Source organism: Rhipicephalus sanguineus, chromosome 1 (genome assembly GCF_013339695.2).
Source record: "Rhipicephalus sanguineus isolate Rsan-2018 chromosome 1, BIME_Rsan_1.4, whole genome shotgun sequence".
Classification (NCBI taxonomy): domain Eukaryota; kingdom Metazoa; phylum Arthropoda; class Arachnida; order Ixodida; family Ixodidae; genus Rhipicephalus; species Rhipicephalus sanguineus.
In genome coordinates, this window is record NC_051176.1 from 151,924,627 (window position 1) to 152,068,805 (window position 144,179).

The 144,179-nt window shown below is 45.1% G+C and overlaps 4 protein-coding genes and 1 long non-coding RNA gene across 6 annotated transcripts in view; 3 read left to right on the top strand and 2 right to left on the bottom strand.

Moving 5' to 3' along the window:
* Positions 1-32,477, top strand: part of LOC119400320 (uncharacterized) — a 49,820-nt gene extending 17,343 nt beyond the window's left edge. The window contains exons 7-15 of one of the 2 annotated variants that reach the window (XM_049417187.1): positions 1,993-2,072; positions 4,326-4,493; positions 6,050-6,231; positions 7,591-7,717; positions 9,383-9,525; positions 13,168-13,207; positions 16,649-16,726; positions 19,360-19,473; positions 27,625-32,474. In XM_049417187.1, coding sequence (XP_049273144.1) covers positions 1,993-2,072; positions 4,326-4,493; positions 6,050-6,231; positions 7,591-7,717; positions 9,383-9,525; positions 13,168-13,207; positions 16,649-16,726; positions 19,360-19,473; positions 27,625-27,883 — 1,191 coding nt within the window. In that variant the 3' untranslated portion in view covers positions 27,884-32,474. Of the gene's footprint in view, positions 1-1,992; positions 2,073-4,325; positions 4,494-6,049; positions 6,232-7,590; positions 7,718-9,382; positions 9,526-13,167; positions 13,208-16,648; positions 16,727-19,359; positions 19,474-27,624 lie in introns of both variants that reach the window. The other variant, XM_037667353.2, reaches the window with a different exon arrangement.
* A 2,621-nt stretch (positions 32,478-35,098) lies between these two features.
* LOC125759043 (uncharacterized) lies at positions 35,099-45,621 on the top strand. The gene is made up of 2 exons (XR_007416644.1): positions 35,099-38,299; positions 38,478-45,621. It is a non-coding gene; the product is annotated as an uncharacterized LOC125759043 (long non-coding RNA).
* Positions 45,622-62,367: 16,746 nt separating this feature from the next.
* Positions 62,368-65,275, bottom strand: LOC119400341 (multifunctional methyltransferase subunit TRM112-like protein). Its single transcript, XM_037667365.2, has 4 exons — positions 65,013-65,275; positions 64,841-64,942; positions 63,448-63,540; positions 62,368-62,585 (listed from the first exon to the last, which is right to left on the bottom strand). Exons 1-4 carry the CDS (start codon positions 65,088-65,090, stop codon positions 62,484-62,486), a joined length of 375 nt encoding a protein of 124 aa, XP_037523293.1. The 5' UTR covers positions 65,091-65,275; the 3' UTR covers positions 62,368-62,483.
* A 397-nt stretch (positions 65,276-65,672) lies between these two features.
* LOC119400330 (charged multivesicular body protein 1a) lies at positions 65,673-73,545 on the top strand. The gene is made up of 2 exons (XM_037667361.2): positions 65,673-66,139; positions 68,890-73,545. The coding sequence occupies exons 1-2, from the start codon at positions 65,888-65,890 to the stop codon at positions 69,235-69,237; spliced, it is 600 nt and encodes a 199-aa protein (XP_037523289.1). The 5' UTR covers positions 65,673-65,887; the 3' UTR covers positions 69,238-73,545.
* A 4,083-nt stretch (positions 73,546-77,628) lies between these two features.
* On the bottom strand, positions 77,629-109,204 carry LOC119400350 (uncharacterized). Its single transcript, XM_037667369.2, has 3 exons — positions 109,017-109,204; positions 105,488-105,616; positions 77,629-78,519 (listed from the first exon to the last, which is right to left on the bottom strand). Exons 1-3 carry the CDS (start codon positions 109,052-109,054, stop codon positions 78,210-78,212), a joined length of 477 nt encoding a protein of 158 aa, XP_037523297.1. The 5' UTR covers positions 109,055-109,204; the 3' UTR covers positions 77,629-78,209.
* Positions 109,205-144,179: the final 34,975 nt, after the last annotated feature.

The window sequence follows — 144,179 nt, forward strand, 5'->3', positions numbered from 1 at the left end:
GACAGAAATTTGTGCTCGAACAAAGAAATTTTCGTATTCTATTATCAGCTAATTCGGAAGCACATATTCTTTTGTCTTCATACAGTTTGTTGCATGTAGTTGCTAACTTTCATTGCTGCACCAAATAAAGAAATGGTTGGGAGTCAATGGTTGAACATCTCTATTTCAAAATAAATGTGAGTTGTTGTTTAGTGATTGTAAAAGTGGTCTTCTGACCTGCAGGATGAGTTTAGCCTTATACAGTTGACAGAAATGGCAACATCCATATTTAAGGGGAAAGATGCATCCTGTGGTGGTGGGAAAAAAAAATGATGTGTGTGTGTGTGTGTGTGTGTGTGTGTGTGTGTGTGTGTGTGTGTGTGTGTGTGTGTGTGTGTGTGTGTGTGTGTGTGTGTGTGTGTGTGTGTGTGTGTGTGATGTGTGTGTGTGTGTGTGTGTGTGTGTGTGTGTGTGTGTGTGTGTGTGTGTGTGTGTGTGTGTGTGTGGTGTGTGTGTGTGTGTGTGTGTGTGTGTGTGTGTGTGTGTGTGTGTGTGTGTGTGTGTGTGTGTGTGTGTGTGTGTGTGTGTGTGTGTGTGTGTGTGTGTGTGTGTGTGTGTGTGTGTGTGTGTGTGTGTGTGGTGTGTGTGTGTGTGTGTGTGTGTGTGTGTGTGTGTGTGTGTGTGTGTGTGTGTGTGTGTGTGTGTGTGTGTGTGTGTGTGTGTGTGTGTGTGTGGTGTGTGTGTGTGTGTGTGTGTGTGTGTGTGTGTGTGTGTGTGTGTGTGTGTGTGTGTGTGTGTGTGTGTGTGTGTGTGTGTGTGTGTGTGTGTGTGTGTGTGTGTGTGTGTGTGTGTGTGTGTGTGTGTGTGTGTGTGTGTGTGTGTGTGTGTGTGTGTGTGTACACGTTTTTGTAGGCTTGAGCCATACAGTCATTATAACTATGACTCATGTAGACTAAGTAAGTTTGGTAAAACACGATTCAACTCCCTAAAGAGACTATATTCATTGTCACTTACATTCGCATTAGAAACCACTGCATCAGCCTTGTGTTGTATATGACTTAGCTGCCTTGAAGCCACCCTCCTCTACAGATCAAGAACAGGATTGGCCTGCCCAGCTGCATGGATGTTTAAAGTCAGGGGAGCACTGAGTTTGATGAAGTGGGCGATATGGTCCTGCAAAGCATTTCCATCCTGAAAGGAGGAGATGTCATGACAGAATGAGGAAAAGTGGGCGTCCCCACAAGTGGGTGTTGAACAGATAGCATACCCAGAGGGACTGTGGGTAGTGCGCAAGGAAATGTCTTGTATTCTTACTCTCCTGTGAGAGACTGGACTCGGTGATACATGGTGAAACGTGCGATGTGGAAAGAGACACTCAATCAGAGAATTTCCGGCCAGGTCTGTTAGGCTAACCCCACCTGTAGCAACGTCATCACCACCACCGCCATCATCTAGCTTGCCCAGCCATTGTAATAAAGTGCCCCATCATGCATGAAGCTCATAAAAACGAAAATTCTGTTGTGGCACCACTGCAATGGCACTTTTTGCTGGCACAAGCAGTTTACAGTCAAAATGGGATGTCTTTGCAGGCAGCATAGGATAAGCACTGGCAATCCTTTTTCTTTTTCTTGTTATTGTTGTTGCTTTTCATTTGCTTCCTTGTTGCTATCAGATGTGTGTATCTTTTGGCTCTGTGCCCAATTAATACTGACTAGCAATGAGCAAACAAGCTTTTACTGTGCTCACACAACCAGCGTCCTTTGGGAGGCTAGTGAAATTTCAAACCTCAGCTACATGCATTGTGTGAAAAGGTGCAGTCAGTGCCACATCACCGAATACGGATATCATTGTAAGGATGCTGTGCAAAGGAGGCTACAGGTGACATGACCAACACTGTGCGTGAGTTATACAAACTAGTAGGCTGCTGCTTTATTGTATTGCTTAGCTTGTGCTTGCATAAGATTCAGCAAGCCAGTGGCTGAGAATACCACTGACCCTGTTTTTTATTTGCAGGTTGATGAGACTCTTGTAACAAAGCTTCATGGCTTCTTCCCAACCATTGATCAGGAAACAATAAGGGGTCTTCTTTACAAGTAAGAAATTTTTAAATGCGAAGCATTTCTTAGGGAACCCTAGACACTGAGCGTTTATATCTACGTATCTATCTATCCATCTGGCCGCTTACACTTGGTGCTCTCGTAATAGCCTCCTTAACTAAGTGTAGACTAAAATTGGCATGGGAGGTTAAGAGGGTTTGACGAATATTACTGTCTGGTCATGGCATGAATAACGTGAAAATCCTGCCTCTTACATCGTCAAACCCTTTCCTCCAGACACGTGTGGCACATACCCTTATACTGCGGGCCACAGTATGCGGATATGTGCCACAGGTGATTGACAGTTCATATCTACCAAGAAACGGCGAGAACAGACATTGGTAATTTACATGCGAGAGCGTTAAGAAAAACCGACATCGGCAGTGTTGACTAGCCGAATCCAAAGAATAAAAAACAAGATCCCAGCAGGAATCGAACCCAAGCATTCTGCATGGCAGTCAGGTATTCTACCACAGAGCCACGCCAGGTCTTGAAACTGGTTTCGAAAAAGGCCCTATGCAGGCGTAATGTCGGTGCAACGTCAATTATGGTTACAATGCTGGCTATCTAATTTGATAACAATGCAGTAAACATTGCATGTGTACACCTAAGATGAAGGTGTCAGGTCGGGTTAACATCAATTGTGGGGTTCCAAAGTTGGCTTTTATAGCAATCTAATAAACAATACATTGGTATTCTTATAATTCGGCAAGCTATATTCAAGTGGTGCTTCACCCCAGAAGAATATGCTAGTGAAAGTTACGTATGATATTCCCATCATTGAACCATAAAGTGCACTTCGTTTGGATAATACTGACGTCTGTGCTCTGATGTGAGTGCTGACGTTATGTCAGACCATAGGTTACCATTTAAACACCAGTGTAGTCGACGTGCCAGGTAGGGCCGCGATGTGCACACAACTAATACACTTACAAAAACACGTCACTCCACTTCACAACGCTTGGCTCAAAACCAAAGACTGCAGTATAGACAACTACTTGCTGACTGCTTCGCATGAAACCGATTCCCACAAGGCGTGGGATCTGCTGAATTTTTTTGTTATGACAGTGAATGTAGTGAGCTGGACTAGTTGATTCAGGTTGAAAGAATGCATCTGCTAGCAAGACTGTTATTGTCAACGTACGCGGAAATAACCTAGAAAAGCAACATCGATACTTTACACAACAAACCAATCAAAACACGCTAAAGATATTTTGTTTCTATTCCAGCTATTCCATTGAGCAACGTGCCTGCTTTGCTTTTATTTGTTACTCTCATGTGCATACACTTTGTCTTTTCTGGAATTGGACCACTAGTAGATAGTCTAGTGCTAGTTTTGTCGTTATCCCTTTCTGTGTTTCCAATCATTCCACTGAAATTTTTTATTGGCTAGCCATGTCCCTGTTTGGGATGCATGCTCATATTCGGTGTAATAGAATGATCTTAGCTGCATCACTGGCAAATATAACTAGCACCGATAACTTTAAAATCACAAATACTTCTCTTGCTGCCCACATGGGGAGGTCTGTAGTGCACATGCCATGTACCCATGTACTCGCATTTTCCCTGAGTGGATACTTGTACATCGTGTGCATTGGTGCAGCTGTTGTTTCACCTGGTAAACTGCCAATGCAAACATTAAAATTTTTACTATCCAACATATACGTGACATTTTCTTCTTAGTTGAGGCACAAAGAAAAATAGGGCAATGGCATATCAGTTGTTTGAACATTCACAGGGTGGAGGAAGTTTCATGAAGGGAAAAAATTGTCATCCACTGGTAAAAAGCTATAAAGGGAACTTATAACGGGTGTCTCAGAATACGCACATCTGCTAGGGCAACGGAGTGGATATCAAGGGATGGGAAAGGCAGCTGAGGATGGCAGAGGGTCAGGTGAGGTAATGAAATTAAGAAATTTGCAGGCATAAAATGGAACCAGCTCATACAAGACAGGGTAAATCATTTGAGATCATTGGGAAAGGCCTTCATCCTGCAGTGGACATTGAAAAGAAGGCTGATGATGATGATGCTGTAATGAAGTGAAATTTGCCACCCAGACAAGGGTGATATTTTCTTCACCTGGAAAGCTCTCTTTCCGATAAGATCTTATGGGTTTCTCGTGTGGCTTTGTGTTACTGCCGGATGTATGGCAGTAATCTTTAAAGAGGCTCTTTTACAAATTCATGTAAGTCATTGTTTGTGTGTACTGTCGCGCACAATCACTGCATCTCGTGATATCACTTGTGCAGGCACAACAACCAGGAGCATGAGGTGATCCGGGTGCTGGTGTCGGGCCCCAACAATTACATCATCCGGCACCAGAGTCCAGCACCAAGCTCACCAAAAATGAAGCTGCGGTATCTCAAGCTGCTATTTCCTGAAGCTGACGAAGCAATGCTCTTCAACATGCTCTATAAGTGAGCTCCCTAGTACCCTTTTCTCTAACTATAATACGGGTTGTTGCTTCAGGGACTCTTACAATGATATTATGCCTCTCTTCCTGCTTCCAAAACTTTCCTTCCAGGTTTCTTTTAGTAATGCTTTGAGAGCATGCCCTATAAGTGAGCTCCATAGTACCCTTTTCTCTAACTGTAATACGGGTTGTTGCTGCAGAGACTCTTACAATGATATTATGCCTCTCTTCCTGCTTCCAAAACTTTCCTTCCAGGTTTCTTTTAGTAATGCTTTGAGAGCATTCCGCTCATTTAAGTACGAATTTCTTGGAACATGCCTCATTCAAGCAATAACCATTTTTGCCACTGTACAAATGTCTGCCAAGGAAGAATTGCTTAAACTGCATTTTCTATGCCATCTGCAAAATGATTTCAGTATTTTCCATTGTTTATTCTATGGCTGTGCTGGTCCAGTCTGTCTTCTGTTCTGTCATTTACCCTTGCATGATTTTGCATGTATTCTTTCTCATTTTCATCACCGTTCTACATACTTACATCCTCTCATAATATGAAGCCTCATAACATGGTCATTTGTACTGTAAATAGACTTTGTGCATACAGGTACTAGACTTCACACATAGTTCACTTGTCAGGCCCCCCTTATAATATTCACCCATAGATTGGCAGCCTCGTCATGCAAACGTGTCTGACCTATTCAGGTCACTTCAAAATAAAGCTGCAGAGTTCATTGTACCCTCCTTACCAAAGTGCATCCACCTTGAAGATATTGTTGCATCTTACTCGTCTTCACAAGCACAGGAAATTTGCAGTGTCATTGTCGTTCTTTCATAGCCTTTATCATCGCAACATTCCATTTGTTCAAGCACATATTATGCCTACCTCACATGGCTCGACCAGGCAAGAAGAGCACATTCATAAACCAAAACCTGTATTTTCCCGGACCATTCTTTATCAATATTGCCTTCTAGTTTTACATATTGCCAAGTGGAACTCTTTATCTTCAACTATTGTGGCACTTACAGAATTTCAAGCTGCCCTACTAACTTGGAGGATAATGTGTCATAAGCTACACGTATTTGTACATTTCCTTTGACGCGTTGTTTAGTCCTAATAATATTGTATAATATAACATTTTAGCACTGCAATTTTGTTTCGTCTGGTATGTATCGTCTTAGATTTTCTATTTTTTCACGATTGTATTGTAGCTTTTCAAATTGTTATATAGTATAGTATTGTGTAAACTGCTTATCACCGTAGTGAGAGTGACGTTAACAGCACTTGAGTCATTGTTACGCTACTACATATTGTATAGCATTCTATATATTTTTCTTATCATCTTTTATGTTATTTCTCTATTGATTGCTGCCTATACCTATCGAGTGCATTGTTCTTTTCACATCTTCCCTTATACATGTCCTAACGGGCTCATAGGGTACTCATATAAATAAATAAATAAATAAATAAATAAATAAATAAAGTTTACCTGCTTCAGCTTACCTTTGTACCTTTCAGACACCAAACTGACAGTATTCCTTTCATCCATCCCCTGTTTGCTGCAGCTGTGATAACAACGCCCAAGAGGCCATGACAAGGCTGAATGACTTGGGCTACAAGAAGCGTGATGCACCATTGCCCAGGGGCACACCCATCAAACAGGTGGCAACACCTGCTAAACCACCTATTGTGGAATTTCGCAGGCCCTCCCAAGTGGTACCACCAACCAAAGCAGATCGGCAGAAGCGTATGTCTTCTTAACGCTTGGCATTTGGAAAGAATATGTGTGACTGTGTGTGCTACTTCAACTGTTGATTCTGGCTAATGCTGTTTAAAGGGACTGACAACTAATATTTACGGTATCTGTTTTCTTTAGTCTAACAGAAAAGCAGAAAGCTAACCAGTTAAAGCTCTTGTCACCGTTACACCGTTAAACACCGTTAAACATTTTTTATCTGAGTTTTTCGATCTGCAACATCGATGAAATCGTAAACGCAGCACATCCTGAAAAAAGTGGTAGGTAAGCACGATAGCGCTTCTTATTTGTGAATTGTGGTTCACTGCACATGCGTGCAGGCCACAAGCATGTGCCGTAGCTTGACATAGTTCCACTAGTTACCGCGAAGGCATCACTTCTTCTCAGTGTCAACTCCTTTTACTTCATGATAAGCATAGAATAAGGCGGGGTTGCCTAATAATATACAGACTGTAATTTCAGGCACAAATTTTGGTGCACCTCAACAACAGCAGAACACGTGCAGCAATCCAAATTACTCGTTCGTGCAGTACCAAGGCTTGTATGCCCGCCATCGCAACATGACAGTTTGGGGACTTTCATATGCAATTTAAAAATACAAATCCTATTCAAATCACTAAAAGAATGCTTGTTTCTGTCACTATAATTCGCAGTCTTTCCACTTCCACCAGTGTCTTGTGACATGTTCTGACTGATTGTCAGTCCCTTTAAAGAGACAGCAACCATTTAGAACATCACTCAGGATAGCTTCACCAATGGAAAGATTGTGTCTTGTATAGAATGAAATGAGGACTGCTTTTTTCTTATGGAAGAGGATTTGTATTAATTTATCACAACCAGCTGAAAAAACTGTGGTTTGGCAACCCACATGGCCGAAACTTGTAGCAAGTAGCACACCCTGTAGGTTTATGTGACACAGCATTTAGAGAACATTACCAAAATATATTAGGGAATTCAAAATTCAAGTATTCAACATGTGTGTTGCAACATGATGCCTGTAGTACAGGTGGCTTTAAGACTGGATGGCAGCACTGAAATAGGAAAAAAAATGCTTAACTAAATAGCACTAATTGGAGCATTTAATTCACCAGTTTTTTGTATGGCGATACTGTCCTGAAGTTTTGAAACCCTTTGGGCAACGGGCACTGGTGCTTCAGCTTGTATTGAGTGCTGTTCTGTTGGGTGTCAATGTCATTACCACTACACAAACTGAATATAGAACATGCTAGTCTAGTCTGTAGTATTGTCATTGCAAGAAGCAGTTAAGAGCAGAGAATATGATTCACCTTCTGGATACAGTGAGTGTGAAATAATGGACATGCTTCTAAAACTGTTCTATGTTCCATGCAGTGGTGTCACACCTGCATGAGCAGTTTCCTGCGGTGTCCCAGACGTTGCTCAACATGGCCCTGGAGAGCAGCCAGTACAATGAAGACAGGGCCAAGCAGTTCCTCCAGGCCATGACTCCACAGGACAGGTGCAATCGCTTGAAGCATTATAGGCTGATGTTTCCAGCTTCAACCTTTTTTGGTGGTTTAAGTTGGAATGCATTGGTGGTCACACTGTTGAACGGTGATTTATGTAATGTAATTGTTTGGGCTTGTGTTAGTGACATACTGAACAAGGGTGTTCAGTTAGTGACATACTAACAAATTAGTGACATACTGGTGAATTGCAGTGCAGAAAGGTATAGGGACAGCAGAACGTGTGCAAGACCTTATGTATACAGGGTGTCCCAACTATCCCGCAGCATGATATAAAAAAAGTAGGAATAGGCAAATAGTGAATTTGAGGTTCGAAGCAAATAGTGATTTGGTCGAATAATTTTAAATCAAATAGTTTGAATAGCATGTACCACATAATATTATGAAAAATTAGCATTTTTGTCATGACCCTTGCACAGTATTTTTAAGGATTGGAACTAGGTATGAGTGAATGTCACTTTTTTGGTTTGAAATGAATCGGAAGCAGCCTTGAATAGTATCAAGATTTGAATAGCAGCAGAGTGCAAGTTATAAGGAGTACAATACGTTACAATTTAAAAATGACTATTCTTAGCGCATATAAGCCCATATAATACGCTTTTAAACTCTAATAAAATGTACACTTAACCTTGAAGTGTGACTTTGCGCCAGTGCGGATTTTCCCTGGATGGGTGGTTTCACGGCCGAGCAACCAAATGCTGCAGTGCAACCACCTTTACAGGGGTTATGTGCGGTCAAATATATACATATATTTGTTCATTTTGAATACTTCGAAATTTCGAATAATCTAAATTCATATCAAAGCGAATTTCGAATACTTTAATATTTGTTCGAATATTCAAAACGCCCGAATATTCGCCCATCCCCAAAAAAAGTTGAAAGGCGTTACGTGAAGCAAACCTAGTGCATATTGTTCCCAGTACATTGTAGTAGCCACCACTAATTTTTTCGTTCATGAGGTTTAATTAATTAGTCTAATTATATTTGTAACTCGACAAGTACTCACTTAATTATCAAAATGTCAATAAGACATATGTAGACATGCTCAAGTGGCATCTAGTAACTACGCTATTTTCAACAACATACTAATTTTGTGTGCAGTTTTTCCAGTTCATAAAGAAGGCCTGTGAAATGTTAAAAATAACACGTGAATAAACTGCAGCACGCATCAGGAAGCAGCGCCCTCACACAGGCTGTATGTAATGTTCTGCAATTGTTTTACATGATCATGGCTGTTGTTTTTATGGAGGCCACCTGGAATGGTGCATCTGTTCACATAGCGCTGCTGAATTTATAATATCAAGAATTAGAAGTAGTAATTTGAGAGCAACATGCTATGTCTACATGCATCAATAGCAGGAGTGAACAAGTTGAAATGCTATAACAACAGATAAAAGTAGATTTGCTCGTATCAATGAGTGTCATTCACAGTGCTGACATTGGTCATGGACAAAGTCAGTAGTTTTCACTTTTTTGGTTCTTACTTGAAAAACATTTGTACAATAATCATTTACGCTTACGAGGAGTGATATGTGTTCTACCTCTGCACTTCTTGTATAGATTTTATAGCATTGCAATTGCAGACTGAGCAGGAAATATTAAATCAATAGCTACCAGTATATGTTCACACAACAAGCATATTTTCTACTGTGGTGCAGCCGTCCACTCCTTGGTTCTGAGGGCATACAGCCGGGAGTGTTGGTCAAGAGCACTCCCCCCGTCCCGCCCCGAAGCCGCCATGCCTCCCCAGCCCAGACTGATGGCTTGACCCTTGTCACCAAATCTGCACCGTCCACTAAGGGTCAGCTGATTCACACATCATACAAGAGCTCTCAACATACTTTTGCTGTTTGCCTTCCATGCAGGGGCTACAGAAGTGTACTTTTAATAGGGTGGTGCAGGAACCATGCACATTTTGCCCACATGAACATTTTATCATTGTGAGACAGAGGCCTAATATTTTGTATATTGGAAGAGGCTGGAGCCGCCGCCCTGCATTGGAACTTGTGGGGGGGCATTTGCGCCTACTATAACACCCACCCGCCACCACAACCACCAATTTTGCAGCCCCTGCTTGCACACTTAGTCACTATCCTTGGAGCACAACAAGCACATCACATGGGCACAGACAGAAATGCATCTAGTTAAAAAAAGAAAAAAATAGAGATGTCAGTACGTGTGTACCTAATTACCATAAAAGGAATTGTTAGGTGATCTGCTGTCTCCAGCCAGTTCTCCAACTATCTGTCCAGGACAAAACTATGGTCACTTGCGAGAGTTGTAACAAAGAAAAACACTAAACAATGCTAAATTGGTAGTTTGCTAGTCACTAGGTAGCCATTTCATTGCTCTAACTGACCACAGGTTTCTGTGTCTGTCCTACGAGGGACGCAGCCAGAAATATTTTCACGAAATGGGGTCCTTCCCCCTCTTATGTGTGTTCATGCGTGTTTGTATACACATATAAAATGTAAAAAAAATTTTGGAAGAGGGGTTCAACCCCCCCTCCCCTCTCCAACTGGCTATGCCATTGTGTCCTACCCATTATGTGGCCAGCCCAGGTTCATTTCCTTCGCTTATTGTCAACTAGCTCACTGACCCATTCTGCTGTCCTCCGATCTGTTAATGTTACACCTACCGTTTTCCATTTCACTGCACAATGCCTTGTCCTTAAAGGGGCCCTGCTATACTTTTCCAAGTAATCATCGAATGGCTTCATTAAAGGAGCTTATGGCCTCACGAATCGACTGCCGCAAAAAATTTTAGAATTCGTCAAGTACGAGCGGAGTTCCAGGGATTTGCTGCACGCTTCGGGCATTTTCTCTCTCCTTTCGTACCAACAAGCGTGCTGACAGCTATGCAGTGGGGGGGGATGACAAGAGGGCAAGAAGATGCATCCTTTTGTCAGCGCACATCACGACCTCGAGCACTTTCTTTTCTTTTTTTTCTTTGAACACACGGCTTACTTTCAGTGTGATCACGAGCACGCATGCGGGCACATGCCGGCATCCCGCGGCCGCCACACTAACTATGTATAGCTCACGATGCTCAAATTAGCTAATGGCCATGGACTTTGGGGGTTTATGGCGCAGTCATTTGGGTTTATGGCATGATTTGTTGGGAGAAGAGGGAACGATTTCTAGCTGACCTTGAGAATTAATTGTAAATTCCGGGCCACATGCTGCGCTAAAATATTTGGCTCGCGTATTCTCAGGAGCCTCGACTACCGATGGGTAGCGTTTTCTGACCATGCTGAAAAAGTGTTGCAGGCCCCTTTAAGTTTTTTTGTTTTTTTTTTCAAGTTCCTTTCTTATCCTCCAAGTTTCAGCCCCATCTTGCCCTGGCTGGTGCTATCACACCACGTGTGTGTTCCGAGTGCCAGGCATGACTGGCAGATGATAAGCACATGCGGTGCGATAGCACCAGCCAGAGCAAGATTCTAGCACTACAGTGACACCGGCTGAAAGCACAGCTTCGCCTAGCAACAGTGAAGGCATGTCAGAGTTTGACTGGGCTGAAAACCACACTTTCCACTGTTCATGTTTTTTTTCCATTGTGATGGTACATGGCAGAAAGCCTGCCATTATGAACCTGGGCACCACACAGAGTGCATGTTGATAAGTGCACGTTTTTAGTATCGTGCTGTCCTGTCACTAAAGAAATGGAGAACATTGTAAATTTGATTAATGAAATTTCATGAGACACTGCAGTGTAAATACAGTAAAATAAATCAGGATCTACTTGGAAGTCAGTGCTTTCGTGCTTTGTTTCTCATCACTTGTTCTTTTGTATACTTTTGCAATAAAGTGCTGAAAACAGTGCGTTAATCTGTCATTAGTCAAGCAGCTCATTCTGTTGCAATCTGTTATAAGTCAAGCAGCTAATTCTGTTGCATTTTGTTTGTGCTGGCCATATTTGCTGGTGACATGTTGGGATTTTCTAGCATTGAAAGAGAAGTGCAACAGCTGGGTGTTATGCACGCTGCTTTCTGTATATAATTGCCCAGTCTGCCTACTTACTGTTGTACTAAGGCCTAAGCTTATAGCTCATCCTAAACCGTTTTCTGCTGTTATCACAAGTGAACTTCATGTTTCTGTTTCACCTATGTCATTTATGACATAGGGGAAAGGTTAGGTAATGTTGCCTTTGTGTAGCCAAGTTTGCCTGCATGCAGAACTGTTGTTAAGACACTACTAAGTAGGGGTGTGCGAATATTCGAAATTTCGAATATTTTTCGAATAGTGTTTGCTATTCGATTCGATTCGCACTGAAATTTTACTATTCGAACTATTCGAACTTCCCAAAGACAAATGCAGTCAACGTCCAGTTGAAAGTGACCCCTTCAGAGTTTCAATATGCTTCACCTCATTACACTCTCGTATTGCGGCAAAGCTGCCTTTCAAGCTCCGTTACGGTCGAACTTAGCCAAGAGACAGTCCGATTTAAATTGGTCCCTAGATTTTCAATATGCTTCACCTCATCACACCCCCGGATTGCGGCAAAGCTGCCTTTCAAGCTCCGTTACGGTCGAACTTAGGCAAGAGACAGTCAACGTCTGATTGGAAGTGGTCCCTAGATTTTCAATATGCTTCACCTCCTCACACCCCCGTATTGCGGCAAAGCTGCCTTTCAAGGTCCGTTACGGTCGAACTTAGCCAAGAGACAGTCAACGTCCGTTTGGAAGTGGTCCCTAGATTTTTCAATATGCTTCACCTCATCACACCTCCGTATTGCGGCAAAGCTGCCTCTCAAGCTCCGCTACGGTCGCAAATGTGTTAACTCAAGAAAACGCTGGTTCCAATATGGAGATGAAAGATGTGGCAGAGTTGGGGGCTCAATTAATGCTGTTTTGGACGTGAAATTTGGGCAGGAAGTCCGAAAAATCGGACGCCGAAGCTTTTTAGCATCCAAAATATCATATGTTCTTATATATCAACGTCTACGAGGCAGATTTGGAACTCCGGACTTGAAGGGAGCACACCCTTGTCTGCCACATCAGTTGGGCTTCCACAGAAGTTGAAAGAGGAGAGGCTGAGGAAATGGGCATCTTTGCCTATCACGTGTAAAGTGTTGTCGGCAACACTTTGGTTGCATCAAATCATGTACATAAATACAATTCGGCCTCTACATTGCCTCATTCTTGATAAGAAGACAACTATGAAATATGACTCCACCAGCGCTTCATCAACCTAGCGAAAAGAAACACTTTCATGTTGCTTTTCTCACAAGAACATACTTAGGGATTCTCTGCAACTTTTTCTGTAATTTCACTTCGAATTATTCGAAAAATGTTTGAGAAATATTCGAAAATTATTCGAAATTATTCGATTCGATTCGCACTCAATCTTTATTATTCGAATTCGCTTCGCACCCAAAATTTTGCTATTCGCACAGCTCTATGTAAAAGTGAAAAGTACTCATTTAACTCTGCTTTCTATTCCAGAAGGGTCCTCTAAAGAAGAAACCCAACTTATAACTGTCAGGTAATTTGAGTTTTTTTTTTAAGCTGTGACATGATGTTGGGAGTTTTGATTTTTTGCCATAACTATTTTCATGTTTTTACTAATCTTAGTTTCTAACACAACTTTTAATTACCTATTAAAGGAATTAGTGTCGAGATTATATGGAGATTATGTTAAGTAACCTTGATTCCTTTGTTTACTACTTTTCGATACACTGAAAGGTATGAGCCAGCGTCACTAGTGCAGTCTGAGCACAAACAACCACTGTTTTAGAACTGCACTTGTGAAGCTTAATGTTGTGTGTCTCTACTACTGTTGTAAATGTTGTTTCGTAATGTGATGTGCCAGAAAACAACCATTTTGAGTATTTCGACAAGCTTGCGGAGGCTGACCAAAGACCAAGCCTCATAGATATGATGAGGGATTAAGGCACTGGTGCATCCAAGTTCCCCATATGCAAAACTTCTACCAGCATGCAGCTACGTGGTTGGTGTCAAAGTCCTCATGAAGGCATATGAAAATTTATCTCACTCTTATCACATGTAAGTCATAGGCCAAATAGTTAGCTGGAACGTATTATAATTGTCATAATGTGCAATCTCGGTGCCACTGCATACCGCACCACGGCTGTGGTGGCTATAGTCTCCGCAGCATGGCCTACAGAATTTTGATACACCACTGAGCTGCTTGGCTTGTATTGTCGGGCTATAGGCATCATGATTGCAAAATAACCTAGTGCTTTATTCTGCAATTAATAACATTCAGATATACCTTCAGCTTTACATCACATAATGTCCAACACAGAGCCTCACAGAAATGACTGTCATGTGTGCTAGTTAAGCCAGTCAGCATGCAGTAAAAGCAGTATTCATAAAAATGATCAATTGAGAACACAGTTTTGGCTCTCACCGAATGGGACAATATATGTGGCCAAGGTTGACTTTGGTTGTGCTCTTTCTCCATCACCACGTTTTACTTTTGCTATGGACCCCATGCTTTTCCATGCTTTTTGTTGTTCGATGCTGTAGTAGCATCTTTACCATCAGCGGTGGCTAACAGACAAGAATGAAGGCAGGAATAGATAGCTCCACATTTATTGTATAGCTCTGTATGGTATCACTTCATTACAAACCTGTGCTTTTCTCCCACTGTCTGCAGTGTCTCTAGGACCTAATAGGTAGGCTTTCTCGTAAGGGCTCAGTCACCTTGTGGCTTAACGTGCCATATTTTGAAGTGCAATGTTAAAGGGGTGGTGCCATCACATTTCGAGGCTATAACAAGCCTGTTGTGGGTTTCCTCTGTATGCAAGGACACTCCACACAAAGGGTCAGACACAGCAAACGTATAGAATATATTTTAATTCACTTCCAAAGTGTACCTAAATGCCCATCCTCCCGATCGAGACCCATCGCTAGCGCGCCAACACTGACATAGCACTCTAGGAGGGTCAACGAAAGTTGTAGTGACGTCACACCAGATCTGCTGTAGTGACGTGAGTAACCTCCGGACCTCCGCCACCTCCGCAACATACATACCGGCAAAGCATCGGTTGCTACATCACTCGCCGAGTTAGTTTCGATCGCTTCCTGGCTAAGTGCGTCACAGCCTTGTGTGGTCACGTGACCAAGCCCCCTACACTGCTACTTCACTGCCCAACCTCGGCGCCCGGAAACCGAAACCGAAAGTTGTCCACATGAGAAGGTGATATTAAATTATTTAGAGAGATACATGAATCTTGGTGTGTGTATCATGCTTCCTGGAGCTATATAAAACGCTTACAGCAAAGAACGCCCAAGCCACAAATTTGATGGCGCCACCCCTTTAATCTTCCATTATATATTAAGAGTGTCGGCCTGACTATGAGTGATGTGGTGCACCACCCCTTTAATCTTCCATTATATATTAAGAGTGTCAACCTGACTATGATTGATGTGGTTGCTCAGGCTGGCAGTTGCAATAAACACAAGTTACTTGTTATGACAGTTCCAGACTCATGGAATTGGTAAAAAGATAACTCATCATTTATGGTATTAGGAAAAAAATTAATAAAAATAAAGTTCATCTTCAGAAGACATGTAAAAGTGAGCCAACTTTGTTAAAAGTGAAAACCGATAACACGGAATCTTGAAAAAGAATAGTTAAGCACTGAACAATACAGGTTCACTGAATGAAATTTTGTTATGTTTCTTTTGATGTCATGACTTACCTCACTTCATTCATGTTGATGAAAACAAGCATTTGTATTGTCTGGTCCTCTTCTGTTGTGTCCATGTTTGCAAGCCTCTTTCTTTCATGAATTCCTATCAGAAAGCTCAACTTTCTGTCATTGCATGGAGACAAGGTTCTTGAAAGGAACACCTCTGCAGAATGCATAGCAATGCCTAAGTGACTTGCATATCCAGTACTTAATTTTGCTAAATTGGATGCCCTATTTTGCTTACCAATTAGTACTGTAATTGGGAATAAGATACGAACACAACAGTAACACCCTCTGATGAGAAAAGGTCATGCTTCCCTGTCACAGTTTTTTATTGTTATGGTTATTATTTACTCAAAATTTTTGCTGAAAGGTTTTGCTCAAATGAGGTTCAGTAGGTGGTAAACTCACTATGATTTGCATTATGCATGATTGTGCATCCTTAAGAGTAAAGTTCCATTTGGTGAAAAAATTTGCAGTTGCATTTCACCACATACATACCTATTCGGGATCTTTTCAAACCACATTTGAGCCACACCTTTCATTGGTTGCAACAAGGGTTCTCCCCTGAAATTTTTTAGGGGTGTACTACATTGTGAGAGCTGGTTGGGGAGTGAAATATTATGTGTAGAAATTTCAAGTTTTCAAGGGTCCTGTTTTTGACGCACATCCACATTTCATTTTTGGTCATACATTTCTGGCATCTATGATGTACATAAAAAACGGAAGCAACGGCGCTTGCATTCTTGCTGTGGCACTGGATTTAGCGATCTTTGAAACCACAAGGCCAGACTCCTTTTTATATAACCAAGTGGTGGGAGGCATGGTTTGCTGGCGTTACACACACATACACAGTTGCTATTTATATGTTCCTCAGGCAGGCATTTTAAAAGGGTCAATCGGAGCAGTGGGCGCTCTATCGAAAGTGGTGGGTGGTGAACCAGGGTGGTGAAGTGGAGTGGTGGGCAGCATTTCCACTGCTGTCCACCATGGGGAGAACCTTGGTTCTGACATAAAGTATCAGGACTCCTCATTTTTTTTTAAATATCGAAGCCCTTAGTGTTTGCATTCATCTTCTCATACCATAGTCCAAGAAGACATTGCCTTATGAAACAAAGATTCTCAATGTTCATGAACAACCTTCCTTATTGTGCTTAAAAGACTGTTCATCAGCACATGTTTACCTTGTTTGCCATTTGTGTGGGAGATTATATGAATGAACTGTAAAAGTTTTCTATGTCTTTATATTTGCAATTTTATTGCAGTGACAAGGCTACCTCCCCACCTCCTAAATCTATAACTGAACGTGCATTTAGGCCCAAGTTTCTTCGAAAGTTGTTCAAGTGAGTTCTTTCTTATAGTATTACTACTTACAATCTGTATCACTTAAATATTTTTGTGAGCCTGTTTTTGTAAGGTACGAGGGTCATCCAAAAAATAAAGACCGTAAGGTCATGGCAACCATCTTTTGGTATCTTAAAGGTGTTCTTTTGGTAGATTTCATGCCAAAAGGCACTACAATCAATGCACATTGTTATTGCGAGACTCTATGAAAATTACAGTGAGCCATCCAATACAGTAGATGAGGAATGCTTTCTGGGGAATTGGGCTTCACAACAATGCCTGGCCTCACAGTGCTGCTGCAACTCAAGAATTGCAGGATAAATTTGGATAAGGAATTTTTATCATCCACCCTATAGTCTGGGCCTTGCTTCTAGTGATTTCCACTTTTTCCACGAGGCAAAAAAGTTTCTGAGCAGTAAACATTTTGGAAGCGATGAAGGATTGGAGAATGCAGTGTCCACCTGGCTTATCGAACTGGCGGCAGAAGGGTATAACATACAAATTCTGAAGCTTGTCACGAGATATGGCAAATGTTTAAATGTAGCAGGTGATTATGGTAGTCTAGAGGAGTAAAGGGAGGTTCATGTATGTAACAGAATTGTTTTTTCCAATAAATATTGTTTTTAATGTTGTATAACTAAACAGTCATTATTTCTGGATGACTCTTGTATATAAACTTGTGCATCGCATGCACTCACAAATAAATGCTGCACCCCTAACACTGATCTAAGAAATTATCGTTTCTTCGCTCTTTGTATTAATTGAATCCTCAACTTTAGTCCTGTGCAGTTCTGTAAACGAATGACCGTAGCGTAGTTTCTCAGTTTTTGCTTTGGCTAGTGACAATAGCATATGCCATTGAGAGCTGTCTATCAGGGAGAAAAAAATCAATGCTTTCTACCGTGATCCCTATGTGACAGCGAATCAACATAATGAACGTAAAGCATAGACAGTTGCCTTCTTTTTTTTTAAGCAAAGCTTTCTTTGCCTCGCTCTATTCTACCATAGAACCTCCTGCACTCTTTTGCATTTGTAACATTTCTTAAGGAAACACGGAAAAGGAGAGCACGATCCTCAAAAACATATAATGGAACAGTATTTTCACACAGGGAAATTTTTTTTGGGCGCCATACTGCAGGAAAAAGAAGATTACATGACTGAGTGCACACTATAATGACCATTTCGCTTATTGGTCATATGGCAGGAAAATAAGTACTCGGCAAAGGTGAAGGGCACACAGTGAGTGGGCGTCTGCTCCTTTAAGGAAGCGTATAGGCATGTGTGTGTAGGTTCTCAGCTGGCATTTAACCTCATGGCCAAATGCTGGCAAGGCATGACAGGCAGTTTTGTTGTTTCTTGTAAACATGGTGCCACACAGAAGGTTCTGCGACCATTTGCAGGAGAAACAGGTAGCAGTAAACATGGGTGCTGTCACAGTTTTTTAGTGTAACAACCAGGAAGGGAAACATAGGAAATGGGAAGCTAATACACATGACCCTATGAGAACCAAGTGGGACTGGGATTTCAAAGCATAAAAGCCAGGAAAACATGAGAAACAGCAATGCATCAACAAGTTTTTACCATACTATTTGATTTGTCATTGTGGTTGTGGTGGCCATTGCCAGCCATCTCGCTGAGTAGCAGCTGTTGTCAAGAAGGGCACATCACTTTTATGAGATTTCACATGATGTGGTACCAAACACATTTACCAATATACAGTCAGTAGTGTTTCTGGTGCTGCGCCGAGCTGATTATCTTCACGCAGGATCAGGAATGCTTTTGGCCATCTACTTCTGCACATTTGGTGAAGTCATGCGAAATCTCGGGCATATGATCTTGCCGAGAGTGATTGCTTGAGGTTAAGAAACAATTTTGCCTTATAAAGTATGCCACTGTGGCTGACGACCATTACAGGATGCATTTGTGCCATAAATTGTAGTCTGTTTTTTATCATGATGCGCCATCATGTCTTACTAGTTTATCAAAGCTTAGCATGCACCAAACCCCCCAATAAGTGGAGTCTGCATGATCCTTTTTTTTCATTTGAAGGTGACCATTCCATAACAGCATTATTTGTGGCTTGCTTTTCTGCCTGTCTTGTGTTTTGCTGTGGGCAATGGGCCATAATTTCAGATATATATGGCCAGCTTTAAGTCAAAAGCCATGGAGTATGCAGTGAAGCATCAGAATAATGCTGCTGGAAGGTAGTATTTTGATGTTGCGTGTGCTACCTGCAGAAGCAGCACAGCAAGTTGCTCGCTACAAATTAAATGTGTCACACCTTCTGGTGGCTGTAAAGAACTTACTTGGCCCTCAGCAAGATGAAAATTGGATTAAGAGGCAGAATTTTATAAACTGCAGATGTTGCGTACAGTTCTCCCCTGTGCAAAGTGTAGCATTTCAAGGGGGAAAAGAATGTCCTCAGGAAGCCTGAAGGGCCTATCAATCTTACTTGAACACTTCTAAGCACACTGTACCTAACTTGCATACCCAGACTTAGGGGGAGCTCATTTTAATAGCTCCCACTGTGTTGGAGTGCCTTGTAGAAACTGAATGCTACTGTGTAAAAACAGTTGTGGCTCTGTAAAACTCCTAACAACAATCATAATGACCTTATCTGTAATTTGCACAGGTTCTCTAAAGGTACCAGCACCCATGAAGACCAGATGACGCAACCTTCCACTCGAATCTGTCCAAAGGGGCCCAATGCAAGCCTTCTTAAAGGGCCAAATGACAGCAACCTCTTGTAAGTAACCCAAGCAAGACAACCTTTGCTGTCTTGTTTGAAGTGTGTGTTGTGAATGGATGGATAGAGTGCAGAAGGAAGTAGATTTGTTTTACTTCAATGACAGGTGGCGCGGTGGTGCAACAAAGTTCAGGCTACCTACTGAGAATTGCCAGCAACATCTGTGCACGTAAACATGTATATTTAAATGACAGTTCGTACTAGAACCTTTATTTGTTCATTTGCTTGTTGCATGGAGCACAGTACTATATGTTTGCAATGCACAACGATTTTTTTAATTAAAAATTGTAATGCAGCATGACTTTAACATAGGGGTGTGCGAATATTCAAAAATTCGAATATTTTTCTAATAGTGTTTGCTATTCGATTCGATTCGCACTGGAATTTTACTATTTGAACTTTCCAAAAACACAGTCAACATCCGATTGAAAGTGACCCCATCAGATTTTTAATATGCTTCACCTCATTACACTCTCGTATTGCGGCAAAGCTGCCTTTCAAGCTTCGTTACGGTCGAACTTTGCCAAGACAGAGTCAATGTCCGATTGGAAATGGTCCCTACATTTTTAATATGCTTCACCTCATCACACCCTGATATTGCGGCAAAGCTGCCTTTCACGCTCTGCTGCGGTCGCAAATGTATTAACTCAAGAAAACGTTAGTTCCAACATGGAGATGAAAGATGTGGCAGAGGTGGGGGTCAATTAATGCTGTTTTGGACCTGAAATTTGGGCAGGAAGTCCGAAAAATCGGAAGCTGAAGCTTTTTAGCATCCAAAATTTCAGATGTTCTTATATATTGATGTCTGTGAGGCAGATTTGGAACTCCGGACTTGAATGGAGCACACCCTTGTCCACTACATCAGTTGGGCTTCCACAGAAGTTGAAAGAGGAGGACAGGCTGAGGAAACGGCATCTTTGCCTACCACGTGTAAAGTGTTGTCGGCAACACTTTGGTTGCACCAAATCATGTACATAAATACAATTTGGCCTCTACATTGCCTCATTCTTGATAAGACAACTATGAAACACCACCCCGCCAGTGCTTCATCAACCTAGCGAAAAGAAACACTTTCATGTTGCTATCTCATAAGAATATGCTTAGGAATCCTCTCTTTCTTTATTTCTGCAATTTCACTTTGAAGTATTCGAAAAATATTCGAGAAATATTCGAGAAATATTCGATTCGATTCGCACTAACATTTCAATATTCGAATTCACTTCGCACCCAAAATATTGCTATTCGCACAGCTCTACTTTAACAATTACATGCAGCAAAAAATAACATATCCTTGGATACGGGGCTGATCCAAAATACATTGCTGTCACAGATTTCATTAGTGGGGTGTAACACCTATTCAGGTACTAAATATTGCTCTGAGTATCTCTAAGTGATCACCTCACTACTGAACTATGTCACCTCACAGATCACCTCGCACAAAAATTTTTCATATCGTTCACATATAACCAGAGTTATTGGTACTTATTCCTTCTTTCGTCTCGACCATCATGCTGGAAGCCACAAGTGTGGAGTGAGTAAAAAAAATGGGGGAGGGGTTGGGGTGGCGGAAAGGAGGCAAGGCCTCATTCAATAATTACATTGCTGTGCGTCATAGCCTTGGGCATTTTTTCCACTTTCCTTGGATGTGTTGGCTTCTACTTCAAGTTTAGGCATGTGCAGCGCTCTCTAAAAAAGTCACGCCATATCCACGAAGTGAATGATGTTAGGGGAGGGGAGCTTGCTCGGAGATGATCGGGTAACCTGTGAATCCTCTGTACAAATTCATCTATCATCATATAAAGACGTGACCACGTTGTTATATATATACACATTACAGTGATTCCACTCCTGCACCAACTGCGCCAAAGTGCGCCAAATTGTATTTACTGCGCCATCTTGATAATATCGACGAAAATTGCGCCAAACTGCGCCAAAGTCTCGGGTTTGGGGGCGTCTATCACTGGCAATCACATCGCTGCCGCGTCAGAACATGTGCAGCTTGATCTTGGGGCTGCCAAAGTCGCAACCATGGACCAAGAATTATTCCGCTGAATAAATAGCGCTCGCGCGTGCGTCCCAAGTAAGCCACAATGCCATGCACGGTGCCGACACAGCTTCTGTTCTGCAAGTCGGCTCGACAGCAAAACGCGCTCTCCGCAGAGGCTCGTGACGTCTAGGCCTATCGGTACCGAGAAAGTGCGACGGCGATTCATCAGCGGATGTCGTCTGTTCCAGGAACGCTGCTGATAGCTCGTTTCAAGCGTCGCACGGCACGTAAGGAAAGCAATGTTCAGTTATAACTACATGCGTGCCGCTAAAATGTCTGTCACTTCTGTTTCCGGACATCGCGGAATGAAACCTGGGATCGCGAGCACTAGATATATGGAACAATATCGAAATTTCCTAGCTTCACGTTTATGGAAGAGCACGCGAATGGTGGAAACGCGTTGACATTTTTCCTCAGATATACTTTATCCATGGATCTTCATCCAGAAGAGCTTTTTCGTAATTCCTTCCACCAGCACGTCCGAGTTTGTAATCACTCTGTGGTAAATACCCCCTAAAATTCCCTGCCCTTTTGAGCTCACGTGCTAGGGTTCCAATTCGATTTTTTTTGCTTGCTTTTTTTTTTAAATGTAATCTCATTAATAAAAGCATATCTCCTGGTCCGAGCAGCTGCAAATGCGCAGATGTCAGTAGCGGGCCCGTCGCTGACGGCCCACAGTGAAGCGGCTATGCCATGTTACACGTCTGCCCCTCGCTTTCGGGGGTCAATAGGTGACGGTTAAAAAAACTCAGTTTCGCTTAAGGGCGAAGCACTGAATGCGATACCAACAAGTTGTATTGTTAAACGAAGTAAGGCTAGCAGCTAACGCTTTTGTATCCGATCTCGCGTAACTCAACAAAACGCTGGTTTAAGGGAATATGGTCGCTCCAGGAACCGAAGCGTTTCCTTGCTCTGAGTTCTGTAAACGCGAAGTAAGCGTTGAGAGCTCAGCAAGTTTACGAGCCGTCTTCTGATGCCTCGAGATAGCGCGTGCGCAAGCGACTGCGCCCTTCGAACGATGCGATCCCCTCCCCCCCCCCCCCCCCCTCCGCTCCCTTGGCATCCCTTCATGCTCCTTACGAAAGACGGGCAGGGCGTTTCCTCTCTGTTTGATGAGCAATCGACGGCAGGCCCGCACGCAGGAAGATGTTATCTCATGCGCTGTCCGTGCGACGGAGGCAGACGGCCGGCTAGCTTAATCTCCGCTTCAGCCGCGTTCTTCGCCAGCACTTGTGAGCTTTTACCCGCGGCTAGAATGCGCGTGATGTTATTAATTTGGACTTTATACGGAAAATTACGGCAACGGCGACGGCAATAATCCGCCGAGAGTGTCTATATAATTGCTATCACAATGGAAATTTTAAAAAAGTTGAGGAGCCATTTCACTCTGTGATGTGGGTGATAAGCGAAGCTGTTTCGCACATGGCACAGAGGTGACATGGCGGAGGACAGTTTGGTATGTAAGGCCAGGCTGTTAACGTTCAATACGCAATTATAATGCGAAAGCCTTAGATGCTTTATCAAACAGGAAAATTGACCGTCAGCAACGTCAATCGATTGATGCAAAAAATAATCATCATGTGATGGCATCATCATCACGTCATAGATCGTCAAAACTTGTGACGTCATCATGGCGTCATATATCGTGATGTCACGTGATGATGCCGTCACATGACATCGTCGCTTTACACTGCTTCCGTGATCGGTGCGCCGATCATGGAGCTTGCGCAAAACCAGGTGAGGTGCAGAAAGCTTGCAGAGAGGGAGGTGGGGGGATCTACCCGTCGATCGAGAAGAAAAAGAACCTGGCTTTCACCATGGAGTCGTCTTAGGGGAATGCATTAGGGACAGTGTGACTCTTTGGCATTGAGGCACTGTTGTACGTCACGGCGTTTGTCTACCACGTCTGCTGGTAACCACATAGATGTATTTAGAGTGTTATTTCATAAAGTGCAATTTTATTAATCCGGTATTATGTTTATTTGCTAGTGTCGAAAATAATCGCCGAAGAGGTTAATCCAGAACACTCAACTGCATGAGCCCTTAATGTTTCATTAGCGAGTGAAATATGGAGTTCACCCGAGATGATTTTTTCCATGAGATTTGCAATGAATCGAAATATTTCTAGCCTTCACAAGAGCCCCATAATAATATTCAGGTGCTTGAATGTTAATGCAATATGCTTCTGTAGTGCACTCCAGGATTTAAAATTATCTGCTCCAAAGTGCTCCAAGATGAAAATTTTGCTGCTCCAAAGTGCTCCAAAATGGAAATTTAGCTGCTCCGAAAATTGCTCCAAATCAGAAGTCCTCAGTAGCATCACTGACATTATATACACAATGTTTATTAATTTACATTTTGATGCACTATCGAGGAAATCGCGCTTGAAGCGCACGTCAGCGCCACCAACTTCAGGTAGCAACCGCTTTCGGTGCTTGGCCACTGCATCTCGTGCCCGTACCTCTTCGAGGTTCGCTTGTCGCCGCTTCCGCGCTGATTCGGCTGCGCAAGCCCTCGCCGCTGCCGCTGCGTCTGGATCGATGGTGGCTTTTGCTTGCTGCCGGCACTAGCGTCTTTCTTCTGCTTCGCGGGCTCTCACCGCAGGGCCTTGGCAGCGAGCTCGCGCTGCTGCTGCCTTGTGAGCTCTCACCCCCGCTGCCTTGGCTTGTTGGGTGTTTGTGCTGAGTAACGGTAGCGAAGTGCGCACTGAAAGCAAGCGCTGTATATGGGCGCGGCCCTCTAGCAGTCACCTATCTAAGCACGCGCCTAGTGTGCCTAGTGAGCGCCTAGTGTGCAGAGCACGCACCTATAGTCGGGTACAACTTTAGAAAAAAGCGGCATTTGCACCTCAAAGGCGGATGCACACGCGCTTCCACCAATGGGCGCGCGCTCTAGACTGACGTCACGAGCCGGACGGCCGGTGCCTCCGCTCAAGGAGAAGAAGCGGGACTATTTCTTTGCCGCGGAGGCAATCGGCTGCCGCGCTTCGGTCATATGGGCGGGGCCTCTCCTTTTTTCTAAAGTTGTACCCGACTATAGTGTGCAGCAGAGCGGCGGCACGCCATCTAGCGGGCACGCTTGAATCACCGGAAAGAGCACAGCTGCGCCTCTAGCGGGAGCAATGAGAACTAGCGAATCGGAGCGATGGACAAGGCGCGAGCGTAAGAAGCTTGGCGAGCAAGCTCCTAAAAGCTCGTGCTACTCAGAGTGTCTTGCGTTGCTACACACTTGAGGTACATCGCCCACAGAGATTAATTAGGGCGTGTGGTTGTCAGAGTGTTTCAGTGGCAAGAGGGCTTGCTGTGGCACCCTGTGACAGCCACCTTATCTGCACTAAGCAGTAGGCACAGCATGTAGCTATGTAGCACTGTATTTGCTATGTGCACGACTGAGCTGGAGTGCATGCCTTGCACTCTTGTGCTCCTGTCTTGCTTAACTAAGTGAGTACTGTCAAACCCACTTATAGGGGAGACCCGCTCAAGTTTCTCCGCCGACACCAGCACTTGCCATTCCCCTACTGGACAACGTGAACTTAAAGGGGCCATGACACCCAATTTTCGATCCTAATCTGTGTTATGTGGATTAATCCTTGTACATTCACAAATAAGCTGGCGAAACTTTAGCGCGTTTGGTCGAGCACTTAATTTTACTAGAATATTTTTATAAACACACAAGCGGCCCGAGAGTCAGGCGACACTGATGCACTCGCGAGCCGTGATGTAACAAGCAGCTAGCTGTGCAAGCGTCTGCATTGGGGCGAACAATATTGTTTCGTGGTCAGCTGCACGTGACATCGAGATATTTTAGCTTTCTTCAGCTTGGCACTGAAATTGAATGATTTGCAGCGGCTGAAACTTTGGTAGAAGACGATGGCTCCGTTCCGTGCTGCACATGACGTCACACGCACCATCGCAAAATGGCAGTCACCGGCGGTGGGCGGGGATTACAGCCGGCGACTTCTAGAGCTTGTTTTGCACTGAAATATTCTTTTATGGCCCACTTTTGAAATCTGTATAGGCATAATAGACCCCCTGTTTCTAGTTTTCGCTGAAAACCACAAATCTTTGAGCGACCGTGTCATGGCCCCTTTAAGCTGCCTGCTACGACCCCTCCGCTCCCTTTGGTTCCCACGCATTTGCGAAGCTTGCACTGCACATGAAACTTCTCTTGTTCTGCGACGTCACCCCGACGGGGGACTGGTAATTACTGCTGCGTTGTTAATTGCCATAAAAGCATTGTAAAGGCAAAAGGGTTGATTCCACCCGTAACATTCTACTGATTCCGAAATAGATGGCACCAAGAAAGCAGACGACAGGCATGGCTTACTGAAGTGCGCTGAACAAGGTAAACTTTGTTGCATGTGCTAGCAGTATGTGGTCAGAGTTCATGTGTGCAGAAAAAATGAGTATCTGCACGAAGCATTGAACATAACCAGAGTTCATTCCTGCTTCACAACTGCACTGATCAATCGAGTTACTGGGTGATACACGTCCGCGTCGTGGTTGTGCCGGCATTGAAGCAGAAATTGCTACAGTGCGTTCAACTTCCGTCTTTTCATCAATAATAAAAATTTACGAAGCTATATACAGCGTGGCGCAGAGCTAACTTACACATTTCAAATTATTGACGAAGCCGCTGAAGGCAATTACAAGCCATTGAGGACGAAGTTGCAGCGATTTACGAGGACCTACGGAGGCACATGTGTGACTTCAAGAAGCGTTTGCAACAAAAAAAAAAACAATGCATTGATGTAAAAGGAGGCCATCTGCCAGATGTAGTTTTCAAGAAATTACATTGTAATGGGTGGTAAATGAATGACATACTTGATCCTATTTATAGACACCTATTTTTTCCCTGCGTCCATATATAATATATGACTACTTGAAGTATAAAGTTAATTAAAACCAACAGATAATGAAGCCAAGGAAGGTACAGGGGACGTTAATTGTTCTGTTTTAACTGTATTGTAGTAATTGTGATATAAATGGGAAGAAAGTAAGGTGGACGAATGAATGAATGAATGAATAATCTTTAATTAAAATTATTCTGGCAGTTTTCTATGATATGACAACCTTTTCAACTGTCTTTTCGTCCACTTTACTGTTTTTCACATTTATACCACAATTACTACAATACAGTTATAACCCTACGATTAACGTCCCCCATACCTGCTGTGGCTTCGTTAGCTGTCGGTTTTCGTTGAGGTTGTATCAAACAAAGAAACGAGCCCTTAAAATTCTCTACTTGAAATATTAATGAAGGTTGCAGGTTCGGTTCCTGCCAGCAGCAAGTTATCTTTTCGTCCACTTTACTTTCTTCACATTTATATCATAATTACTACAAATAACGTCCCCTATACTTTCCTTGGCATTGTTGTCTGTTAGTTCTCATTAATATTGTGTCTAACAAAGAAAAAACGAGCCCTTAAGATTCCCCTCCTTCCTACTTGAAATATGTCACTTCACTCCGCGCCACCCTGTATTTACGCTGCTGCCGCTGTTCTCTATCACAGAGGAAGTACGAAAGGCAAGGATACAGTGTAGGGCACAAACGAAAAGGAATACCCGAAATGTTGGAAAAGGAGAAAAGAATGAGGAAAAAAAGCCGTCGCAGCATCTGAGTACCAGTCACATTGCGCGTTCATAGAATAGTAGAGCACCAAATCAGGCTAGTTGGTTCACATTCATTTTAAAGGCTATTAAATGCGCTAGTAAACACGGACAAAGACGAGGGAAGGCAGGACACGCGCCTTTAAAATGTTCATATAATAGAGCCAGGTTTCCAGGTTTTCAGTGCTCGTGTTGTGTCCAGTCTTCCTCAGTATTTAGTCCTTGTTTTTTTGCACTGTTTGCTTATATTTGCCTTGGATTTCCAGCCTTTGTGGCCATTTCGTTTTAGAAAACTGGACATATTATACATGTTTAATCACTGTACTAGCAATGTACAGGCAACAGTTACCTTAAAGATTGCCAAAACTTTACCAAGAACAGACAGTTTATATGGAAGTAAAGCATGATCTGAATTTTTATTTCTGTTTTCTAGCAAAAGAGAATGTTTTAAATGCCTGATGCAGAGGCACCGATGTTCTTTGCTTCTTGGTGTAGGCGTGAGTACATGCCATGGCAGGGCCCAGACCCTGACAATCGACGAGGTCCTGACCCAAGCTTGCGTCGAGGTCCTGACCCCAAGAACCTAGCCAGTAAGGAGGGAGCCACAAAGGCTAGGGGTCCCCAGGCATCAAGCTTGTTCCGCCGAGGGCCCCTGAAGGACATCACCTTTCGCTCCTTCCTCCGTGGCTCCTCACTGTCTTCAGGTGGTAGTGACTCACCACAGGGCTCAAAGTCCTCTTCCTCCCAGCAGTGATCAGGACGGGCTTGCACCTGGGCTCAACTTCCAGTGGTAGCAAGAGCCAGAGTGTAGTGTCTTGCCCCATTTGCACTTTCGAAGTGGTAGCAGCGCACAAGAACTTCGCTATTTCGTTGTTTTATTTTTACCAGCCTTCACAACAGGTCTGTAACTTTGCAAAAACTAGCATTCCACGAAAGGCTTTAAATTCATCTTCTAAAATGGACATGCCAGCTGAATCTGGCATTGAGGGCAGCAAGAATCTAGTGTAGACGTGCAGCACTGCTGCTGCACATGGCATGTTTATGTTAAGTGTGATTATTTGGAATAGTAGTGAAAAATGAGGCCTTATAGCCTTTTTGCTTGTGTGAGTATCTCCAAGTGAAAATTAGGAACATTTTGCGCTTTGATAGCACAATGTTTGCATGCATTAACCTGCTACAAATACTACCAAGGTTGAAGTGCAGGCATGTTGGTACTATCGCATGAAACTGCCACTGAAAGCAGGGCCATGCTCTTGGTGCCTGCTTGGTACACACGCTCACTAAAAGCTTGTTGGGTGCCAACTATGAAATGATGAGATAAGGGAAGTGTGTATGCAGTTTGAACAGGATCTGTTTAGCTAATGCCTGTATGTGTCGATGCCAACTTTAAACATGCACTGTGCTTGGGCTCAAATTGGTGGTGATGGTGGTTGTTCATTTTGACTGGTTGAATCAAAAAAACATGCTATTAATTTCAAATGCTTTAGTTTACAGTATACACTTCAAGATTTCTTGGTTTGAATTTTGAGCTGCAGCCAGTTATGTATTTGTACTTGCAAGAAAATCTAGTTGTTGCAGCAGGTATTGTCTCGCAAAGCATGAAACAGCCGTTTTCATGAGATGCCATCTGGTTTGGCAGTTAAATGGCCTGTGGCTGTGACTGTAACCCCCCCCCCCCTAATATTGACAAGTCTCAGCAAAAAAAAAAAAATCCACACAAGTTTCATTCACTTGTTTCTCTTGAAGTCTTGGCGCTACCTAAATCAGAAGTGATGTGTGTGGGTCCTTATGTGAGACTCCTCAGTTTACATATTTTGTGACTGTAGTACATAAGCCAAGTCACTTGGGGGCCACCTCACAATTTTTCACTTGTGGCAACCAAAATTAGTGTCATTCTTACTGCGGGAACCATAGACTAAGGATGGAGCTACACGTTAACATATTCTCTGGTGTGTGTGCCCTGTTTTACACAGTGGCTGTGAGATAAGGGCTAGTTGATATGCGTTCATAATAACGGCGCAAGAAAAGACTGGACCAAGGAAAAAAAACTTACAGGACGGACCCTGACCATCAGTTGAATAATTTTTTATTAGAGCGACAAAACAAAATAAAGCACAAACCCCCAAAAAGTAACAATAACAACTGTGCAGGCACACAATTGTTGCAAAGCCACCTAAGCAAGATAAGCAAACTCTTCATCAAGTAAGGAAATGGATGGTGCACAAAGGCACATATCAGCCTGTTTCTCTATATGGTAAGCTTCTACTACCTCCCTAGTTCTCTGATCCGCATGTCAGAACAAGACTGCACTATCATGGAAGGCCAGAGCGCAGCCGCATTGCGCATTGTGCACAGTGCATCGAAAGATGGCTCGGAGGCACACCCTTTAGCGAGCTGCAATAATATCCGAGGCGAATATTCATGCACCGTCCCATTTGGTTAATATAGTTCAGTTGATGGTCAGTGCTCGTCCTGTAAGCTTTTTTTCCTTTGTTGCATTCCTTTTAGTGCTGTTATTATGAACTGTTTTGCATTACACACTTGCAGGAAAATGCCAATATAGTTTATGACATGATTTTGCACATATTTTACCCAGGTGTACATGAGCTGCATAATGGTATATACCTTAAGCTCATTTTCATAATAATAACAAACATGGACAAGCAAACATGAAAAATGCCACTTGCAGAAACCCAAAGATGACCACAGTGCACTCAGCTATTAGCTACAGTGCTGTGCCAGCAGATTATTAGGTCTACAGGTTTTCATGTATGGACTGATTATTTCTTAATGTATTCTATATAAATAAGGTATTCTTGAAAACAGGCTATGGGCTGGGTGGTGCTAGTTTGTTTGTAATCATAGCAGTTCATTACAAATGCAACAGTACAGCAAGTAGAATGAACGATTATTTCTTTATTCTTGTGAACCATCTTTTGTCCTTGATCATTTGGTTGAATCATGGAGTAAACCATCCTAAAGCTACATTGGTGCCACAAGAGACACCATAACGGATGGTCCGAATAAATTTTGACCTCTTATTGTTCTTCAAGATGCAGCTAAATCTAAGCACACAAACGTTCTTGCCTTCTGCCCCCATCATATTGCAGCCACCATAGTGGGGATCCGAACCAATGACCTCGTGCTTAGCAACACAATGCCTTAGCCACTGAGCCACAACTTTTGCCCATTATGTACTGTGTTTGCAGCGGATCAAGTTACCTACACCCTCCACACACCTCCACCTCCAAATCTATACAATGTTAAAGGGGCCCTGCAGCACATTTAGAGTATAGCCAGGAAACGCTGCCAATCTGTAGTCAAGGCTCCTGTGACTATGTGAGCAAAATATTATTGAAAAGCAAGCAGCAGGGATTTTTAAAAATAGCCAAAAATCACTTGTGCTTTCCTCAGAAATCTCATCATCAACTACGTGGCAGGCGGGAGCAAGCGAGTTTAGTGAGTTGAAAAGGCTATATATATGAACACACAAAGGATTGTCTTCTGGTGCACCGTTTGAGGCACCATACTGACAGCTCATAATGTAAAATTGCTTCTTAATGTGCCTCTACCATACTTATTACGTAGCATTAAGGCAGTAATGTTATGTTTAACTACACTCGCTGTAGAGGTTGGGGAAAATTTTAATGTGTAAATTTCGGCTCTACAATTCTTATGAAATGCCTATGTATACAAGAAAAAAGATGCCTTTAGGTGCAATAATGCTCAAGCTCTTCTTTCTCCATTTTAAGTCTTGCAAAAATGCTGTAATAGGAAATGGTTCCGTCCCATGCTGATAGAGCAACTTTTCACCCTAAAAGCACGCAATTCGCGATAGTGCTGTCTTCATGCAAGATATGTCACTGCCTTCGAAGAAAAATTTTTTTATTGCTTTACATCTTTTCTACATTTCCAATTTCCTTCTTTATTCAAGACTAGTTAACAAAAATAATTACGTGTTTATCTTAATCCATGCAGAAATTATAAGCATCCTTCAGCATCTCCTGCACACATCTGAAACTGAAAGCTAATTATTATTCTATATTGTGTGTCAACTCATCAGAAGTGCCACTACATATGAATATTATGTCGTTCCACTCTGTTATGTTATAAAGTCTTAGAAAAGCATTTAATAACACCTGATGTTCTTGAAATCAATAAAATATTCTACAAGCTCCAGCATTCTGTGATCTGAAAAATGTAGTTAATCATACTAATTGGTATATCTGAGTTTTTTCAGCACTGTAAACTAAGTTCAATGATAGAAACCGGGGCATGTTTGATATTACCAAGCATTTAGGCATTAAACTTGCCTACCAGAGAAATAAAGTTTGCATCTCAAACTGCTAGAGAAAGACTGCATGTCAGGCTATTTGGGGCACTAAGCAGGCAAGCAAAAAATAATAATAAATTGTCCATTTCCATGTATATTAAAGAAGAATGTGCAGTTTCTAAGCAGGGCTTAAGCTATAAGCATTATTAATTTTGGACGTACCGAATGTTTTTTATCATGTGGACATTTGCCCAAAATCTTCCAACCCCTTTTTCTCAAAACTTTCTTTTTTGCATTGTACAGTTATACAAACAGCGATAACTGCCTTTGCATTAACTATTTGCGCATGAAATTTGGCTCACAGTTTACTGATACATTCGTCTGTGCAATGAAGCTGGATAGCTGTGAACAGATGGTTGAAGTTTTTATGCGGAGGGCAGTTTTTGCAAACTAATTGTGCCGGAAGTTGTCTTTGTCATTCTTTTTATGATAACTCATTTTAGCTTACAGATATTGCAGTTATTGTGGTTCAGTGCACAGTTTACTGTGCTCTTTACATACCTTCCGAGTAACATTTGATTTCTATTAACCGTTTCTCAGTTATGGTGCCTTGCTTAACACCCACATTTCAGCAAATTTTAAGCAATGTAAAAATGTTTTTTGATAGTTTGAAAATTTTGTTCCTCTTAAATGCTCTAAATAACTAACCTTTACAAGACAAAAATGGAACTGTAACTTTCAGACTAGAGATCATGTGAAATTTTTTCTTGAAGGTGGTGACATGTACCTTACGGTGAATATCTGTCTTTGGCACTCCCATCTATTTTCGCAGTCACTCGTTTATGGTCGGTGGTTCACAGACAGACTTTTACTGCCCATACAGATGGTGCATGCTCTCTGGCAACCGAGTTGTGGGGAGCTTTTGTCACCTGTAGTAAATTTATCAGATTTTGCCATCTTTGATGCAACCATAGCTATTACAAGCACATGAGTTCTAGATAAGACATTTGCAATGGTAAATATTTTGTAAAATTTTATTAAGAGTCTTAAGCTATTCGAGAGGTTGTAAAGACAGGCCGCTGTGCAAATGTAGAACTTGGCCCCATTGAAGACATGCCTACCAAACATCGTTATATGTATGAGCGAATAACAGGGCTTCTCGGCATATGCTGTTGCACAAGAGCTTTGAGATATCTGAAGGTGTAGAAGCTGTGTCACAAAGCTTGCTATTCTCTCATCCCACTCTCTGTGTGTGGCAGCTGCAGGAAAAGGCCCTGGTACCACTGCAGATTTACTGTTTAATGGTTCTATTATCCACAGAATTATGCTATGAATAGGGCTCAGTGTTTTTGGTGTTTATATTTCTTGAAAATCGGCGGGTGTTTATTGGAGTTTATATTTTGGGTGGAAATTCGGCGTTTATCGGAGTTTTTTTCCTGTAAATCCCCAATTCTCCGAAATTCGGAGTTTTGCATTGTTCTCAAAACCCCAAAATTTTAGATCAATTCATATCTAAATACTAAAGCATCAAAACACACGAAGCACATTTTATTTTTTCTAGAAGGTTTGAATGCACAAAAACGCTCCGTCCTGTGTCCTTTCTAAGTCTTCGTGCATATTGCGCTTGTTTCATCATGAACAAAAACATATATGCACAAGCGAAATACTTGAACGCAAAACACCTGTATTTGTGCGTATAACAACCTTAGCTTAAAGCTTATTGTAAAACACGCAAGCATACTTTGTGGGGTTGCTGTCAGTGATCGAAGCGCGCTCCTTTCGATTGATGACTCTCAGCTTTGAAAATGTCCTTTCAACGATAGCACTAGAAACAGGAAGCGCCAGAGACGCAGCGCGCAGCGAGAATGCACTGGCCACTGGACATTGTGAAATCTCCAGAACGACAGGGGTTCAACAATGTTACAATTTCATATCACTGATAATTCGCAAAAACACTCAGGAGCTGGCTCATATCGTCAGTTTCAAGAAGCACTAATTGAAGAATAGGCGCATAGGTTTGGAATGCGCAGGGCAGCTCATGCTTCACATTTGGATTCACAATTTGAACACAGTACCAAAACGATTCTTTGCTGTACTTGAGTTGATCGCACAGGTTCCTCTCATACGTCTGTCTCCACTTTTAGGCGACAGCAGCGCAGCATTGTGGATGTCTGCGACAGTCGTTAAGTGGTCATTCTCGTCAAGGAGGTCGAACAGACTTTTGACATCTGATGCGAAGACCTCGGTTGGATCACCCCATTGACTGATGAGTGCGTGCAAACAAACTCCCAGTATGGGATAAACTTGGTGTGCTAGGGCACTCTCTGCCTCAAGTTCCTTAATGATTGAGAGCACGGCACATGAATTGGTCTTCAGAAACCTCATCTTAACGAGCAAGTCGTGTACAGCTACAGGCGATGAAGTAAGACTGTTGAGCATCTCACACTTCGTTCCCTTGGCTTTGTCGCTTCCCAAGAAAGACAAAATGGTGCACCAGTAGTCCAAAATATCTTCTAGAGCTTCATAAAAAGAGGACCACCTCGACGGACTGATGGTTTTCAGTGACTGCAAGGACATGCCCATGGCCAAGCACACAAGACCAAACTTACGGTGCAGCTCCGGCAAGGACTTCAACAGGGCAAGAAAGTGCACAACAAAATCTTGAACTACGTTAAACGAGCTCGTCCTGATTCCATCATCCAGAGCGTTGTTGAGTAGGTGGCACGGATCTTTGAAGTGAAGCGCCTTGAATTCGGGGTTGCAGAGTTGCAAGTCCTTGTGAAGCTTCTGCATGTAGGAAGCTGAGTCGGAGCACAATACAGCTACGTCGCCTAATACAGCTACGCGCGGTAAGCTTTAAATCTGTCAAACCAGAAGATGTATTAATGAGCGCTTAGAACTTGCCCTTTCGATAAAGGACTGAACCAGTACAATAAAAAGTTGGCAAGTTGGTGTTGGTTCAGGTCATATAGGCCCTTGAAATCGGAGTTTATCGGATAAATCCGAAATGTCAAAAATTTTATCGGCGAATGTTTATTGGATTTTTTTGGATAAAACCAAAAACACGGAGCCCTAGCTATGAAGCAACAAACACTACCAATATGTCCTCACTGCAACAAATGTGCACCATCAAAACCATCATTCTTTTAACACCTTTCTAACAAACAGCTTTCTAAATGTGTTTAGCTGTTCACTTACATTGATGATCATTATCCGTGATCTCTGCACAATGTTTTCTTGTGTTTTATTTGATGTACTGTCACTGTCATTCATTAATGAAGGCAATGCCACATGCACTTTTGCTGCATCCACTCTTTCAGTCACATATTTAAACCTAGTTTTGTTCACGTAGACTCCGGTATCTAAAACCAGTTTTTGAATGAAGTGCTTGCACACAGAACTCTGGTAGCATACTAGGTACAATTAATATACATAAGTGCACACTCAGTACATTGATGCTAAATACAAGAATTACCTCGTGGCACTAGGGGCCCTGCATGGACATTTATTTTTATGCCACTAACCTAGGTGATTGTTGTTCAAGTAAATATAATTTAAAAACATTGTTACATACTAAATTTAAGCCATGCATAGATATATTATCTAGAAAAACACATATGCACTTAACAGTGTCTTGGAAATCGGTGAAAATTAAAATTTCACTCTGCCGTGTGGCTGTTACTATGTGTGGTTAGTGAAAAAGACATGCTAAACTGGATCCTTTCTGAAGCTGTCTTAAGGGAAATTCACTTTTATGGTATGATCAAATATAAATCTGTAAAATTGTGTTTCAAAGAATAATAATTAATTTGCCATGCTACTTTATTAAGGGGTACGGTAGGGTAAATGTGTCATCTTTGTTTTAGCCCTATATCTGTGCAACTGTTCTGTATACTTCAGTGTGAAATTTCGCCTGTTGATTAAGGATGCATTGGGACATTACATGGTGTAATTATATCCTTCAGCCTTTCTTACTTTCTTTTTTTTTTATTTGAGAACCACATTCTAGCCTGGGGTGTAAAGTTTGATGTACCTTTTCTCAGAACCAAAGGATAGCATGACCGTAAAATTTTGCACACTAATGCCACATGATACTTGCTTTAATCCATACCAAAACGAATGGGTTCCTACATTTATCTCGCCAGAAAAAAAATACTGCCCTCATTTATCACATACCATATACAGACCTTCTGATTAGTGTTTTTTCCTTTCTTAATTATAGTTCAGACATTTTTTTCAAAGTTTTAGGTTCAGACTATTTGGAAGAGACTTCGTTCGGTATTATCTCAGAAAACTTCAGCATAATCAATCGGATAGTTTTCAAGAAAAGGTACATCTGTGTTCAAAATTTTTCAAATAAGTGATGTTGAGAAAAATGCCATTTTGTTCAAGAACACACGCAGAGAGTGCTCACAACAAAAACAAATGACTACTCTACAAAAGCACCCCTGGTGAGAAAATTTGCAATCACAACTTATGAGAATGGCAGAATATGACTATTTAACCATATTTATTTAAAAAAAAACACGTATATGCCGAAATTGTGATGGAAAACAACATGTAAACAAGCCCTTGGGTCTGTCAGGAGGCACGGTTTTTCGGTGGCATTTTTAAAAGGCTTCGAGTTCTATGTGCTCCCCACTGCATGGTGTTGTTCCTCACAGTGCGTATTATTTTTTAGTAATGAAATTTTAAAAAATTGCATTTTTGCTTAAGTTACCCTACCATACGCCCTTAAAAGAGCACTTAAACAGACTTTTCATCTCTCTTTTTCTTTCTTTTTTTACTATACTTGTTAGCTGCTAACTTAGTAATCTATGAGGCCTGATTTCCTCAAAAACACAGCGAATCATTAATTGCATCATCTTTAATGGGACCTCTTTAAGACACATTCCATGCTAGGTGTGGGTACAGTTGTGTTGAGCCAGCGTCATCTTTATAGCACAGAAATTGGAGGTGGTGATCATACAATATCACAAACCATTGACACATAAGACATAGGTAGGTGAGCTCAGTACAGTGGCCAGTGGTGACACCAAGACCATCTTACTTACAGCTGAGTGTGTAAAGCATCCAACAGAAAAAATTGTTCACATTCTATGAGAAGTCACAGCAGTGGATGAAGTTTATTCCACATCAAATGCAGAGTAGTGCAGTGTAGAGAATAAAAGTTTGGCTTTACATGGCAATGCACTTCGAGCTTCCGGCAGCACAATCACACTGTGGCTTATGAAAGCTGCATTAGTTGTGTGCAATACCACATGACCATCGCCTGCAGCTTACACGATGCAAGTAGGAGTCCTGCTGGACACACACTATGCGACAAAGCTGCACTCTACGTGGTGTGCATTTTGAACTGTTCACATTTAAAAATGATGCAGTCAGCTTTTTAATAGAACAGTAATTGATAATTATCCGATAAATGAAAATGAAAGCATACCATACAATTTTTGTTTGTCAGTATTGTTTTCTGGCCATTCTCAGGGCAAGCTAAGTATGTTCCGTCCACAAGATATATGCGGTGCAACCCAGTGTTAAAGGGAACACGCATGTGTAGAACATGTGAGGATTTTATTTTCCCCATCTGCTAAATGTACAATCACCCACTTTTTGAGGTAGATGGCTTGTGGTTGGTTGTGCTGGCCACTTTCTACTCACTCGTGCAGTTTGACAGCTTCAACCAGCACATGCTGTTCAAGCCATCTTCAGAGAAGGGAAACATAACATCCATTTATAATTCTTGCTTTTGAAGCCTTCAAACCAGCAGACTGGCAAAATATGCTCTAGTTGATGTAAGCGTCACAAGGTGGCACCACCACTGCTGCTGTGCATTTCCCTCTTCTGTGTATCACTGCTTATTATTAATATATTTACATAGGCAGGTTAAAAACTCTTGAGTGCATTTTTCTCATATAACAGAATTGAAATGCAATAGCCTGCAAAGTGAGACTCTATCAATGATCCCGTATAATCATGTCTTTGGAAGAACCTGAATCCCCACTGAGCCCAACACAGTGATGAACTCATTTTGTGTAAGCTAGTGTGCTTGTGTATGCTCCATGTCATTGGGTAGGGAGCTCATCAATGCACTGTAATGCATATAAACCATTTGGCAGTGCACCTAGTGCCAGCTGTAGACACTTTTTTAACATTCATATTGCATGCAACTCGGACATCTTTGTAGCTCTAAAACACGTAAAAGACATATTGTTTAAATGTCATGATGTATAGCATTAACAGATGCAGTATCATCGTCACACCCAACCATTCAAAATGAACAGCATAAATCTATGTCATGTGCCTTCTGCTTTGCATTGGCTGCCAGAAGTCATTGGTGTGGATCGTTGGCATGGAAACTGATTAGTCAGAGTCAATTAAAATTCAAGTGCTCTTAAGTGCACTGAAGAATGAAGCCTTATCGTAAACCAATGTTAAATAAAAACGAAACATGCAATTGTGTCACAGGGCCCCATTAACAGTGAACCACACTGTACATGCAGAGAGCACTGCAGCTAGCTGCAGCCTGGCATCTGTGCATTTTTATTTTGAAGCTTTTGCATATTCATACATAAGTACTGTTGAGCTACTGTAGTGTTTTAACTGCATAAAGATTGTTTGTCTGAATTTTGTGGAAGCAGGCAATCCTGTGATTACAAAGCATCATCACATCCATTCAGAGGCAAAAAGGTCTTTTGCACTGCATCGTCATAGTGTGTCTGGATGATAAAAAATTTATTGGTTCAGATGCCATTTTAACAGGTGTTTAAAAACGTCTTCATGGGGGTAGTGCCACCAGGACAGATGCAGCTGATGGTTATTGTGATCGTGGTTTACATGATTGTGTCAAAACACAATATGAGTTATGATGATTTATTTATTGTTTTGTTTTTCATTGCAGTGTTTACATACACTCAAACCTCATTATAACAAAGTCACATCATCCACGAAAATAACTTCGTTATATCCGAAAATTCGTTATAAACGTTTATTCGTAGCACTGTATCTATGACAAGACTATTCCTCATTTACTTCGTTATAACCGATAATTCGTTATATCCGTGTTCGTTATATCGAGGTTTGAGTGTAGTAGGGTTATTATGATTTACATGGTAAGTAGATTACATGGCTTACATGGTACTCTTAGAATAACACACTATGAGTCGTAATGATTTCTTCATTGCTTTATTTCTTTGGGCACTCAGAACTGTATAGTGTATTGAAGCAACATTTGAGGGCAGTACTAGATAATAAAAGCTTATAGTTTCGAATATGTGGCATGCAGTCTGGAAATTAAAAATTCGTAACATTTATATTTTTGTCTGGCCGATCCCGTAAAGCTCCTATGTGCATGTAGAGATTGGTGTGGTGGTGTATTGTTGCAGTTCATACAGAGAAAATAGCAAGATGTGCTACTTATAGGGTACAGATTTTTTTTTTTGCATTTGAAGCTGTGTTACTATAATTCGTAACAGAAATATAGCTTGTAGTTTCTTGCTCGTATAGCTTTGACAGGTTTGTAATTCAGTTTCTTGAGTAAGACACTCTTTGCAGGTGATGAAACAAAGCAAAATGACAACTGATTGAACAACGTGGTGAACATGTGTACCAAGTGAGGAAAGTGTATCAAGGATGAGCAGACTAGTCAAGCACATCTGATTGAATCTTAGAGCCATGGTACAGAGCACGTAGTGCGCACTGTTGTCACGTGCACATAAGATGACACTATTTTTCCACTGTGTGTGCCTGAAAGCAGTGTTCATCCACATTATACTATCTGTAAGGTAAATAGCCTGGAACATGGTGAAAAGGATGAAGTTGTTTACGAGCATTGCTTATACTTCATAACATCGAACCATGCTTCATTCACTGGAATTGACATCCTGAACTTGGCCAAATCAGGCCTCAGCACTGTACGAACGAAAGTGTGCTCACTGTGGCTACTTGTGTACATCTTTTGCTCTTTTGTTTCCCCTTACCCCTTGAGCCTACACTGTCATACTTGTGGAACCTTTTGTACATACTTGCAGCAGCAGATATCTATTTTAGAAATCATCGCTACCACAATGTAACTGCCATTTTCATTGTGTGTGGTTGTTTCTGTAAAGACAGTAGCTGAGCATCAGTGTGCATGTGTGTGTGACCAACACCCACTGGAAAACATATACACCTGTACAAAGCCATTCTCATTGCAGTTGAAGCTTGCATTAAAAAATATATATATATCCAAAGCATGTTTACTTGCTGACACGTAGTGCAGTGCTGCCTAATCCTAGTGGCACTGATAACTATGCTTCCATCCCTTGGAAATGAAAACAAAAGCAACTGCTGTGGGAATTTCCTGCATCTCATTGCACTAAACTCTGTTGCTACCTGGCTCACCATTGGCTCTTGTTAACTTTCACATGTGACACTGTTTTCAGTATGTGAGATACTTATTGTATAGCTTAAATTTACTGTCTCTGATATTGTTTCTCAAAGAAAGTTACATTATTTAGCATGTTTAAATATAAAGAACAAAGTAAAAATATGTATTGTAGGCTTTCTTTGACACTAACAATGTTAATTTTCAGGTCAGATAAACAGGTTGGGCACCTTTTTTTTTAGTTCACATTGGTGTAGTGAACTCCTTGTAAGCTAAGTTTTGAAAATACAGATTCCTGTAGCCCCTTTATGTTCACAAGTTACTGTAGTTATGTGGCCATACCTATGGGTCTTCCCTTATAGCATAACTTTTCTCAGATGTCACGTGTATCAAGGACTACATTGGCTGCATTTACGTGCTTCCTCTGCTGGATTTTAAGGCCCACATTATGTAAAATATGAAGTGCACAAGGATTCCGCTAAGGCCTTATTTCAATATATCTCCTGATTTAATGAAATTTCTGCAAATCAAGGTTGTAGGTAGCAAAGCTTTGCCTCTTCAGCTGTGGTACATGAAGGGACCAAAGTTATTTTAAAAATGATCATAATATTTAAGTAGCTCTTCAAAAATTTTCACTAATTAATATTTTAAATAAGGGCATACATCGCAATTGTGGAATCTGAGCAAGTCACTGCTAAATCTATGTACATATTTATGAATCTTCAGACATGTGCCAGTTTTAGTATACTCATCTTAAAAATAAAAAAAATGATGCACAATTAAAACATTGACATTCTGAGTGCCATTTTCCCAAGCAGCCTTCCTTATGCACAGGGCAACAAAACTATGCATGGAATGCCAGTGTGCTTCATGGCACAATTTAAAAGTAGACATCTCAAAAGCGGTGCTATTCCCGAGATTTCTATTATATAGACAATTACATTATATGTCTTAGGGTTACTTATTAATTAAACACTGTTTATTGATATTTCTGTTAATCAGCTCATTGATCAGGATTTTCCATTTAATTTTAATTCGTCCATTTTATTTCGCTTCGTCACATGCGTAACATTCAGAACTTCAAGTAATCCACCTGAAGAGATGAAGCTTCAGTGCATGCAACCATAAATGATTTGCAAATTCTAGTTTGATCATACACGATCACTGCATGTAACAGCAGAATGCAGAAGTTCACCTTGTCTGAATGCTGTATGTTTTAGTGTTAAGACATGAGTTATGGTGTTTCCATGGAAATGAATGCATTGTGGTTTGTACATTTGTATGTGTTTCTCTTTAATATTATCGAGAAGCAGCGATCATTTCAGCACAAATATAGAAATTGCATCCATATCTAAATTTTTTTTGCAGTTATCTTGTTTTGGGCATAGGATATGTACATGAGCCACGCTAGATTTGTTGGTGCTGCCACTAGCAAATTTAATATTCAGTGTATCATGCATTACTATGCATGACATGATATTCATTTATGAACACTGTTTTATAGATGCAGGTTGCGGAAGTAATGATGTACACCACTGTTGTAAAAGGTTTGTATGCTAAGACTGCACAGCTTGAAATATTATCATGTTACTTATGTAACTCAAGGTTAAAAAGTCTCGAGTGCTTCAATGATTTCGTCCATGGTAACCTTTGTTAAGATTTCTTGACGTCCCATGTACACGATAACAAAAAAAGTATAAGCCAGGCCAGGTTAGGACAGGGCCTTTGTCCATTTTGTGTACTGCACTTGTGTTTATGGCTGATGTCATTCGTCCATTTTTGAAACAAATGCTCATTCATAGGTGCAAAGCTATTGATTTTTGTGGAGTGTACTGTTTGATATTTTCAGCTTGTTTGGTTCATTCATATGAAAGTGCCACATACGATTGTTAATGCAGCGTTGTGTTATTAGTTTTGAACATTCATACAGATATGGCTAGAGTACAGTGAAGTGTAATGGATACATTCTTCTTTTTGTCTTGCACAGTGCCAAATGCAGTATTCGGTCACTTGGAAGTTGCTGCTGACTATTGGTTATCATAGTGCAGTCTTTGTGCAGTGCTAGCATTTTATCATGACACACTGGCCCATGTGGAATTTAGAGTCCATAAGCAATCAGATTACAGAGCTTAGAGCTGTGAGCTACAGTGTATGGCTTGTTGTCATAGTATATTATCACAACCATAAATCTTTCATATGAAGTTCACTGCATGCACAAATATGCCTCCCAGCTATTGGTATTAGCTGATAAATCTTGCTGTATCACTGACTACGTTAAGGCAGATCACATTAGCCATGAGATCTCAACTTGTAGCTCATATCTCAAAATTCTGTGCTGATATATTGTAGGTCATTGTGAAATGCGTATAGGAAATTAAATTCTATTTAAAACAACATGTTGGCATTGCTATTGTATCAAACAGTGTCATACAGCTGAGCCCATTTATTTTTGTTTGCTTTTTGATTTTAACATAGGAGTAGTTATGTTACTGCATAGTAGCCTTCCATATAATTCTTATGTCTGGAACTCTGTGCACAGCATTGTATTTATGGCACACATCTTTTTATTCATTCAAATGCCCCTAAGTGTCTTGTGTATGTATTATTTTCTGAAAGCAAGAAAAAGTGTAATTGGCTGTGTGAATGAGCAGATAACAGAACAATTACAATAATGTAAGCAAGCCCCTGCAGTGAAGTTCCAAGACAGCTTTCTGTGGTTTCATATGGCATAGACAAGTATCACCCGAGTATCTGCTGTAGGTATCAAATTTGCTAAGGCATAAAGGACGTGCTTGCAATGCATCATGTTATCAAATTTTTTGTTAACGATTGAATCGGTACTTGCTCCACTTCTGAGGTATTCCTTTAATTGACCCATTTCACCTGTGCACCATTGCCACGCTGTTTTTTGCCATTCATTTCGCACCTTGAGACAGGAAGCTGGCTGCGTGTTGGAAACTGCAGCCGGTAACTGTGTTTGGCTGGCCAATAATGAACAAGGTCTCCGTCCCACTGCTAGAAGTGGCCAGCTGATGTGTGTTTGAAAGCTTTAATGGTCATTTATTGGGAATGTATTCATTGTGGTCGTCCAAACCTTGGAAACTCTGACAGAGCTACTGTGTAACTTGGCTATGTTTGCAAGGGCTAATGTAACACCGTACTTGTACAGACAAGTCCAGCGTGCCCTGTTATGCTTGAATACTTTGTACTTGCTAGAATAGGATGGGCATCAGTGCCAGTGTTGCTTGGCAGCAGCATGGTTCATCATGCTGAAATATTTACTATGATAGATAAATGTCATTGTGACGGAGATTATAGCTTGTCTACTATGAATAGCAGACGTCACGGTGCTGCTTGCTGGAAATACAGGCTATGTTCAAATAACAATGAACCAAGTAGTCCCTTGACCACTTTTCATTTGAAACAACTTCATGTAGGTGTAGCATAGTTTTCTTATAAAAAAAAGAAAAAGAATTCATTACTGCATTTTTGTGATTAGCAAATTTTAGATCTTTGTGGTACAAAGCAGCACAGAAAAAATGTGGCAGACCATTTAAAAAACTTGTCTTCATCAATTTGCGTCAAAACTTCTCTGAATGTCAACTCGTACATAGGCTTCATTCAAGAATTGAAAAATTAGGTTCCATCATATTAAGCTATAAAACCAACACTCTCTCTGACTTTATGTATTTTTATCTTTTGTGCCATTAGGAATATGTCATCTATTTTTAACACCTAATTTCACTACCTTAGTATTTAATTCTAACATAATTGGGAAATGTAACACACTTTTTGGTCATTAGCTGTTAAGATATTAGCTGCCTATGTAGTGGAGAATGTGCCCTCTGCGGTATGAATATGGTGCTCTCTTCGGCCACAATATTCAGGAGGCGCATTTTCCTACCACACATGAAAACCTTGCTGCAAACTAAAAATATTTATGGGACTTCCTGGTTTATTCTTATCTTAACATACACAGGAATGTTTAAGGCTGCAAGTAAAGCTGAAAATTGTACTGTGTTTCTTGTTGCATAATACAGTAGAACCTCATTATAGTAACCAATTAGCAGCAAAATATAGACAAGGAAAACAAAGATACACATATGCAGGCACAGTATATCTTTATAATTGCAAAAGTATATACCATAGGCAAAAATAGTTGTGTGTGTGTGTGCACATGTATGTGTACACACACGTACATGTGTGTTATCCACAAATAGTATCTTTCTTGACTTAAGGGCAACCATATTTTAGGCCAGCAAAGCATGAGCATGAATAATAAATTGCTGTTTTTACTTTAATGATGCATTAAAAAATATATATGTATATATATGTTTGCAGCTTTGCTCAAAAGGCTAAGCATTAAAAAGTGATAGCAAAGGATTTGAGAACTACACAATGTAAAGTCCATTGTTTTATTGGCTACACAAGTCACATTAAACATTCACTTCCTAATTAACTTAACCATGCTATTATGTGCACACAGGCAGACATGAACAGATCTCACTCGGTGACCATGAACGCTCATGTAACACTGGTGTGACCAACAATGCAGGCAGATGTTGGCCAATGCTTCTCACTGCCTCTCACTTCAGCACTATTAGAAAACTTGGAAATTAGGCTACCTACAATACTAGGCGTGGAGGAGAACAGCACACCAAGTCGCTGACCATTTCAGTCTGTTAAGCCTTTGCACCTGCCGCAGATGCAGATTATCTAGAAGATAGGGCATGGACTCACCTGCTCAAACACCCCCCCCTCCCCTCGCTTGATCACTAGCTCGTGTCAGCTTTCCTCACAGTCAAATAGTACAGCGTACAGGCTGAGATGGGATCGCGTCACACTTTATAAGGAACAGCGCAAGAACAGTGAAAATGCACCTGCACACCCCTATAATTGCTATTGCAGTAAAATACAGTGCTAAAGTTATCGGATACTGGTAAATGTTTGCACCACCACACATTTTTTTATATAAAAACAATAACAGCACACTCAAAAAGAGCTTTTCAGACGACAAAAATTGTGTCATATTTTTCACTTCAACACAACTTCCAAAAATTCACGATGTTTCAAGTACGTGTACGTACATATGGTAAAAAGCTTCTTTGTACGACAGCAGTAGCAGTACTGATTGTCTTTTTGCTTCGTGAGGTATTACTGTACTGAGGTTTTACTGTATTTAAAACACTTTATCTTGTTATATTATATCATTTTAGACTGATTGCAGACATCTTTTAGATAGGCATAACATGCATTTATTATGCCAGCAGTGTCTTCAGGTACATCCCATGTTTACCTGTTCCTCTGTATTCCCCAGTCACCTTGTTAATATTGTTGGCTTTAGTGAAAAGTGTACACATCTGCCCTTCTTTTCTAAACTGAGTGGCTAAGAAAAATGGTTTATTTTCAGTCTCACCTGTTCAGATAATTGCATATGCATTTTGGAAGACTTTATTAGATGAAAAGTGCTTGTATCCTGCGGTGAAGGATATGGGTATAGTAATCAGATTGAAGAGGTGTACACAGCCAACATTCATAATTTGAAGCCTCATTTTGTCAAATCAAAACCATTATATGTTGCCAAAGCAAGGCTACGTCTAGAGATCTGTGTGTATTGAAAAGTACAAAAAGGTGAAACCCGTCTTCCTGCCCCATAAATGCCTTTCTATTTCCCACAAAACAGGATCCCAGGTAGTACAATGACAAATTTGCCAAATTTTCAATCCTACCATCTGTTTCCTGCACCATCACCCTTCTATAACAAAAGGCAAGACATTGTTTCATGCATTGCCTAAGAAGTGTGTTGGCACTTGTTTTGTGCTGTGGTTCCTTTTAGAATAAACGCTGTCCTGCCTGATGCCCACGTTGCTTTATTCTCACTGTGTGCATGCTCCGAGTATGGTTGCTCAAGTATATGTACCTTTACACAGGAGACCTGACGACAGTCAGCAGTTCAAGTTGCCATCATAACATAGCAAAGCTCTCCACCACTGGATTAAAGGGGCCCTGCAACACTTTTCTGAGTTATAATGGAATAATCGCCCTATTAGTGCATAACGCGTCACGAATCACATGCCGCAAAAATTTTTAGAATCCGTCAAGTACGAGTGGAGTTACAGGGATTTGCCGCACGCTTCAAGCGCTTTCTCTCTCCTCTCATACCAGCGAGTGCACTGAAAGCTAGGCAGGGAGGGAGATGACAAGGGGGCAAGAAGATGCGTGCCTTCGTCAGCGCGCGTCATGACCTTGAGCACTTTCTTTTTTCTTTTTTTTCTTCGAACGTGCGGCTGACTTTCAGTGTGACCAGGAGCGTGCGCGCGGGCACGTGGTGGCATCCTGCGGCAACCACAGTAACTACTCAGCTCAATATACTCAAATCAGCCAATGCCGTGGAACTTCAGTGTATGATGCAATGATTTTGAGTACATAGCATCATTTGGCAGGAGAAGAGGGAGCAATTTTTAGTTGACTTTGAGAATTCATTGTAAATTCCAGGCCCCGTGCTGCACTATAATGTTTGTAATGTTTGGCTTGCGTATTCTCGGGAGCCTTGACTACCAATCGGCAGCGTTTTCTGACCATGCTCAAAAAGTGTTGCAGGGCCCCTTTAAGATGTAAAAGAAGGTCGATGGAGCTACTTTCATACGCTCTTCAGAACACTTCTGTACTCCATACACCAGAAACATGCTTTCATGCATGTACAGTACGGTCCACTGTTAAAGGGAACACTCCAACATTGTTCGTGCACTGCACAAGTCTGTCAAAAAGAGGCAGAACTGTCAACCACCAGTAGTTTTATGCAAATCTAAGCCACCGTATTTTGCAAGAGAGCGAAATCTAAACATGCCCTGCACGCAAGTGTTCCCTTTAACAGTGGACCCGTCTGTACAATTATCCCTACTAGAAGCAGAAGATGCTGGTACAGCTTGCAGAGGGAGTACAAATGCATGGCATCTAACAAGAGTTCTCTGGATATTTTTTTATGCAATAACTCTATTGTTTAGCATTGCCTTCCATACACTCACCCTGCTTGTGATGAAAGCAGGGTGAGTGTATAGCAACTGATATGCACAGTTGCTCTATATAATCATGCCGTGTCACTATGAATCTGGTCTCTGAAGGTGATGCTGGCTCTGGTGTACATTTATGAGCCAGTAATATGCCATTGTGACCCAAACTAAAGATGGTGGAAACTAAAGTAGGTGCATTACACTTGATATTTTGCAAGAGAGCGAAATCTAAACATGCCCTGCACGCAAGTGTTCCCTTTAACAGTGGACCCGTCTGTACAATTATCCCTACTAGAAGCAGAAGATGCTGGTACAGCTTGCAGAGGGAGTACAAATGCATGGCATCTAACAAGAGTTCTCTGGATATTTTTTTATGCAATAACTCTATTGTTTAGCATTGCCTTCCATACACTCACCCTGCTTGTGATGAAAGGGCACAGATAGTGCGAGCAAGTTCAGTGCTGGCTCTGGTGTACATTTATGAGCCAGTAATATGCCATTGTGACACAAACTAAAGATGGTGGAAACTAAAGTAGGCGCATTACACTTGACCCAAAATTGGTGCATTTCATTCTGTGAGCACTGTACATAGCTCTCTCTGCTTATCAGCATCATCTCCATGAGCTCAATTTTCGTCTCAGACCCATTTCCTGTATGTGTAGTAGCAGGCCGATCTCTCTACATCCCATTAATGTATTCAGGGTATAAAAAAATGGCAGTGAAAAGCTTCATTTATGCTAAGTTTCATACACTATGAATGATGTTAAGCATTCTTTGCACAAAAAGCCCTTTGAATTAATCAAAAGTTAAATGAATTAAAATTTATTCGAATCTGCTTTGTACGACTCTGACCTTGAAACGTGTGGCATACGCACTCAAACACCTATGAGAGTGGAGTTTCAGACTTGGTAGTCTTTCACTCCTTGATGTCAAGATTGTAGGGGAGTTGGTTGCTAATTGAGTAATACCAAACTTGCCAAAAGGGGTTAGATTACCATGAGCCTACATAGATGGGCATATAGTATGTGGCGCCTAAGTTTGATGTTGAAACCACACTCCTAGAAAATAAGCAGCTGTAATAACTAAACTATGATTAGCAATCATTAAATGCAAATATGTGTCGCCTTCATTTTCGCTTCAGGAATAAAATTTCATATTGTGCTTTCCACTTCCACAGCCATTTTTAGCATGGAGAACAAAACAACAACAAAAAATAGGTGATTTACGATGACTAAAATTTTTGAATTACCTTTGGGAAAGAAACCTAGGTTTTCTAGCCAAATAAATGCTTTGTATTTAAAAAGTAAGGGGTAGTTAGTATCACTGCGACCCAGGTCCGAAATTCTTCACGAAGCTTTATTTCAGAGCATGAAAATTTCAAGCCCCAGAGTTGATAGAACTGTCTAAATTTTGTCACTGCAAAGTAACCCCAGAGATGCTATATACAATACAATTGTGTACATTGTGAACTTTCACTTTTTCCTCCAAGTATGTCACATATGCTGCCAACTTTGGGATTTTCAGCCATATTCTCCTCTTGCAACTGTGGAATTTACTGCACTATGTAGTGAACCCTGATAAAACCAATGTGTAAAATGTTCATCGTGGCACAACATGGTCTCCAAGTAGGCTACACTTCAACACAACCCACACCATTCACGTAATGCGAAGGTTATGGGCTCGGTTCCAATCAGCAGTGAGTTCTTTCTTCGTCTACTGTAATTCATTTTTCCTTTATCTCATAATGATTACATATCAATGAAAAAGAACAAATAACACCCTCTATGCATTGTTTTTAAATGAACTTTAGCATTGTCTAAGGCCTTTAAAAGACTACCTGCTGATATAATGATAATGTGAGTGTGCGTGCATGCATAGAGTTTCCTATAGATACACTACAGAGAACTCTGGCGCTAGTGTCTATGGGAGCTGCAACACATGGTGCTTCAGCCAGCATGGGAATGATGGATAGTACACGGATTTGTCTAGCTTCGTTTTTTCGGCTCCGTTTGGCTCCGCGTCACTTGCTTCCGTTTTGTCGCAAGACGAAGTTCAGCAAAAGTCAGCATTTCCACTTCACTATTTTAACCTTTTCAGGCTCACCAATTCAAATCTGGTCACGAAGTTCACAGCGGTCCATTCTTTTATCCGAAACGAACGCCAAAACACAGCAATAACCAAAGCCGCAAGTGCGTTCAAAGCCGTAAGCACGAAGATTAGGAAAATCTGTGTACTACCCATCATTCCCATGGTGGCTGAAGGATTGCAGCGCCAGAGTTCCCTCAAGGTAATTGTAGGAAACTATGCATGGATGTACTGTCAATGTCAATATTGACATATAGTTTTAAAACAGGTAGAAAGCTTCATGGTCGCATTCAGAATACTTTTTGTGAAGCGCCTACACGGGCTTGATCCACTAGCTAGCAAACTGCTTATCGCTATAGCATTTGCTGTGCTGCCTTCTTTCTTGTTTTATACCTGACAATACGAATGTACAAGCAACTTACAAAGAAACTGGAGAAAATGCATTGAGAAACATTTCGTACTTTGACTGAAGTGACAAGAAGTAAGTAATTGTCCAAACTGATTTCGAAAGTTCTGTTTGCATTGAAGACACGAATGAAGAGGATGTGCAAGTTGTGAAATTTACACATATCTCTGGTATTATGTAAAATGATGAAAAGAAGCTTTCAATGAAATAAAATGCCTCTTCTCTCTTTCGCATTTTTATGTGCACACATTTGTATGTAGATGTGCGGGCATGTTCTGGCATATGTTTGCGCGCATGTGAATATCTGTGTGCATGGCCCTAAGTTGCCTGACTACATGTATCTGCACAATATGCGGCTCATGTGCGTATATTTACCAACTAGTCAGTGGTCAGTGTCATCGACTACTACATAGACTCATGTAAGGGCTAGAATTTTCTTGCTCAATTTTGACACGGTGCAGCTCATACATGGGACCTGGCTGTTTGGTCTAATTTTTCCAACTGCGTACAAGTATGAAATCTACCATAATCCGAAGTGATTAGCCACCATCACAATATCAAATGCTATCCTTTTTATAGTAGACCTATTCATTCATTCACACGCACTGCGCAATCGGCTACTCATAATCGCCATTGCTGCCTCTGCTGCTTACACTCAGTTGGCCAACATGTTCATGTATTATGTCGTCTCTGGTGCCATTGATAGCATTAAACATGATCACTATTTGGAAGCTTTTAAGGGGTCCTGCAACACTTTTCCATGTAACGATTGAATCGTTTCACTAAAGCAGTTTATTGCCTCACAAATTGACCGCTGTAAAAATGTTTAGAATCCGTCAAGTACGAGCGGAGTCGGAGAGATTTGTCGCGTGCTGTTAGCGTTTTCTATCTTCTCTCGTCCCGACGAACGCGCTGGAAGCTAAGTAGGGAGGAATGGCACGAGGGAAAGAAGTTACGTCACGTGCAAATCATTACCTTGAGCACTTTTTCTTTTTTTTTTTCTTCGAACACGCGACTTACTTTCAGTGTGATCCTGAGCGAGCGCGTGGGCACATGGCAGCCGCAGTAACTATGCAGCACACGGTGCTCAAATCAGCCAATGGCCGTGAATTTGGGTAAATGGCATCATTTGTAGAAAGGAGAAGGAACGATTTCTAGGTGAATTTGAGAATTAATTTTAAATTCCAGGCTGCATGCTGTGCTACAATGTTTGACTCGCGTGTTCTCAGGAGCCTCAACTACTGATTGGCAGCGTTTTCTGGCCATGCTGTTTTTAAAAAGTGTTGCAGGGCCCCTTTAACAATTACTTGGTATTCAGTGATTGCAATATGTCGCCACTTGAAAAGTGCTCGTAGGAATTCTATTTTCAATCTTTGTTCTCGGTTGAAATTTTTTTCTCCATATTTTAGGCTGCCACGTTGGGGGTGTGGCCACTGCATGTCTATTCGTAATGCCAAGTTTGAAGATCAGTAAACGCTTCCGCCTTGAGGTTGACCACTAAACTACATTAATGGCCACATATTGCAGCCATTTGTGAGGCAACTCATTATATAATGAAGCCACCTCACATCAGGACTATATACAGTAAAACCTCGGTGATACGATCACGGCTCGTACGAATTTCGGAGTAATACGAATTTTTCTGTGGTCCCGGCCAAGGCCCATTAGCCTGCAATGTATTGGAATACGGTTGTTGCGAACCGATTTGCACCCTGCGACGTTTGATACGAACGTACGCTAGCGCACAGGTACGAACAGGTGCTGCCCGCGCTGTCGCGGAAGACCCGGCAGTCAGGCGCGGGCGCGGCCGTGCGCGCTGCGCAACCATCCACGGTGCGTCGTTGCCTCCAAGATAGTGCGAATCTTGTAGGCGTTTACGCGCCTTCGCGTTTAGATTACAGATGAAGTTGACGTCGCGTTTTTTTTTTTCCCCGACTCGTTGACGCGTGCTCCTGTGCTCGAGGCAGCAGCGTCTTTGTACTGTGTTAACACGTGCCTGCCACGTAGATGCAAGCCATGTCCTCGCAATCAGACGTTCTATGAAACAAGACTGAAACTTGGGCTGCGGGTCCGTCATGAAGTCCTCTTACAGGTGGACGAATTAAGACCCCAAGAGATGAAGCGGATGGTCTTGGCGAAGAAGCTTGGCCTCTATCTAATGTGTGCAAAGCGCTTCTTAAGTCACTTTCGCCGCAGTACTGTAGTGTCATGCAGAAAAGAGTAGTAAGATTAGGAAGGATTAGGATGCATCGTACATTTACGAGTACAAGTATGATCGTTGACGTCTAAAAACTTTACTGGCAATCATTCAGAGCTGTTCATGACGTCGCTGCGGCCCTGAGAAACACTGAATCAAAACGCATGCCAACTTTCTTTTGTCGCATACTAATTTTCCATGTTTTTTGGTGATACGAATTTCGGATGATACGAATATTTTTGGTAACCCCGCAAGATTCGTATCACCGAGGTTTTACTGTATTGCAACTCTAAACTAGTGCTTCAAGTGACTGATTCTGTGCTTAAACAAGAACATTGCTATTTTAAGGTGTGTTCAAATCACATGATTTTACCCAGAGAGCTGGTCATCATTTAACCTTTCAGTGTATTCCGGGGCACTGTGGCTTATATGGAAATGTGCTTACATACGTGGAGGTAAAGATGGCCCACAATAGTGCCACACCAGTGTCCATCCAATCTCCTCGACTAGGCACTAATGCCCTAATGTGTACATATCTGAACAAAAATACTGCAAGATATATTGGGCCCTGCCAGACTTTTACTGTGCTCGTGGATTAAAACACGACAACGCAAGGCTAAGTAATGCACACACTTTTGTTTCCAGTCTGCAGTTTGCGTCGCATCGGCATAATATTAGCTCGCACACTTGCATCACAGCCAACATCACCTTTAGTGACCAGATTTGTCGCGACATGATGCGGTTATTTCAAGCAATTTACGCATACCATTTCTTATGCTAAAACTTTTGATGCCGCGTTTCAGTACGTGAGCACTGCACATGTGCTGCCAGAAGCTGGCACTGATTTTAGATTCCATTTTAATTCGATAACTCTCAACCTTTGTTCCACAGTTTCATCGTCCATGCTTTGCAATTTGCCACATTAAAGCTTGTTGGGTCCTGGAAGGGTGTAGCACATTGACTATGTACTACATGCTGCCATTGAAGCTACACAAGCACACCTGTGCATTTTATGAGAAACCACTACAAGGCGCTACATAACTGTAACTGCACTTGTCTTTTTTTACGAGCACCTCATGCATATGGTTGAGGTCTAGCATACTTAAAGGGCCAGCAAACAACCCCGGTCCAAACTGTGTGAAGCGATAACTGTGCACGTGTACAATGTGAACATGCTGATGCAAACATTTTCCGAATAAGTGCTGGCTGTAATGAGGAAGTTACAGGGTATAGAACAACCTGCTTCGGTTGGTTTCGGTTTCTCGCTTAGCCTGCCCACCCTTCTCGGCAGCCAATAGGTGTAGGTGTAGCCTGCTGTCGTGACCATGCCCACTTCGGCAACGTAAAATGACGTCAGTGGTTATGTCATAGGCATGCAGCCAACGATCGAGGAAGGCTTCCTCCACGTGTCGCTTGTGTCAAAGCGATGCTAAGGTCACCCTAGCGGCGCAGTGAAGTCAGAGAATATCTACGTGAAGTGCGGTAAATGCGTGGCCAAAGCCACATCACTGCAGGGCCAAGGTGCCGTTTCGTAGTGCAGAGGACCAACCGACGAAGTTGGTGCTACGTAAAGTTGCCCATAGGCAAGTTTATGTCACTTTGCGTACGAGGAAGATTGGACAGGTGCTGGAGACAGGCGCGAGAATTGTTTTTCAAAATGGAGCGTCTGTGCGGCGCGCAGCGCTGTGATATTCATAAAATGTGACCGCCATGGCTGTCGGCACGAATGAGCAAGCTTGTTTGGGAGATGTAAAAAAAAAAGTCAGAGCCTGTTTACTGGCCCTTTAAAACCTGCACAAGTAGCACTTCTTTGGAACAAGATCTCCAGTATGATACTCAGCATTGCCAAATTGCAGAATTTTTTTATGTTTGAGCTGTTCCATTAGAGTCCAGCAATAAAAACAATCTTTCTGGTGTGAGCAGGCAAATAAATGCTTAGCACACAAAACTGGAAGGATGGTAACATGAAATAAGATTACTTTTTAGTAATCATCTGTTAAATTCATGAGTCATGCAAAATTGTAATCAGTTACTTTTTTCTGTAACATGTACAAGTCTTGTTACTTACTGCCAAGCCACTGTCATCGTAGTCTTCACAAACTTGACCCAAATATTCAAATGAAGGTACCATTCTACCATGAAATGGTGAAATGCAAGCCTGCCACACAGATTATGATTAAATGTGCAATTTAGTCGGTGCTACCTACGCCTTATCCGTGCACCGTCCAAGCTGTGACCAACAAGACATCACAGAGACCATTGAACACATCTTGCATGCGAGCCTGAAATATGCTGTGCAGAGACAATCACCGACAGAACTTCTGTCAAAATTTATCCATAAACCATTATCTGAAAAGGTGCTGCAAGGACCTTTGCCAGATCCTTGTCCAAGAAATATTATCAAGGCTGTCATAAAATTTTTTGCACGAGACCCAACCGGATACGAGACTTTGAATTGCTATTCAAAACCGTTCATCACCATCTCCACAACACCTCTTTCTCTACACCAAAGCAGAGCAGCAGCTCAGAATTTTTATTCAGGTGAAGCTTTCAACTTTTCTGCCACAACAAATGTCTATCTGTGGATATCAGTCTTTAAAATTGGTGCAGTGGTTGCTGGAAAAATGATTCCTCCACTTATGTGTATTTAAATTCGTGCTCTTAAATAAAGCACCCCTAAACCTACGTTTGTAATTTTCTCACCATTCATATAATCAGCGATGCTAATGAGGATTTATGATTTTGAGCAAATTCTGGAGCAGCAAAAATTTCCACTTTCGAGTACTTTGGAGCAGATCAGTTTGCAACTGAGATACTCTGGAACAGCTAATTTCACATTCCAGTGTACACTGGAGAAGCAAGTTGCACTTACATTCAGACAGTTGAATTATTATAATAAACTCTTATGAAGAGATACATAAATATCCCGATTCGTTGCAAGTGCCCTCTTCGCAGCCTCTTGCCGATGCCCATGCCGCATTGAAAATTCCCACGGTCCCTTCTTATGCCTTTCCCGAAGACAAAAGCCAGCCCCTTTTTAACAGTGGAGCTGTTTAAGCCAAAGAAAAAAACTGTGTTGTGCACAGAAAACTATCATCATCTTGAACAGCCCTACCTTGTATGCAGCAAGGTCGACAGTTGGGCTAGTTGGTAAGGTTCCATAATATTTTAGAGCAGCGCAAAAGACGGGACAAAGGACAAGAAGTTCACAGACGAGCGCTTACTCGCAACTGGCAGATTTATTAGAAGAACCAAGGAAAAGAAAACATACAGAAGGTGACCCAAATGATCTATGTTATCGCCGCCACGTGGGGATCATACTAACATGCGCAAGGGCAAGAAAACCAAAAGAACCAAGAAATAGCGATAGGTAAAACTCTACCGTCATAATACCAGATAGGCAGCAGCAAGGTAAGCCAACAAAACCAGAAAAACACAAAAGCCCCTTTTCGTGAGGTAGACCTTCTTTCAAGTTTATTGTGAACAGCAGCGCAAATCTTTCCAAGTCTGTTAGGGGCGCTAAAAACCACTTGCACGCCGTAGCGGGCACCAACTTTTTTTAGACAGTGGGAGAACTTGTGCACATAGGGAATGACAGCGACGTTTCTTTTTGTGTTTTCATCCTTCTTTTGTGATACAAACTTCTCTTTTACCTGCTTCAGAAGCTTTTCACATTGGACAATCAAAGTCTGAGGCGGGAAGGCAGAACCCAACAGTCTATCTAACTGAAGGGAGAAGCTAGTGCTAATGAGGTGGCTACATGTTTTAGTGAGCGCTGAACGGAGGCAGGAAAGCGCAATGCCATCTTTGACTGTTTTAGAATGTGATGAGTTGTAACTTAAAAGTGGTTTTTTTTGTTCTGGGGCAGAACATCCAACACGTGTGGTCATGGGAAAGTACTAATTTTAGATCTAGAAACTGTAGACGTTGGTCTTTTGGGAGTTCAAACGTGAAGGGGGAGACCAGAACTAACATCCTTGAAAACCTTAAGAATATATCTACAGCGAGCCTACAGGTGTCAAAATTTGGAATAAAAATAAGAAAATCGTCTACATAACGGAAAATTCACTTGCTTAAGCCATTCAAATTATGTTCCAGCATCCTGTCAAATTTGCTCAGATAAATGTCACACAAGATGGGCGCAACCCTAGATCCTATACAGACCCCCGACGACTGTAAGAACAAATTTCCATCCCATCCTACTAGGGTCGACACAAGGTAAAAAGACAATAATTCCATAAAACCTTCAACACTGATGCCAGCTTTATCGCGGAAGCGAACTTCGTCGTTATCCTCGCAGATACACTCCTTGACATTTTGCAAAAGACGCTCATGTGGCAAGGAGTAGAAAACATCTTTGACGTCTATGCTGAAGGCAGAGCATGGACCTCGGTTTGTAACCTTAAGATACTGAACAACAGCTTCGGAATTGTGAGCACGGAACGGATCGGCAACAAAAAGAGCCGATAGGTGCCTCTGAAGGTAGCTAGAAACTGCATATTGCCATGTTCCCCGTTCAGACACTATTGCTCTGAAGGGCATACCCTCTTTGTGAGTTTTTATAGAAAAAAAGATTTCTAAATGAAGACCTTTTGCCTTCTTCACCTCGTTAACAGCTCTGGTGAGGTTAAGTTCCTCTAGAAGCACTAGGGCCTTTTCCTTAACCTTTTTTTCTTTAAGTGAGGTCAACTGGAAATTCTTCTGTAAGGCTGCCTTTTCTCCAAAGAGGCCCTCGGGTAGCACAACAAAAACCCCTTCTTTGTCCGAAGTCAGAATTCTAAGCTGGTGAGAAACCGGCGAAATTAACAAGGGGGCGGAGCCTTGCCTGATTGCGAGGCTCGCAAGAAGAACGACCCATAACACCAGCACACTGTTTGATGTACCCAAGCTTTTGGTCCTCAGGGACGAAACGGGAAACAGTCCTTGCAATACATACTTTTTCGACAGGCGTAGGTGTGGCATCGAAGCAGTACCTTGGTCCCAATTGGACTAACTCTTTGTACTTGTCCGGAACTTGAGCTCCGCCTAAGGCAGGCACGTAGCCAGGATTTTTTTTCGGGGGGGGGGCCCAAGGCCTAACTGTCCGAAAAAAAGTATTTCCATGGCAAAAATAAAACAAAAGTTTCCCGGGAGTATAGAAGGCCGGACGAATTTCGGGGGGGGGGGGGCCGGGCCCCCCCCTTGCCTACGTGCCTGGCCTAAGGTCAACACCGTCGCCTCCGCTGCAACATTCTTCGTCTTCCTAGGCAGATGGGGAAGCACGAAGAATCAAAATCAGTTTGTGCCGTGTGCTTCAGGTGTTGTCTACAGCATCCCAGTGACGTGTGGGCGTTGTTACATTGGACAGACGGGACGCTGCCTAAACACCCGTCTTAGAGAGCATAAAAATAATCTAAGTAACAATTATGGGTCACATCTAGCTGCCCACTGTAAAGGTTGCAAATGCACGCCTCTTTTTCATAAAACTACTGTTATTTTTAGGCACAGGGATGATGCGGCGCGTGAGGTTATGGAAGCATTCTTCATTAAGAATGCTGGGGAGAGTTGCATCAGCTCTCCTTCAGTGGTTTTTTGGAGGCGGGGTAGATAGACGCTTTTTGGCTTTTGTGTTTTTCTGGTTTTGTTGGCTTACCTTGCTGCTGCCTATCTGGTATTATGACGGTAGAGTTTTACCTATCGCTATTTCTTGGTTCTTTTGGTTTTCTTGCCCTTGCGCATGTTAGTATGATCCCCACGTGGCGGCGATAACATAGATCATTTGGGTCACCTTCTGTATGTTTTCTTTTCCTTGGTTCTTCTAATAAATCTGCCAGTTGCGAGTAAGCGCTCGTCTGTGAACTTCTTGTCCTTTGTCCAGTCTTTTGCGCTGCTCTAAAATATTATGGAACCTTACCAACTAGCCCAACTGTCGACCTTGCTGCAATATATTTCTTGTACATCAGGCTCTCTTCAATGTGCTGACCTTTCCTTGGCTCAGCCAGATCTGCTAACGTCGCTCATTGCCATAAGTGTGCGTAAAGCCAGGGTAGCAACTTGGTATATGCCAAGCGAGGCCTCTGCCCTCCCGACCTTCAGTTCATCTGCGGTCCCCTGCAACCGTCAGTGGGACATACCCGGAGGCTCTGTCGGATCCTTTCTTCGGAATGGTGGTGCCAGGTGCGTTTCTACAAGGACTGCCTTCGTACTGTGTGTTGCGTCAAGTATGATCACAAGCATCACTACCGAGCTTTGAGCGGATGGTACAGGACTTCGCAGCAAATTACGGAATTCTTGTGGTTGTTGGTGCTTCCCGATCTGCCTAGGAAGACGAAGAATGTTGCAACGGAGGCGACGGTGTTGACCTTAGGCGGAGCTCAAGTTCCGGACAAGTACAAAGAGTTACTCCAATTGGGACCAAAGTACTGCTTTGATGCCACACCTACGCCTGTCGAAAAAGTATGTATTGCAATTAAGGACTGTTTCCCGTTTCGTCCCTGAGGACCAAAAGCTTGGGTGCATCGAACAGTGTGCTGGTGTTATGGGTCGTTCTTCTTGCGAGCCTCGCAATCAGGCAAGGCTCCGCCCCCTTGTTAATTTCGCCGGTTTCTCACCAGCTTAGAATTCTGACTTCGGACAAAGGGTTTTTTGTTGTGCTACCCGAGGGCCTCTTTGGAGAAAAGGCAGCCTTACATAAGAATTTCCAGTTGACCTCACTTAAAGAAAAAAAGGTTAAGGAAAAGGCCCTAGCGCTTCTAGAGGAACTTAACCTCACCAGAACTGTTAACGAGGTGAAGAAGGCAAAAGGTCTTCATTTGGAAACCTTTTTTTCTATAAAAACTCACAAAGAGGGTATGCCCTTCAGAGCAATAGTGTCTGAACGGGGAACATGGCAATATGCAGTTTCTAGCTACCTTAAGAGGCACCTATCGGCTCTTTTTGTTGCCGATCCGCTCCGTGCTCACAATTCCGAAGCTGTTGTTCAGTATCTTAAGGTTACAAACCGAGGTCCATGCTCTGCCTTCAGCATAGACGTCAAAGATGTTTTCTACTCCTTGCCACATGAGCGTCTTTTGCAAAATGTCAAGGAATGTATCTGCGAGGATAACGACGAAGTTCGCTTCCGCGATAAAGCTGGCATCAGTGTTGAAGGTTTTATGGAATTATTGTCTTTTTACCTTGTGTCGACCCTAGTAGGATGGGATGGAAATTTGTTTTTACAGTCGTCGGGGGTCTGTATAGGATCTAGGGTTGCGCCCATCTTGTGTGACATTTATCTGAGCAAATTTGACAGGATGCTGGAACATAATTTGAATGGCTTAAGCAAGCGAATTTTCCGTTATGTAGACGATTTTCTTATTTTTATTCCAAATTTTGACACCTGTAGGCTCGCTGTAGATATTCTTAAGGTTTTCAAGGATGTTAGTTCTAATCTCACCTTCACGTTTGAACTCCCAAAAGACCAACGTCTACAGTTCCTAGATCTAAAATTAGTACTTTCTCATGACCACACGTGTTGGATGTTCTGCCCCAGAACAAAAAAACCACTTTTAAGTTACAACTCATCACATTCTAAAACAGTCAAAGATGGCATTGCGCTTTCCTGCCTCCGTTCAGCGCTCACTAAAACATGTAGCCACCTCATTAGCACTAGCTTCTCCCTTCAGTTAGATAGACTGTTGGGTTCTGCCTTCCCGCCTCAGACTTTGATTGTCCAATGTGAAAAGCTTCTGAAGCAGGTAAAAGAGAAGATTGTATCACAAAAGAAGGATGAAAACACAAAAAGAAACGTCGCTGTCATTCCCTATGTGCACAAGTTCTCCCAGTGTCTAAAAAAAGTTGGTGCCCGCTACGGCGTGCAAGTGGTTTTTAGCGCCCCTAACAGACTTGGAAAGATTTGCGCTGCTGTTCACAATAAACTTGAAAGAAGGTCTACCTCACGAAAAGGGGACTGCAGCACGAAGCATCAAAATCAGTTTGTGCCGTGTGCTTCAGGTGTTGTCTACAGCATCCCAGTGACGTGTGGGTGTTGTTGCATTGGACAGACGGGACGCTGCCTAAACACCAGTCTTAGAGAGCATAAAAATAATCTAAGTAACAATTATGGGTCACATCTAGCTGCCCACTGTAAAGGTTGCAAATGCACGCCTCTTTTTCATAAAACTACTGTTATTTTTAGGCACAGGGATGATGCGGCGCGTGAGGTTATGGAAGCATTCTTCATTAAGAATGCTGGGGAGAGTTGCATCAGCTCTCCTTCAGTGGCGCTGCCGCTATCGCGAACCGAAATTAGTTTTTTGGAGGCGGGGTAGATAGACGCTTTTTGGCTTTTGTGTTTTTCTGGTTTTGTTGGCTTACCTTGCTGCTGCCTATCTGGTATTATGATGGTAGAGTTTTACCTATCGCTATTTCTTGGTTCTTTTGGTTTTCTTGCCCTTGCGCATGTTAGTATGATCCCCACGTGGCGGCGATAACATAGATCATTTGGGTCACCTTCTGTATGTTTTCTTTTCCTTGGTTCTTCTAATAAATCTGCCAGTTGCGAGTAAGCGCTCGTCTGTGAACTTCTTGTCATTTGTCCCGTCTTTTGCGCTGCTCTAAAATATTATGCTACCTTGTATGGCATCTCGCGTCGCCTACCAATGCGTTGGAGGAAGGAAAGTAGGAGTAGAGAATGTAGAGGAGGAGAAGAAATAAATAAAACAAAATTTCTAGGCGAGGCGGGATTCGAACCCGTGTACCCACAGCCCGAATGCAAGCGTCAAATGGGAACCACATGGTTCCCATATATGGGAACCATATGATTAAGTTGCCATGGTCTTAAAAAAAGGAAAAGGAAGACAACTATATGATTGCGCTGCTATGGGTGAAAGAAAGAGAAAAAGAGAGAGTGAGAAACACTAAGAAAGACAATGAAAGAAAAAGTAATAGAGAGAGTGACAAAGAAAGATAGAAACAGCAAGAGAGAAAGAAAGCAAAGCATAGCCTTACATGACAGCAAAGTGGTGGGAAATGGAACTGAGGCTGAGGAGGTGAAAGAGTAAAGCATAGCATAGCTTTGAACAGTACAGTATAGCAAAGGATGGGAAAGGGAAGTGAGGGAAAGGAGGAGGGGAACGCCACCAGCTCCACTGTTTCCTCAGTCTTCGCACCACTATTGCATAGCTGCGCCAATTTTTTCTTCTCAAGCGATTGTACTGACCCTTTCGATTGATTACTGAATAATGCCTTAATTACAAGCAGTACGGTGCTTGAAACAAGCTACCAGCAGTGTTTCTGGAACAGATGATGTCAGCCGATGAATCACCGCCACACTCGATTGCCACCGATTGTCCCTGAAGTCACGAGCCTCTGAGGAGAGCACGTCTCACCTTCGGCAGACTTGGACAACCGAAGCTGTGTCGGCACCGTGCATGGCGTCATGGCTTAATCGGGATGCACGCTCAAGCACTGTTTCGTATGCGGAATAATTCATGGTGCATAACTGTGACTGTGGTGGCCCCAGGATCAAGCTGCACATGTTTTGACACACTGGCAGTGCGACTGCCAGTGTAGACATCGTCAAACCCGAAACTCTGGCACAGTTTACATTGATTTTATCAGGATGGCGCAGTAAATCCAATTTGGCACAGGAGTGAAATCACTGTATAATACTGAACCAACACTTCCTCTTACCAAGTTCAGACTTCTATCTTCTCTGCCCAATTAAGAGCAACGCATCTATGCTTGCATGTGAGGGATTGAGGATGCATGCATCCACTTCTCACTACATGTTCACACTGCGGCCACCACATCGCATTTTGGTTCGCAACAAATGCAGCAAGTGGCTCCAGCTGACAGCGTTTCTCGCACTTAGCCACAAGTGCTTTCATCAGCCTACTTAAGGGGGGACATGGGTCCTGGAATTTTTTTTAAATTCTTTGTCGATTGAGATGAAACTTGCGGAGTTTATGCATATTTGTGTGCAGATTTCAAATATGCAATTATTTTTCTAGTATAACATGTAGTTTTTAAAATATCAAAGATTTCATATGCTTTTTGGGAGCCCCAGTTTGCCTAAACTGAGAGAGTTACAAAGTAATTAAGTACATCAGAATGACCTGCAATGAGTACAGAGTGCAAGAAAACAAGAATGGATGTTCTAAACCCATTTGAACAAAAGTTATGGCACGATGAACATTCCAAATTAGTCTACTCCAAGCTGGGATTTCAGCCACAAATATTCAACATGCCACAACTTTTGTTCAAATGGGCTTAGAACATCCATTCTTGTTTTCTTGCACTCTGTACTCATTCCAGGTCATTCTAATGTGCCTAATTACTTTGTAACTCTCTCAGTTTAGGCAAACTGGGGCTCCCAAAATGGCACATGGAATTCAAAAACGACACATTGTACTAGGAAACAAATTGCATATTTGAAATCAGCACACAAATATACATAAACTCAGCGAGTTTGGTTTAAATTGGTAAAGAATTGTAAAAAAAGTTTTCAGGCGCAGTGTCCCCCCTAAATGCATCTGACGTAAAGATGCACAAAGTGCATCAAAGATTGTATATTAGCAGAGAGAGAGAGAAAAGACATTTATTTGGTCCGGAGGGAAGAGCATGAGATGTTTACACATCCAACTCATGGCTAGTCCCATGTCGGGACGGGGAGGCCGAGCCTCTCCGCCCTCTCACGGGCCTTCCGGACAGCCATGACCTGGACGTCGTAGCTGGGGTCGTTGATAGCAGCGAAGTAATCGCTCGAGTATATAGCTCCCGAATCTAACTCTGCTCTCTGTGTGCCTTGTGGCTTTGAGAATTTTGGGTGAGTTACAGGATGCATTTGTCACCGAAAACCACTGCACGCTTCTTAGTAAAGCGTGCTGTTTTGCCTTGCAGTCTCATCAAGTTTTGCTTACATCGATTCTCACAGTGAGCAAGATCTGCAGTCATCTTTCATTTTATTTACAAATTCGAGATGCTTTCTAATGAATGACACAAAGTGGTCAAGTGGGATGGCAGAAAATATCACAGAACCCCCCTCACCCTTTTTTTTTTTTTCAGACTTCATCTTCATTCAAAAGCATATTTGGAATACCATTTGTTATTGGGAATTTCCTCCCTGTTTCAGGGCACACAAGCTCTCCAGCAACAACCTCCACCTGCAGAGAGACAAAAAAAGCTGCACTTCAGTGACAGATTCCATTAAATTACAGTGATGTGATCAACCGAAGCAAATTTGGTGCAGCTTCTGTAGCAGCTAAACGCTCCCTCTGGAGCAGAAAATCAACCTTTTGGAGCAGTTACCAGTTAAATTTATTGACACAAATATTTAAGTATCTAAGCTGAAGCAGTTTTACCACATTTAACGAAATCGATATATGCACACATACCATGCATGTTTATATAATATCCCAGCAGATGAAATTAACTTACTGCTGTTTGTTTTCCCATGGAAAGCCTTCAGTTTGTTTAGTTTTATCGCTTCAGGCCATCTAATATTTTCCTGCAGTAAACTTCCTATTTGTAATCAAACGAGGCTTTCCTTAATGCTTGGTCAATCTTTTGTACTTGACTGATTGCTCTTTTCAACTCGAAATGCTGGCTCCTGTGGCATTCCCTGTTCCAAGAATTTTTCCTCACATCAAGTTACCTTCCCCTGAACTTCTGTCTTGTCTGAATGTCATTACGAGGCACACATAATGGGGGATTACGGATTAACTTCGACCACCTGGGGTTCTTTGACATGCAGCTAAATCTAAGAACGGGGGTGCTTTTACATTTCAGTCCCAATGAATTGCAGCCACCCTGACAGCAATCAAACTTGTGACCTTGTGCAATGCCACAGCCGCTAAACCAACAAGGAAGAAGTCTACTGTTTGGCCTGGTAGGCTCCTGCTTTGGAAGACTAACTTAACTTGTTCCTTCAATAATATAGCTTGGAAGCAAGATAAACAAAGACTTGCACCGTATGCAGATGCACATATACTTCTTGACACAAATAAGTTCATTCCCATCTCTCACCTCAAAGAGTGTGTGATGAACTTGCTTCAAGAACTCTTCATTATGTTCATAATCTGGAACTAATGCTTTAGGTAAATCTGCAGCAACGCCAATCTGAAATAAATAAATAAATGGTTGCATTCAACAAGCAGCTCTTAAAGTTAGCCAGGCATACATCATGTATAAAGTGCAGAAACCTAAACACCATTCGTATAAAATTGATACATGCAATGGAACGATTTTCAACAAAACTAAGGCAGCTTTCCTATTTTGTGAAAAACCTGTGCTGCCTCTTCATAGCTTGCCAACAGTGCATTTAGTACTGAATCCCCGCTTCAAGCCAGCTCGCACGATAGTGCTAACTTTCCAGTGCAGTACATCCAGTATAGCTGCCTTCGGGGTATAACCACTAACCACATGCTTGAAGACACCACAGCGCACGTGATTTCTACTTTGCAGATAGGTTGCACTGCCATGAAGAATGGACTTTTGTTGTGCAAGAAATGTCTCCACAGTTCCGGAAACAGTCCAAGGCAAGGCAGTTTTACACAAGCTAAAATGCAAAAAGCATTTGGAGCACTAACCAAAAATATCAGCATTGACTCTGCTACTTACTATTTCTTAGCATACTGGTTCTTCAGAAACTTTATCGGCTCAGCAGTACCATCTCAAAGCTTGCTGATTAAAATTAACTTGTGCAAATTTTTTATGTGTCTTGATATCTGGCAGGTGTCTCAGAGCTTGATCTAATGTTTGCTCTCCAACCATGAATCAACCAGCATGCGATGAAGAGTACCAACATGATAAACACTGCCTCAGCATTGGAGTAAAAAAAAAAAAGCAAAGTAATGAAAATTAAGCAGTTTTATGCTTAGGGAAGCAGTAGTGTCATCCACTGTATCTATTGCAATGACTGCACACACAAGGAACACCACTGAGCGCCATATTTACCTATAAATAATTGTGAGAAGCTATATGGTTTCATGTGAAATGCGTGTGATGTAAAAGCCCCATGTGCGCGACATCATCTCGTGGTTAGGCCAGGAGGCTTCTTCAAGGGGCACCGTTTTTTGTTTAGCCTTTTTATCACCATAATAAGTTTCCTGTGGTGCCCCCTACCCTGGGGCACTCGGGTTCTTAAGCATCAGGTACAACTACGAATACTAATGTTTCTCTTTTTCTTCCTCCTCCTCAACCGATTCTGTGGATGCTCGTGATCAGTATTATCACCTTTCAGATAAAATGTCGCGTTACTGGCATAATTGTGATGAAATTATTCTTCCAAATATTTTTAGCAGTGCAGCAACTGCCAGAGCTGTGTACACAGAATCAGATGCATGTTAGTAGCTATGCATTAAAAAAAGAAAGAAAGAAAGATCAGGTTAGAATTGTAAATGTAGAGTAAGATGCTTACGCTTTCGGCAGCTTGGTAAAGGGCATCCCAGTCCAGCTTAGGTATCATGCGACACACGAACTCCGGATTAAAATCCACTGATATTACTTTTGTTTCGCTAGCCTGAAAGAAGAAATGGAAATATTAGCACGTGCCTGTTCATATACAAGTGGGCCGATATGAAAGAACTTGCCACAATGCCAAGGGGAAAACCAGTATTGACACCCTTGATGCACTTTGATGTCATCATGTTATGCGTAAGCAGCTTCATTGTGCCGTTGATTAGCGATTCCAGCAATTTCAAGCCAAAGATTGATATGAAACGAAAAACTGACAGCTCAACACAGCAGCGTTCAGGCGCAAGCAAGCATGGCTAGCGCGAGCTGCGCGACCATAAATCTGGCACCAGCATAGAATACGAGTAGAGTAGCCACACCAAAGTAAAACAGGCGAAGCTTTCGCAGTGAGCAGCCGTCACAGGCGCTGTCGTATCATTCCCCCATTCGTTTTTCGTTCTTCCCTTTGTAATCGCACTAGCTGCAGTAGCACAGCACTGCGGCTGTCCACTACAGGCGCCTATCGCCGCGCCACCGGAGTCAGAGGCAGTAGAGCTACTAAGCATAGGACAATGTCTACAAGATGCCCCAGTAGTGGTCGATGTCGCTAGCTGTTAATACACTATGAGACAGAAAAAACATTAGGCTAATACAATACTAACTTCATGAGCAAAACGATAGGAGAAACTAATTTTTAAAGCATTGTTTACCCCATTCATATACAAGCTCATATAATTACAATTGGTCGAATAAGAATCCGCTGTAAGCCGCCCACTGGATTCCGTCTGCGCTTGGCAGCGAGTAGCAGGTACAGGTAGTAACAGGAGGAAGACGTCGGCGAAGGTCTACGGTAGACAGCACTGCAGTACAGTAGATGTAACATAGTGCGATCAGAAGAAAGTCGTTGACAGACCTTGGACTTGGTGGGCCTTAGGTAGACGCGTCGTGCTAAGATCTCATTTACGCGTGTCAGCCGACGAGTTCACGGCACGCCCAACTGTAACGGGACGTTATGGATGACATGCTCTTTCAGTTGCGGTTCAGCTGCAAACAGCTCGAACGACTCTCCAAGAAGGCGGAGAAGGATGAGCGACTGCAGAAAGCAAAGATCAAGAAGGCTTTGCAACAGGGCAACGTCGAAGGCGCGCGAATCTATGCTGAGAACGCCATCCGCAAGAAGAACGAAAGCATCAATTACCTGCGCATGTCTTCCAAAGTGGACGCTGTGAGCTCCAAGATCAAAAGCGCCATGGCTATGAAGCAGGTAAGAAACGACGTACACTGCTCAACTGTAAAGCCTCGACCTTACGAAACAGCTAGGTTGCCTGATGTAAAAGAGGACGACATTCATTGGTGTTATATGACGTCATTCAGAAACGCCAAGAAACTGCTCGCGGTGGTCACTCGGTTACTTGTAACCAGATTCATGATGCAGTTCACTTCTAGAGAACGAATATCCGTTTTCACTGGTTATTTAGAGGAACAGACCAAGAGAATAATAGCCCAAGAACATAACACGTGCAATTTTAGAGCAAGAAAGTAAGTCTGAGTTAGTAAGAGTAAGTGATACATTGACAGGTTCGAATGACGCTCGCATGCAACTTCTTGATCTTTATTTAATCGCCAAACACCTGCTTTTCTGTTAACGTGAGTACTGTAGTGCTTTTATTGATCTGAATCATGGTGTGATGTGTTGTGTTGCATTTCAGTGCTCTTAATTTTAAGAATGAGGTAAACAAAAATGTAGAATTTCAATTAACGCTCTTAGTGACCGTCGAACGTCATTCAAAAGCAGAAAAACGGCGCGCTGTGTTTGCGCGTTTTTTCTACATTTGAGTTATGTACCAACTAGCCCGCCTTTCGCCGCTTCGAACGTCATCATGCGAAGCTGAAAGTATCGCGAAGTCCATTTGTTGCAGAGCACGGCATAGGTTACATTCCAAAAAGGCACTTGGGTAACAAAACTACACATCTTTTATTCTTTTTTTTTGGGGGGGGGGGGGGGGGAATGAATAGAATACTTAAGCTTCACTGGATTGACAAAATACACTTTTTTGTATATAAAGGAAGTCCTGTCGCATTGAAAAGTGTCATAAGCCAAAAAAAAAAAAAAAAGCTATTGGCAATGCAACCCTTGCCAGCTTCCAGTAATATCATGGACCTTGATAGCGTCTGCTGGAGACTAGATATTTTTGTCAATAATAAAGGACTACATTACATTTTAAATGAACCTAAGACTATACAATGCCACACTGATGAATGGCTGCTATGTTTGTGTTTTAAAATTTGGAAGTAGAAGCTTCATTTTAGTTTTAGCACTAGCAGTGAACATTTTTTCCCATAAATAAGTGTAAATGGAGTTTTGTATGGACCCATTTAACAATCTAAGCTAGCTTACTTAGTATTGTTTGCCAGTGTTATCTTTACAAGAACTGCACTATTGTGCCACTGGTAGCCTTGGAATAATTGTACTGACTTATGATAACTTGGCACATGACCACTGTACAGCTGGTCAAATCTTTTAACTATTGTTCCCAGTGACAACTTTTTTGTGTGTCAGTGCCATATGATTAAACGAAGTAGCAAAAAATTATTCTGTGGACATGCACTTGCCCTCAACCCTTCTGGAACTTAATTCAGTCATATGACGAAGATACACAGAAAAAATTGCTGCTCGCACACAATAGTCAAAGATTTGGGCGACTGTACACAATCACAACTTCTACATAATGTTGCTCTGCACTGTACAAGTAGCTAAACTATTTGCTAAAGAAAGCACTGCTCAGCAGTGACTACAACTGGACACAGCAAGATTAAGCTTACATGTGGGTCCTTGGCTTTGTTACTGGAGAAGGCAGGAAAGGAATGTTGCTTATAGATTCTGGTAAAAGGAATGGGAGGGACTCCTTGGTATGGGAACTGTAGCTCTGTAACCTTGCAGCATTTCATTTTATTGTAGCCCTTCTATGAAGACAGCCTTTAGAAAAATTCTTGTAGCACATTCCTAACAACTCCCAATGTACAACCAAAATTGTCATGAAGGCTGAGTATGGGGGGTCTTTAAAAACATGATTCAAATACAGTCACTTTCACATGGAGATGAACAATCATTCTTGAGCAGACTTTATCAAAAGGTCATATTAAGATAAACTTCTCATGCTATGACTATATCCTGTGGCCCATTTATGCTGGGGCTGTAAACTAGTTGCCATGTTGTAGAACCAGCATAAGGCTCAAGATACAAACATCTTGAAAAGCACTAAAGTACTTTTCACTTTGCTTGCTGCTGAAGGTAGGTGGCAGTAAAGTGTTTTTCATTGTTCTGCAATTTTGTTCATCGGATTTGTTCAGCATCTACTATTCGAGCCTTCGAATATAGCTTGCACAGGTTCTTTGGTGTAGGAACAGCAGTTTGCTTGCACAATTTTCTGGTTTGGTGCTGACATGTACTAGATTGTTGCTCCATTTCTTTCATGTCAACAAACCTTTATGAATGGTTGTCTGTTTGATCTGCACGCTGCACATGAAGCCAGTTAATTGTAGATTACTGTATTTGTGTGTTGTTACAGTCAAGACAGAAATATTTGGCAGGTGAAACACCACAGTTTGCTCAGAAATGCGATCTTTGTGTTTTCCATTGCCTCTGTGACCTTTAACCATTTTCATAAAGACTTACCACAGCCATTTTGTGTCAGTGAACATGTTACTAGACATCATATTGTCCAACAGCCCTGACCTGTAGTGATGTTTTCTGTACAAGTGTATATTGCTTTCAAGGTTTCCTCATGATGTGATGTGTTGATTGCGTGTCATTTATAACTGTATCCAGACGAGAAAAATACTTTATATATCTCTGCTATAGTTTAGTACTTAATGTACAATTTATCAAAGCTCTATCATGTGCATTCATAAGATAATTACATTAGCAACCTTATTTTACTATTTCATGTCTGTCATACTTGTTGCACTAACCTTACAAAAAATGCTTACTTCTGCAAACTTGCTTTTGTGCAGGTCACCAAGAATATGGGTGGTGTGGTGAAGGCACTTGACAAGGCCATCAACTCAATGGACTTGCAGAAGGTATCAGCTGTCATGGAAAAGTTTGAGCAGCAGTTTGAGGATCTGGATGTGCGGAGCTCAGTGTTGGAAGATGCTATGGGCACAGCCACAACCACAACTGCACCTGCAGCCCAGGTAGACCAGCTGATCCAGCAGGTTGCTGAGGAGAGTGGCCTTGAAATGATTGACCAGCTCAACCAGGCAGGCCTAACACCGGCTGATACCATTGCTGCCTCCACAGGTCGCCCACAGGCCGCTGAGGATGCCCTCACCAAGCGCCTTGCAGCGCTACGTGACTGATGGCTGCTGCAGGTGTGGTTGTGGTGGTCACCTAGAATTTCCTTAGTCGGGCAATGTGAAAGGGATCAGGTTGTCCAGCCTTTCTGTTCTACACAGCATGTTTTGCACTGTGTAGGAGGTCTGCTATGCTGCTGTATGGCCACCAATGCCATCTTTTATAAATGTGTTAAGAAGAGCATATGGTGGCAACTTACAATTTAATAAGCATCTTGACTAGTTTTGTAGTAGTACTTGCATCCACTCCCATTTTCTAGCCCATTTGAACTGCACCACGTTTCAAGTTTACTTTGCTGGCAGTGGCACTTTTAGCATGCTTTATAGTTTTTTTCTCTTTGTTCGTTCAATGCTTTTGAAATCCTTTGTAAGCAATGACTGAAGAACTTTATTTTGTGAGAGATACATTATAATGGGCTTTTAAAAAATCATTGATGGCAGCTGTAAGCTGTTGTTAATCTGGCATAAGCTTGAATGCTTAATACACAAGCTGTCTCAACAGTATTGGTAGTGCTCACAGAATCATAGCTGTGCAATGCTTGGACCACTTCCTTGGTTGAGGTAGAGAGCAATGCTGCTCTAAACAACACTGGCTGACGGCACAGTGCATTGAGCTGTAGCCACAAATATTGGAGACAGTCATTCGACTGTGTGCGTGTATCAGCTATGTTAAAGGGGTACTGACACCAATTTTCGAAGGTTAGTTTACTCTACCATACAAATCTCCTGTATACAGAGACTGCTCTGAGCAAGTGTGAAGCTCAGTAAATGCTGATAGGATATTTTATTTTGACATCAAAGTCAAATTTAGCATGGCAAACCTACTGATATCGACACCATCGTGATGTCAGGCCGTGTCAATTCTGGCGACTTCAAGCTCCATTGTGGCTAGTTGTGATGACGTCAGGTACCAAAACATTTAATATGGTCACTTGTGCATCACCAAAAACATTCAAAATGGCTGCTTGTGCGTCACCAATGGAGCCATGGAGCGGAGCTGCCGTGGAAACATCGCGACATCTTACGCGAGCATGTGGCGAGAAGCTCATGCCGTGTTGTGACGTCAGGGTACAGTAGGAACCGAAACTAGCTTTTTAAAACATGCTGTAATTACTTTTTCAGGGTGTACTCATGGTTACCGGTACATTTTCTAGGCTCTTGAGGGCTTGGCCTTTCATTTGACTGAAAAAAAAAAACAACTGTAAATGTTCGTGTCAGTACCTCTTTAAGACAGTAGAATTCCTCTTTAGATGCACAGATAAAGTGGTGCCTTTTTGTACATCATAGCGACAACCACCAGGTTCAGGCGAGGAATTTAGACAAGTACCAGCCCTGCAGCTTTGCCAGTATTTCTTCAGCGACATTATACTACACACACATAACAAATTTACCCGAAGTGAAATTCTGTGCTAGTTGGCCCTCATGGCACACTGTGTACCATTGCAAAGTGGTGCACATGACTAGTATGATGTACTATACACGCAGTGGTATGCAGCACTTATTAGGGAAGACGCTACAGTGAGATCATTTCAGTATGTTGATTTCTTCAGAGATGTTATTCAGTGGCAAGTATTCTGGCAGTAAAATTGGATAGCTTTTTCACCTCCCATTCTCAATGGTCATTGTTTGTTTGCTGTGTACCTTTGCTTGATAGCATGCTTTTATGAAATGGGTACAATTGAAATCAGATGCTCTTTTATTAGGGTCCATGGAGCTGATTCTTTTTGTGGTGATTATTTTTGGTGTGTGTTTTTTATTATGTAGTGCTACTGCAAGGTATATACTTGCAGCGTGCTCTGTGTAGGCATTCTGTGTGGTTTTTGATATTTGCACAATTTTTTCATTAACAACACATTTTTTTTTCCTTTTTTCTTGTGCTTTAGTTCCAAAACAATCATAGCATAACTGTTGAAACATTGTTAACTAAGGATAAGCATAGTCTGAAATTGGTAAAAAGTTGTGGTATAGTTGTCATGTGTTGCTCATAAATACTAATATTAGGAGGCATGCAAGGTCGTTTTTAAAACTGTGCTATGCACACCAAGGGATATGAATGTACATAACAGTTACTAAACAGTTGGGTGTATGTTGTATTCTAAAATATTGCCTGCTTTCTTCTTAATTTGGAAAGAACTGTCTGCAGGGCAGACATTTGACAGTTTGATGACAGCTTGATGACAAAAATGACAGTTTGATGTCATTTTGGATTGAACAGTTTTCTCATAAACTCAAAAAATGTCAATGGAATGTAGGAAAAGTCTGGCTTGCATAGTCTCTCACAATAATACCTAGAGGAAAATGTAGTGCCACCATCTATGCAAGTTTCATAAGGTGCACTGTGCCATCTTGGAACGATGGTATATGTACCTGCGTGGCTTGTGTTGGCTGTCATTGAGCGAGGCTTGGTCTGGATACAGCTGGATACAGCTGCACAAAGACAGTTTCTCTAAAATGAAACCTTCATAAACAACTTTCATTCACCTGTATAAAGTTTTACAATAAAGGTTTACTCACCTGCAGGGCATAAGCTAACAGCAAAAGAAAGAAACAGACGGCAAACTGTTGCAGAGTGATTGCTGCCCTAGTCGTCTGTCTTCCGACTTTAGCGGCCAGTCGCAACTTTTTGTGTTTCATAAATTTATGCATCTAAGCAGACGTTTGCAAAGTTAAATAAAACTTGTTTCTGTGTAATGATAAGAAGAAAAAATAGTTCACTGCATGCTGCTTCAGTACAAAATTAACCATCACGACACAAAGAACGCTTCCAACCAAATGCGTCTTCGAGGTGTTTGGGCTCTTCTTGAACGATGCCAATCCATATCCGACACATCCCAGCATTCCCATGCATACAACAGCGTCACAGCACCAGTTTCCTTTCTAGACAATTGTAAGAAACTATGCTTGCTTTTAAACTAAACAAGTAGACAAAAAATTACCTGAGTGCAAGGCAACTCTTGGTGGTGCTGTATTAGTTTGCGCATTGTATAATACACCAGGTTTTGTGGTGCATTTTTTCTCTATAAAACTTGGTTTATGTTATTGGGAACACCCTCACACAAAAGATATAGAGTGGTTGTAGAAACCACAAACTTCTGACAGGCCATGACACATGTTGAAGACATGCAGTGAACAATTCAGTGAAAAATGTTAGGCATAACTTTAAAAGACCTGGGAAGACAGTGGTAGGAAATATACAGCAAACAGGGGTAGCATATATTCTAGTCAACATAAAGAGAAAAAAAAAGAAGAGCTGGGCAAGTCATGTAATGCATAGGCAAGGTAACCAATGGTGTGTTAGAGTTACAGAATAGGTGTTAAGGAAAGGGAAGCACAGTTGAGGATGCAAGTTTGCAGGCAGAAGATTGAATAGCTTGTGCAAGACGGGGGTAATTGGAGATCCCTGAGAGAGACTTCTGCACAGCTGTGAACACATAAATAGGCTGGTAGTGATGATGAACTACACATGAATGTCCCCAAATATTTCAAGTGTTTTACTTGTGTGAGCATTGCATTGGACAGCATTGCATGGCACTAGAACTAAAATAAGCATGTTTGGTTGTCTTTATGTAACAATGCAAGATGATAATGCCTTAGCACATTTTGTAATGGATCTTTCACTGAGTGTGGTTTGGTGTTAATTGGTTTTATGCTGCAGAAAACTATGCCTGGAAGTAGTAATTGAAGGCGGCCAGTGAAGTGCTACAATTTGAGGGCTTTATCATGAATCAATATCCCACTACTCGGGCATTTTTATGTTTTGTATCCATTGAAAAGCCTGGTAATTGAATCCACAGACTTCAGTGGTAAATTACCATTGCCTCTGAGCCGTCGTCGTAGTTCTCTTATTTGCTCTACTTTTTTTCCCTACTGTGGTTTAGCAGATAATGCATTGGAAAAGTGAACAGAATATCTTATTATTATATACAGGCTTTCACAGTATCTCTCTCTGTGTAGATGTTTAATTGAGCAAAGCCTTCATTCCACAGTCAACATGTGACAGCGGTGTTTGATACAGTTGGTAAGATGTATCACATCAGTGGTCAGCACATAATTGTTCACACAGTGATGGCAAACCAACAAAAACAACTCAAGGTATACACTAAACTTGACAAACATTTTCACCGAGTGAATGTATGGTTTTCATACATCTGGATGCTGTAGTTACAGTTGAATGCTCTGAGGTCAAGACTTTGTGCTTGGCAAGTTTTATTTTGCTTTGTTGTAGGTAGGTACAATGTGCCTGCCCCGTCTTGGCAGAGATTGAAGTGATGCTTACACTGTACATACTGTAATTAAAAGATTTTATTTCTGTCACGGGTTTTGTGGTGGTCTGTTATAGTCATATGACTGTTAGAATTCAAAATGCTCTGCAAGGCTCTTAATGTAGGATCACTACCGAAAGTTAAACTAACAGCAGCTATTGTACTCAGTGAGTTTTTATGTGATAAACACTTTCTGGCATAATTACTAATACCAGCAAAAACTGGCATATGTTCATCACGAAATGTTAGAACAGGCTGTGTATAGAAACTTGGTAGCTAAAGCTGGGTGTTGTAGAGGAAGTACCGCCACTCAATTTTCTAATAATTTCTACACAAATTATGCAGCACAAGTCATTGCTCTTCAAATTGAGAATTTTTCTCAATGAGGAAACATGCTGACTAGGAAAGCAATGTGTTTTGCTATGAACTCATTTTAAACTACTGGCTTTGCCATTACACCGCAAGATGACTTTAGCATACTCGTATATTCATAAGAATTCGACTGATGAGCACGTTGGTGGACACCTGAAAACACAAGAATTTCCTAAGGCAGTAAAGGTTCAGCAGACGATGCATAGTTCTGTGCACATATTGTAAATAAATTTTGAAATGCAAACACTAAAAAAGTTACAGAAGCTGTTAAGTCTGTTTACATGCATTGAATGTGAAAGCACGGCGTGTCTCGGCGTGTAAACTATTTCGACGACCATGTAGGGTGACATTGTCACATGATGTCATCACTTGGTCGTGCGACCTTTCAATGTCGCGCATTTGTGTATCCTAAAGAGTGCTGTAGCACAACTTCCGGTCGTTGTTGCACGCAGGAGAGTTGCGTGACCTGAGAAGAAACGTCACGAATGATGTCATTGGTAGAAAGGCACGTCGCTGTCGGCTCTGGTTTTGTCAGTGGTGATGCTGGCAAAATAGAACCGCGAAGCGGCATGGCGTACCTCCAGCCACTGAAACTGTCAACACTTATGCAACACTAGGCAGAACCTTACCTTTCATTCAATTCCTGCGGTAGTGGTTTGAAATCATGGGCGGCGTTTCTGCTCAGATCACGTGACTCCCGCATGTAACTGTGAACGGAGGTTCTGCTACTGTGCCCTGGAAACTCGCTACAACATCAGGTTCTTACATGGTCACATGACACTGTCTCATCATATCATCCCTTGTTCATGTGACCTTGCAACTTCTAGCGGCCATCGCCATCTTCATCGGCCACCTTTTATTTATGGCGCGCTCCGGCGCATGTGCCTCATTACTCGTGCAGCGAGCTGTGAGGTTAGGAGGAGAATTGTGCACCCTAGGTGGGCGGCCTCCTTATCCCAGTCAGCCGCGGGACATGACAATCTTTCAAGCCTGTTCTGTCAGTCTGCACTGATAATTCAGGTCCGGTTCTGATACCTTGGCCTCCCACTGTATTCGGATATTTTTGCTTGCTTGCCTACGGTGCCAGGTTTTTGTACGCATCCCCATACCATATGCATAGGGTGTTTGGTACATCACAGGACATGCAGATGTATGGGTGTTCGGTGGGTGAAATTCAGTGCGTTAGGAACTTAGGATGCTCTGAACGTAACAGTTGGTTAGCAATTTTCTGAGGGTTACGGCCTCTTCCCTTGTTTGGCTGGGGTGAGGTGGCAGATAAGGTATTCTTTCTAGCCTGTAGTGTTGCAAAATATCGCTGTACTTTCCGGGAACATTGTCCTTCCTCCATAGCGCGTTTTGAGGGAAGGCCCGGTGAACATGAGCAAGGGCGGAAGCATCGGGTGCCTCGTTTCCCAGCAGGGACTCGTGCTCTGGAGTCCAAACGATTTATATGACTGGTAGGTTTTTCTTTGTCGTTGCTGTAAGGATTTCTAGGTGTTTTTTTGAAAATCCCCCCTTTCTGAAAATTTCGTAAAGCTGCTTGGGAATCGGTGAGTATTATTGTTTCCTCCTCGCAAGTTGGAACATCCTGAAGTCACTGTTGAACATTGGTTACCTCAACCTGCGAGGTTAATTAAAAGAAATAATTCTGCTCCTACAATCGGCCCGAACTGTTCTCAGGTCTATCGCTCACCGACTCACGCGTTGTTAAATCGGACCTAACCGCGGTTCCTATAAAACTAAAGGTTCTTACGTGGTCACGCTATCATGTCACATGACGTGATCTCTTGGAAATATGCTCAAAATTGGGTCAATTTTTAATTTCACGGGAGATTGTCACATGACGTCATCATTTGATAATGCGACCTTGCAGCAGAAGGTTCAGACGTGGTCACGTGACTATGTCCCATAACGTGATTACTAGGTCTTGTGTTCAAGTTCGTTCAACCGAATTTTCAAATTGGGAGCCGAAACCAGCGTGACGTCATCACTTGATCGCGTGAGGTTTCGTACCGTCGAATGTTAAAGGGACACTAAAGGCAAATATTAAGTCGACGTTGATTGTTGAAATAGCATTCCAGAAACCTCGTAGTGCTTGTTTCGTATCAAGGAAGTGGTTATATTGAAACAAAGTCACGTTTTAATGGTCCGCATCGCGTTAGCGCACTTCAAATCACCCGCCCGAAAGCGGTGTTTCTCACGTCACTGCTGCCGTGCCCAACGTTGCCCGCATTTACTGCGCGGCGGCGTGCACTGGCGGCGTGCGCCATTCGGGCATCCGGCAACATCACATGCATGCGGCATTTTGTCGAACTTTCTGTCGGAGCGACTTTCCCGAGCTTGCAAAACACACGCGGCAGTACGCGATACCGAAACTACCACTGAGGCGACCGGGTGAGCGAAGCAGGGCGCCGGGCGAAGCGCAGTTCCGCGAAAACGGAACTTTTGAACCACGCGCGCCGTTGCCCATGGCAACGCCAAAGTGGATATTTTTTCCATGAATCAAACGGAAACGAACAAGCAGCATTTTATTACGTCTCTTGATGCACGGAAGGTTCTTTTTTTATTGCAGCTAGTTTGATTACTAGTGATCAATTGTAGTCGGACGCTCTCACCAGGGGCGTAGCCAGAAATTTTTTCGGGGGGGGGGGGGGTCAACCATACTTTATGTATGTTCGTGCGTGCGTTTGTATGTGTGCGTGCCTATATGCGCAAGCAAAACTGAAAAATTTCGGGGGGGGGTTGAACCCCCCAACCCCCCCCCCCCCCCCCCCCCCCCCCTTTGCTACGCCCCTGGCTCTCACGTCATCGGGATCACATCCAAAATGTCCCGCTCGTGGCGCTCATCGTGTGATACATTTAGCTTAATTTCTCGGTAAGTAGGGCACTGCTGTTGATAATATTGCCGTTTTAGACGTTGTCATACATTGAGCTTTCACTCAGACATAAATTGTTATTTGCCTTTAGTGTCCCTTTAACGCTGACGGGTGCCGGACGGATGCCGGATTTTTCACTTCGTGAGGCATATAATCTTCCCGCATTAAAACCTTTCTCACATATTAACACCCCATAGAGGCAACACTTAGTGCCTGGCAGACATGGCTCATTTGCAACAACTACCGGACAGCTTTCCTGCGCAACAAAAATTCGTACACAATGGCGGTGCCTCCCGTCCTCGCAACTATTGTTACGTGCAGTGTAACGAGGACGGGTGGCACCGCCATTGCGAATGAATGCACAGTGAGGGGTGGGGAGACGACCGGCCATTGTTAAACAGCGGAAACGCTACACTGCACGCAACAATTGTAGCGACGACGGGAGACACCGCCATTGTGGATGAATTTTTGTTGTGCAGGAAAGCTGCCTTGCAGTTTTTGCAACTCGTCTATCCTCTGTAATTATATTGCACTTTTCTTACGAATATTCGTGAAACTGAACACGGAATTACTGCAGTTAGAGCAGCAAAATTATCATTTTCCACCACATAGCAAGAAGTATTGCGAAACTTTACTGCAGTTCCTGCCTCAACATAAACAGCGCGCAAGCTGTCGAGGCGCGCGCATGGATATTTGCTTTATATATCCAGACTACGTCAAGTTAACATTGTCCTGTTACCTTCAAGATGTGTTACCACATGGAAGTGTTCTGAAGTAAAGCCCTTTGATCAAGGGACTTTACTTCAGAGAAGCTGTTGAAGTCCTGAATGTGTCCGACTCAAGCTCGGACTGATCTGTCACTCGAGCAAAATGAGGGCCTATATAAGTACTCTGTCAACAAAGCTTTATTTACAAACGTGTTTGCGCGTAACGAATTGCCCCAATCAATTAATGGGTGCCTGCCATTTATCCTTATAACACGATGCTTATGAATGTAAGAGAAAAACTTGCGGCAAGTGTCAATTACGCCGAATGCACTGCACACTTATGTCCCTAACTGCGAAGCTTGCCGTGCTTGATTTTAATTATCGTTTCTCTGTTGTTTTTTTCTCTTTTTTTTTTCCTTTTTTTTTCATCTGGGGTCAATCGGATTGCCACTTGTTTTCGTTAGCATGAAGTGTTTGTCAATGGCCGACATGTTCAGTCTGCCATCTTGTTGGCCGCCACCATGATTGGCCGGCGTCCATTCGTACGGACGATCTTCACGTACAGTACGAATGATATAATGTTGGCCGGGCGCTGTTGTCGTGCGCCTGATCGACGCAACCATCATTTTCCCGTATACCCTGCGGTGCCAGGCGTACATCTTGAGAAACCCTTTAGGCGTGGTTTCCTTGAAGGTGAAGCAGCGTGCAAGCAGCAGCGGCAGATACGGCAGCAGTATTAGTTCGGCTGAGGCGGGATAGAGTCACACTTCGGACTCTTTGCGGTGCACCCTGATGTGGGGCGTTCGGTCGGCGCGGCCGCTGTCGGACTCGTCCTCGTCTGTGCGCTCTTCCGCGGCGGGAACCGGGGCCGCGTGTTTGACGCCCCTCTTGCGGCGCCTCTTGGGCTTCGCCAGCAAAAGCATGGCATCCGCTTTCGGGCCTTTCCAGCCGGCGCAGTCCGAGCGCCACTTGATGCCGCTGTGGTTCTTGGGATCTGGTCCATTGCGCAGCGAAGGATCTGGCCCGCGCCGGTTCTGGGGGTCCGGACCCTTGCAAAGCACGGGCCGCTTTCTGCGATGAGATCAGAGAGATCACGTTAGATAGTTTTGTCGTTTATTTGCGCCCGGAGTGCGCACCAACCGGAGCTTTACCTTTATATATTCGTTGTCTTTTTGATTGTATGTGTGTGTGTGTGTGAGAGAGAGAGAGAGAAAGTATATCGTGACGTGATATAAAAAATGCATTAATTTAGCCGAAATCCTGTGGATGCTTAGCACCAATTTTGCGAACTACGTCCTCAATGCCTGTCGCGAAATACACTGACGTTCAGATTTACATTTATCAGAACAGCAATTTTCGGGTTTTGTTTAGTGCTGACTAGAAGATCAGTGCACTTAAAGACAGGATTTGAGGACATATTTCTCGAAACTGCTGTGCTAAGCAGAGGATTAACGAATTAATATAAAAGAAAGGCTGATTTGTTCCTGAGTGCCACGTAGCTAATGTCCTGACTGCACTGTCCTAAAAAATTCTCTCGTACTCCTCGAAGGAGGAGAGTGAAGTAAATTGAAATTTGTGATTCGTATAGAAAACAATGTCTTAATAGCGTCAATACTGAGAAATTGAGCTACATTCCGCAGCTTTGATTTGCTGATAATGCACGACTGCAGTGGCGTAGCCAGCTGATGGGGCGTCCCCTTTCTTCAAGCTGAACTTCTGCTATCACCTTTTGTAGCAACCGTCGTGAAATCATTTTTTTCTGCTATATGGCGGAAAGCGATGGTGAACTGTTTCTAGTGATAAGTCAGGCATATGCGCAAGCCTGGGGCGGTTTCCAGCACAAGCGATTGTCATGCTAAACGGGCATGAAGGCTGAGCTAAATATTGGTGGAATGGGGCTCTGGCCTCCGAGTTTGTTACGTCTTAGAACAGGGGAAGGTACGCATTCTCGGTACGCAGCAGCGTTCAGGGAAACTGAAATAGGGAAAGCGTTCTCGTCACATTTTATTTTGGGCGACGTGAGCTAGCAAAGTGCACTTAAACATAACCTCTTCTATGTTTTCCTTGGCTTCACTGTCTCCCTTTTTTCGGACGTATTGTTAAAAAAAAAACGCCAGGCCTGCGCTGAAACCGCAGCACAGTCACAGCGAAAGTTGGAAGAGCGGCGTTTCTAGAGCCCGTTGTAAGCTCTCTTGGGACTACTAATACAAGTACACTAGCAAGGTGCCCACTACGCCCATAAATCACAATTTTTGTGAAGCTGGGAAGCACCTACTAAGCCATTATTCGCCATTCTGCGGAGAAGCGAGTACCAGCTATACGTCTGTAAAGCATTATGTGCGCTTTGTTGACGCGACGACTGATGACGGTGAAGAATTATGGCTCATCCCTTTGTAATGGGTTGGAAGCTTTAAACGGCCCACCAGTTATGTAATTTGCATTGGGTGACGCCCGGTCGCCATTTCCCTCTCCCGTCATGCTGTATAACATACGTTGACGTGGGACAGAGAGGGGGGGGGGGGGAGGCGAAGAACTTTACTGAGACCCCGAGGAAATGGATCATGCGCTTATGGGCTTCCTTGGCAACCAATACAAGTGCAGTTGCGAGGAACCCACTACGCTATAAATCATTGTAATTTTTGAGAAGTATGAAAGCAGGCATTATGCCATTTTTCGTCATTCTACGGAGAGCCGTGGTGCCTGCTAAATGCATGTAAGGCTGCGCACTTTGTTGATGCTGTGCCTGATGACAATGAAGAATTATGGCGGATCCCTTTGTAATGGGTTGGAAGAAGCATTCAACAACCTTCTCGTTGCGCAATTCGCATTGTGTGACGCCTGGTTACAGAATTCGCGTTGTGCGACGCTTGGTACTTATTTTACTAATATGCTTCCTTCTGAAGCCTGTATAGGACCTTTTAAATGCGAAGCATTTCTTAGCGAACTTCTGCGACTTTGAGCGTATCTATCTATCTATCTATCTATCTATCTATCTATCTATCTATCTATCTATCTATCTATCTATCTATCTATCTATCTATCTATCTATCTATCTATCTATCTATCTATCTATCTATCTATCTATCTATCTATCTAGCCGCCTACGACTTTGTGCTCTCCTGGTCGCTTGGTTCATCGAATGTGCACCAAAACTGGTATGGCGTAACATGACTGTATGACGAACATAAATAACACGACATAACATGAAAATCATGACACGCATGTCATGTACAGCATGACTTACGTGGCACGCTCATGGGGCGCTGGCGGCCGTTTCGCTAGCTTGATCTACCACGAAATTGGTATTGCGCGACGTGACTGTGTGACGAACATAAAAACACGAGTTAACATGACAATCATGACACGCATGTCATGTACAGCATGGCTTACGTGCCACGCTCATGGAGCGCTGGCGGCAGTTTCGCTAGCTTGATATACGCCAAAATTGGTATCTTGTGACGTGACTGTGTAATGAACATAAATAACCCGAGTTAACACGAAAATCATGACACGCATGTCATGTACAGCATGACTTACGTGCCACGCTCATGGAGCGCTGGCGGCAGTTTCGCTAGCTTGATCTACCCCGAAATTGGTATTGCGCGACGTGACTGTGTGACGAACATAAAAACTCGAGTTAACATGAAAATCATGACACGCATGTCATGTACAGCATGACTTCCGTGCCACGATCATGGAGCGCTGGCGGCCGTTTCGCTAGCTTGATCTACCACGAAATTGGTATTGCGCGACGTGACTGTGTGACGAACATAAAAACACGAGTTAACATGACAATCATGACACGCATGTCATGTACAGCATGGCTTACGTGCCACGCTCATGGAGCGCTGGCGGCAGTTTCGCTAGCTTGATATACGCCAAAATTGGTATCTTGTGACGTGACTGTGTAATGAACATAAATAACCCGAGTTAACACGAAAATCATGACACGCATGTCATGTACAGCATGACTTACGTGCCACGCTCATGGAGCGCTGGCGGCAGTTTCGCTAGCTTGATCTACCCCGAAATTGGTATTGCGCGACGTGACTGTGTGACGAACATAAAAACTCGAGTTAACATGAAAATCATGACACGCATGTCATGTACAGCATGACTTCCGTGCCACGCTCATGGAGCGCTGGCGGCCGTTTCGCTAGCTTGATCTACCACGAAATTGGTATTGCGCGACGTGACTGTGTGACGAACATAAAAACTCGAGTTAACATGAAAATCATGACACGCATGTCATGTACAGCATGACTTACGTGCCACGCTCATGGAGCGCTGGCGGCGGTTTCGCTAGCTTGATCTACCCCGAAATTGGTATTGCGCGACGTGACTGTGTGACGAACATAAAAACTCGAGTTAACATGAAAATCATGACACGCATGTCATGTACAGCATGACTTCCGTGCCACGCTCATGGAGCGCTGGCGGCCGTTTCGCTAGCTTGATCTACCACGAAATTGGTATTGCGCGACGTGACTGTGTGACGAACATAAAAACTCGAGTTAACATGAAAATCATGACACGCATGTCATGTACAGCATGACTTACGTGCCACGCTCATGGAGCGCTGGCGGCAGTTTCGCTAGCTTGATCTACCCCGAAATTGGTATTGCGCGACGTGACTGTGTGACGAACATAAAAACTCGAGTTAACATGAAAATCATGACACGCATGTCATGTACAGCATGACTTCCGTGCCACGCTCATGGAGCGCTGGCGGCCGTTTCGCTAGCTTGATCTACCACGAAATTGGTATTGCGCGACGTGACTGTGTGACGAACATAAAAACACGAGTTAACATGACAATCATGACACGCATGTCATGTACAGCATGACTTACGTGCCACGCTCATGGGGCGCTGGCGGCGGTTTCGCTAGATTTATATACACCAAAATTGGTATCTTGTGACGTGACTGTGTAACGAACATAAATAACACGAGTTAACATGAAAATCATGACACGCATGTCATGTACAGCATGACTTACGTGCCATGCGCATGGGGCGCTGGCGGCGGTTTCGCTAGATTTATATACACCAAAATTGGTATCTTGTGACGTGACTGTGTGACGAACATAAAAACACGAGTTAACAGGACAATCATGACTCGCATGTCATGTACAGCATGACTTACGTGCCACGATCATGGCGCGCTGGCGGCCGTTTCGCTAGCTTGATCTACCCGGGAATTGGTTTTGCGCGACGTGACTGTGTGACGGACATAAAAACACGAGTTAAGATGAAAATCATGACACGCATGTCATGTACAGCATGACTTACGTGCCACGCTCATGGGGCGCTGGCGGCGGTTTCGCTAGATTTATATACAAGAAAATTGGTATCTTGCGACGTGACCGTGTGAGGAACATAAATAACACGAGTTAACATGAAAGTCATGACACGTATGTCATGTACAGCATGACTTGCGTGCCACGCTCATGGTGCGCTGGCGGCCGTTTCTCTAGCTTGATTGACCCCGAAGTTGGTATTGCGCGACGTTACTGTGTGACGAACATAAATAATAGGAGTTAACATGAAAACCATGACACGCATTTTCCTCAATGACATACAAGGCGATGTATGCAGCTCTTTGCTGGCTGCTTCGCATTACATCGATTCCCACAATGCGTGGGATCTGCCGGCTTTTTTGCAAAGTAGTTTCAAGCACCGGCATGGCTCAGAGGTTGAATACTGGGCGCCCACGCAGAGGACCCAGGTTCGAACCTCGTTCCGTCCTGGAATTTTTTTTTCTTATTTCGTTTTTTTTTCTTATTTCGAGCGATAGTGGTTACGGACACCGGCAGCGGCGGCGGCGGCGGCGGACAATTACGGCGCCAAAAACGGCCGCTAAAACGATCTCATAACAGCTTTCGCTGTAAAAATCGAGTCTGACGGGTCTTCAGATCTCCTTATTCCCGCTTATATGCTAACTTAATGGGCCCCTCACCGGGCCCCATCGCAAATTTTGATCACCCATTAGAAGCTGTGAGGGGCAGCCTAGGGAAGTCCTTTCCAAAATAATTTTTCAAATCGGGTGATTATTTGACAAGTTTTAAGTTAATTCGCGCTGTTACCATGCTTCCAGGAAGCGAGCTTTACAGCCAAGGCGCACACTCTCCTCCTTTGCTTCGGCGAGCTTCTGCAAACGGTTAAGGTGTCCTCACTGAGAGACAGTTATCGTGCACTCCTCCCCTCTTTCCTACCGTCTTCCTCGTTCTTTCCTGTTTAATGAAATAAAGAATCACTCACTGCATATACTCCAAACTGCCAGAGGCGAGAGACCGCGTCTTCTTCACGTGACTAGCCCCACTCCCTTCCTTTCTGTTTCGTCCGTTGTCTGAGAAAATTTTGCGCAAAAAGTGTTGATCATGGAGTACCAACTAGCTCGAACCCACACCTTGTCCTGTTTTGCTTCACGGCGCACGCGCTGCGGGCTCCCCACTGCCCCGCGCTCCCTTATGGGCTGCAGAAATAAGTGCCTTTTCTTTTGAACCACTACCACCGCCATTGGATGAAGAACAGAGTTCATAATTACACGCCTGATCTGCGCAGCCGTGTAATATTTTGCAGCCAAGGTCGCCGTCGATTACGTACTCTACGCGTCGTACGTGTTCGTTTGCAATACCCAAATCAAGGGAGGGGCCCTTTAATCGGTAACGTATCCGGCCTAAGAGGAAAGCCACCACGCAGTTCATGTATCGCTTGTGTATTCATCATTACCGCCACCATCTTCAAACGATCTCCTATTATACAGGGCTGTAATTATTTCAGGCGACTTCGTTCTATGGTTATATATTTCAAATATCAACTACTGATCATCTGCCGTCCTTGGATGCGTTTTCCATATCTCGATTTTAATGTATGCTGTTTCTGTTACTCTAACACTGTTCAAGTCAGGCACGTAGCCAGGATTTTTTTTCGGGGGGGGGGGGGGGGGGGCAAGGCTTAATTATTCGAAAGAAAGTCTTTTCATGGCAAAAAGAAAAAAAAATTGCCCGGGAACATAAAAGGCTGAACGAATTTCGGGGGGGGGGGGGGCGCCCCCCCCCCCTTGCCTACGTGCCTGGTTCAAGTGCTCTAATAGTAAGATACTGTAACTCTAATAAATTTCACATAAACAACCCAAATCCAAGCCTCTTCTTGATTTCAACGAGAGCATCATCTGGGTGTGTCCAGATAAGATCAAACACGAGGTCCCGGTCACCACTCCCGATTTTGATGAAATTTACTGTAGGCCTAGGCATTACATCCAGAACAATGGTTTCGAAGTTTGTTTCGCGAAAAAAAATTGTTCGCCTGAAAAAAAATTGTAAATTTCGGCCGCAACAACACCTTTCCGCCAATTTCGCAATTTCTCAATTTTGAGCGCGCCTAGGGAATAAACGGTGCACTTCTTGGTCACAATATTTATTCCCTTCAAATAACAAGTGAAATACAATCTTGTGAGTCTATTATTTCTCTTGCCTGTCGAAGCACTTTTCAAGAAAAAAATCACAAACGTGGCAACTTGCACAAAATACCTGTATTTCAGGAATTTATTGCTGCAAACAAGTAAAAGTGAGGACAGTAAAAATCGGTTCATATTAACTTTGATACCTTCGCTCTCTTTTAAAATAATTTGCGTGGTTTTATCGCGCTCCGTTTTACTCGATAATTGGGCTGAAACGGAAGTGATTTACCAAAAACGCCGAATTTTGAAAATAGTTTTCTCAAAAAGGCCATTTATAATTTAAAAAAAAATCGCTCTGATTGAAGTCAAGGACGTCATCTACCATTCTGCATAAAAAAACGTTGCATTATTTTGGTTGCTAACAAGTTATAAGGCGTCAAATGTGACCAAGTCGGCCTAGCGACCGCGTCGTTCGTTATGTGCTGAAACTCGGATAAAAATTGTCGAAAATACTTGTACATGACATAATCACAAATCAGCAGCTCCACAACAACAAATGCGCAACCAGGTGTCATGGTTCAGCAAGCTTTGTCTTGCGATCAGCTGCTTGACAAACCCGCAGCAGCGGCCGCTCGATGCCGCGGGCGCTCACATTACATGAGTGCCGCTTCGACTGCGGATGAGCACCGCTTGCGCGCCAAACTACGCTCAGAGGACGAAGGAGAGAAGGAATGCATCACTGTGAAAGTTAAAGGCTGTGAAGTGCCAACAAATGTTATAATATGCAACAAAAACTCTGCCGGTAACTTTCGCAGTGAGCGCCTTCAATACAGCACGCATGTATTTTTTTCCCCTGCTGTTATGCCCGCAGCCGCAAAATAACGTGATAAACGCTCGGCTTGCGTTGAATATTATATCTGCATGCGCACAAAAATACGGTATTGTAAAAGCGGTGCTTTATTGAAGCAAAGGACTTGGACACACTTCTTTTCACAGCCGCCTGACACAAGTGTTGCACGAGATGGAGAACAACTGCAGTTTAAATTGTTCGACCATCGGAACCACGTATGACAGCTTTCTTTAGATGTCAACGGCTTGCTTTTGTGTCATATATTGCTGATAGAGTCAACCTAATTATTTTTAGGCCATCAGAAGAAAGGAAGCAACACATGAGCGCACTACTGGAGGCGGTCACTGCAAAATTGCCGGCAGAGATTTCATTGTATAATATGGCTTTTGTTGGTACTTAAGAGCCTTTAACTTTCACAGTGATGCTTTATTCCTTCTCCCGTTCGCCCTCTGAGCGTAGTTTGGCGCTCAAGCGGTGCTCATCCGCAACCGAAGCGGCCGCGGCATCGAGCGGCCGCCGCTGCGGGTTTGTCAAGCGGCTGATCGCAAGACAAAGCTTGCTGAACCATGACACCTGGTTGCGCATTTGTTGTTGTGGAGCTGCTGATTTGTGATTATGTCATGTACAAGTATTTTCGACAATTTTTATCCGAGTTTCAGCACATAACGAACGACGCGGTCGCTAGGCTGACTTGGTCACATTTGACGCCTTATAACTTGTTAGCAACCAAAATAATGCAACGTTTTTTTATGCAGAATGGTAGATGACGTCCTTGACTTCAATCAGAGCGATTTTTTTTTAAATTATAAATGGCCTTTTTGAGAAAACTATTTTCAAAATTCGGCGTTTTTGGTAAATCACTTCCGTTTCAGCCCAATTATCGAGTAAAACGGAGCGCGATAAAACCACGCAAATTATTTTAAAAGAGAGCGAAAGTATCCAAGTTAATACGTACCGATTTTCATTATCCTCACTTTAACTTGCTTGCAGCAATAAATTCCTGAAATAGAGGTATTTTTGTGCGATTTGCCAAGTTTGTGATTTTTTTGTTCAAAAGTGCTTCGACAAGCAAGGGAAGTAATAGACTCGTAAGATTGTATTTTACTTGTTCTTTAAGGGGAATAAATATTGTGACTAAGAAGTGCACCGTTTTTTCCCTAGGTGCGCTCAAATTTCAAAAATCGCGAAATTGGCGGAAAAGCGTTTTTTGCGGCGAAAAGTTGTATATTTTTTTTCAGGCGAAAAAATTTTTTTTCCGCAAAACTAACTGCGAAACCATTGTTTTGGGTGTAATGCCTAGACCTACAGTAAATTTCATCACAATCGGGTATGGTGACCGGGACCTCGTGTTCGATCTTATCTGGACACACCCTGCTGTCGTTTGTTGTCTTCTAATCAATTTTGGTCTCTCGATATCTTAAACGTTACTGCTAGCCATATTGTTACGGGGAAAATACAATACTGAGTCAGTATCAAGCCACAGCACAGCTCACAACACAACGTCGACTTCACCTCTTTTTCAGCTCCCTTTTCAAGGTATAGCCCACTATGCACTCTTAGCGTAGGTAAAACCACGCAACACAACCCCCGGCGGCAAAAGCGCCGACCCGGCGCGTCTATGGGACCACAGTAGAAGGTGGGTGGTAACGCTTGAGCCTGGATACGTGGACGACGTCACGGGATAACAGAGGAGAAGAGTTTGTAGGATTAGCCGGGACAATTTCGTATGTAACGTCTGTCACTTGTCGAAGCACGCGGTATGGCCCCGTGTATCGAGAAAGTATAGCTTCTCAGAGAGGCCGGCACGTCGCGTTGGGGACCAGAGAAGAACGAGGGAACCCGTTTGAAAACGTTCGTCACGATGCCGCTCGTCGTAACGGTGCTTCTGTGTTTCTTGAGAAGCCGTCAATCTGTTGCGGGCAAGCTGACGGGCGTGGTCAGCGCGGGCAATAGCGTCGCGTGCGTATTCCGTGGTCGACTCTGCAGCAGCCGGAAGGAAGGTATCCAATGGCAACGTTGGTTCGCGTCCAAACAAAAGGTAAAACGGTGAGTATCCAGCGGTGTCGTGCCGGGAGGAATTGTACGCGAACGTCACGTAGGGCAGTGCAAGGTCCCAGTCACGATGGTCGGTCGACACGTATTTCGAAAGCATGTCTGTCAGGGTCCGGTTTAAGCGCTCTGTCAGCCCGTTTGTCTGGGGATGGTAAGAGGTCGTGAGCTTATGCTGGGTGGAACAGGAACGCAGGATATCGTCAATCACTTGAGAAAGGAAAGTACGGCCTCGGTCTGTCAACAGTTGTCGTGGGGCACCGTGCACTAAAATAAGATCCCGAAGTAAAAATCAGCGACGTCTGTAGCGCAGCTGGTTGGAAGGGCTCGCGTGATTGCGTAGCGGGTCGCGTAATCGGTAGCAACGGCAACCCACTTGTTTCCTGAAGTGGATGTTGGAAAGGGACCGAGAAGGTCCAAACCGACTCGGAAGAAGGGCTCCGGTGGGATGTCGATAGGCTGAAGATACCCAGCAGGAAGTCCCGACGGCTTCTTGCGGCGCTGACAAACTTCGCAGGCGTTGACATAACGCCGCACAGAGCGTGCAAGGCCAGGCCAGTAGAAGCGGCGGCGCACACGGTCATACGTGCGAGAAACGCCAAGGTGACCAGCGGTTGGGGCGTCATGAAGCTCGTGGAGGACTGTGGAACGCAGGTGCTTTGGTACGACCGGCAGTAGAGCGAGTCCGGCGGGTGACAAATTACGCCGATATAAGGTGTCATCTTTGAAGGCAAACATGCGTACAGAGGCGTCGTGCGGGGAGGATCGCAGCCGTTGCATTATTTGACTGATATGCGGATCCCGACGCTGCTCGTCGCCGAGGCGAAGCAGCTGGGAGAGGGAAAATACGCAGTCGATCGAGGCAGTGCTCGTAGAGGGCCGGTCAGCCACAGGGTAGCGGGATAAGCAATCCGCATCTTGGTACAGTTTTCCACTCTTGTACACGACCGTGTAGGTATACTCCTGCAAACGGAGTGCCCAGCGAGCGAGACGACCTGTGGGATCTTTCAAAGAGGCGAGCCAACAAAGGGCATGATGGTCGGTGAGCACTGTAAACTGTCGGCCGTATAAATAAGGGCGAAATTTCGCAACTGCCCATACCACAGCGAGGCATTCGCGCTCCGTGATTGAATAATTGCGCTCCGAAGTGGACAGCAGCCTGCTAGCATAAGCTATCACGTGATTCTGCCCACGCTGTCGCTGGGCCAACACAGCGCCGATTCCGTAACCACTGGCGTCAGTGCGGACTTCGGTTGGCGCGGCAGGGTCGAAGTGGGCCAGAACAGGGGAAGATGTGAGCAGTGTGACAAGCTTGGAGAAAGCTGCTGCTTGCGAGGGACCCCAGTTAAAGGGCGTGTCTTGTTTGAGCAGGTCCGTGAGAGGTCTAGCAATTTCGGCGAAGTCTTTGACAAACCGCCGAAAGTAGGAGCAGAGTCCCACAAAGCTGCGAACATCTTTGGCGGTTTTCGGCACAGGGAAGTCCTTCACGGCGCGAATTTTTTCCGGATCAGGTTGTACGCCGGAGGCATCAACAATATGCCCAAGGATCGTAATGCGGCGACGGCCGAACCGGCACTTGGACGAATTAAGCTGAAGTCCGGCGAGACGGAACACTTCAAGAATTGCTGAAAGTCTCTCAAGGTGCGTTTCGAACGTGGGCGAAAACACAATTACGTCGTCTAAATAACATAGACACGTAGACCACTTGAATCCGTGAAGCAGAGAATCCGTCATTCGTTCGAATGTGGCTGGGGCATTACATAGGCCGAAAGGCATGACCTTGAACTGGTAAAGGCCGTCGGGTGTTACAAAGGCCGTCTTCTCTCGGTCCGCGGGATCCACAGCGATCTGCCAATATCCGGAACGGAGGTCGATGGAAGAGAAGTACGAGGCACCATGCAGACAATCAAGGGCGTCGTCAATTCGAGGTAGAGGGTAGGCGTCTTTCCTTGTGATGTTGTTGAGATGGCGATAGTCCACACAAAAGCGCCACGATCCGTCCTTCTTTTTAACTAACACTACCGGAGACGCCCAGGGACTGGAGGACGGCTCTATAATGTCCTTCGCTAGCATCTTATTTACTTCCTGTTGGATGACGCTCCGCTCAGACGCAGACACTCTGTAGGGGCGGCGGTGAACAGGGTTGGCATCACCTGTGTGTATGCGATGCTGGACAACGGACGTCTGCCCTAGAGGTCGGTCACCGAAATCAAAAATGTCCTGGTAGGACCCGAGAACGCGCTGGAGGGCTTCAACGTGTTCAGGCGGAAGGTCAGCGGCGATCATGTTAAAAATTTGACGGCTGCCACAATTGGTTGTCGGTTGCGTCCGCTGCGTAGGAACAGCGGCATCCAAGGCGAAAGCTTCGACCGGTGAATCTAGTAGCGAACAAAGGTGGGCTACGGAAATGCCTTGTGGGAGCACTTGATTTGCGAAGCCAAAATTTACCACTGTTAGCCAGGTTCTGTTAGCCGTGAGGCTGAGAACCGTATAGGGAACAGCAACACAATGCGTGAGCAGGAAGTCGGGAAGAGGCGCAGCGTAGTAGTCACCGTCTGGCACAGCTGGTGAGCACAACATATCGACGTACGTAACAGATTGCTGGGGCAGATGAATAAAGTCGCTGCAATGTAATCGGCACGAAGGTTGGGACGGGGGGTCACTGAGTTGTGGCAGTTCAAGGCGCAGCACACCGGCGGAGCAATCAATAAGCGCAGAGTTGGTTGCCAGAAAATCCAGCCCAAGTATGAGGTCGTGGGGACATGTGGCAAGGACAGTAAACAGGACGACCACCTGATAACCGGCAACGGTAAGCTGAGCTGTACACATCCCAACGACAGGAACGGTGCCGCCATCCGCGACTTGTACCACATTGGTCAAGGGTGGCGTCAGAATCTTCTTCATGCGACGACGAAAATCCGCACTCATGACAGAGACGTGAGCGCCTGTGTCGATCAAAGCTTGAACAGGAGTGCCATCAACATGTACTTCAAGTGTGTTCTGGTGTAGACGTAAGGGCAACAGAGGATTTTTGGTCAACGTCGACAGGGCAGCTTCACCTCCAGAAGCTGCGCAGCCTAGTTTTCCGGAGACATGCGGCGGCTAAATGACGGCGAGGGCGAGCGGCGGCGCGTTGGTGAGCGAGAGGAACGGCTTGGAGGCGGCGACGATGGGAAGGTGCGGCCATAGTCCTCAGGGGCGGCGAATGCTGAAGACTCAGTGCGGTTCGGATAACGGCGATTCATTGAGCGGAAGGGGCCGTTGTACGCGGGATACTGGCTAGGAGGAGTAGAGGGCCACTGACTGCGACAGTAACGAGCAACGTGGCCTGCACGACCACAGCGGAAGCAGATCGGCTTATCATCTGCTGTTCGCCATTCAGAAGGGTTCCTGGAACGAACAGGGTACTGACGGCGGCGTGTTGTCTCAGAGGCTACGGAGGTGTCAGTATTGTTCATGGCACATACAGTGGAACACAGACCCAGATTGGCGAATTCCTGGCGGACAACGGCCTGGATCAGGGCGTCAGCTGGGGCCGGTGTCTCGGACAACGTTGGTTTATGGACAGCCGGGCCCACAGCCTCGAGTCCGCGTCGGACGATGCGTGTCACATCGTCAGTTGTGGACGGCTGAAAAGGGGTTCCTTCGCAAGACGATGTTGCAGCGGTGTTGGGGAGACGATGGAACGGGTGCGGAATGCGCCGACTCTTCGCTTGTTCCAGGCGGCGACACTCCTTAATTACGGCGTCGATGGTCGTGACGTTGGTAAAAACGAGCAGATTGAACGCATCGTCTGCGATACCCTTCAAAATGTGTGAAATCTTGTCAGCCTCGGACATGTTGTGGTCAACCTTTTGACACAAGGCTAACACTTCTTGAATATAGGTCAAGTAGGGCTCGGTTGACGTTTGAGTACGTACGGCCAATTCTTTCCGTGCAGCAAGCTGTTGACCAAATGGGTTGCCGAAAAGGTCACGGGGCTGTTGTTTAAACATGTCCCAGCTTGTGACTTCGTGCTCGTGGGTCTCAAACCAGACGCGAGGGGTTTTGTCGAGGTAGAAGATGACATTTGCCAGCATAACGGTTGGATCCCAGCCATATTGCTTGCTGATGCGCTCGTACATGCTGAGCCACTTGTCCACATCGATGTTCTTCTCCCCGATAAAGGTGCCGGGGTCACGGGGTTGCGTTAAAGCGACGTACTGGGTTGTTGTTGTCGGAGATGTTGCCGACGTAGCTGGCGAAGGCGTGTCTTCACCCGGAGCCATGGTTGCAGACTTAAGGAGGCGTCCACTGCGGAGCTCCGTCGTCAAAAAAAAAAGTACCCCGCAGCTCCACCAAAAATGTTACGGGGAAAATACAATACTGAGTCAGTATCAAGCCACAGCACAGCTCACAACACAACGTTGACTTCACCTCTTTTTCAGCTCCCTTTTCAGGGTATAGCCCACTATGCCCTCTTAGCGTAGGTAAAACCACGCAACAATATCACGTTCCGTCGCTTGTAGCTTATAAGTCGCTGTGACAGTGCGCTGCTAAACACGAGGGCGTAGGTTCGATTCCTGGCTACGGCGGGCTCAGTTCGATATGGGAAGAATGCGAAAACACCTGTGCACTTAAATTTAGGTGCGCCAGAAATAAACCGAGGTGGTCAACATTTATGCGGAGTTTGAAACTACATCGCGCCTCACAATAGTATCTTGGTTTTCGCACGTATAACGGAATTTAATTTCACTTAATTAATGGCTCTTCTGTTACCTCCCAAGTTCCGGCCTTATGGCTTGGCGCTTACGGAATGCAATTTTTTTTTCAAAGATAACCACTATCTTCCTTTTCTTGGCGCCCTTGCTCGAAAATCCATGTGTTATGAGTTTCAAAAATCTATATCAGTCGTAAAATTGATTATGATTCGAGTACGCTGTCACTTGACCAAGAAAAGCGCACTTCTGCACGCTCACTACTAATAACAAACCCTAGTTCTCTCTCAAGGCTATTGAAGATTACCTTAGCCTTCTGCAAATTAGTTCCCAAGCGTATTAACTTTACCAGTTCGGGCAAATAAATTCCGCCAGCACCTCTGTCACGCACGATGGGTAGGTAGCTAGTACCATGGGCGTCGGCAGGGGGTTGCAAAAGGAACACTTGCCCCCCCCCCCCCCCAAGCGGCACCAGCCCTTCCCCCTCTCACCCTCGCCCACATCCCCAAAGACCCCCTCCTCCATATGTGCTTCTTTATTTTCTTGCTGACATCGGTGATCAGAGACCTTCCAGAATGTTCCTTTCAATCCCGACGTCAAAAAAAAAAAGTCAGGGAACCTTTCTACTGATCTTTCTTCTGCGAAAACGCAGGTAGCCAGCACCAACAAAGGCAAATTCAAGCCGTCCACCTGTGGAAGCCTTTTCCCCTGCAAATTGTGCCCCTGGCATTCTTCCGAAGAAACTGAAATTTTCTCTTCAGACGACCTTCTTTGGCCCCGCATGAGCTACGCCTCGGTTATTTGCTAACTCAACGAAAACGGGCACAGACCGCACCGTGAACGGTGCTAAATGTGTTCGGAAGGCACATTTCTCTGCACTTCTGTACTTCGAAAGATTTTGGACGGAAGATGCCGTTTGGTTGCGCGATGTACATTTTCTGTTTCCACATAACTTCGCTGAAGCAGCTAAGCCCTGCATGACTGAAAGGAATGAGGTTTCGGTGAATACGATAATCTGTACTTGAGACTCCACGCAACATCAGCTGGAATCTCCGCGGGCCCCCGCCGTGTCCAGCAAAAAGGGCCAGGGAGATCAACAGATCAACAGATCAACTTCAATCTTTTTTTCTCTGCTTTTCACCTTTCCCGCTATTTTCCCCTCAAGACACCGAGTTGTGATCCCAACAATGGCTGCAAAAATAACCTTCAACGTCTCCCCCCCCCCGCCCCCCCCCCCCCCCATCCCGACCAACACATTTGCTGGCTGCCACGGTCGCAAACGCTTTAGCCGCGTTTGCCAGTGACGCCTGAAGTCGTACTTGCGGATTCCTTTAGAAGGAAGCCCCCCCCCCCCCGTCCCCCCATTCTTTCTCTTTCTTTTTTGTTATGGTGCCAGTGACGGGTAAAATCCACAGCACCAACGTTCAGCCCCCTAAATCAACGGGAGAGTAACGACGGCCCTTCGTCATGGTTGCTTCGAGTATGTTGAAGGCCGCATGTGGTGGTGCGCCCTAAGGATGCCGACGTGTTTACGTTTTCGGGGGAGAAGGCTGTGTCTTTCGCTCGCCGACGGCGGCCGCTCAGCTTTTCTTTTTGTGTGGAGTGCTCAGGGCGAGAGCGGTTTCGCACCAAGGGGCGAACCGCGAGGTCGCAGAATGCCGAGAGGGGTTGGATTTCGAAGCGGGGACCGGTGCCGGACACCTCCCGCTGTGTTTGAAGTGCATTGCGGTCAGTTGCGCCGGCTGCGATGGCGCCACGCGAGCAGTTGCGCGCCGCCTCCCCTCTGGTGGGCCACGGCCGCCGCGGTCTTGTTTTTGAACTCCGGGAAGACGCCGCTTCCGGCCAGGAAACAGACCACACTGCGTAGATCTGAAGCGCAGGCGGCGCTGTTTGATGACATCGGTCGGCGACGGGAACACGCGACAGAGGCGAAAGAAACCCCAGTAGCCTAGTTAGCGCCAAGTTCGAGGCGACGGTCCTTTTGCTGGCCGACGATGCCGCTGAAGCGCGGAATGTGGGAGCAATAAATCCCGCACATGTGGCGTCGGCTCCTGAAACCGTGCGTGACCACGTGTCGATGAGAAAGGAGGAAAACCGTTGTTTTTCGTAATATCTTGGTTTTCCGTTTAGGCCCGGCCCGGTGGGCTGTGGCCTACGAGTACTTGCGCTCTGGTTGGCCGCCGTGGTCAAGGGAGGGATAAAGGGATGCCACCGCCCTTTTTCTTTGTTTGTTGCATAGATATTGACCTGCACGTGAGTGGTACGGATTTTTGCGAAGTGTCATTTCTCGAAAGCCCTTCTCTAGCGACCTCTCTACTCACGGCTACAATGTGTACCCGCCACGGTGAAAAAAATAGCTTGTACCCAACAGAACAGGAAAAAGTGCCGCTCCGCTAGGGAATCTCGCAGCTTGCCTGCGCCAAAGTGAGCGCGCGTCCGTGAGCATCGTGGAGCTGTTGTACAGTGCCACCGCAACGCGAAAATGGACATCAGAAGCTTCTTTAAAAGGAAAGCTGATACTGACGTTGCGCCATGTTTGATGAAGAAGATACAACTTTCCGAGCTGGACCACGATCCCGAATCCGAAGATATTTCTACCACTTCCTCCGAACTTGAGGAGCCTCCAACATCAAGGCACCCTCTCGACATCGGCTGCGCCCTCAAATCATCTCTAGCAGGTAAGCTACATCACAGCAAATAGTACGGCTCCAGTCTTTGCCATACGAAACTTTTGGGCACACCGACAGTTCGGGGAAAAAAGTCATTCGAAGTTGATTCATTGCCGATTTCTTTTTTTTTTTCTTACTCTTTGAGGACAAGCACCTTGTTCTGCGTGGTCCCGGCTTTAACATGTCCCACTATGCTGGCCCGTTAACCTGCAGCATGCATGCCCTTTGTGTTAATTATTTAGCGTGCTCCTTGTTTTGACCCTTCAGTTGGTAAACCAGATTGAGGCTAGCTTCATAAAAGCTGGCCTAATAATTTTAACATTGCCTAGATGGGCATCATACCGGGAAGCCAGATGTTGCACTGATGAAGATGTTGTACTCATCACAAGGAAACTGCAGCATGCACCGTCTTAGTTTAAAATAAAAGTTCCGTAGGAGTATGGCGTCCTTGTTCATGTATAGGAACGCTCATTCGTCACATTGCAGAATAGTGCACCGTCATTGGATGATGAGTTAACCGGGAATTCAAAGGGGTGCGACAAGTACCGCTATACTTAGTTTCGAAAATATGCGGGCAGTTTCTCATAATTAGACGTCATCTAAGAACTTTCCAATTGACTCTGCTTTTTGTTCCGGTCGACAAAGGCAGTGATGTGATAGCTGCGCCATACTGCGCCAATACGTGAAACCTGCTACATCCTGCTACATCTCCGCTGTTCTGCGCCAAAACTGTGCCAAAGCTGCCGCGCGGCAAAATTTTAGTGCCGCGAGAGGAATGGGTTCGTGCATCATTTTTCACGGCACGCTGCCCGGCGCTTTCTGGGGGACCTGACCGGACGCAGATTGATAGGTAGGCTCGTTAAGCACTGGTTTGGCTTGCTCAGGCTTTTGGGGGCCGACAGAACCCTCTGCAGACTGCTGTAAATTGGCATGACCCCCCAAAAATGCACCTTGGAAGGAGCGGCTCGCCGACAGCTGGTGTGACCGCACCGCCGCAGCAACATAGAAGTAAAATTTCAATTATTAGTGTATACAGCGACGTCCGTGCCTGTCTTATTTTTGGCCCCCTTTTGAAGTTCTGCTACTCGAACTATAATAGCCCTGTCACATGGGCAACCTTAACCATGGTTAGGGGTATAGCTACACAGCAGAAAAAACAGCACTTAATCTCGTAACCGCGGTTATGCAAACAGAGAAGCTGGCAAGATGGCGGACAAGCTTCGCACCAGCCGTGAACTGGCGCAGTTAATTGGCAGCTTCGTGTTGTTTGAGGATTTTCACGGAACGCGACTCCAGTCGGTGAGCAGAACTGGGAAACTGGGTTCGCCCGGGTTCGCCGTGGAACGGCTATCAACAAAGACTGTTCCGTCCTCGACGGGATTAGCAAAAAGCGTATCGCTACACGTTTCTTGAGGGGAATTGCTTTTCGCATTGTTCGTATCTCGCCGTCTCAGAGCCTCAAGTCGTTCCACCAAGTTTAATGTCGACATCCCGAACAAGATGGACGAAAATGGTGACACTATGTCATCTTGGTGTCGCCAAGGCAGCGATGTCAGTGGATTTTGCATTGTCTGCAGTCAGACTATTAACCGTGAACAGCATGGCTTTGCAGCGATAAAGCGACGTGCTACAAGCAGCCGAATTCCACTGTGTCGAATGGGCCGAAATGTGGATGTTCCGAACACTTTTCCGCGTCGTGGCGGGCGATCAGAATGCTTCGGAAGTACGCGCGCGGCCAGCGCACACACTGTCAGAACTCAGGTTATCGTTTACCACAAACGCTGTGGGTGAAACCGCGGTCGCTCTTGACATTATCATGTATGGCGACGACGAAACTGACGGAACTCCGAAAGTGCACGCGCGTCCAACGCCCACCCAGTCCAAGCGACGCCGCTTCCTGCAAACGCCGCGGACAAAACCGCTACAGATGCGATTATATATGATAGCAACAAACGACGTAGTTTTGAGGACACCTGCGCGGCCAGCGCAGGCGGATTGAAAACGGAACTACCGTTTGCCGCAACCGTTGCGCACGAAACCACGATCGCTATCAACGCGTTCATCGATAGCGACTACAAGCTCCGAAGGTAAGCGGCTAACGCAGCGGTAGATTAAAGGCTATATATAGTCGTAAAAAAAGGCACGAAGCAGTGGCGTAGCCGAAGGGGGGGGGGGGGGTGCACCAGGCCCGACCCCCCCCCCCCCCGATATATATATATATATATTTTTTTTTTTTGCTATGGCATACAGAGTCCATGGCAAAATGACACTTGACCACATCTGCCTGCCCGGCCCCCACTTCAAATCAAGGATGTCCCCCCCCCCTGAAAAAGATGTCTGCCTACGCCCCTGACATGAAGCCTTTCGGCGTTCGTGTCGATCTTCGCTTGCCGCTATGGTGGAGCGGACTTCACTTAGTTTTCAGTTGGCCTCATGCGATGCTTTGACGCGCGCTTTCGCGGCAGCCAGCTCTCCGTCCCTTACTGTTTCCTTCACGGGTGTCACAGGTGTCACCTTCACGGGTGTCACAAGTTCTTTTGACGGAAATAAATGTTTTGTGTGTATATCGTAGTTTGAAAACAGATTTTGCTAGTTTTATGATGATATAAAATTTTGGGCAATACGGATATTGTCGTTCCCCCTTCAGATTCGTATCAGCGAGATTCTACTGTAGTTGGGAAACCTTACCTGCGTTGTTTGTTTGGCCACCCTAAGCCATTATACGACCGCAATGCCAATGTTTACACTTACGGGGCTGTTCGGTGATCCAGTGGTGTTATGCAAACACCGATTATTGGACAGAACTTTTTATTTCAAGAGTTCCTCCTTATTTGACTGTTCTGCTTCACACGGTTCATTTTTCCACTTGGCAGTGAGCTTTTAGCTGCTCCAAAAGCTGTTTTCCCTGCTCCCAAATCCGTTTTTGACTGCTCCAAAAGCCCTTTTACCCGCTCCAAAACGCACTTTTTGCTGCTCCAAAAACCTGCTCCAAAACAGCTTCAGTCAATCACATCACTGCAAAGGACACCTTTTTTCGGTAAGCTTAAAATTACCGACAATATTATTGGCCATCTTTGTGGCCAAAATATAACAACGGGTCTCAAATCAGGCCAAACGATCTCCGCCCGGTCTCTGTCAATCACCCAAGATCGTGTCCGAAGGCTAAGATGGATGGAAGTTGCTGTGCCAGTTCTCAAAAAAGGGGCGTACAATTTCGTAACTTTAACTTATTTGCAAATCTATTGACGGGCGTAATGCTATAAAAATTTCACTATCGGTTTCAACAAGGCATATCTAGCATTGAATTTTGTAGTGACGATCACATAGAAAAAGCTGATAAAATATTTCCACAACTTCGGTTGAATGACGTTCGCTAAATTTATGGATGGTCCTCGGTTAATTGCGACATACCATGTGGAGCGCCAGTAAACATGTACCAACCGTATGTGTTTAAATGACGCTTTAATAGCGGCGTCACGTACGGATGTAAGCAGTTTATGTATACAGTAACAATTTTAAGTAAAACGTAGTAAATATTCTTGGGAGAATGATACGGCGATTACATACCGAGGCCAGCTAATGTAACACTTATTGTTCCCATTTTCCTTGTTGCAGACAATGACTTAAAACGGAAACTTCTGACTAGCCCTTGGACGCCTCCAGATACGTACAATTTCAAAGCGGATGCTGCAGAGCTGAAGCAAGCCAGGGCGTTTCGACCAGCGTGGCTATCGCAGTATCCGTGGCTGGCGTATTCCAGTGTGCTTAAAGGTGCGCTCTGCCGCCAATGTGTCGTTTTCAAGCCAGTGACCGGGAAAGGACGACAAGGAGCTTTTATCGTCACTGCTTTCACCAAGTACAAAAAGTTTCACGAGTCCGCCAAGGAGCATGAAAAGTGCGAATGGCACAAGGACGCAACCGGAAGGAGAGATAACTTCCTTCGCCTCCTCAACAAGGCAACCGGTGTCGCACTGCAGCTCGACACAGCCGCAAAGGAAGAAGCGGAATGCAATAAGCAGAAACTTGTCTCGATTACAGCGGCTGTGCTCTTCTGCGGCATGCATGATTTGCCTGTGCGAGGGAAACAAGCACAAAGCGGGATTTTTCAGGACCTTCTCGGGTTTCGCGTCGACGCTGGGGACCACGCGCTACAAACACATCTCGACAATAGCGCCAAAAACGCAAAGTACACATCAGCAAGTATTCAAAACGAGCTGATAAAAATCAGTGAGGACCTCCTTCGGAGAGACATTGTAAGTGCGTGCAACAAATCCGGGCAGTATTCGCTGCTGGCAGATGAATCTGCGGACATATCAGGCACAGAACAGCTCACGTTTGGTATCCGGTTTGTAGAAACAGGTCTCAAGGCTGTACGAGAAGAATTTGTTGGTATGATTCCGTTGGAAAGCATGAACGCAGAAACCATTTCTGACACAATTCTCAAAGCTGTTGACGACTTTGGCCTCAATCCTGATAACATCGTAGGCCAAAGGGTACGATGGCTGCTCTTCAATGGCGGGCAACATATCTGGCGTACAGGCTAGAATCACAGAAAAACACCCTCGAGCCATGTACTTTCACTGTGCTTCGCATCGGCTAAACTTGGTTGTGAACAAGGCAAGCACGGTGGCGGACATCAGAAATGCGGTGGCATCCATCAAAGCGACAATCAAGTTCTTTCGAGAAAGCCCCCTCAGGAGGAAGAATGCGCCTTCGCTGCCCTTGCTTTGTGAAACCAGGTGGAGCTCCAAATATAAAAGCATTCGTCTCTTTCGCCAACACTTCCTTGAAGTTATGGAGGCCCTGACAACACTGTAATCGTCTGCGAACAGGCAAACGCGGGAAACTGCACACCAACTATCGTGAAGTCTATGCTCGCCTTCATTTTTGGTTTGCCTGACCATTATCGCAAGATATTATGCTCTCCTTGAACCGGTGACAAACATGCTGCAAAGCCCCCAGATGGACATTTTAAAGGTGCAGCAGCATATGCGGCTCCTGTCTGAAGCAATTGGTGAGCACAGGGCAAAAGCGGAAGAAGTGTTTAGGGACCTTTATTCTGCGACCGAGGAGACCGCAGAACAGCTTGGTGCAGAAGTCAGTGTGCCGCGAATGGTTGCGCGCCAAATGCACAGGCCGAACGTTCTGGGAACTCCGGAAGAATACTGCCGCCGTAACATCTTCATTCCTTACTTGGACTCTCTGCTCTCAGCGCTGGATGAAAAATTTGGAGAGCGTAATACTCCCGCATTTGCGCTACTCTTATTACACCCAAACGCGTTGAGGAAGCTTTCCAACGAAGGTTTTAAGAAGCAGCTCTGCGAGCCTGTTAATAAATACTTCGACTTCGACAATTTCGACTGCGAAGTGGAACTGTGGCGTCGGTCATGGATGAACACAGACTTCAACGGAGACCTGATCGATCTTCTTGCATTTGCTGAGGGGATCTATCCCGCCATCAGTCGTGCTCTTCAAACGGCCATAACTTTCCCCTCGACAACGTGTTGTCCCGAACGTTCTTTCAGCACGATGCGGCGTGTGAAGACGTGGCTTCGTTCCACGATGTCGGATGACCGCCTGTCTGGACTCTGCATGCTTTCGCTGCATCGTGAAAAAAATTGAAAAGGAGGGACAAAGAGCTTTCGCGGAGAAAGTTGTAGACCACTTTGCTATGCGTGCGCCTAGACGCATGCCGCTCGCATTTACAGACACCGAGTGACTGTAAGGACGTTTCAAGCATGTACGAAATTTCGGTAATTCTGCCTCGCAACATCGTTTAACTGTATAGTAGACGCGAAAAGTTTATAGAAGAGGAAACTTTGAATTTCCCAGCAATTTCTCACTGCAATCGGTCGCATAGTACATGTTGTAGCCGGAAAATCTAAATTAAAGGCTGTCTGCCCAAGCAGCGGTAACATTCAGCCTTGTGCTTCGTGGTCTCAAAACTTTTGAAAATTCTATCTTGATGTCGGAGTGTTTTTTGTTTTTTTTTTTGTCAGTGTGATGCGTGAGCGTTAATAAATATTCTGAAACTTTTGTAACCCTTAGGAACAGAAAGATTTCTCCATTCTTCTGCGTGATGTCTTTTGGACGCTATGGAGTTTCACTGTTGTTATTTCAGCTCCCCCCCCCCCCTCGCGTCAACGTAACGAGTTTGCCCCCCCCCCCCCCAAGAAAAAATCCTGCCGACGCCCATGGCTAGTACGCGTCACTGAGAGCGTAGGACATACGAACATACACTTTTTTCCGCAGGAGTTCTGAACAAAAAAAGCGTTTATATTAATCTGCAGCACGTGGAATGAGGCGTAAAGGCTGCAGTGGTCTCGAGCTTTCGGAAGCGTTGGGCGAAGCACCAAGTCGCCTTTAGTGTTCTTGCGGTAAGCCTGTATGCATAGTGTAACCTAAATGACACTTCTCTGCATGCTTACAGTTTATGAGGGAAAGCCACAGCACCAATACAGTAAATGCTTCAACGGAACATGCCCACAATAACACTTTCCTGTATGCTTAGGCTTACTGAGGAGAAGCCGCAGCGAAGTTTGTAAGGGTCCAGAGTAGACGTAGCAACTGGTTTTAAGCAATTAAAGTACATGACCCAAACTCGGTTACGTATCCAGTTGCGTATACACTGTGTACACATTTCACTGCGTGTCGAAGTCAGGCCTTTTGACATACAGGGTGATTTTTTAGAAATGCATATTTAAAAAAAAATGCCATGAGTCAGACACTTGTCATCTTCGTTCACGAACTCTACGTCGAGGCGGAAATACTTTGCCGCCGCACCTAAAGTTGTATTGAAATGATTAATTATTAAGTACTCGTTAATTAACTGTCTAATTATTAACTTTAGCGCAGTTGTTTATACGCAAAAGTGGTAGGGGGGGGGGGGGGCACGTGACAATTTATGGCAGACCCACTGTTTAGAAATCCCCCAAAATACACGTAATTTGAGACATTAATCATCGAAATTCAAGGCCCCGATCGAGGCGATATCGAAATCGAGCGCGCCGGGCGCGTAAGAAATGCCACCGCTGTGTTGCGTCAGACCGGCACTTCACGTGACGAATTAGCGTTGACTCCTATAGTTTTACGCTGTAGATAAAGAGTGGAAATTACGGGGGGTTTTTTGTTTTTTTTTTTATACAGCGCGAAAGAATCAGATAAGCACGATACATCAATGACATCGGCACTCCGTGACCGGTATATGAACGGCGGATGATAACAAAGGAATGCAGTCGTGCGAAAAGAATTACATTGGATCTTTCCTGTCGGCTGATTAACCCATATATGCCCAGTGTCCTACATGTAGGACGCTTCTTTGATGTGCTTTAAAATCGCTACTTCTTCATATGAAGGCTGGAGCCATTCATAGCAAATGAAGCAGGTGTCTGCCGAACGAAACATGTGCTATAGCGTATACACATAGCTTGCCCTCATACCACGTACGGACACTTCATCTGAGTGAACGTGTACTGTGTACGGGAGAGGTCCTGGAGCGGAGGATAGCCTAACTTATGACCCTTTCTTTTTCTTCAAATTATTGCAAAAATCACGCCATTCCACCATTCGTGCTAAAGGTAGTTAGGTAACAGTGACCATAGTTATTGCACGTAATTGCAAATACACAACTTGAGCTCAGCACCACGAGAAATAAAAACTCGGTGCAAAAAGCGCCGCAATACTGTGTTGCACTTACCTGACAGTAAATAAATATTTTGTACGTTTTGTATAGGGCACAAATCCCCTATTCGGGAATAAAAATATTTGTTTGCTCAATTTTTCCGAGTATGGGCATATATGGGTTAAAGCCAAGTGTCTCCCCGATCGGTATTGCATCCATCTTAGTAAAAAAGTTTGTTTGAACCGCACCGAAAACAAGCTACTGTCTTATGGATTTATATATATGTTGACATTATTTTGAGTCTCTTCCATACATTTAACGTTAAATGGTGGCAAGCGTTTCGAGTGCGATCTAACCGCCAGCGGCCTCGGTGCAGCGCTTCCGCCGCGACTGTGGGAGGCATGCGTGCCGAAGAGCTGCCGCCGGTATAGCTGCCGATAAAATATGCACAAGCACGCTTCCGCTCTGGTGCTCGACCATTACGGGTCAGCACTGGGAGAGGGTTGTATCTCATAAACAAGCGGGTGCCTCCGCCTAGCAGCCGTTGTCACATTAAATTGAGAACGCCTGTGTGAGAAGCGTTTCGTCGGCCATCGGATATGCGATCATCATTTGTATGCTGGACTGATAAACAGCATCACATTTTACACCTTGAAATTTGAATACATATATACTAAAGCGCCAAGTGGGACGAAGGCAGGGCAAGCACTCAAACACAGCGTTGACGCAAACAAATTATTTACACCAGAAGCAGCTGACCATGTCGCATGAAAGCGAAATGGTCAGAACAGGCCCTTTCGCGCTTCAGTCGTCGAGCATTGTACCTCTACTAAACCTATCGCGTGAGTTGACTGTTATGCCTGCATGCGCAATACTCAAGTTGCTGTAAACTTCGGACTACATTTGCAACAGTGAACTATTAGTATATTCGTAAAATATTTCAACAATACTGTAGTATGCTATAAACGCTACAAATAATTCCGGGTAGCTTTCAAGGCTCTCAATAAAGTCGCGTAACATGTCCTGTAGACTTCCGGCGGTGCGCGGCAATGTCGCGTGCAAGCCTTTCCTGCCACTACTCCAAGATGACGTGCGACGAATGCCGGAGGGCGCAAGTGCATGCAAAAGTATGCAAACCGTCCGAGCGGGGTATGAGAAAGTTTACTTTTTCTCGCAAAGTTTTCTGTCCTAGACGACCACACTAGCCGAAAACTTTCGCCAAGTTCGTGAGGGAACCCGGTCTCCGAGTTCCTTGCTGCATCGACGAACCTTTTGCTGCCGTGCGGAGGAAAACTAAAGTGATCGATGTCAACGTGGACAAACCTGAGTTTGGGCTGTTCTCGTTAGAAGTCGTATCAATGCAGTTTTAGCAGTTTCCCGTCGTTTTGGCGCAGCGAGGTGCGATTTGTGTCAATTTTATGCTATTGGAGGGACTTTTCGCATAAGTTCGCGCGTGTATTAAAGAGTCGCACTTGGCACTCTCCGTACGTCCAGCCGCGTGTAGATCTTTCTCGCTTTGTTACTTAAACCACCGAGATTGCTCTAAATTCAATCACCTTGGGCTAGCTTATCATTCTATAGCTGCCTAGTTGACAGGGATGCCAGTAGTGAACCTGCACGTAAATACGCTGAAATACGCAAATAAGCACAGATACCACAGAGTCCAGTCATATTCTAATAGTAACTTTTGGTCCGCAGAAATTTTTAGCCTTACCCTCCGCGATATCTTAGCAGGCTGAGGTGCTGAGCTGTATACTCGGGGTCGTGCGTTCGATTCCTGGCCACCGTGGACGCACTTCAATGGGGGTGAAGTGCAAGCAGCGTCCGTTAACCTAGATTCATGTGCGCATTGACTAATTCAAGGTGGTCAAAATTAATCCCGAGTCCTCCACTACGGTGTGCATCATAATCTTATCATGTTTTTGGCGCGTAAAACCCCAGAAAATTATTGAATTTCTAGCGTTTTCTGGCGCAGTATTTTCGAGCGATACAATGCGCTATCGGCAACAAAAGTGCCCAGGACACGAGATTTGCGAAAAAGCTGAATTCTTGCTTAACCTAAGAATACATAGCCTCTAATGAAGTGAAACTCTTAGTTGTCTAGATCACCTGTAATAGTTTCGCATACCTACACAGTTATCCAATAAATTAGAAGGGACATGCATTGACAGAGCAAAAACTTGCATTTGCTGTGGAGCCCGTGTCCCGTATGCCTTTTGTTTCCCTGTGAGTACACGCCATAGAGCGTAAAATAGTAGCTGTATCCGCTCGAAAACGAAACAAAGCTGTAAACAAAACAAAGCTGTAAACAAAAATGAAAACTTAGTTGGTGAAAGTGGCACGTGCGCAATGAAATACGCTGGCGAAATGGCCTAAAATATTTAAAGTAAACTGACGGGCGAACATGGCTCTGTGTGTGGACAACAAGGTATATTTACCATGTACTTATTTTTTTCTTCTACAGCAACGTGCTGCCTGCATAAAAGGTAACGCATCCACCGCAACGGCTAAGTAACACTGAAGCATAAGATGTAAAAGAGGTATAAACCAACACCAAAGTTCACTCAGCTGAATTTCATTGTAAATATAAAACATAAACACGAAACCCTTAGGCGCGCGTTTGCATTCAGAGAGAAACTCAATGGGATGGATTTGAAAGAGTGAAAGCAATTGCAAGTGCATATATCGGTACTTTGCTTTTCGTTGCGGTGTTGCCGACGGAAGGCGGAGGCTACTATTAATGCACACTCACGAGAGGTTCGCGAGGCTGGGGCCCTTCCTCAGCGAAGCGTCAGGACCCTTTGGGTAAGGCCAGAACACGGACAGCTGGTACATAATGTCCTCGCCATCGTCTTCTGCCGACAGGGACTCGTCGCTGCGGCTGCAAGACGCAACAAGCGCGTTAGACGTGAGTGAAACACATTTAATGTCTACCGGAAAAAATGATAATAAACATGACGCACTCGTCAAAAGAATAGGGGTGTGTGAATAGTGAATTTTGGACCGAATCAAATATGAATCGAATACTATTCGAATAGTTTTCGAATAGTAAGACAACCATTTTCGAAACAGCCCTAGAATTTCATATCTCATTTGAAGCAAATATGCACGAATTTTAGCAAAGGAACAATATAATTACATTTAACCAGCAAAGAAATACCGCATTCATGTAAACTGAAGTGAGCTCGCATACAGCAGCGGGTATACAGTCTTCGAGATATTTTGGTATACTTTGATACAAGTTGGTACAAGTTGGTACTTTGTCGCCGGCTTTTAAATAAAACATACATACACAATGAACAATGTTCAACCGAACACCACACATACGGCTAAATATGTTATGAAACAGAAATTAATTATCACAGCATGGACCTTAGCGCCAAAAGCAAGTAAACGTCTGTGTTGAATGCCCTATGTGCGAGAAAAGTTTACACGAACTAAACACTTGCGTACAACAAAGAAGAAAACTGGGCGAGTTGGTATGGATTCATCGTTACCGGAGAGCGCGCACTGACGACGGAGACAGAAAGAGAACACAACACAAGCGCTCACTTTCTACTAAAGCTTAATTAAGGAAACAAAAGAAATTTGAAGGGAACGGAAGGTACCGCAGATTTGTTCCGTCATTCGGACAAGATTACGAGGGAAATTTGTGAAGCCTTCCATATTAAAAAGGAAGGTCACCGGTGTGTGAGTCAGACGTCGCTTGCACTAATAGGTGAAGAGGTATGTTTTTTGGACCGCACCGCTTAGCCCCTTGCTGGAATCGACAGACATGTTTTAACACCTCACCATGTTGTAAGGCTCATTTTTAAGCAATGCGTGACGGATGTCTTTGAGTTATGTTTTTCCGCGTATTGATGCATGCGTGGTATTCTGTATGTCAATTTTCTTCCGTTTCCTTCATTAAACTTCAGTTGAAAGTGAGCGCTTGTGTCGTGTTGTTCTGTCTTTGTCTCCGTCGTCAGTGCGCGCTCTCCGGTAACGATGAACAAACACTTGCGTCTTTCGTTGTTCATGTAAACGCGTACAATAACTGCACTTCTGAAGCTGAAGCAACCGTAGTCCCCACCTTCATTTAATACAAGATGAAGACAGGAACTGGCTAATGCAATGCAGCATGTAGCATAGTAAAAGTTTTGCACAATGAAACCTAATTAGAGGTAGGTAGGTAATAAACTTTATTAAAGGTCCAGCGAGAAATTACTGGCCCGGGCTAGGCCTCCAGAGGCCGTCATCCGGGGAACATCGTGTGAGGCCCTCGGCGATGGTCCTGGCTCGCTGGACAGCCCAGAGAAACACATAAAATAATATTACGCCTTCATCCGGTGATCAGTATAGCTTCAATAGTATCATAAGAGCTTGTGCTGCACGCACCTTTGTAATTAAGAAATTAAAACAAGAAAAATGACTCCTCGATGTTCCAGCGCTTCGTTCCTTTGGAGATGTGGGTGCTGATTACTCGAAAAATACTCTATAAATATTCGATATGTCGAATACATATTATTCTATTGTTGTACCGAATCGAATAGAACGCTTTTGATTTGTTATTCGAAATTTGTGAGTATTCGCAGGCTTTTACAAAATAACCTAATGATAAGTTGGGAAATCAGCAGTGACTGACATTTCGGCGAGACCCGTAATGCTCTTCATATGGTGACTGGAGCCGATGTCCAATTTTTAAGCGTGGATATCTGCTATTGGAAATTACACCCTCTCTCTCTCTCTCCTTCGTATATTCCCACATGTGCTATTTAATGAGAGAATTGCGCATTGCATCTTCAAATTAAAGATTTGCATGCGCCTCTGAGGATCCCGAAACGGCAAGGTAAGTTTTTTCCCCATAAATGTTTTCGCGATGCTGCTTGAGTTCTGCACTTAGGAAGCGTAGCCATTTCGTAAGCACAATAACTCGTTGTTGAAAGTTCGTAAAAGCTAGTGTCGAAGCAGTTGTTGGGCAAGTGAATGAGCTCGCAGCAGGCAAGTGGCAAACACGAAAATAGCATTTAAGTCAAGACAGCTACATCTTATATACAGACGCTAAACCACGGAAGAACACTTATATCCAAAACGCAACGGCGTCGCGATAATTGGATGGCTTTTTCGAACCCAGAGAAATACGGAAGTGTCTGTCAATCAGAAGGTTTCACATTCGTTCCCCTCTCATAAAAACCGCAAAATTTCCGCTGAAGTTTCGCGCGTAGACAAAATTGAGGAAGAATAACAGTGAGAGAAAGAAGGCAGCTGGATTGTGACAATAATGGGTTTCAAATAATTGCGCCATGAACAATGTTTTTCTTTCCCTTTCTTTATGTTTTCATGGGCCTTTGCACGCACATGCTGTAGAAGTAGATTCATTTCGCGGCATTCTTTTCCATGTTATTTCAGAGGGTGGGTGAGGGGGTTGGGACAATGCGCTATTGTAATTTTTCACCAGCAAAAAATTCTACATTTGTGAGAGCTCACAGAGCTCTCGCGCCGCGAAGCTCGTTGTGGTCCCAGATATTTGTGGACAGTGGTCGCACATAGTTTGCGTAGACCTTGAGTATTGTGCTGCACCGAACGTTCGCGCACGTGTTTTCTTAGGTGCGGGTGAAACGTAATCATTTTGGTAATCATTTAAAATATCGATCAGGTTGTCGCTCCTGCAGAACGCTGATCAGCAATGTCACTTGATTCACAGAACGCGCTCGCAAAGTTGTCTCGTTGTACATTTTTCCCAACTGACCTTCAGCGACTGACACACGCATGGTGACATAAGGCAGTTCAGATTAGCACCGTATTTCCACGATCAGCTCCTTGCTGTGCCGTTGTTATTAAGGCGGTATACGATGCGTACTTGGTATACTGTTGCTCGTTCAGCTAAAGGAGAACCACGCGTAGGTGGTGTTACCGCATTTACGAAGCAACTCGCGGAAGGTCTGAAACGCAAGGCAACACACGTTGAAAGCAACGACAAACAAGGCGTTTGTTCTCTGTCCTGAGTCGTGTCGCTTTTTCGTTTTGGAAACGCGGCACTTTGGGAACGACACATCTCTCGCCCACAGATCTGCCTGTCAACACCTATGAGGCGTGTTCAGCCGCAGGCTAACGACTGTGACAAGTGCACGACCTCCCGTGAGTGCCCCTTTGCGAATATACCTTCGACGAGCGATTGAAAAAGAGGGAAAGAGAGGCGTCCGCGCCCCACGGCGAAACGCGCCGATGCAGCTCCGCCCATCGAAGCCTTTCTGTGCCTTAGTTCGCGAACGCATCCCGGCCTCTCCCTCGAGCGGACGTACCTTAGGCTGTCGCCTTCTGAATATTCGCTCGATGACATGTCCGGCCGACTGCGTCTTCTTGTTTACGTTGTCGCAGCGGCTAACGATTTATCTCGTGCGACGGCGGCAATCCGCGACTGCCATGGCAACAGCGCAGCTGCCATGTTGAGGACAGGCCGAGCAGCGGCTGCTTTTTCCGCTCACGTGTCTCGCGAGAGGACTCCTCGTTGTGTCGTACTTTCGTTTGGGATGTCCCAGAAGCCGAAGCAGATTGCAGCGCCGCCTGTTGCTGCCTTGGAAGCCCAAGTACAGGAGAGCGGCGTCGATATATAGTACCAAAATGTGCTAGATGGTCACCCGTATACAGCAGTGGCTGCATCGTGAGCGTTTGGTTGTTTGGTGACCGTTTCACTCATAAAACTCGAGCACCCATAATTTACGCAAGCCCTGATTTATTTATTGGTATAATATTCGGTGTCGTATAGATGGTATATAAAAATAAGAAAGAACGCTGAAGGATGCGCGAATCATGTGTACCGCGATGTGGAATAAAAAAATGTTGAAGGGCAGAGTGCAGTTCCGTTGTTCGTTCGGAGTTCTTTTCACAAAGTGTGAAAGCACGAGAGGCCCTTATTGTCTTTTGATGGACAAGAGATGGCGCCTGAGCACGCGAAATCCCGCGATGTGGAGCAGCCCGCGAGGCAAGTTTTGGGAAGCGCGGCTTTGAGGGAGCTTTCGCGACTTCCCAAGATGTGACGGCTATGCTACAAAGTGCGCATATAACGCGACGTCATGGGTTCTTAACGGCATGTCGTGTTTAGGGACCAGTACTAATGGACAAGCCTACGGCGTTTATTTTTCACACTTTGTCTTACTGCCAAGAAATACGAAACTGCTTGTCACCACGACGACCTTCTTTTATAGCTTACTAGCACGGCGCGCGATCGATTTGCCAGATGCCTCCTCTCTTTCGGTCATCGTTCTGCAGCAGCGCCACCGCACGACTCGGTCGTCTTTTACAACGCAGCATATATACAATCTTTTCTTTTTTTCATATCAGGTAAAAAAAAATAATGGCACAGACTCTGCGTTGTCAACTTATCCAATACACAAACGGTGGGATTACATCACAATGCTGTATATAGACTCAACAAAGAATATAGATGATGATGTTTATCGGCATCTCCTTTGAAACAGGGCGTTTGACAAATAGCCACCTATCCAGCTTGTTTATTCATAAGCTGCTTTATTACTTCTACGGCACTCTTGCTACCCGTTTCTGATTTTTTTGTTTCTTTGTTCGAAGCTCTATTTCAATATTTTTCTGTTATACCTACGCTTGTAACGTCTTTGCTTCTACCCACCACTCTGGTTCTCTCTGGTTCTGGCACTCTGTTTTCTTTTATCTCACAACCGCTAGCCCATTTGCTACTTTCATTCTCCTTGAATCCGAGCGCCTCTATGAGGTGGACTCCTTCCGCGAGTCTTGCTGGGTCGCATTCCATCGCAATGCGCTGTGTAGTCTCAGGACTTTCGTTGCAGCAGACGCGTGCCTCATTCTGCTGTGCGATTATTTGTTCCTGTATATTCTCGTCCTCAGGCAGCCAACGCGGGCGTTGAATAGCAAAATGCTGTCGTCCGTGACACACACATTCTTTCCTTCTGATTTCTTTCTTTTTCTTTTGTTTTTTCCCCGCACCTGCAAATGTACATGATGTTTGTTTTTTCCCCATCCTTCACGTCCAATTTACTGTCTCTGTCTTAACAGCGAATCTGTTTAAGCCGCCGTTCCTATGTGCGCGGAAACTCGGGCGGAGACGTGCCACAGGAATTGGGCAAGCCCCGCTACCGAGTACAGCAGGTGTGAGAGAAAGTGAAAACAGTGGAGGGAGAGGGCGGAGCGACGGGAAGTGATGGAGAGCGGTGGGGAAGGAGGAATTGGAGCCTGGTGTGGGAGAGAGTAAAGCCTAGTAAAACGAGGAGTGCTGAGGCAAGGAGCCGGGAAGGAGGAGGGAGGCGAGCGTTAAAAACTCTGCTCGGCGAAGCCGAGAGGATGAAAGAAAGAAGTAGGAAAGGAGGAGGTGAAGAAATATATAAGAAGAAATAAAATTTCTTGCCGAGGCGGGATTCGAACCTTGTTACCCACGGTGCGAAGGCGAGCGTCGTAGCCACTCGGCACGGCATCAGAACAAGCATTTATGGGAACCATATGATTGCGTTGCGCTGGGAGCGAGAACGCGAAAAAGACAGAGGGATAAAGAAACAGAGAGAGAGAGAGACAGAGAGAAAAAGAGGGGGTGAGAGAAAGGAGAAGGGCACGGCCACCAGCTCCGCTGTTTCCACAATGTTCGCGCCACTTGTGCGCCCCAATTTTTTTTATTTCTCATTTTCTTTTGGTGGCTCCTGGTTGTCTGTTTACACTTTCAATTACCTACGTAAGTACCCACAGTTGCTTACAAGATAATCGAATAACTACAGCATATTAAACAAGCGCCTCTTGCAGTAGCGCACTTAAAGGATGGAGCTCAGGGCCGTGTTGCGTGATGGCCAATTTCCCATACGTGTTAGCCACGCTTTATTAGACCACCAACAACAAAAACCTACGCAATCGCGCTGCAGAGACAACAAAGTATGGGGCGTCGTTTAAGAAATTTGATTCTGCTAGTCTCACGTGCGTGTGGCAGTGGTACTGTTTCTTGCGGCATAATTTTCCCACAGAACACATGCGAAGAACGGCCGGCATTTGCGCAGCAAATGGTCTTTCACGAACGAAGTGATGCGTGAATTGAAATTTACACTGAAATATCCACCTAAATTCAGTTTCAATGAACAGCGCTTGAAACTGAACTGTAACAGGTGCGGTTGCATGATGCCTGCCACACAAATAACTCTGATGGAATGAAGCGCTATCAACCGGCTTTTATTGAATTGAAAACCTTACTGAAAACCCTGAAACAAGGACATACCGGAAACGTACGGCTACGCTATCTGGAACTGAAGGAGAGTACACATCATACCTTCTGCCACCGCGACAAGTCAAGTTTTGGGCGGCTCTTGACGGCAAGGTAACACGCTATCGCGTTTATATGGCTTTAGCACTGCGTAACCTTTCTTTCTGCATTGCGCTTTCGATAAACGCCGGTTATTTAGGTTTCACCCGTTCATTATTGTTTATTGGTGTTCGTGGTTTTTCCCCTCCCCTGTGAAGAGATCAAGTATCATATGTAGTTCAGTACTCAGCTCTGACATCCTTCAAACAGCATGCACGTCAATTGATATCGCTGAGAAAAAAAAAATTGCGACTCTCAGATTTGATTGCATAGTTGCAAAATCTAGCGAATCTTTCGTTTTTTTTTTTAATGCATAGATTTACACGGCTAGAAATGGTCACCTGTGACCGAGCTGTTTTGTAATACGCGAGGTGTCTTCGAAAAGTAAGGGCCGTTTTGCCGGGAAGAGAAATATTTTCATTAGTAATCGTGTTGTTTCTTTTTTTTGCAGTTTTAGCTTCGCACAAACCTTGTCCATTTTTCCACGTAACTGCGTTGGTCTCTGAGCACATTTAGTAACGCTACATCAGCCTTTCTAATCCATCTGCATAGCAGTTCGCCTCCTGGAAATTGAACCAGTTGACGACGAGGGCCTTGAAACTTTTTTTTTTTAGGTTTCGGTAAAGAAGAACGGGACCACTGCCCTGACTGTTTTGTTGTTGTTCTTTCTGCGTGTAGTATATCGACGTATTGTGGCCTGTAACAACATGCGAGGACAAGTCGTCTCTGTTTAGGTGATAGCGGTCCAAAAACGGTCGTACACTTGACATCCCTTCTTTCTAATGGTTAGATCAACACACTTTTTTTTTCAAGTGCACTTGAGATGGTCGCCAAAGTAGCTGGGACATTTGGCATGCAATGACCTACGTGGTTGTTACCAAGCTGGCTGTATAGCTTTATTATGATTATTTCACTCCGGAGCTTTTGGGTGCTTGGGAGCATGCAGACCAGGCCCAACGAAGTTTAAAGTGCCTATTGAGATTTCTACGTGATACAGGTTTAGATACTCGTCTTTAAAGCATGTGCGGCATAGACTTTTGCGCGTGCCCTGTCCCCGTGCAAAACAGTGTGTACAGTGACTCATTGTGCCATACCATTGTCGCCTATCATCACACCTCCCTCTTTCTCTTTCTTTCCCCTTCCCATTTACCCCCGTGAGGAGTAGCAGGCTAGAAACCCGCTTTCCAGGCCGACCTCTCCTCCTTCTTCTCATTAAAAGCATCTTCTTCTTTCACTCCGGAACGACCACAGTTTGCACTCGCTCATTTACGCTGTTTCGTGTGAGTGTTCAACATGGTGCTACGATTGCAAAGGTTGGTGAATGGGTGTCAATGACGAGTTTGCGTCCCCGGCGCACGGCGACGGCGACCGCGAGTGGGCCGCTAGGTTCGTCTGGTAGAGTACCAGTGTGTAGCTGACCACAACGCCGACCATTTGCAAGAGGAAAATCGGTGTTTTCATGAAGGAAAAAAAAAACGCATCGCATCGTCATTCTAGCGCATTCCATTCATTTAAACGAGGGTGACGCGCTATAGGAAGACGCTTCCCCCTAATTTTTGCGAAATTTAGCGATATTCTAGGGAGGGGTAATGAATGTGAAAGAAAAAAGGTAACAAAACAACTTGTCCACACCCACGTAGTACGCATGTCCCGGGCGTTTGTATATATATATATATATATATATATTGAAATAAAGCGGTTAAGCCGACGCTTTATTACGCCAAAGGCAAGATGGTGCCGACCAAGAAGAGGCCCGAGCCGATGACTGATGATGGTTATGTACAGATGAGGAAGATGAAGTCCAATTAATGCCTACACTAATTTCCCCCGTTGACGAAAGCGGCCAGCCTGGCCGCGAATTACGTTGTGGAACGCAGATGAAAGGGTTTGAGACGCGAAACGTGCACAACCTCTGTGCCGCGGCAGCGTTGGTCAGTGGAGGCATGAACAGGTGTAACACGGTAGTTCACCGGCGAGGTCTGGTCTATAACTGTGTAGGGGCCAATATAGCGAGATTCAAGCTTTTCGCATAAGCCAGGTGTCCGTGCAGGCGTCCATAGGAGTACAGGGTCGCCAGGGCGATAGAAAACGTCGCGGTGAGTGGCATCGTAGCGATTTTTGCGATCTTGTTGGCTAGCCTCGGTGTTTATACGGGCGCGACGACGGCATTGGGCAACCCGGTACAGAAACTGGTCGCAAATGAATGGTGAAGAATTGACGGGTCCAGAGAAGAAAGAAACGTCGAGTGATGAGGTTGGCTGGCGTCCGTATACTAAGAAAAACGGAGAGTAGCCTGTGGTCCGTTGAACTGACGTATTATACGCAAACGTTACAAATGGGAGAACCGCATCCCAGTTACGATGGTCAGGTTGGATATACATGGATAACATGTCGCACAGCGTGCGATGAAATCTCTCCGTCAAACCATTTGTCTGTGGGTGGTAGCTAGACGTTGTCTTGTGGATTGTGTTTGACGCTTGGAGAACTTCACTAAGCGTGCTTGAGAGAAACGCCTTGCCTCGGTCGCTCAAAAGAACGTGAGGGGCTCCGTGCCGTAGGTAGATAGCTTTCAAAAAGAAGGTTGCTACTTCGGAAGCAGTTCCTGAAGTGACCGAGGCCGTCTCAGCGTACCGGGTCAAGTGATCAACAGCGGTGACGATCCATCTCTTGCCGTCTGGGGTAGTTGGGAGGGGCCCGAATAGGTCAATTCCGACGACAGAGAACGGCTGTGCTGGGCAAGGAAGTGGTTGTAGGGTCCCGACTGAGACAGTAGTAGGCCGCTTGCGGTGTTGGCAAAGGGCGCACGAGGCAATATATTTAGCTACGCTCGTGGAAAGACCTGGCCAGAAGAACCGGCTGCGGATGCGCTCGTGGGTTTTGTGGTAGCCAAAGTGGCCTGACGTTGGGTCGTCGTGTGAAGCCCGAAGAACTTCCCCGCGAAGAGCCCGCGGTACGACGGGGACCCATCGATGGCCTTCCGGGTGAAAAATGTACCGATAGAGTACGTCGTCTTCAAACTTGAATAGCTTGAGCTGTTTTCGTAGCCTGGCATTAGGAGAAGACGAAGCACCACTTAGGCGACTGATGATGTCACTGCAATAAGAATCAGTACGCTGGTGAGTGGAAAGCACTGAAGGGCGGTTGGCTGAAGGCAGGGAAGAAATGGATGCAATCGACGATGTGTCCTCAGTGCGGCCAATTTGACAAGGTGACGTGACGTGCTCCGATGTTGGCGGCAATGGACATCGTGATAGAGCATCGGCATCTTGATGCTTCTTTCCGGTCTTGTAAATGACGTCAAAGTCATATGCTTGTAACCGGATAATCCAGCGGCCAAGGCGTCCCGACAAGTTTTTGATTGTCGACAGCCAGCATAGCGCATGGTGGTCGGTCACAACAGTGAAATGTCGACCATGGAGGTACGGACGAAATTTTTGGATGGACCAGACAACAGCCAAGCACTCTTGTTCGGTTATCGAGTACTTCTTCTCTGCAGAGGTGAGAGTGCGGCTTGTATACGCGACAACTTTCTCGCGAAATTCACGGTCACGCTGTAGCAGTACGGCACCAATTCCCTGCCCACTAGCGTCAGTGTGCAGTACCGTAGGTGCCTCGTCATTGAAATAACAAAGAACCGGTGGGGATGTCAGTGCGCGCTTGAGTTCTTGGAATGCGGCTTCGCACTGATGATTCCAATCAAAGGGAGCGGTACTAGCAAGGAGCTTGTGGAGAGGCGAAGCAATGGTGGCAAAGTTCCGGATGAAGCGTCGGAAGTATGATGCGAGCCCAAGGAAGCTGCGCAGTTCTTTTGCACGGAGTGGGCGCGGGAAGTTGAGCACTGCGGAAATTTTGTCCGGATCGGGCTGGATGCCATCTTTGTTAACGAGATGTCCGAGAACTTTGATCGTTGTGCTACCGAAGTGGCACTTCTTTGTGTTTAGTTGAAGGCCAGCATTGGAGAGGCATGTGAGCACTTCGTCGAGGCGTTGCAGATGGTCATCGAAAGTGGAGGAAAACACGACGATATCGTCCAAATAGCATAGACAAGTTTTCCACTTGAGGCCGCGAAGAACAGTGTCGATCATCCTTTCAAATGTGGCGGGGGCATTACATAGGCCGAAGGGCATTACGTTAAACTCGCAAAGACCGTCCGGCGTAGAAAAGGCGGTCTTTTCTTTGTCCGCTTCGTCCATTGGAATTTGCCAATATCCGGAACGAAGGTCAAGGGTGGAGAAGTACTGCGCGCCTTGCAAAGAGTCAAGTGCATCATCTATACGAGGCATCGGATATACATCCTTTCGGGTGATCTTGTTGAGCGCGCGGTAATCAACACAAAATCGTACCGATCCATCCTTCTTTTGTACCAATACAACGGGTGATGACCAAGAACTGGCAGAGGGTCGTATGATGTTTCTTTTGAGCATGTCGGCCACGTTCTCCTCAATGATTTTGCGTTCGGCCAAGGAGACTCGATAGGGACGACGGCGTACAATATTCTGACCATCAGTGTTGATACGATGAGACGCAACTGTGGTCTGTCCGAGTGACGAAGCATTGGCGTCGAAGGAGGCCTGATGTTTTGCTAGCAATTTCAGCAACGCCTCACGCTGAGGAGCAGGAAGGTCGGGGTTTATCCCGGAAGCAAAGGTGGATGAAGAAATAGGCTTGTCCTGTGGAGGATGAGCTTGCAAGGCGTCAAGAGGTACGAAAGATGCCGGTTGTGTATCCACATAACAGGTCACCGCAGAACCTTGAGGTAGGAGAATAGTCTCAGTGGTGGTGTTCAGGCCGACGATTACCGCAGCACTTTCTTTGAATCGCACCAGGCTGGATGGGAACACAATGCCACGAGCTAGACAGCGGCCGTAAGGGGTGATAAACACGTCACCATTGGCAATATGCGTAGACGTGATCGGGATCAGTTGCTCCTGACCCGGAGGCAGTACGGAATCGACAGCTGTGGAAAAACGCAGTCGTGTCTCATCGATACGCTCGCTGCAATGATCGGTCTCGGTCATCTGAAGTACACGTTGGCGGCAAGAAATTAAAGCAGACGCTGACGAGAGAAAGTCCCAGCCTAAAATGAGTTCATGAGCACAGGAAATTAAAACTGCGAAAGTGATGTGATGACGGATACCGTCAATGAAGACGCGTGCTGTACATTGAGCCAATGGTCGAATGATTGCTCCATTGGCCCCAATCAAGGATGATCCAAGGTAGGGTGTCTTCACTTTCCGCAAACGAGAACACAAGTCCGCACGCATAACAGAAATCGTTGCTCCCGTGTCTATCAAAGCCCAAACCCGCACACCTTGCACAATCACCAATAACATGTTTGACGGTCGTTCAGGAGGACTTGAGGCATTTCGCGGCGATGCAGTTTTCCCTCCAAAAACTGCACTGTTTAGTTTTCCGATCGCTGGACAGGGAGTTGAGAGACAGGCCGAAGCGGCGAAACAGAGCGCCGGAGTGGCGATGGGGAACGTCGTCTGGAGGTACGTGTATTGATGGTCATGTTCGAAAAGTCGGCCGGCGATGGCGATCGGCGAGTGAAAACATTGTCGGCGTAACGGTGGTAAAATCGAGACGGCTCGTCACGTTCGAAAGCAGCATAACCACGACGTTCGTCCTGCTGGCGGCGTCGACAAACCCGGGAGATGTGTCCCCGAATGCCGCAGTAATAGCAGACAGGCCGTGGGGCACGCCAGGCGGAATGGTATGGCGGAGTCGGTGCTCGGGCAACAAGAGGTGCTAGATGGTCGTGAACAGGCACCGGTGGTGTGACTGGAGGCGGTGAAGGTTGCATTGCAGCGATGTGTGCGTACGAAGCCGGTTGGGGGCAAGGTGGAGCGGTGGGATGGTGGGCGCTCTGAAAGGCTGTCATTTCCTCTTTGATCATACTTCGCAGATCAGTGGAGGCGGGTTGTGCGTGAGCGTTGTTGCAAGGTGGTGAGCCGTAGGCTTGCAATTCCTCACGGATTATGGCTCGAATGATGGATCGGAGCTCCATACTGTTTGCCAAGGGGTTTTCGCAAAAGTCGGGTCGCAGGCGGATGGATTGTAGGGCATCAAGCCGCTGGCACACAGAGATGACGTCCGATACCGTCGAAGGGTTGTTCGCGGTGATGGCATTGAAAGCGGTAGGTCCTATACCCTTCAGAAGATGTCGTACGCGATCAGTTTCTGGCATGGCATCGTCGATACGGCGGCAAAGCGCAAGAACGTCCTCAATGTACGAGGTATAAGACTCGCCGTAATGCTGGACGCGTTCAGCCAATTTCTTCCTCGCAACTTCCGAACGAACCGTCGGTGTGCCAAAAATCCGCCGTAGCTGGTCCTTGAAGGAAGACCAATCACGGAAGTCGCTCTCGTGATTTAGGAACCATGTCTTGGCTACCTGGGATACGTAAAACTGTACGCGGGCTAACTTCGACGCCTCGTTCCAGTTGTTGTAAACGCTTACACGGTCATAGTTGTCGAGCCAGTCTTCGACATCTTCTCCAGGCAGACCGGAGAAGATTTCAGGGTCGCGAGGGGGGTTGTTGGCAGTGGTAGGGGCGGCGGCAGGCGGTTGGACCGGGTGAGTTGGCACTGTGGGCTCATCTTGTGACATGGTGGTCTGCTGGCGTAAGCGGCGTCCCGAACGGAGCTCCAGGAGAGATCTTTAGAAGAAGAGAGGTCGAAGGGATCGGAAAGCACCTCCACCACTTGAAATAAAGCGGTTAAGCCGACGCTTTATTACGCCAAAGGCAAGATGGTGCCGACCAAGAAGAGGCCCGAGCCGATGACTGATGATGGTTATGTACAGATGAGGAAGATGAAGTCCAATTAATGCCTACAATATATATATATATATATATATATACATATATATATATAGTGCACACATATCTATAAAGTGGACGGGGGGATGGCCGCCGCGGTAGCTCAGTTGGTAGAGCATCGGACGCGTTATTCGAAGGTCGCAGGTTCGGTCCCTGCCCGCGGCAAGCTATCTTTTCGTCCACTTTTCTTTCTTCACAATTACCTTACATTTATTACTAAAAACATCCCCTACACTTTCCTTGGCATTATTGTGTGTTAGTTCTCATTAATATTGTGTATAACAAAGAAAACGAGCCCTTGAAATTAACACTTCTTTCCTTCATTCATAGCGAGGGTCTCGTTCTGCCAGACTTGATGCTTTCAGGTGTAGTATGCGAGGGATTATTGGTCAGCTGCCAGCTCGTAATAAGTTCACGTGGTACGTGACGCCAACAGGCAGAAAAAGAGTGTTCCACACTCGCCGTCATGGCTACTGGCGGCGCTGACTGACGCTCCCACGTTTAAGTGCACACATATACCCTATAAAGTGGACGGGGGGATGGCCGCCGCGGTAGCTCAGTTGGTAGAGCATCGGACGCGTTATTCGAAGGTCGCAGGTGCGGTCCCTGCCCGCGGCAAGCTATCTTTTCGTCCACTTTTCTTTCTTCACAATTACCATACATTTATTACTAAAAACATCCCCTATACTTTCCTTGGCATTATTGTCTGTTAGTTGTCATATATATATATATATATATATATATATATATATATATATATATATATATATATATATATATATATATATATATGTGTGTGTGTGTGTGTGTGTGTGTGTGTGTGTGACAAGTCCAAAAAGTCCATGTGTGCGTCATTGTCTTAAGAGCAAGTCACATTTACAATGAGCTTAGGTAATTAAATAATGATAATTCAAGAACTGATCCATAAAGTGTTGTTTTAAATGGAAAAAAATAGAAAATTTTCAACGGGCATGCTGTAGAGCCTATCGACAAATATACAAACGATTTCTTTTAGCGAAGATGGGTGTCATCGTTTCAGTTTCTTTGCGGGCTGCATCATAGAAAGTGCGCGACATTTGAACAACCGCCACGTGACTGGCCACTTGCGCGCAGTGTCTATAGTTACTTGGTGACTGGGCAACGCATCCCAGCATCCTCTGGCCTTGCAGTTTGACTAGCATAATTTTTATGAGCGGAGCTCTTTAAGCTTTTCGTTGCGCTGGGTAGTGCGAACAGAAACTGTCATCGTCACGAAACGGCACACGCTGTCTTCGTCCTCTTCTTCCTCTTAGTAACTCTAATTCATCTTCCGCTTCGCTCCCAAAACACGTTCGCCGATTTATCCGGCGCGGAATGGCATAATTCTGAAGGGTGAGAGAACGAGTACGCAGAAAGAGAACGAAACAGAGAGAGATAGAAAGAAAGAGAGAAATTCATTGGCGAAAAAAAATTCTTGGTGTTACGGGATTCGAAACCGGTAACCCACGACCCGAAGGCGAGCGTCCTAACCACTCAGCTATAGCCAAGCACGCTAGCAGAGCATAGCATAGCCTCGTATAGTATAGTGTAGCAAGGTGGCGGGAAAGGGAAGTGAGGTTGAGGAGGAGGGGGAGGAGGAGGGGAGAGAGCAAAGCATAGCATAGAAAGAAAGAGAAATAGCGAGGAAAAATAGGAATAAAGACAGAAAGAGGAAGTAAGACAGAGAAAGAAATAAAGAGAGAGAGAGTAAGAGATAGAAATAAAAGGGAAGTGAGAAATAGAGAAAGGAAGGGCAAGAAAGAGAAAGATAAAAAGAGCGAGAAAGACAAAGAAACACATAGAGAAAGAAAGAAATAGAAATAAACAGAGACAAACAAGAAAGAGAAAGAACGGAGAGATAAGAGAAAAAGAAGTAAACTATAGAGGAAGAAAGAAAGAAAGACAAAAATATACAGAAACAAAGACGGCCACCCAGCTACGAACTTAAGTCTTAGCAGCGCTGGCGCGAAGCTGCCTTAATTTTTTAATATATATGTATACCAGGGGCGTAGCCAGCGGGGGGGGGGGGGGGGGGGGGGGGACTTATGGGGCTTCAGCCCCCCCCCCCCCCGAAATTTTTCGTGCTCTCATACAACACCGACCAGGAGCGTAACCCGGGGGGTGGGATTTATTGCGCTTCAGCCTCCTCGCCACCTCACCTCCCCCCCCCCCCCCTTGAAAATGTTTCTGTTTTTCGTTCTATTATACACCGCCGTCCGAAATAACCACCTTCACCGAAAAGCACCCAGGATGTAGTCCAAAATGTTTTTTTTTTTTTTTCGAGCACGACAATGCCATAGACAGGTGAAAGGTTCTGACAGGTGGCTTTTCTGCAAGATTTTTTTCAACCATGCCACTACTCAGCGCTTCAAGAGGGTGCGTTTTGCCGAGTGTGTGTCCTCTTTAGCAGAATTGAGGTTGGCAAGGGCCAATATGCGCGCACTGGGGCCCTCGTATCCAAGCCATTTCAAAGGTGAAAGCACGCCCTCGGAGTCTTCGGTGCACACGAAGCCACTAAATATCACACTGACGCTCAGCTGGAAGCCGATAATTTTCTTCAAACCTTCTCAGGATGTGTGCCCAGTGTTGTTGATCAACTGGACCATGGCAGGCAAATTCAAATAAGAGAGAACCGAAGGAAGTTACAGCCTATTGTTGAGACCGTTCTCTTTTGCGGGCGGCAAGGTCTGGCTCTCCGTGGCCATAGAGACAGTGGTCCCATGGATTACAGAAACCACAGCCTCCTCTACAAATACAGGCCACTTCAGAACGCTGCTTCGCATGCGAGCGGATTGTGGCGACACAGATCTAAATTAGCATTTGGAAAGTTGCCCAAATAGTGTCTCGTATTTAAGTCCAGATGTAGAAAACCCGATTATAGAAATCTCTGCTGCAGTCATCAACCAAGGGAAGCCTAGTCACAAAAGTAAACGCTGCAGGCTGCTTCTCCGTACTTGCTGATGAAACGACGGATATTGCTGGTATCAAGCAGCTTACTGTTTGTAAGCTGCTTGAGGATGCGAACGAAATCGAAGAAGTGCACTTAGGCTTTGTGCCAATTCACGACCAAAGTGGCCGGGCCCTCACCGACACCATAATAAGGTTCCTTATAGACATGGGAATTAACATCCAGCATCTCCGTGGTCAAGCCTACGATGGTGCAAGCTCGATGGCCGGCAAAACGAATGGTGTTCAAGCTGCTGTTCGTGAGAATTATCCAGCCGCATTCTACACTCACTGCGCCAGTCACTCCCTTAATCTAGTTCTGTGTACGGCATGCTCCGTCACAAACATCCGAAGCTGTTTTGGGACTTTAAAGGCGACGTCAGTCTTTTTCCATAAATATTCTAGCCGCTCACACGCTTTGCGAAAAATGATAATTTTGAGCTGTCCTGAGTCCACAAGGAAGCGCCTTTTGGGACTATGCGAAACGCACTGGGTCGAGAAGCACGATGCAGTGCTTTCATTTGTGAGCCTCTTTGAGCCGTTGATCGCAGCACTAGAGGAGATTATGTTTAACGGAAATGGCGAAAGTCCAGTGCAGGCAAGCAGTCTAATGTTGGCACTCTTGTCACCAGCGTTCCTTGTAAGCCTGCGTGTGACGGAGCACGTGTTAGCACTGACTTTGCCACTGTCAAAGAAGCTGCAGACGAGGAGTATCGACATGAGCGCTGCCATTGACGACATAGAAGCGGTACAGCAGAAAAATGAAAATGACCGCAAGAACGCGAATGCTTCTTTCTCAAAAATATTTGCACAAGTGCAGGCATTAGCAACTGAATGCGGAGATCACCAGCCGTCTAGCCGGTGTCCGGAAGCAAAACCTTGGGAGCAATGCATTTGAAAGCGCGGAAGAATATTTTCGCAGAACCCTGTTCATTCTGTTCATTAACCACGTATAGCATCGGTTCGAACAGCACAGGGCACTTCTAAAGGACTTTTCAGTAACTGTACCATCCGCAATACCAGCAATGCAAGATGATCGGGAGAAAGGAGCAGAAAATCTCCTGACCGTTTCTGCGCATATCGAAACGAGGGCTGCTTTGGGAGAACTGCGAAGCACAAAGTGGGCGAACAAAGCAGCAAACCAGCGCCCCTGTAAAGGAACCGATGCTCTCTCTCATTGCGACAGCAGGTTCTATCCGAATGTGTACAAGCTACTCCAGATTCTAGTCACCCTTCCAGTGACCACTGCCAGCGCAGAGAGAACGTTTTCAAGCATGAGGTTACTTAAGATACTTACACTCCACGATGTCTGAGGAGCGCATGGTTGGCCTGGCACTTCTCGGCGCCCACAGAAATGTCGACATCAGCGTGTCGGAAGTCATTGACCGCTTCAATAAGCTTCCTCGTCGGGTCAACTTTGTCCATTGATACCGAGCAGGACAAAAATCAGTGCAAACGACAGGAAAAGACATTGCTGTTCCAGAGTTCAGGTCAATGAGCCCGTAATTCTGACGCAATAATATTGTTCGCCACCTTTTAAAGCCGCGAGGATTTTGTACCTTTTAGCAGTTAACACCGTGACATAATATGAACATACGAATACGGGCATCAGGTGGACATTAACAGCCAACCTTGTTCACTGAGAGGTCGGCATACGCGACGTTACCAAACAAATGCAGCTATTGGGAAGCCGTACTAGCGGCATTGTTTGTTACTTTCATTTGTGGTTATTGTTCTTCATTGCTTTTTGAACTAGAAGCGACAACCCTCCTTTTATATTGAGTTCACAATAGTGGTTCGCACTTTTAAAACAGTTTTGAAATAGTTTTTTTCGTTATTTCTGCGCTCTTCCTTTATAGTTCTGTGCACATGGTGCGTCCGAGACAGCAGCTTGGCCCAAGGACATATCAGTTTCTGTGATTGTGCAGCATGTTCTTTTGCCTTATTTTGGGCATTATGTATAGTGATCATTGCTTAGTTCCGTATATTGATTGCATATTTAAATGTACATTTGTGATGTTTTCTGTAAGCATACAGCGCACTGTTTCCGGTGACTTATGTTTTGCCCGTATTTAAGATGTACTTTCCCATTCTTGTTTTTCCCTGGCTGCATCATTTGTGAGAAAAGGTGAACATTTTGCGTAAACAATCTGCATTAAAATATTTGACCTCGTCCTGGTTATTTTGTGGACTTCATTTTTTTGTTATCAGGCGCTTCTTCAGTTTAAATCTGATGCAGTTCCAAAGTTTACGTGATATTTGCCGTACCTCTTACACAAACAAAATAAAAAAATTGAAAAGATTGAAGACGGTTATTTCTGGAAAGATTTTGCGGGCATGCCAACATGTTTTTATGAAAAAACACATTTCTTACTCGTTCTTGACAGTGCGCAGCATTCAAGAAGTGATTTCAGCATCTAATACAAATTGTCACTGGTAATAAATGTTATTCATATACTTAGTCGTTCGAAAAATTCAATGAGGAGGTCGCGCTGCAAAATGAGCCCAATCCCCCCCCCCCCCCCCCCCCCCCCCGCCCGCGAACAAAATTCCTGGCTACGCCACTGATGTATACTGCGTTGAACCAGCAGCTCGCGGCGTTAGAGGACCAAAATAAGAAAGCTTTAGTTACAGAAACTTTCTTTCGAAAAAACACTTGGGTAATTATTCTCACTTATGACCAAACTATTTACGAGTACTATACCTCCACCACTCCACGGAATCTTCAGTACTCCGCACCAAAGCTTAAAAAAAAACTTTTAATGCGACTCATTCTGTTGACAAGTAAACAAGGGTTCCATAAGCACCTTCTGGGTCATCATTACAAAAATCAGCATTTACCTAGCTAAGATTTGTATTTTAAAAAAACTCGGTTGATGTTAAGTAGTACATACAGTTGTAGACCATTATGCAAAACTGCAGTGAAACCAAAATATACGCTAGAACAATAAATAAATTTCTTGATAACGTCCAGAGTTTATGTGAAGCCTACGTATACACATTTATGTACTCGCACGCCAGCAAAGTTGGCCAACTGTGGCTGGCTTTTGTTGGGTATAATCGTACACTAGGAGCGACACGACACCGATGCAGACACGAGGCAGACGCAGACGGTCGTCCGACGAGTCAACCGCTGACGATGTCGCCGGACCGTCTGGTCACACTAGGCCGACAACGACGCCGACGCATCCAAAGACAGCATGTCGTAGTAGTTTAACAGGATGGCAGACCAAAAACACCAGCAGAACGTATCGGCCGACGTGTCGTCGGGAGGTCTTCGGGAGATCGGTGGCCGAGCGAAAATTTTCCCATGTCGTTGCTTCGAACGTCGAAGGGGTAGATCTTGGGGGAGATCCCCCTCGACATACTCGGGTCCGACGTCTTTTCTTTGCTTCCCTTTGTCTGTCCGCACCCCCGTTAAGGGGTATTCAGACGGGGGAGGAATGCTCGGGGAAGACGGGGGGATTGCGTATCACGTGACCGCGACGTCACGGATTAGCGAGTGGGCGTGACCCCCCCGCGCCTCCTCGGAGGAGACGGGGACGTTTTCCCCGAATGGACAAACGATCCCCCTGCGGTGGGGGATGTGACGGAATTTCGGGCTCTTGTTTGGCCACATTGTTGCACTTGCTCCTGCAGAGAGCGGCAGTGGGTGTCCAGTCTGCAGCTGGATGGTCGTCTGCAGCTCGTCAAACGGGTGGTGCAAGCCACCAGAGTAGTCTAGTAACACTGGTCTCCCCCTCCGTTTGCCTCGTCCGTGTGAGTGGGGGGCATTTGTGGAGACTTCTCCTCGCGAGTTGACGTCACTAGGCTCCGCCTTTACCCCCCGAGCATTTCTCCCCCGTCTGAATACCCCTTTAAAGTCCCCCGTCCCCGACGCCGGAAGGGGTGGCGGGGGCCGCGCCGCTACCCAACACCTCCTAGACAGCTGTCTAGGAGGTGTTGCGCTACCCCGAGAGGGACAATGGTAGAGGAGGGAGGACGGCCGAAATGAGCTGCAGGTGTTCCCCCGTTTTCAACTTTAGCGCGCAAGTTTAGTCGCTGTCGCTGTGCGCGCCTTCTGTGTGACAAGAGAATCGGCCGACGAGAGGCTGGGAGCACGATAAGACGCGGACGGCGTCTTTCATAGACGATCGGCCGATTGTTGGCGTCGTTTCAGTGTAAATAGGACGACGGCACGACGAAAGACACTCCCGGCGACAGTCGGCAGACCGAAATCGGTGTCTGGTCGTTCTAGTGTAAACGCGCCTTAAGGGGTATTCAGACGGGGGAGAAATGCTCGGAGGGTAAAGGCGGAGCCTAGTGACGTCAACTCGCGAGGAGAAGTCTTTACAAATGCCCCCCACTCACATGGACGAGGCAGTTGGAGCAGTTGGAGGGGGAGACCAGTGTTACTAGACTACTCTGGTGGCTTGCACCACCCGTTTGACGAGCTGCAGACGACCATCCAGCTGCAGACGGGACACCCACTGCCGCTCTCTGCAGGAGCAAGTGCAACAATGTGGCCAAACAAGAGCCCGTAATTCCGCCACATCCCCCACCGCAGGGGGATCGTTTGTCCTTTCGGGGAAAACGTCCCCGTCTCCTCCGAGGAGGCGCGGGGGGTCACGCCCACTCGCTAATCCGTGACGTCGCGGTCACGTGATACGCAATCCCCCCGTCTCCCCCGAGCATTCCTCCCCCGTCTGAATACCCCTTTAACGATGGTAAAAAATAATACATACGTACTACTACTGCGCATTTGTCTCACTCCTTTAAATGCTTCGCGCACTATCCGAATGTTGCCCTTGGTGAAATTCGTCGCATTTTCTTCTTTCATATTTCTTCAAGGTCCACGACTCGCACAAGAAATGTTGGAGCGCCAACCCGAAGTGCTCTGGCATTAAGGTTGACGTCTTTGTCGTTCATGATATTCTGAAAAATCTGCCAATTGCTCTATATCCCCATACTTATTCTTCACTCAGTTGACTGTCATGCTTGTCTAAACCGGATCCTAAAGAACAATGTCCTTCAAAACCTATCATGTCGTTGTTTATCTGAATCATCCGTTTTTCACCTGTTTACATACTCATCTTATTCGGGTTTAGTGAAACACCGCCTTTTTCACCTTCTTTTACCTTCAGAATGAGAGTTTTTAAAGGGGTACTGACACAAAAACTTTGGCCTCGCGTTTTTTTGCTGCAATGTGTTGCTGGGGGCCTGTTAGTCATAACACGGCACATCGTTTGCTGCAGCGCGCGACAGATAATTAATTACAGGCTCCTCATTACCGACCAGTGTCAGTTTCGGTTTCAAAAACGACAAGCCTCCGGGTGCAACTATCACCACCTAGCGGCTGCAGCGCTCGATCACGTCAGCACACAGAAGTGTGACGCACTTCCGCGCTGTTCGCGTCGTCTCCTCGCATTCGCACGCTTGCCGCACGTGCTGCGCGATGACGTCGCCATCATCGTCCTCGTTGTCGTCGTCCTCCTCATCGTCGTCTGTTGGCGACGATTTCCTTGAGACACCAACAGCGCAGCGGCGAGCGCGTCAAAACAAAAATGGCGGCTACGACGTCATCACAACTTGTTGTACCGGCTACAACGGTTACGTATGGGAAGTAGGGGGGTCACCTCGGGTCACCTCCGAGGGTGTCAATGCAATAGGTGCGCCCTATAATGCTGGATCGCGCACGCGAACTTCAATATTCATATAAAATACCTTCCAAGCTTTATTCGCTGTCGATATTTCGCAGATGGTACACGCACGTACACGGAAATCGATCCAGCAGGCTATCTCGGCCGCGAAATTTTGTGTCAGTACCCCTTTAAGTCCTTTATAATTCCTGCTAATGAAGTAGCGTAGTATGCATAGCGTAAGTTGGTTACTATTGTTCCTCCGATACCCCCTCCTATATCACCGTCCTCTGAAGTACAGTTTCTGAGTACATATTATATGTATAAATTAAGTACATAGAGAGAATACAACCTCGCCTGACACTTTATTGGGCCCTAATCCAATCTGTGATACAATTCGTCCTGAACCAGCGCTTGGGCTTGGAGAAAAAAAAAACGCATTCTTCGAACAGCAAACACTGCCGTGAAGAGTTCAGCCGAAATTTTGTAGTCATACGCGGCTTGCAGAGTTTAACAGCGGAGCGCGAAGTCGCCAGTTTCTGTAATGACCACTCTTCATACAGAGGCCCCGTCCTCCCTCACTTCGGTGGGCGGAGCGCCAGCTGTATATGTCTCCAAACAGCAGATTGCTGCTATTGGCTAATGGCTGACATAAATCAGGAGCGGCGTTTTATGCGCTTCTCACCGTGGGGTGTCGCCATTTGCCGGTGCCTTGCTCTATAGTCTGCTAAAATTTAACAGTAGCAACACAACTAGAGAGAGCGATTGTGTTTCATGACGTGCGCTGACGTAGCTTCTTTTCCCCGTGTCATCCATCACCGTGTAGCGGTGTAGCACGGCCGCTCGACTGTGAGCATAGGCGACGTAAATGCGTTTCCAAAGTACATTTCCACTGTCTTGGTTAATTGTACCAGCTCTATCTGTGTGCCATTTAGCTCAATTAGCACGATTTCAGCAATGTTGTTTCGAGGTGCAAAAATACTGCTTTAGTTTTATTGTTAGTAAAAATTCGGCATATCCCACACCTTGTGGGAATCGGTTTTATGCGAAGCAGTCGGCGAGTAGTTGTCTATGCTGCATTTTTTTGGCTTTGAGCCAAGTGTTACGAGGTGGACCGACGTGTTTTTGTAAGTGTAGTAGTTGTTTGCACATCGTGGCTTTACCAGGCACGTCGACTACACTGGCGTTTACAGGGTAACTTATAGTCTGACGTAACGTCAGCACTCGCGTTAGAGCACAGACGTCAGTACTTTCGAAACAAAGGGCACATTACGGTGCCGTAGTATCAATATCATACGTAACTTTCGTTAGCGTATTCCTCTGTGGTCGGGCAACGATTGAATATAGCTTGCTGAATCATAGAGATACAAATGTAATGTTTATTGGGCTGCTATAAAAGCGAAGCCATCCCTGGAACCTCAACGGACGTTAACCCGACCTGATGCCTGTGTCATAGGAGCACATATGTAAAGTTTGTTGTTTTGTTATAAAATTAGATAAGCAGCACTACAACCACAATTGAGGTTGCTCCGACATTACGCCTGCGTGTTCTCAAGTTAATTCAACAACAACGCCTGCATAGGGTCTTTTTTCAAAGCAGTTTCTAGATCTGGCGCAGCTCTGTGGAAGAATACCTGACTGCCACGCAGAATTCTTGGGTCCGATTCCTGCTGGGATCTTAATTTTTGTAGCGTTAGCTACACTTGCCTAGCCGGAGCCGATTTCGTGTGGATGGTCATGAACCGTGCTGCGCATGCGCGAGGATCGCGAGGTCCTCACCCAGTTGTAGGCAGGGGCGAAGCCAATTATGACCCGATTCCAACTAGACTTACCAACAGTCAAATTCGGCCAGTCATTTTTGGGTGGGCCTAAACATGCCCGATATAAAAAACCGTGCATTGCTAATCTTATCCTGCAGGACATTGCCGAACTGTGCACTGCTTGTTGCGTTGGCATGCAATCCATTCCCCCGGTGAGTCCAGATGAAGTCCCGTATTATTTCCCGACATCTGCGACGTCTGCTAGAGCACGCTCCGAAGGACCTTAATGAAGTTTTCCATCCATTCTTACATATGTGAAATCTTGATAGGTAGAATATTTAGTGAAGAGTTTGTGGTGTCTCCGAAGATATCGCCGCTATCGGAACACATGGAGACAGCAGACGCTGCGGGAAAACCAACGCGCACATTTTTATTAACCTCTTTTACATACGGCGATGAACTCGCCTGCCGAATCTAATACATAACTAGTCACAATTTCTAAATAACCTGTACAATGCTAATGAATACCCGGAAAACATGACACATATTCAAGAGAACATAAGACATACAAGGCACCGCGAATGCGGCGTCACCGATGCACGACTCACCACGAGGGGCCCGAGGGAAACGAGCCGCGCGGTATCGTCCCCCACGGACCCACCGCGGGAGACGTCCATCCACGCACGCCACCAAACCCAAAAGGGCCCTCCCTGCTGTTTCCCGCACGCCGGCCTAACATCTCCGCAGGCGGCGCTGCCGGCGCCACCGCGCTAACCCTAACTCGCGCGAGCGCAGCGCCAATCGCTCGCTCGGACGCCATTTAACCTACCTGCGGCCTATCCGCGAGACGCGCGTGCACCATGAGGCGCAAACGCCCTTACAGGGGGTGATAGCACCCCCACAAGTACGACGAAAGTTCGATTGGTCAGGTAACATTATGATGAAGTTGCGGTCACTAACCAAGTCAAGGTAAAAACACACGAGGGATGTTTAGGGGCTTGTATGAGTTCTTTGATCAGGCTAAAGCAGGCACAAGACGCAAGTCTCTTATAATAAAGTATGACTGAGTGTATTGGTGTCGTTTAGCAGGCAGATTTCCATTATTCCTGTTGACGGTGTTGTCTGTCGGTTGAATAAAGATTTTAAAAGTAGTCTTGTCGTTAGATTCTTCTCCTTAGATATTGTATTGGCGCTATCCTAATCGACATAGGCGTGCGCAGAGGGGGGGGGGGGGGGCGGCCGCCCCCTAATCATCTAAGAGGGGGAGCGCAAAACCTGCCCCGTATATTGACCCTTCTAGTAACCTAAGAGGGGGGTGGGCGCAAAATCTGCCCCATACATGGACTTTTTAGGGTGGGGGGCGCTGCGATGAACCTTCGCCCCCCCTAATGAGGAACCCTGCGCACGCCTATGCTAATCGATACGGTGCGCGTGGGTATCGGCGAGCTCAGCCAGGACGTTCGATGCTTTCTTGTTGTTGCAGACATCTCCTTGATGCTCCTTCCATCTCCTCGTGAACTTGCCAGTTTCGCCGATGTAACTGCAGCTGTAGTCTGCACATGGTACTCTGTCGACAAGTGGAATTCTTGCTGTTTATCGGATCCCCGACGTTCGCAAGCTCATTTTTCCGTTTGTTGGACGGCATGCGTGGAATGCGAATGTCGTATCTAAACATGCGGTTTAGAGCTTCGCTGACACCAGGAACGGACGGTACACCGGCGCGCTCTGCAGAAGGCCTGTTTTGAAACTGCTTTCGATGTAAGAGACGAGCTTCAGTTTTCTTAAATTTCTTGGGGGTACCCGTGCGTTAATAGTTCGTGACGGATTGTCTGAAACTAATTTCTCCTTTCGTCGTTACTCGAGCCGATGCGTGTTGCCCGCGTCACGAGAGATAAAACAGCGGATGGCTTCTGACAAGCCTGATGGCATGAATAACTGATATGAGTCTCCTCCCGGGTGGCGAACGAGAGTACGGTTCCTGTTCACTTACGTAGACGTAGAGGAAGGAAATGATGTTTTCCAACTTGTATTCTGCAGTCAACTGCATGGCTGTTTCTATGGGGTTGAGAAGAATCAGGAGGCATGTTGTTTCTTGCCCTTGTATAATGCTAATGCAGTCGTCTCTGTAACGGACGAAAATATTTGGTGCACTTGCAAAGTAAGCGAGGGCCTTCTGTTTAATGACCTCCGTTCCCAAATTGCCGGTAGTCATAGAATGGAAGATCCAATGGCAATTACGCGCATTTGCTGGCATAACCGTTTCCTGTAGGTGAAGTATGAAGTATATGTTGCTCAAGCACATCTCAAGCTCCCTTAATTCACTTAGCCGTTCCCGATTAAGTAATTTCGTGCAGTAAGAGAGCACAATGTAGAAATTTTAAACATGACTTTATTATCGGAAAATTAGTCTTGTAATGCAAGCTTTTTGGCTTCTGATTCCGAAAGCTTTGTTAAGCCATCGTTTAGCACAAGTTCTCCTTATAAGCAATGGTGTGGTTTTATCTTGCCACTGCAAAAATGTGCGTGCTCGTCTCCTTCACAGGATCCGGAGTGCAGCAGAATTCGCATCGTGTCCTGCGACGCCCAGGCCTTCAGCTGTTTCGGAAACGCTTCGCGGCGGCTCGGTGACCCATACCAGCGTACTTGGCGTCTTCTCCATCTGGTACTTTAGTGTTCTGCGGATCAAGTGTTCTGCACGACTGAGCGTGCATGTCGGCGAGTCGCGTTTTCATCGCAAGCGAGATGTTCAACTATGGAAGTACCACTGGAACAAGACCAGCAGAGTTCATTAATTTTCACATTAATTTGCCGGGGTAGCCGGCTGTAACATCGCCTAACCGTTCATCTTTCTGTGCATAATTTTAAAGAAAAGATAATAAAAGATGCGCGCGGTTGTTGTTGCGTCACTGTCGTTCTTCCAGGCTCAGCCAGAACAGGTTGTCGTAAGGGGAACCTCTGAACAACAACAACAACAAGATTCGTCCTGCGCGCTCAGCAAACTTCGTCTGCTGGCGCTTGTCCGACTCTGCCTGGAGGAGCAAATGAGATTCGTCCTGCACGCACAGTAAACTTCGTTTGCTGGCGCTTGTCCGACTCTGCCTGGGGGAACAAATGACAGAGTCGTCCTGCACGCTCAACAAACTTCGTTTGGTGGCGCTTGTCCGACTCTGCCTGGAGGAGCAAATGACAGATTCGTCCTGCGCGCTCAACAAACTTCGTTTGCTGGCGCTTGTCCGACTCTGCCTGGGGGAACAAATGACAGATTCGCCTGCGCGCTCAACAAACTTCGTTTGCTGGCGCTTGTCCGACTCTGCCTGGAGAGCAAATGACAGATTCGTCCTGCGCGCTCAATTAACAAACTTCGTTTGCTGGCACTTGTCCGACTCTGCCTGGACATGGAGGAGCAAATGACAGATTCGTCCTGCGCGCTCAGCAAACTTCGTTTGCTGGCGCTTGTCCGACTCTGCGTGGGGGAACAAATGACAGATTCGTCCTGCGCGCTCAACAAACTTCGTTTGCTGGCGCTTGTCCGACTCTGCCTGGAGGAGCAAATGACAGATTCGTCCTGCGCGCTCAACAAACTTCGTTTGCTGGCGCTTGTCCGACTCTGCCTGGGGGAGAAAATGACAGATTCGTCCTGCGCGCTCAACAAACTTCGTTTGCTGGCGCTTGTCCGACTCTGCCTGGAGAGCAAATGACAGATTCGTCCTGCGCGCTCAATTAACAAACTTCGTTTGCTGGCACTTGTCCGACTCTGCCTGGACATGGAGGAGCAAATGACAGATTCGTCCTGCGCGCTCAGCAAACTTCGTTTGCTGGCGCTTGTCCGACTCTGCGTGGGGGAACAAATGACAGATTCGTCCTGCGCGCTCAACAAACTTCGTTTGCTGGCGCTTGTCCGACTCTGCCTGGAGGAGCAAATGACAGATTCGTCCTGCGCGCTCAACAAACTTCGTTTGCTGGCGCTTGTCCGACTCTGCCTGGGGGAGACAATGACAGATTCGTCCTGCGCGCTCAGCAAACTTCGTTTGCTGGCGCTTGTCCGACTCTGCGTGGGGGAACAAATGACAGATTCGTCCTGCGCGCTCAACAAACTTTGTTTGCTGGCGCTTGTCCGACTCGGCCTGGAGAGCAAATGACAGATTCGTCCTGCGCGCTCAATTAACAAACTTCGTTTGCTGGCGCTTGTCCGACTCTGCGTGGGGGAACAAATGACAGATTCTCCTGCGCGCTCAACAACCTTCGTTTGCTGGCGCTTGTCCGACTCTGCCTGGAGGAGCAAATGACAGATTCGTCCTGCGCGCTCAACAAATTTCGTTTGCTGGCGCTTGTCCGACTCTGCCTGGGGGAGAAAATGACAGATTTGTCCTGCGCGCTCAGCAAACTTCGTTTGCTGGCGCTTGTCAGACTCTGCGTGGGGGAACAAATGACAGATTCGTCCGGCGCGCTCAACAAACATTGTTTGCTGGCACTTGTCCGACTCTGCCTGGAGAGTAAATGACAGATTCGTAGGTCAACAAACTTCGTTTGCTGGCGCTTGTCCGACTCTGCCTGGAGAGCAAATGACAGATTCGTCCTGCGTGCTCAACAAACTTCGTTTGCTGGCGCTTGTCCGACTCTGCCTGGAGAGCAAATGACAGATTCGTCCTGCGCGCTCAATTAACAAACTTCGTTTGCTGGCACTTGTCCGACTCTGCCTGGACATGGAGGAGCAAATGACAGATTCGTCCTGCGCGCTCAGCAAACTTCGTTTGCTGGCGCTTGTCCGACTCTGCGTGGGGGAACAAATGACAGATTCGTCCTGCGCGCTCAACAAACTTCGTTTGCTGGCGCTTGTCCGACTCTGCCTGGAGGAGCAAATGACAGATTCGTCCTGCGCGCTCAACAAACTTCGTTTGCTGGCGCTTGTCCGACTCTGCCTGGGGGAGACAATGACAGATTCGTCCTGCGCGCTCAGCAAACTTCGTTTGCTGGCGCTTGTCCGACTCTGCGTGGGGGAACAAATGACAGATTCGTCCTGCGCGCTCAACAAACTTCGTTTGCTGGCGCTTGTCCGACTCGGCCTGGAGAGCAAATGACAGATTCGTCCTGCGCGCTCAATTAACAAACTTCGTTTGCTGGCGCTTGTCCGACTCTGCGTGGGGGAACAAATGACAGATTCTCCTGCGCGCTCAACAACCTTCGTTTGCTGGCGCTTGTCCGACTCTGCCTGGAGGAGCAAATGACAGATTCGTCCTGCGCGCTCAACAAATTTCGTTTGCTGGCGCTTGTCCGACTCTGCCTGGGGGAGAAAATGACAGATTCGTCCTGCGCGCTCAGCAAACTTCGTTTGCTGGCGCTTGTCAGACTCTGCGTGGGGGAACAAATGACAGATTCGTCCGGCGCGCTCAACAAACATTGTTTGCTGGCACTTGTCCGACTCTGCCTGGAGAGTAAATGACAGATTCGTAGGTCAACAAACTTCGTTTGCTGGCGCTTGTCCGACTCTGCCTGGAGAGCAAATGACAGATTCGTCCTGCGTGCTCAACAAACTTTGTTTGCTGGCGCTTGTCCGACTCTGCCTGGAGAGTAAATGACAGATTCGTACTGTGCGCTCAACAAACTTCGTTTGCTGGCGCTTGTCCGACTCGGCCTGGAGAGCAAATGACAGATTCGTCCTGCGCGCTCAATTAACGAACTTCGTTTGCTGGCACTTGTCCGACTCTGCCTGGACTTGGAGGAGCAAATGACAGATTCGTCCTGCGCGCTCAGCAAACTTCGTTTGCTGGCGCTTGTCCGACTCTGCGTGGGGGAACAAATGAGAGATTCGTCCTGCGCGCTCAACAAACTTCGTTTGCTGGCGCTTGTCCGACTCTGCCTGGAGGAGCAAATGACAGATTCGTCCTGCGCGCTCTACAAACTTCGTTTGCTGGCGCTTGTCCGACTCGGCCTGGAGAGGAAATGACAGATTCGTCCTGCGCGCTCAACAAACTTCGTTTGCTGGCGCTTGTCCGACTCTGCCTGGAGGAGCGAATGACAGATTCGTCCTGCGCGCTCAACAAACTTCGTTTGCTGGCACTTGTCCGACTCGGCCTGGGGGAGAAAATGACAGATTCGTCTTGCGCGCTCAACAAACTTCGTTTGCTGGCGCTTGTCCGACTCGGCCTGGGGGAGCAAATGACAGATTCGTCCTGCGCGCTCAACAAACCGCGTGAAGAATGTGCGTCATTACTGCCTCACGAATCGACTGCAGCAAAAATTTTTTAAATCGATCAGGTAGAAGCGGAGTTATTGGGATTTGTCGCGCTCGCATGATAACAATGAATGTGTACATGTGCACATTTTCCGAGAGTTTATTGTTGTTACTTTTTCTACTTTCTTAAAAGGGCGCTTTACAGTGTGACGTTGACGTTGGTCGCGAATACGGGCCAAAATTATTGAATTGATGTACCTTCATTTTGGAACTGACAGAATGAGCCCCTGGCCTTCGTGATGGCTCTGATCCAGATCAGTTTCCTAGCGACAGTCCGTCTCTCTTTTGTCTCTCTCCTACAACAGTTAGGTTGTCATCGCCATCACAACGACAGACCAGCGCTTTTTATGAATTCAGCTGGAAGTCACCCCCTAGTTTCCTTGTCACCCACTACCGCATTTTCCTGAGGACGCTCAAGGACAGATGCTACGGGAAAAAGAAAGCCTCCGACGTACCACACGAGCTCTTATACCTCCGTGTGGGTCAGACCTCCCTGGTGGTTTAACCCGCCGAGAGGAGGTTACGTTGCGGAGGCTTCATGTTGGGGTTGCGCTTACCCCATCCGTGACCACCCTTTGGGCGCAAAAGTACCGCGGCCCGTATGGTACATCGTGCCCTTTTTGCGACGCCCCAATCAGCGATGTAACTGTCACACACTTATTGTGGACATGCACGGGTCTTCAATTAAGCCGTCGTCGTCACCTACGTGCAACAGACCTCAGGCCTCAACAGACCACCCGACCTTGACCGCTGGATCAGTGGACCTCACCACCGCTCGTTACTGGACTTCATACACGAAGCAAATTTGTATGTGTATTTCTGAATCAACAATTATTATGCCTAAGGGTAGACTTTCGAAAACAAAGAAAATATATTTTGACGCTTGGCGCGATTCTAGAATTCTGCCACGCAATATTACATGCGTTAAGGTGACCCCTCCCAATACATGACATTCTTATAGTGTTTTTTTACGACGCAATTTCAAGCACTGGCGTGGCTCCGTGGCAGAACAGCAGCTTGTCATGCATAAGGCCTGGGTTCGATTCTCAGAAGGGCCGAAGATTTTTTTATTATTTACTTATTTGCATCTATCTCGAATTTCAGCTCACGGACAACGACGCCGCCGCCAAAGCCGACACCGACACCGGAATTTCTGTGAAACGAGCTCTTTAACGCTGTCGCGTTAACATTGGGGTAGTTACGCACTAGTGGTGCGAAGACTGAGGAAACAGCGGAGCTGGTGGCATTACCCTCCTCCTTTCTCTCCTTCTCTTTCTTTTAGTCTATTCTATGCTTTACACTCTCCCATTCTCTTTTCTATCATCCTTACCCTCACATCACTCCTCCTCATCCTCACTTATCTTTCTCACCCCTTGCCATACTCTTCTATACATGGCTATGCTATGATACCCTCTCCCCTCATCCTTTCTCTCCTCAGCAACCCCACATATCACTCCTCCTCACGATCACATCCCTTTCCCGCCCACTTGCTCTATCATACTATACATGTCTACGCAATGCCTTACCCTCTCAGAAGATCTTCTGTAGGGATTAGTTGGAACATAATGGATGAGAAAGTCAGCGATTCAAAGTTCGCAAAGAAGGCAGACTAGAACGATGCAGACGAAGCGCATCTAACAACTGATTTAATCAAAGGAGTAGACAAGGAGGGGTGGGCAAAAACATAAGAGGATAGGGGCACTGCGGGCAAACCGCGCATGGGCAAACGGTAATGCTAACAATGGCAAAAACCCCTGCATTTTCCTTGGAAATTTATGTTACCAAAATGCCATATCAGAATCCAAGATGAAAGATGTGCAGCGATCAAAATTATCTTTGTTTCGCTATAAATGCAACTTGTCTTTAAGCGCAACGGACGTAGAGCTCACGCATGCGCCAAACTTCCCCGACTGCATAGCGTATATATACGCTTCCACAGTTTTTTTTTTTTTTTTCGGTCCCTGCTGTGCCAACATATTTTTGTCTCTGAAATTCGGGTTACACTTACAAGCAGATCAGTGCTGAGCGTGACTCCACTCGATTGCAACTCTATTACACATATTATTTTGTTCCTGTAGCCCCGCAGGACAGAGGAATCCTACGAACTACTTTTTCCTTGCACTCAACAAATTTCTTGACACGTTTGACGTTACATGTTGCATCTCGGCCGTCTTCATCAGTGCTCTAGATGTTAATTTTAGACACAAACCTACCGATTTTTGGGGCGCCGAGAATATTATCGGCGCATCATACCGGGAAGCCATTATTTTTAATCTGAGCGTTATTGTGTGCAAGAACAGCAGCAGAACCACCGGATTCTTGTTTCTTTTTTCTTTAGCTTTACCGCGACTGTATCTCCTTCAGGCAGAATTCCGTCACCGCCATCAAGACCACATTTGAAAAACCACTCGTTCGCAAGCGCTCTTTTTGCGTATTCGTGCTTTGGCGCATTCTGTTCTCGCAAGATATGTTAGTGGCCTGCAACATGCAATATGTTTTACCCGCCGCGGTGGTCTAGTGGTTATGGTGCTCGACTGCTGACCTGCAGGTCGCGGAACAGCATCAACAAATCTGTATATAGTCCAAAACATGCGTGAAAAACACTCCGCTGCGAAGCAACATGTGCATGCGTCCGGAGCCTGTTCATGCCGCTTGAATAGTGATCGTGCCGCTTGAAGGAGTGATCGCTCGCGCCTTTCCTAACTGATTGCCGTTGTTATTCAACTGAGCTGCAGAGCCCTCCAACATGTTATGCAGTAATTTGCGCCAATAAGGTACCGCAACTGCTAGATGGAACACGGAGAAAGTGATGATGCAGACAACAGTGCAGCGCGGCGTCTCGAACCGGAAGTCGACGCATACGGCGACGCGTAGCCCACAATCCATTGCGAGAAGCTAGTTTTTGCTATCTACCTGTTGCAGCAAGTGGAAACGGCGTAAATTTAAAACTGAGTGTCCAGACTATATATGCCATTGTCTAACCATTTCGTTACTGCCCTATTTTTATCACAGTGATCGTTTTTGTCTTGAAAAAGAAATCAAAGTTTTCCTCGTTTCCATAGATTCCTATTGTACAATTTTCAACTGCCCTGGGAAGAAAATTGAAGCTTGCCACAACATTATCACATAAGTTGCGTCCAGGGGCGTAGCCAGAAATTTTTTTCGGGGCGGAGGGGGGGCACCTCCTTGATCTGAAATGGGGGTCGGGCAGGCAGATGTGATGGAGTGACATTTTGAGCTCTGTATGCCATGGCAAAAAAAAATTCGGGGGGGGGGGGGGGCACGGGCCCGGTGTGCCCCCCCCCCCCCCTCTGGCTACGCCCCTGGTTGCGTCATGTGTTTCTTTTTTCCTTGCAGCTTTCTGTAGTCTGCGTTTTTCAACTTTCGCCCTGTACACTTATTTATTCGCAAAAAAAAGTCCAAAAAGGCGTTACCGACATCCTAATTAATATTATGAGAAAAAAGGGTACTTTTGCAGGTCCCTAATGCGAAAGACAGATAAGTGATGGGCCGTTAGTGCGACGGAATGGATACCAAGAGAAGAGAAACGAAGTCGATGATGGCAGAATGTTAGGTCGGGGTGATGAAACTAAGAAGGTCGCAGGAATAACGTGTAATCAGCTGTCGCAGGACAGGGGCAATGGCGAAAGCCTCAGCTTTTGAGTGATTACTGAATAGGCTGAGGATGATAAGGTTTATAATGCTCACAGAGGCATTTCTTGGACGTATACCGAAAGAGGCCTTGAGCACAGCTGAATGAACGGTGTGCCTTAGCTGTTGAATACAGAAATTATCTCGATTTAACGTAACCTAGCCGTCTAGGGCACGCCCTGAGGAAATACGTTAGATCAGCTAAAACGGTCTATTTTTAATTGCCAACTCATAAAACTGATAATGTGATCGTTTACACTTAATTTTGTCGGTAAAAATGAAAGGTCAGAATCTTTCCATTGAAGCTGGTTCAACGTTGTCTGCTCGGTGCACCGGTGTACGGAAAATCAGCCACACAAGTATTAAGCATCTAATCAGACTGTGGATTTCCCATTCTATGGCCAGGAAGAAATAAAAAAAACTTGGAGGACTGTTAAGCTTCGCCTTCAAGAGTAGAACGCGATAGCTTAATCGGGCCCCGTGCGCATCGCCTTCTCAACTGCTAGCCTCGCTTCGGTTCTCGGTGCATGCCTCAACCGTGCCGTAAGGAAACAAGCGACTGTGCGCGTAACATTAGCCGTTTCAAACTATCCTAGAATACCTACTGCAAGTACAGCTAAGTATATACCTACTACGCCATAGTTATTCCTTTTGCGATTCAGCGAAGGGCCCACTACGCGTCCGTAAGGCAACACGCGAATTTACGCAGCTGTTCACTGTGTTGATGCTTTTGCTCATGATGATGCTTAAATATGTCTGAGTGCCCGGGTGGGCCTTTAAAACACCCACTTGTCGCGCAATTAACATGTTTCGACGCCTGGCGCGATTCTACGCTTCTGCAATATTACACGCGTTAAGGAGACTCCTTCCACTACATGACATTAATATAGTGTTTTTTTTTTTCTCGAATTAGTCTTAGGAAATAGCGTAGCTCTGTGGCAGAACACGTGCTTCCCACGCTGACGGCTGGGGTTCAATTGTCACTCGAACCCGAAGATTTTAACAATTTATTTTATTTGCATCTTTCTCGATTATTCATATAGCGTTCTTTGTTTTCGAATACGTTTCAAGAAATAACATGGCTCTGTGGTAGAATACCTGCTTGTATCAGACGGCCTGGGTTCGATTCTCACTCGAACGGTTTTTATTATTTATTTTATTTGCGTCTTTCTCGATTTTTCGGTCACGGACCAGATGATGATTTTTCGCTCACAACCAGCGACGCCGTCACCGACGCCGACACCGGAATATCTGCGAAACGAGCTAGGCTATCGCGTTGAATCACTGGTACCATGAGAATAAATTGCGTGACTCGTATCCGGCGAAGTAAAATGCACTGCGCTGAAACATTTCACGTGCAATAGCAGCGCCAGAAGACAGCCTAGGGAGCAGAAGCAGATTGGAGGGGCGGGATAAACATCCGCCGTGATGACTGGAATACCTCATTCGAAGCAATAGCCCCTTACAAAAAAACTTACAGCCCATCTGCAGAAATTCTACAGACCACGAGTCACCCCTGATTCGGAATGCGGAAAGAAAAGTGACAGACTTTGTCACCCCTTGTCACCTCCCAGTAGGCAATTGGAACACCCTTTCTGCAGAAAGTCTGCAGAGCATTTGTAGCCGCCAGGATGCCGCATGCCGGCAGAATGTTGCAGAACGTCTGCAGAGTTTCTGCATCATTTCTGCAGAATGTGTGCGGAGCTTTGTCGCGGATGAAAAAATAAATAAGAGCTGCCCTTTGCGTTAGCACCACGAGTCGAGTAACATGCAGCATCCAGGGGTAGAATACCGTACATACACCCACCAACACACGACTACAGTGGCTAGAATAGCACGACCACAGCGCACACGCAACAACAGCAAAGTAAATACCGCACACTCGCGCTTCACAACCTAACACCGACAACTCGATATATATAGCCATGGTATCTTGACCTGCCATTCAGTGCCGGTGGGAAAATTCGTACGCTTCAAAATTTTAAATTTACACGTTCACAGAATGCATGTAAATTTATGCTGGATGTTAGGTAGCCATAAAGCACACATATCTTTTAATGTACACCCGCCAAATGTGCATCCCTATTTTAATTAGCTAATTCCAATTACCAGCTGGCAGGCTGTCGCATGGTGCTCCAGAAAAGCTGCAGCCTTTCTGCTGAAATTCTACAGACCATGAACAACCCAGGTGCAGAGTACGTGAAGACAAGTGACAGACTTTCTGACACCCCCTATAAGTGTGTGACTGAAAGGTGAAATCCACTTAATCATTATTATCATATGTGTCATGCTCCAGATTATATAGATACATACATATATATTATATACATCCACACGCACGCACTCTGGGCGCTCATTATCAGAAAAGTCTGCTTGCCGTCTTCTATGGGTCTGCAGAAAATCTGCAGACTAGGTCTATATGGGGGTGACTGGTGGGTGACTGAAAGGTGAAATTCATTTAATCATTATTATGAAATGTGTCATGGTGCAGAATATATAGATACATACACATATATTACATACATTCTGGGCGCACATTATCAGAAAAGTCTGCTTGCCGTCTGGTCGGGGTCTGCAGAAAATCTGCAGACCAGGTCTGCAGAAAGGTCAAGTCTACAGGGAGGTGACTGGGGTGACTGGGTGGTGACTCATAGGTGACAGACCGGTGAAACCAATTTTTGTGAGGGGCGTCCGTAATCTGGAAAAGTTCACGCAAGCATGCTATGCTCATGACTAAGTTATGCTTGTCATAGAACATTCCCAAGCTTAATTTCGACGAAGCTTAGTGCGTGACACCTCCGCATTAACGACGAAGCATATATGCGTGGTTGTGTTCAACGCGTCGTATCTTTTTGCCCCCCCCAGTTACCCATGTCGGCGACTTCGGCCTAATAAATGTTAGTACTGCCCTCTGAATTTTGTGAAGCGCTTATTCGTAGTATCGCATGACTGAATTTGTGACGATGAGGGACACCGTAGTCGAAGGCAGCGAATAGGTGTGCCAGTGCTGGGCAGTATCGAAGATACATGTATCTTCGATACTGTCTTCGATACTTTCTGGGTATCTTGTATCTGTATCGCGATACGTCTCGCAAGACGTGTATCAGTATCTGCATTTCCGATACATTGAAGAATGTATCGTGTATCTTAAGATACAAGATACTGTGATCGCAACAAAACGGTGCGAAACAATAAACGTTGGTTGAACTCCGCTTCTCAAGCCGATACTGCTCCCACTAAGCCACCAGATTAAAACTAAAGACAGTGACATTATTTTTTCTTTCCGCGAGCGCAGGCGATGAGCTCTGAGCTCATCTCTGTCCCTATAGAGGGAGCAGAGTCACGTGGTGGCGCTCGCGTCGTCTCGACGTACAAACGCGCGAACGTCTACGCCCAGAGGACATTTTGCCTTCACGTTTTTTTTTTTTAGTTGTGTCAGCGCTATGACACTTCGCTCTTAGCCACTGTCCTGTGCCACGTACTCCAATGCGTGTGGTGTCTTTTGCACAAATTCTGACGCCGCTGTAGTGTCGTTATCAAAGTTTCTCTTGCGTTGTGCTTCGTTACGAAGTCTGAAGAATGCAAGAAAAGGGGTTGCTTTGCGTCTCGTGGCTTTCACACATCGTCGATTAGAAGGACCTCGTCGATGAAAAGTTTCACTTACATGCAATGAGATTGACATATGCAAACAAGATTCGAACAGGTATAGCACCACAGGTACCAATGCTGGATTTAGCAGAACAAGCATTCGCTTAACAGAAGTTATCTTGGCGTAAGTCTATTTTTCTTTTATTCAATGAGTTTTCAAAATCATAATTGGATTGTTAGCACAAGTTTTTTTCTAAGCTGTCCTTTTCCATCTCATACATTACCTATGTGTCTGTATTGCTTTCTTTCGGGTCTGCTTACGGCAATATGTCTTTAACGTACTGGCAAGGTAAGCTCTCTGCTTTATTCATACTTTTAGCTGTCTGCATCATTTCTTCTACTGTTTCTCATAATCATATGGTGGTGTTGGGACGTTAAACACCAGATACTACGAACTTAAAGGGAAGCTGAAGCACTTAAAAAAAATGACTGTGTAGTGTGTAATCATAGTTTGATCCCTGCTGAATTCGAAAACCAATGTAAGAGTTCACGGAATTGAACGCAATAGCATTTCTTGGCAAAAAGCAGCGGCTGCAGCCTCAGGGCTTCTTGAGATGCTGAGTGAACGCGGTGACGTCATCTTCGGCGTGCCGCGTCATCGGTAACATCAGTACTGTTAAAGCATGGCCTTGCGATCAGTTCCACTAACGCGTGCAGCCGGAACTGGCCACTGTTAGGAAGTAGGGTATAGGCCCTCGGGTGCGCAGCTCGAGGTACGGGTTCGTGGTATCCCACCGCTACCACCACTGTTAGGAATCGGGGGTTTTCGTGTCGAGGAAAGCCGGGAGGCTGGCGAGCCGATGTAGCCGAGATCGGACTTATCGCTGAGGAGCAGAGCAAGGAGGCAAAACGTTTACAAAACTTAACAACGTTTATAGCCAGCAGGTTATAGCAGGACAGAGCCTGCCAGCACGACCAAGTCGGCTGGGGCGTCTCTCTAACAACGGACCAGGCCGGTCTTAAATAGGGGACCAGTCCATTGTTGACAGGGTGACTCTTTGGTCCCAGGTGTTGACGTCTCCCCTTATGGTGCTGACCAGCCTTTTAGGTAGCAGGTGTTGACGTCTCCCCTTATGGTGCTGACCAGCCTTTTAGGCAGCAGGTGTTGACGTCTCCCTTTATGGTGCTGACCAGCCTTTTAGGTAGCAGGTGTTGACGTCTCCCCTTATGGTGCTGACCAGCCTTTCCATCATCCTCAGGAATGCTGCTTTCCGTAGCTGAGTAGCTTGGAAAAACGACTGGCGTCGGTTGACAGGACCGGCTGGGCGAAGACGCCGTTTTCCGGGATTGCAGACAAAGCATGCAGGGGTTGATCCCTGCTTCCAGGTGGCAGGAGTTGGACCTTTTCTTGGTCGCAGGGCAAACGCTGACCGCGATTCCGTGGACTTCCAACGAAGTGCAGGTGTTTATTCGCTTCCCCATTCGGTCAGGTGCTCT

Coding starts and splice junctions, on each gene's coding strand:
- LOC119400350 (XM_037667369.2), bottom strand. CDS start 109,054: ATGTCATCGAGCGAATATTCAGAAGGCGACAGCCTAAG. Junction 105,617..109,016: donor TCAGAAGGCGACAGCCTAAG/GTACGTCCGCTC, acceptor TGCGTCTTGCAG/CCGCAGCGACGAGTCCCTGT. Junction 78,520..105,487: donor CCCAGCCTCGCGAACCTCTC/GTGAGTGTGCAT, acceptor ATCTCATCGCAG/AAAGCGGCCCGTGCTTTGCA.
- LOC119400330 (XM_037667361.2), top strand. CDS start 65,888: ATGGATGACATGCTCTTTCAGTTGCGGTTCAGCTGCAAACAGCTCGAA. Junction 66,140..68,889: donor GCGCCATGGCTATGAAGCAG/GTAAGAAACGAC, acceptor GCTTTTGTGCAG/GTCACCAAGAATATGGGTGG.
- LOC119400341 (XM_037667365.2), bottom strand. CDS start 65,090: ATGAAGCTGCTTACGCATAACATGATGACATCAAAGTGCATCAAGGGT. Junction 64,943..65,012: donor GTTTTCCCCTTGGCATTGTG/GCAAGTTCTTTC, acceptor TTCTTCTTTCAG/GCTAGCGAAACAAAAGTAAT. Junction 63,541..64,840: donor TTTACCAAGCTGCCGAAAGC/GTAAGCATCTTA, acceptor TATTTATTTCAG/ATTGGCGTTGCTGCAGATTT.